The 144179-nt window shown below is 45.9% G+C and overlaps 1 protein-coding gene across 1 annotated transcript; it reads right to left on the bottom strand.

Moving 5' to 3' along the window:
- Positions 1 to 27157: 27157 nt before the first annotated feature.
- On the bottom strand, positions 27158 to 106510 carry LOC139275666 (NF-kappa-B inhibitor delta-like). Its single transcript, XM_070892834.1, has 8 exons — positions 106398 to 106510; positions 96110 to 96215; positions 91315 to 91461; positions 66388 to 66439; positions 48135 to 48304; positions 45833 to 45949; positions 30577 to 30741; positions 27158 to 27223 (listed from the first exon to the last, which is right to left on the bottom strand). The coding sequence occupies exons 1-8, from the start codon at positions 106508 to 106510 to the stop codon at positions 27158 to 27160; spliced, it is 936 nt and encodes a 311-aa protein (XP_070748935.1).
- Between the last annotated feature and the right edge of the window lie 37669 nt (positions 106511 to 144179).

A 144179-nucleotide genomic window follows, 5' to 3' on the forward strand; every position in this document is an offset into this window, starting at 1 on the left:
AGGGTCCACAGCCAGATAGGGAATGGAAGACCAGCAGGAAGAGCAGTGCAAGGAAGGTAGTGCAGGGGTCCCCTGTGGTCATCCCCCTGCAAAACAGATACACTGCTTTGGGTACTGTTGGGGGGATGACTCATCGGGGGAGGGCAGCAGCAGCCAAGTTCATGGCACCGTGGCTGGTTCTGTTGCACAGGAGGGCAGAAAAAAGAGTGGGAGAGCGATAGTGATAGGGGATTCAATTGTAAGGGGAATAGATAGGCGTTTCTGCGGCCGCAACCGAGACTCCAGGATGGTATGTTGCCTTCCTGGTGCAAGGGTCAAGGATGTCTTGGAGCGGGTGCAGGACATTCTAAAAAGGGAGGGAGAACAGCCAGTTGTTGTGGTGCACATTGGTACCAACGACATCGGTAAAAAAGGGATGAGGTCCTACGAAACGAATTTAAGGAGCTAGGAGCTAAATTAAAAAGTAGGACCTCAAAAGTAGTAATCTCGGGATTGTTACCAGTGCCACGTGCTAGTCAGAGTAGGAATCGCAGGATAGTGCAGATGAATACGTGACTTGAGCAGTGGTGCAGCAGGGAGGGATTCAAATTCCTGGGGCATTGGAACTGGTTCTGGGGGAGGTGGGACCAGTACAAACCGGACGGTCTGCACCTGGGCAGGACCGGAACCAATGTCCTAGGGGGAGTGTTTGCTAGTGCTGTTGGGGAGGAGTTAAACTAATATGGCAGGGGGAGACAGAGGGAAACAAAAAGGAGACAAAAGCAAAAGACAGAAAGGAGATGAGGAAAAGTGGAGGGCAGAGAAACCCAAGGCAAAGAACAAAAAGGGCCACTGTACAGCAAAATTCTAAAAGGACAAAGGGTGTTAAAAAAACAAGCCTGAAGGCTTTGTGTCTTAATGCAAGGAGTATCTGTAATAAGATGGATGAATTAACTGTGCAAATAGATGTTAACAAATATGATGTGATTGGGATTACAGAGACGTGGCTCCAGGATGATCAGGGCTGGGAACTCAACATCCAGGGGTATTCAACATTCAGAAAGGATAGAATAAAAGGAAAAGGAGGTGGGGTAGCATTGCTGGCTAAAGAGGCGATTAATGCAATAGTTATGAAGGACATTAGCTTGGATGATGTGGAATCTATATGGGTAGAGCTGCAGAACACCAAAGGGCAAAAAACGTTAGTGGGAGTTGTGTACAGACCTCCAAACAGTAGTAGTGATGTTGGGGAGGGCATCAAACAGGAAATTAGTGGTGCATGCAATAAAGGTGCAGCAGTTATAATGGGTGACTTTAATATGCACATAGATTGGGCTAACCAAACTGGAAGCAATACGGTGGAGGAGGATTTCCTGGAGTGCATAAGGGATGGTTTTCTAGACCAATATGTCGAGGAACCAACTAGGGGGGAGGCCATCTTAGACTTGGTGTTGTGTAATGAGAGAGGATTAATTAGCAATCTCGTTGTGCGAGGCCCCTTGGGGAAGAGTGATCATAATATGGTGGAATTCTGCATTAGGATGGAGAATGAAACAGTTAATTCAGAGACCATGGTCCAGAACTTAAGGAACGCTAACTTTGAAGGTATGAGGGGTGAATTGGCTAGGATAGATTGGCGAATGATACTTAGGGGGTTGACTGTGGATGGGCAATGGCAGACATTTAGAGACCGCATGGATGAACTACAACAATTGTACATTCCTGTCTGGCGTAAAAATAAAAAAGGGAAGGTGTCTCAACCGTGGCTATCAAGGGAAATCAGGGATAGTATTAAAGCCAAGGAAGTGGCATACAAATTGGCCAGAAATAGCAGCGAACCCAGGGACTGGGAGAAATTTAGAACTCAGCAGAGGAGGACAAAGGGTTTGATTAGGGCAAGGAAAATGGAGTACGAGAAGAAGCTTGCAGGGAACATTAAGACGGATTGCAAAAGTTTCTATAGATATGTAAAGAGAAAAAGGTTAGTAAAGACAAACGTAGGTCCCCTGCAGTCAGAATCAGGGGAAGTCATAACAGGGAACAAAGAAATGGCGGACCAATTGAACAAGTACTTTGGTTCGGTATTCACTGAGGAGGACACAAACAACCTTCCGGATATAAAAGGGGTCAGAGGGTCTAGTAAGGAGGAGGAACTGAGGGAAATCCTTATTAGTCGGGAAATTGTGTTGGGGAAATTGATTTGATTGAAGGCCGATAAATCCCCAGGGCCTGATGGACTGCATCCCAGAGTACTTAAGGAGGTGGCCTTGGAAATAGCGGATGCATTGATAGTCATTTTCCAACATTCCATTGACTCTGGATCAGTTCCTATGGAGTGGAAGGTAGCCAATGTAACCCCACTTTTAAAAAAAGGAGGGAGAGAGAAAACAGGTAATTATAGACCGGTCAGCCTGACATCGGTAGTGGGTAAAATGATGAAATCAATTATTAAGGATGTCATAGCAGTGCATTTGGAAAGAGGTGACATGATAGGTCCAAGTCAGCATGGATTTGTGAAAGGGAAATCATGCTTGACAAATCTTCTGGAATTTGTTGAGGATGTTTCCAGTAGAGTGGACAAGGGAGAACCAGTTGATGTGGTATATTTGGACTTTCAGAAGGCTTTCGACAAGGTCCCACACAAGAGATTAATGTGAAAAGTTAAAGCACATGAGATTGGGGGTAGTGTGCTGACATAGATTGAGAACTGGTTGTCAGACAGGAAGCAAAGAGTAGGAGTAAATGGATACTTTTCAGAATGGCAGACGGTGACTAGTGGGGTACCGCAAGGTTCTGTGCTGGGGCCCCAGCTGTTTACACTGTACATTAATGATTTAGACGAGGGGATTAAATGTAATATCTCCAAATTTGCGGATGACACTAAGTTGGGTGGCAGTGTGAGCTGCGAGGAGGATGCTATGTGGCTGCAGATTGACTTGGATAGGTTAAGCGAGTGGGCAAATGCATGGCAGATGAAGTATAATGTGGATAAATATGAGGTTATCCACTTTGGTGGTAAAAACAGAGAGACAGACTATTATCTAAATGGTGACAGATTAGGAAAAGGGGAGGTGCAACGAGACCTGGGTGTCATGGTACATCAGTCATTGAAGGTTGGCATGCAGGTACAGCAGGCGGTTAAGAAAGCAAATGGCATGTTGGCCTTCACAGCGAGGGGATTTGAGTACAGGGGCAGGGAGGTGTTGCTACAGTTGTACAGGGCCTTGGTGAGGCCACACCTGGAGTATTGTGTACAGTTTTGGTCTCCTAACCTGAGGAAGGACATTCTTGCTATCGAGGGAGTGCAGCGAAGGTTCACCAAACTGATTCCCGGGATGGCGGGACTGACCTATCAAGAAACATTGGATCAACTGGGCTTGTATTCACTGGAGCTCAGAAGAATGAGAGGGGATCTCATAGAAACGTTTAAAATTCTGACGGGGTTAGACAGGTTAGATGCAGGAAGAATGTTCCCAATTTTGGGGAAGTCCAGAACCAGGGGACACAGTCTAAGGATAAGGGGGAAGCCATTTAGGACCGAGATGAGGAGAAACTTCTTCACCCAGAGAGTGGTGAACCTGTGGAATTCTCTACCACAGAAAGTTGTTGAGGCCAATTCACTAAATATATTCAAAATGGAGTTAGATGAAGTCCTTACTACTCGGGGGATCAAGGGGTATGGCGAGAAAGCAGGAATGGGGTACTGAAGTTGCATGTTCAGCCATGAACTCATTGAATGGTGGTGCAGGTTCGAAGGGCCGAATGGCCGACTCCTGCACCTATTTTCTATGTTTCTATGTTTGTATGTTTCTATTAACATGCTGCAACACACACCCAACCCCATAGGACGATGCGTCACACGTTAAAACAAGTTTCATACATGGGTCATATAGCGTTAACAGATTGTTGGAACATAACAAATTTCGTGCTCTATCAAAAGCCCTTTCCTGGCTGTCCCCCCAGACCCAATCGCGACCTTTGCGAAGGAGCACGTATAGCTCAATTTGGGAAGAAAGTTACCAAAATAGTTCAGGAGCTCCAGGAACAAATGCAGCTCGTGTTATGGGGTCTGGGTGCTCTCTGGATCGCTTCTGTTTTGGACGCAGTAGGTCTGATCCCGTCTGCTGCTACCCTCATTCCCAGGAATTCTACCTCTGGAGCTAAGAAGATGCACTTCGCCTTTTTCAGTTGCAGATCTACCCTGTCCAGTCTGCGTAGTACCTCCTCCAGGTTGCGGAGGTGTTCTTCAGTATCACAACCCGTGATGAGGATGTCGTCTTGAAAAACTACCGTCCTTGGAACCGGCTTGAGAAGGCTTTCCATATTTCGTTGAAAGATCGTGGCGGCCGAGCGAATCCCAAACGGACATCTGTTGTACTCAAACAACCCCTTGTGTGTCGTGATGGTGGTCAGCTTCTTTGACTCAATTGCCAGCTCCAGCTGAGGTCAGGTCCAATTTTGAAAAAAGTTTGCCACCGGATAGCGTCGCAAAGAGGTCCTCTGCTCTCGGTAGCGGGTACTGGTCTTGGAGTGACACCTGATTGATGGTGGCCTAGTAATTACCACATATTCTGACTGACCCATCCGCCTTGAGCACAATCGGGCTCACCCAGTCACTGGATTCAACTGGCGAGATGATTCCTTTCCTCAGCAGGCGGTCCAATTCGCCTTCTATCTTTTCCCGCATCACGTACGGCACCGCTCTGGCCTGGTGTCCGGGTTTATGTGAATGACTACCTTGGACCCCATGAAAGTGCCAATGCCGGGTTGAAATAGTGAGTCAAATTTGTCCAGGACCTGTGAGCATGATATTCGCTCCACAGAAGAAATTGCATTGACATCGTCCCATTTCCAGTTCATGACAGCCAGCAACTCCTCACCAGCAGTGCGGGACAATCCAGAGTGGCAACCTCTTCTCCGAATCATTGTGGGTCACGACTACCGTGGTGCTGCCTAGCACCGGAATGATCTTCTTTGTATATGTCCTTAGCTCTGCGTCAATTCGCAATAGTTTTGGCTTACTGGCCTTGGATGCCCACAACTTGTCGAACTGTTTGATACTCATCAGGGACTGGCTGGCCCCCGTGTCTAGCTCCATTGATACTGGGATGCCATTGAGGAGCACTTTCATCATTATAGGTGGCATCCTGGTAGATGTGCTGTACATGAACTCGCTGAACTTCAGCTTCCAGCGATTTCCCCCAGTGTCCATTTGGCCTCGTAGGGTTTACATCGTCCCCGTCCTCCTTGTACATCAACCTGGCTGCAGGCTTCCTGCACATACGCGCCAAGTGACCACTGTTGTTGCAGTTTCTGCAGGTATATTGCTGATACCTGCAAGCTCTGGCTGTGTGTTTGCCTGCACACCTCCAAAATGAGCCGTTGTTGGAAACAAAAGGTCCATTACCAGCCGATTGTCTCTGACTGTCTCTGTAACTGTTCTTAAGCACACCATTAACAGGTGTTGATGGCCCCATTACTGGCCGCATTGTCCCTTGCGATGGCATGAATCGCTGTTCAGCTAGCCATTATCTCTGTTGAATTCCCCCTTTGGGTTCGACTACATGCTCGGGCATGTCCAATTGCCCCTGTCTGCCTGGAGAACTGTGTGCCATGTTAACAATGTTGATTCCCTGTCCATTTGCTGTACTTAAACCAAGATTTTTGTCAAACATCATTCTGGTCTCTTTCTCCCCTGAGATAAATGTCTGGGCCATCAAAGCCGTCATTTCCAGTGTCAAGTCTTTGGTCTCAATCAGTTTTCTGAAAACCCTTGCGCGCCCGATGCCCTCAATAAAAAAGTCTTGCAGCATCTCCACTCTGCATGCATCTGGGAACTTACATAGGCTCGCCAGTCGCCGGAGGTCTGCCACGAAGGGCTTTGCCCTTCTTGCTGCCGGTTCATGTAATACCGGTGTCTCGCCATGTGCATGCTGCTCGCCGGTTTGAAGTGTTCCCTGATCAACTTACTGAACTCTTCAAAAGTCTTGTTCGCCGGCTTCTCTGGCGCTAGAAGGTTCTTCATCAGGGAGTACGTCCTGGATCCACAAACCGTCAGGAGATGAGCCCTGCGTTTGTCGGCCAAATCCTGTCCCAGCCATTCCTTAGTGATGAAACTTTGCTGTAGTCTCTCAATAAAGTCGTCTCAATCATCACCAACACAGTACCTCTTGTCTGTGCTGCTAATGGCAATGCTCGCGTGGATTAAATCCCAGTTTCTCGTCGCCAATGATATGTCCTTACTATACAGTATACGAGGCCCATACTTGAGAGAAGGTCATTCTGTGTCCAGTAACCTTTATTAGCCAGCACTGAAGTGATGAAGGTGGGTGGAGCTTCCCCATTTATACCTGAAAGTCCAGGTTAGGAGTGTCTCCCACAAGTTCACCACCTAGTGGTCAATGTTCTCACAGTGTACAACTTAGGTCAGTTTATACATGGGTTACAATGACAGTTAAATACATGACGGAGGTGATGTATAAGTAAGTCTTGGAGTTTGTCGCAGAGGCTGAAAACACTGGTTTTGGTCTTCGCAAAGTTTAAGTAGAGAAAATTGCGGCTCATCCAGGAAAGGATGTAGGAGAAGCAGTCTGACAAAACAGAGCCATTGTAGGGTTTGAGAGCTGCGATAGACAGGTAGAGCTTGGTTCCTTCAGCATACATGTGGAACCTGATCAGGAGGTCTTTGCGATGCAGAGGATATGCAGTCGGAGGCACATCTTGGGGACAAATAGGACGGCAAGGCTGGGGACAGTCTAGTTCAACCTGAGAGAGTGGCTAGGAATCTGGGAATGGAATTGGTTGGGAGGAAACAGAGTTTGTGGGAGGCGTGGAGTGAAGACAATGGCTTTGCAATGTTTAACAAGAGTAGAAACATTACGCGAATTATTTATTTGGTGAGAAGGTCAGAATCCCACTTGTTCAGCCATTTTCCTCTGTTTTCTGTTGCTGAATCTACTTTTACCATGCACAATCCCTCGCTGAGTAGGCAGGCAAATGAGTTGTTAGACAGGTTAGATGCAGGAAGAATGTTCCCAATTTTGGGGAAGTCCAGAACCAGGGGACACAGTCTAAGGATAAGGGGTAAGCCATTTAGGACCGAGATGAGGAGAAACTTCTTCACCCAGAGAGTGGTGAACCTGTGGAATTCTCTACCACAGAAAGTTGTTGAGGCCAATTCACTAAATATATTCAAAATGGAGTTAGATGAAGTCCTTACTACTCGGGGGATCAAGGGGTATGGCGAGAAAGCAGGAATGGGGTACTGAAGTTGCATGTTCAGCCATGAACTCATTGAATGGTGGTGCAGGCTCGAAGGGCCGAATGGCCTACTCCTGCACTTATTGGTTGGGAGGAAACAGAGTTTGTGGGAGGCGTGGAGTGAAGACAATGGCTTTGCAATGTTTAACAAGAGTAGAAACATTACGCGAATTATTTATTTGGTGAGAAGGTCAGAATCCCACTTGTTCAGCCATTTTTCTCTGTTTTCTGTTGCTGAATCTACTTTTACCATGCACAATCCCTCGCTGAGTAGGCAGGCAAATGAGTTGTTGTTCGATCTTTGCCAATTCAGCTTGGCTTGTCAGGAGATGCATAAGATCGCCCTGGGCGCACCTTTGCTCAAGTTTTCCCTCCTTTCATGTTGAAGAATGTCTTGCACCCCGCCACATAAGAAGTTCAGGGCATGAATTTACCTACTTCCAATTGTGAAAGTCCGGCATAAAACGTGCCACTCCGTAATACAGGTAACCAATGCAGAGTTAGAAATAGGGATATTGCATTGGTTTCCTTTGTATAAATGCGTTGGCTATTTTAATAGACGCATTAATCACCATTAAATAGCGGACAAAATAATTTCAAAGAAACGTATGAAATGTTTGTACACTGCTATAGTGCAATTGTACTCTGAGTATCTACATCATCATGCCTTTTCCTTTTTGTACTGATGTATATTTTAGGAATGGAGTGACTGCTGCTAACGAACTGGAAGCTGTAGAAAGCTGTGCAGGAGCATTCTGCCCATAAAAACTTTAAAAATCACATTCACCATAACAGACGGAGGATCTGAGAAGTGGTGAAGCACATCACTAATAAAGTTTCATTGTTAGGGATTGACAATCTACTGTCCCTACGACTGTTACAGGAACGCTCCTAGTCTCAGAACAGTAATTTGCAAAAAATGAACAAATCCAACTACCTGTCGGCAAAATAGACGGTGCTGCTGCGGCTAAACTATCCCCACCTGCCGACTGACCAACCACAAACAAGCGGCTCATACCTGAATAAATTCTACAATTCATACAATTAATAACTGAAACTACAACCCAACAAGATTTTTTTTAAATCTACTTTATTCCTAATTTTGGGAAGCCCGGCGACAACAGACAGAAACAAATCACCGGAACTGCGCGTGCGCAACCACTTCCGGTTCGTTGGCAGCAGTCGCGTCCTTACAAAAACGTGTTGCCCATTTGATTTCCACCCAGTGTTAATCAGCTTTATGAAGCAGAACAGAAGACATTCCATCGATGATCTTTCTTCGGCCCTTCAAGAGTCAGTGTGTCGTGCCGCAATGTCTGGTCATTCTAATTATCATGCTGCTGGCATTCCATGGACTCCGATCGGGCTCAGTCATGAAAACCTTAAACATAGAAACATAAAAAATAGGTGCAGGAGTAGGCCATTCGGCCCTTCGAGCCTGCACCGCCATTCAATAAGATCATGGCTGATCATTCACCTCAGTACTCCTTTCCTGCTTTCTCTCCATACCCCTTGATCCCTTTACATAGAAACATAGAAACATAGAAAATAGGTGCAGGAGTAGGCCATTCGGCCCTTCTAGCCTGCACCACCATTCAATGAGTTCATGGCTGAACATGCAACTTCAGTACCCCATTCCTGCTTTCTCACCATACCCCTTGATTCCCCTAGTAGTAAGGACTTCATCTAACTCCTTTTTGAATATATTTAGTGAATTGGCCTCAACAACTTTCTGTGGTAGAGAATTCCACAGGTTCACCACTCTCTGGGTGAAGAAATTCCTCCTCATCTCGGTCCTAAATGGCTTCCCCCTTATCCTTAGACTGTGTCCCCTGGTTCTGGACTTCCCCAACATTGGGAACATTCTTCCTGCATCTAACCTGTCTAACCCCGTCAGAATTTTAAACGTTTCTATGAGGTCCCCTCTCATTCTTCTGAACTCCAGTGAATACAAGCCCAGTTGATCCAGTCTTTCTTGATAGGTCAGTCCCGCCATCCCGGGAATCAGTCTGGTGAACCTTCGCTGCACTCTCTCAATAGCAAGAATGTCCTTCCTCAGGTTAGGAGACCAAAACTGTACACAATACTCCAGGTGTGGCCTCACCAAGGCCCTGTACAATTGTAGCAACACCTCCCTGCCCCTGTACTCAAATCCCCTCGCTATGAAGGCCAACATGCCATTTGCTTTCCTAACCGCCTGCTGTACCTGCATGCCAACCTTCAATGACTGATGTACCATGACACCCAGGTCTCTTTGCACCTCCCCTTTTCCTAATCTGTCACCATTCAGATAATAGTCTGTCTCTCTGTTTTTACCACCAAAGTGGATAACCTCACATTTATCCACATTATACTTCATCTGCCATGCATTTGCCCACTCACTTAACCTATCCAAGTCGCTCTGCAGCCTCATAGCATCCTCCTCGCAGCTCACACTGCCACCCAACTTAGTGTCATCCACAAATTTGGAGATACTACATTTAATCCCCTTGTCTAAATCATTAATGTACAGTGTAAACAGCTGGGGCCCCAGCACAGAACCTTGCGGTACCCCACTAGTCACTGCCTGCCATTCTGAAAAGTCCCCATTTACTCCTACTCTTTGCTTCCTATCTGACAACCAGTTCTCAATCCATGTCAGCACACTACCCCCAATCCCATGTGCTTTAACGTTGCACATTAATCTCTTGTGTGGGACCTTGTCGAAAGCCTTCTGAAAGTCCAAATATACCACATCAACTGGTTCTCCCTTGTCCACTCTACTGGAAACATCCTCAAAAAATTCCAGAAGATTTGTCAAGCATGATTTCCCTTTCACAAATCCATGCTGACTTGAACCCATCATATTACCTCTTTCCAACCACTACCGATGTCAGGCTGACCGGTCTATAATTCCCTGTTTTCTCTCTCCCTCCTTTTTTAAAAAGTGGGGTTACATTGGCTACCCTCCACTTCATAGGAACTGATCCAGAGTCAATGGAATGTTGGAAAATGACTGTCAATGCATCCACTATTTCCAAGGCCACCTCCTTAAGTACTCTGGGATGCAGTCCATCAGGCCCTGGGGATTTATCGGCCTTCAATCCCATCAATTTCCCCAACACAATTTCCCGACTAATAAGGATTTCCCTCAGTTCCTCCTCCTTACTAGACCCTCCGACCCCTTTTATATCCGGAAGGTTGTTTGTGTCCTCCTTAGTGAATACCGAACCAAAGTACTTGTTCAATTGGTCCGCCATTTCTTTGTTCCCCGTTATGACTTCCCCTGATTCTGACTGCAGGGGACCTACGTTTGTCTTTACTAACCTTTTTCTCTTTACATATCTATAGAAACTTTTGCAATCCGTCTTAATGTTCCCTGCAAGCTTCTTCTCGTACTCCATTTTCCCTGCCCTAATCAAACCCTTTGTCCTCCTCTGCTGAGTTCTAAATTTCTCCCAGTCCCCGGGTTCGCTGCTATTTCTGGCCAATTTGTATGCCACTTCCTTGGCTTTAATACTATCCCTGATTTCCCTTGATAGCCACGGTTGAGCCACCTTCCCTTTTTTATTTTTACGCCAGACAGGAAGAGTCATATCTAACTCCCTTTTGAATATATCAAAGAACTGGCCTCAACAACTTTCTGAGGTGAAGAATTCCACAGGTTCACAATTCTCTGAGTGATGAATTTTCTCCTCATCTCAGTCCTAAATGGATAACCCCTTATCCTTAGATTGTGAAGCCTGGTTCTGCACTTCTCCAACATCGGGAACATTCTTCTTGCATCTAACCTGTCCAATCCCATCAGAATGCTATATGTTTCTATAAGATCCCCTCTCATTCTTCAAAATTCCAGTGAATATAAGCCTAGTCGATCCAGTCTTTCTTCATATGTCAGTCTTGCCATCCCGGGAATCAGTCTGGTGAACCTTCGCTGCACTCCCTCAATAGCAAGAATGTCCTTCCTCAGATTAGGAGACCAAAACTGCACACAATGCTCAAGGTGTGGTCTCACCAAGGCCCTGTACAATTGCAGTAAGACCTCCCTGCTCCTATACTTAAATCCCTTCGCTATGAGAGCCAGCATGCCATTTGCCTTCTTTACTGCCTGCTATACCTGCATGCCTACCTTCAATGACTGATGTACCATGACACCCAGGTCTCGTTGCACCTCCCCTTTTACTAATCTGTCACCATTCAGATAATAATCTGCCTTCCTGTTTTTGCAACCGACGTGGATAACCTCACATTTATCCACATTATACTGCATCTGCCATGCATTGGCCCATTCACCTAACCTGTCCAAGTCCCCCTGCAACCTCCTAGCATCCTTCTCACAGCTCGCACTGCCACTCAGCTTAGTGTCATCTGCAAACTTGGAGATATTACATTCAATTCCTTCGTCTAAATCATTAATGTATATTGTAAATAGCTGGGGTAAAAATCTGCAGCATCCCACTAGTCACTGCCTGCCATTCTGAAAAGGACCCATTTATTCCCACTGTGGCTGATTAAAATATCTCATGACTTTTTGGGCTTCTGCAGGTCTGTGGATGAAACATTGCTCAGTGAGGCTACAATCACAATTTGGTACTTGTTGCCAAATATCCTGAAGTGCCTTTGGCCAAGTTTGTACTGCCAGCAGAAGATTTTTTTTTATTATTAAAGTGCTAATGAGGAATTCTTTATGGTTGTATTCCATATTTCAACACCATTTCATAGGCAGGATTAGGGGACTCTGCTTTGATGATGAGGCGATTAAATAATTAATGCTGGACGTGAAACAATGGAGGGATGTTCTAATTCCCTGACATGGATGACAGTTCCTCAAGGCAAGCCAAGAGGTGGCAGGGACTATCAATTCAAACAGCAACGTACCGCAGGGCAGGGCAGAGAAAAAAATTCAACAAACCTTTTAGGGGAAAAGTAAGTGTATCACATTAAAACTATTAAAGGGCCCCCTGGCAATCGCTTAATCTAAGAACATAAGACCATAAGAAACAGGAGCAGGAGTAGGCCTTATGAGCCTGCTCCGCCATTCAATGAGATCATGGCTGATCATCGACCTCAATTCCACTTTCCCGCCCGATCTCCATATCCCTTAATCTGCACCCTCCCAAACTATTTTGTCCTCCTCGTTAAATTGGGGTCACCATCAGACCAATGACCATTTAAGACCAATTACCTGACGACAGTCTGCCTGACTCCTGACAAACACCAGCAAGGAGGAAATGTAACCAGCATCCTCACCTCCAGTTCAAGATTGCAACCTTCCCCTCCATATGGAATGGTCTCAGCTGATGCCCGTGGGTCTCTGAGGACAATGCTTTCCTCAAAATTATCACGCTCACATTTATGTTTCTGCAGAAGAAGTTGGTGGACAACAGGAGATGAATGACAGTCACCGGAGGGTGCACTGCCACTCTGCATGAAGTCTAACAGTTTGAAGAAAGGCTTCCCAACTTCAGCACAGAAACTTGAACAAGGAGGCATGAGATGGTAAAGCTGGTGAAGCTTGTTCCAAGGCCAGGTTCATTGTACACTGCTCTTCCCTTCCCTTCCCACCCCTCCGAATCAACATTCAGATCCCTGAACTTCCATGAAAAAAAGAAAGTATCCATCTTTCATAATGCTGTTTGGAAAATATATTTTTAGGAGAGTATTTTTATAAGCGCTGTTCCTTTTCTGTCTTTTTTGTCTTCACAGGAATGGCATAGCAAGCAGAAGACAAACCCTCCACTGAGCCAACAGGAAGCAACCCTTCTTTTGAGAGCAGGTAACAGGCCCCAATCTCCATGGCCCTTCCTTGAAAAGAAAATACTTTCCAAGCATGTTGAACTGTTGCAGTCACTGGGAAATGTACCTAGCAACTTCCACAATGTGGTAACATGTTCAGAGAAGTCTGCATCCTACATGTGTTGGGTGCTACTGAATGTCAGCTTGGAGCAGGTTATATTTCCAGGGTCATCTGCTGCGTAGTCCATCACAAGCTGAGGTCTTGTAAGCCAGCCTTAGGCTCTTTCATGCATGCTCAAACTACTACAATGCAGGCCTTTGGTTGCAACGTGGCCTCCTAAATGAACAGGCTTACTGTTGTGTATGGAGACTTAACACTGTGAGCTCAAAGTAAAGTGTGACCGTAGTCTTTTATTGCAGTTCTCCAGAGTGCCTCTCCAACCTGTGAAGCCTCCTTAAATACCTGTGCTCCCAAGGGATTATGGGATCCCTTGGGACTCCAGGGGATGAGCCCTCTGGTGGTTGTACAGAGTAAATACAAGTCCACATGTATAATACTTACGGAAGAGGTTGTTCAAACTGGCGGACATGACATATGACCCTTCTTGATGTCTCCAGCCATGGGGTCTGTGAACCCCGAGATCTGCAGATTAGAGTGGTATAGCAGCTGGGGGAAGTTAAAGGAAGATGGGGGCAGATTGTCCTCGTAACAGCAGCCTGATGCTGGCTCGCTTGGTGTCCAAGCTCATAGAGTTCGAGAGCCTAATTGGCTCCTGGAGCCTAACACAAGTAATCAGCTGCCATCCTCCTGCCTCTGGGTCAGGACTTAGACGTAGCACCAGACTGGTTAGTTGAGCACTAAAGGAACCCACTATTAGGAAGGGGACGCCGTGTGGTGAAAAGAATTAGTTTGACAGTCACAGATTAGATTTCTGTATAATAAATGCCATGGCAACAGTATATACCATGTGGAACGTCCATCTGATGTTAGAAAGAAGGACTTACATTGATATAGCGCCATTCACGACCACCAGACAGCTCAAAGCGCTTTATGCAGTCAATGAAATACTTTTTGAAGTGTAGTCATGTTGAAATACAGAGCCAGAAATTTGTCTCGGGCGGAGGCACAAAACAAGTAGTATTGGATCGACCGCCCGGTGCATGCAGCAATAGAACTGAATATCAAGCGCTGTGTATAACGGGCAGCCGATCCAATACTGCCCGTTCAGTGCCAATGCCCGAGACAGGCCTTTGATTGCACTTGGATGTTTCCAGTGGTGCATTATAAGGGAGGCCCACATTGGGAGATAAAGTTTATACTCCTGGGTTATATGGCCACTCTTCCTTGCTGCTCCTGTTTTTTTTGTGAGTCTATAACAGCCACATCCTAAAAGAGGACCTAGGTTATAATAACCTAAATAAAACAATTGACAGCACTCTAAGAACAGTCTCCCTCTGCTACTCTGAGATGAATTTCTAGGCCAAAGCACTTGTAGTTGGTGGAATGGTGGTGGCAGGGACAATGGAGATTCGCCCATTAGGAGTTTGAGGGGGGGCTATATTATTGCAGTGTTAGAGTAAGCATGTAGAGGTGGAATTATATCTTATTGTTCTACCATGTACATCACATCGAGACTACACACACTGACCCATGTACATCACACTGAGACTTTACACAGACTCATCCATAAACATCAAACTGAAACTGTACACACACTGACCTATGTACATCACACTGAGATTGTACACAGACTCATCCATGAACATCAAACTGAAACTGTACACACACTAACCCATGTATATCACACTGAAACTGTACACAAATTCACCCATGTACATCACACTGAGACTGTACACAGATTCACCCATGTACATCACACTGAGACTGTACACAGATTCACCCATGTACATCACACTGAGACTGTACACAGATTCACCCATGTACATCACACTGAGACTGTACACAGATTCACCCATGTACATCACACTGAGACTGTACACACACTGACCCATGCACATCACACTGAGACTGTACACAGACTCATCCATGAACATCAAATTGAAACTGTACACAGATTCACCCATGTACATCACACTGAGACTGTACACACACTGACCCATGCACGTCACACTGAGACCGTACACACACTGACCCATGTACATCACACAGATACAGATTATGAACTGTCAGGCATCAGCAGCAAAATAAAATGTTCTTAGAGTGCCGGCAATTGTTTTATTTAGGGTAGTGGAACCTAAGATATGGCTGTTAGAGACTCACAAACAAACAGGGGCAGCAAGGAAGAGTGGCCATATAACCCAGGAGCATACTCTTTATCTCCCAATGTGGGCCTCCCTTATAGAGCCCCATTGGAAACAGCCACTCAGGCTCAGAAGTATCATGGGAGCTGCTGTCACAACCTACCTTTGGAGTTGGAACCTCTGCAAGCACTAATCACCTGCCAAAACAAGGAAACCTGTTTGAAGACGTGGAGATGTGGAAAATCTCTCGTCTAGCTTGACCTGCTTGTATCCCTTTATTGGTCCACGTACCCTCCCCAAAATATCAGAGGGGAGATTTCCATTGGGAAACCCATCAATGCCAGCAATAGTACCAGGGCCAGAAAGCAATTGGCACAAAGTTATTGTGAGAACCGAAATGTCAACACAAAAAAAATTAAGAAAAATAGGCCGTAAACGACCTTAAAAGCTACTTTATTGCTGGCCTGTTAAACATTCTCCCATGTGCCACTCGCTGCCAGGTCTGTCTGTAGGCTGCTTCAGGTTAGCAAAAAGAAAAAAAGAAAGATTTACATTTATATAGCACCTTTCATGACCACCGGATGTCTCAAAGCGCTTTACAGCCAATGAAGTACTTTTTCGGAGTGTAGTCACTCTTGTAATGTGATGAACGCAGCAGCCCATTTGTGCACAGCAAGCTCCCACAAACAGCAATGTGATAATGACCAGATAATTTGTTATGTAGATTGAAGGATTAAGTATTGGCCAGGATACCGGGGATAACTCCCCTGCTCGTCTTCGAAATAGTGCCATGGGATCTTTTACGTCCACCTGAGAGAGCAGACGGGTCCTCGGTTTAACGTCTCATCTGAAAGACAGCACTCCCTCAGCACTGCACTAGAGTGTCAGCCTAGATTAAAGGTGCAAAAACCCAGAGTTATAAGTCTTTACCTCATCCTCCGTGCCATTGCACCCCACCAACTGGTGCAACTGTGGCAATAACTGCTCGGGACTCAGCCCTGCACTGTGAGCGCTCACTAATATTGTGGCAACAGTGATGAATCATTTCTATGGTTGCATCAACAGTATATAGCGTAAACATCGAAGTTGGGTTCGAATCTACAGTTAACAGGAAGTCACAATCAACAACAAAAGCAACTTTTATTTATATCGCGCCTTTAATATAGTAAAATGTTCCAAGGTGTTTCACAGGAGTATTATAGGACAAAATAATTGACACTGAGTCACATGAGGAGATGTTAAACCAGATGACCAAAAGCTTGATCAAAGAGGTATGTTTTAAGGAGCATCTTAAAGGCGGAAAGAGAGGTAGAGAGGCGGAGAGGTTTAGACAGGGAGTTCCAGAGCTTGGGGCCTGGGCAACAGAAGGCACGGCCACCAATGGTTGAGCGATTATAATCAGGGATGCTCAAGGGAGCAGAATTAGAGGAGTGCAGACATCTCGGGGGGGTTGTGGGCCTGGAGGAGATTACAGAGATTGGGAGGGGCGAGGCCATGGAGGGATTTGAAAACAAGGATGAGAATTTTGAAAATGAGGAGTTGCTTAACTGGGAGCCAATGTAGGTCAGCGAGCACAGGGGGTGATGGGTGAATGGGACTTGGTGCGAGTTAGGACACAGAGAATTTTAGCTATGAGGAATGGTTGGGTAGGCTGCGGTTGTTTTCTTTTCAACAGAGGAGGCTGAGGGGAGGCTTGATTGAGGTGTATAAAATTATGAGGGGCCTAGACGGACCTATTTCCTTGAGCAGAGGGTCAACAACTAGGGTGCATAGATTTAAAGTAATTGGTAGGAGGTTTAGGGGGGATTTGTAAGGTGTGGTTTGCAGGGGGTAAGCTTTCCCTTCTGACCTTATATGAGCGGTTCCGAATCGCTCCCACACCCTTGGTTCTAGACACTGGAATTATGAAGGGACTGTGACAGACTTGGACAGACAATCGGTTTCAAGGTAGGAAGCAGGTATGGCTTTATTGTGTTTAAAAAGAAGTAAAAGGCACACCTTTAATAACACACACAGAACAATACACACTGAAGGGTACAACACATTGATAAAATGTCAAAATATAGCCTGTGGGGAAAAGAATACAGCTTAAACTCTAAATGGGGTAAAAAGGAGAATGCAGATACATTTACACAAGTTATCCCAGCTCCCCCCTCCCAATTCCCCTAACTAACGAAGTTATAGCTCTGAGGGTTCAGGGGCTATGCTCACCAATCCCTTTAGACAGTTGCTGGTGAATCACGGTTTCGGGGTTCGCTGCACTTGGCCTTCTAGGCGAGCCGTACCCCGGACGCAGGAGAGGACTTCGGACTGCGTAGTCTTCAGTTGGGGTGCGTCCGTTGATGCAGTAATTTGCGTTTTGGATGTATGGGATAAGTACCCACTTCCTTTGGTTCGGAATAGTTTTAGTTAGTCCCTTTTGGTAATTTCTCACCCGTTGGTTGTTCAGAAATAGATTGTAGAGTGGAAATAAAGGTCGATTCTTCAGTTTTTGCTGAGTAGATTTTGGTTGGTCGTTTCGTTAGTTGTGGTAACCCGGGTTTGTCAATTTGGTTGCTGACAACCTTCTGTTTCGTGGGCCTCGTGCTCGGTCGGTTTCCTGATGAGTTCTGGTAGTTTCCTTCACTATTCCATTTCTTCACTGTAGAGCAAGCAGGCTGCTTGTGTCTGTCTGTGTTCCTTTCGAGTCTCTGTGTACTGCTAGTTTTGAGTTCTGCTTCTTTTCCTGTGTTCTGCTCGTCTTTCCTTGTAAAACTGGGTGATAGATATATCCCCCAAAAAAGGCTCCGTTATCTCCCATCAAATCTCTTGGGCTCTGTTTAAACTGTCTGTCCACTGATTTTCAAATGCCTCCTTTGTCAGCAGTAACTCGATTAGGGTGTGAGAATGTGCTATCACTGGGTTTGCATTGTTTTAGGATTGTCCAGTTTTTCTGACCATGATTTCCATTGTGCTTGATTGGGTAATTCGATAATCTCTTAGGGGGTGAATAGTTCCCCCAGACAATCTGGGATCCTTAATACACAAATTTGGCCCCGCCTCCTGTATTTGATAACTCTTTTTCGCAGCCAAAATGTTGTAGAATCTTAAAATGGATATGCTCCTTCCCATAGATGTTTAGGGGATCTCAAGCTTCTGCAATTTAGGTCCATTTTGAATTCCCTTTCCTATGAGTCCAAACACTGGGGGGGGGGCTCCTTGAATGCATCCCCTTTTATCCCCCGCAGGCTTCGTCTGCCCCTTTAAACTCATTTTAAAAGCCCAGAAAGGGATTCTTCTCCTCTGCAGGGGAAAGGTACCTGGAATCTTTGCGAGATATTGGTAAATTCTACAGATTTGAGGGGAAATTTCTTTACCTAGATGGTGGTGGGCATCTGGAACTCATTGCCTGAAAGAGGCAGAAACCCTCACGACATTTAAAAAGTACTTCGATGTGCCCTTGAAGTGCTGTAATCTACAGGGCTACGGACTTAGAGCTGGAAAGTGGGATTACGTTGGATAGCTGTTTGCTGGACGGCGCGGACATGATGGGCCGAAATGGTTTCCTTCCGTGCTGTAAATTTCTATGATTTGGTGCCAGGTTTAAGCTATAAGACGCTGGTAGATTGTAGGAAAAGGAAGACATGAGGAAAGTAAAATTCTTTTACACAAAGATAGCACAAAATGCCGTGAAGGCCTCACACAGATTTTCAGATTTTTGATAATCTGAATCCCGTTTATCTTATGATCATCACACATTCTTTTAGCTTGTAATTCAACAACAACAACTTGCATTTATATAGCAACCTTAAAGTACTAAAACGTCCCAAGGTGCTTCACAGGAGCGTTATCAAACAAAAGTTGATGCTGAGCTATACATGGAGATATTCGGACAGGTAACCAAAAGCTTGGTCAAAGAATTAGGTTTCAAGGAGTAACTTAAAGGAGGAGAGCGAGGTAGTGAGGCAGAGAGGTTTAGGGAGGGAATTGCAGAGTTTAGGGTTCTGAAGGCTCAGCCATCAATGGTGGAGTGATGTAAATGTTTTGTTACATTATCTGTAATTCTGTAATGTTCGAAATGTCATTTGAAATCCAGACATATTTTAAAAGCACTATTACAAATATAAAATAGTGATGATGTAAGCTATCCAGGATTTTCAACATTCAAACACTGAACCCTACTTTTATTCCTGGCTGTCATTCTTGGGGATTTCTCTTGGGAAGGTAGGGTTTATTTTTACACGGTTCAAGGCGAGATCAAAAACTGTCTGCGTTGAATCCCTTCTCACGGCACTGAAATGCATCTATTTTCATTAAAGTATATAAGTGACTGTGTTGAAATTTATCTTCATGAGTTTGTATATTTCTGCATATTCTTTATTTATTATAATAATCTGTAGGGAAAATATAATAAAATATCAATAAAAATAGGTGGTCATTGTGATGGAGTAGATATGGAGTCAGAAGCCTTGCTTGGGGTTGAATAGGATACCGAGGTTGTAAAGAGTCTGGTTTAGTCTGAGAGAGTGGCGGGGAAGGGGATGGAATCGGTACGGATTTCAACATGGGGGCCAAAGATGGCGGCTTCAGTCTTCCCAATATTTAGCTTGCGGTCTTGGGTGAGCTGCAATTTCCTCACAACTCAGACCTATGGCATTAGGGGTCAGTTTCATGGCTTTTCTCTGCACTGTCTCTAGCATTTGAATGTTTCCCTTATGTCTTGGTGACCAGAACTGGACACAGTCCTCAAAGTGCGGTCTGACCAGGTAAGGAGGAATCAGATGGTGACTCACCACCAGGCCACTCTCTTTTCTGGATACTAAGGGAATCAAGGGATATGGGGATAGGGCGAGAAGGTGGAGTTGAGGTCGAAGATCAGCCATGATCTTATTGAATGGCGGAGCAGGCTCGAAGGGCCAAATGACCTACTCCTGCTCCTAGTTCTTATGTTCTTATGTTCATGCATCTCTTCATGTAGTCTTGCCAGCAGGCTGCATGGTCCACCATTTTGGTTGGAGTAGTTGCATATTCTGGGAGGCACTAGTTAGGGGAGCACATACCTTCAAAAAAAAAAATATATGCGGATAACATTACTCTTAAAGCTATTATTAACTTCACTGTATACTTGGGCTAGTTTTTAAAGTAATTTGAAATCCAGGAAAGATACAATATAAATTAAAATGTATGAGTCAGTACACAGAGAATTCTTTGATGTATGCTGAGATTTATTATGCACTATTATCAATATGCATATGCATAGAAATGCCAGTTAAACCAGCAAAATGTAACATTGTGGATACACAATAAAATTATATTCTAAAAAAAGAATAACAAAATCAGGTTCAAACTATTTCCCATTACCCAAAAAATAACAAAGCTTTTTGTGACAGAAATAATTTTTATCAGGAAACAATAATAAATACAAAAAGCATTGTGATATGCCACATCCAAGAGCAGTGCCAGGTTCAATTTGCAATATCATGTTAAACATGTTAATTAAAACTTAAGAAGCAAGCAGAGGATGCAAATGTTGCTGGATCAATCCCAGATAAGCGACAGAGTGAAAGCACATTCACTACTGTAAGATGATTGTAATTGGCAAAAGCTACACGGGTCATTGTTTTTGGCAAATGTTATGCTGACAAAGGTGAGGATTGTTATTGCTGTATAGCATTATAATTCTGGGATCCCTCTACTCTGCACCAACTATTAACCTCAGTGCTAACTTTCAATATACCACAGTGCCACACCAGCCATCCTCATTGTCTGTCTGAAGAAAATTCCCAGTTTAGGTGGATGATTTGAAGTGATTGGTGGGAGGATTAGAGTTGAGGAGAACTTTTTTCACCCAGAGGGTGGTGGGGATCTGGAACTCACTGCCTGAAAGGGTAGAGGCAGAAACCCTCACCACATTTAAAAAGTACTTGGATGTGCACTTGAAGTGCTGTAATCTACAGGGCTACGGGCCTAGTGCTGGAAATTGAGTTTAGTTCGGGTAGCTCTTTTCCGGCCGGCGCGGATATGATGGGCCGAGTGGCCTCCTTCTGTGCCGTAAATGTCTATGATTCTATGATGTGATTGCTCTTTGTAGTGAAATTGTAAATACATGCTTAGAATAAAAGATAGTGAACATAGTAAATTTTTACCCTTAGAGTGAGTCAATTAGTGCCCAATTAGGGGTGGTTTTATGCTTTGACTACTGGGAACTCAGTTGAGTCTGACCAATGTTATTTCACCACATGGTTCATTCACTCTGTTGAGGATTATAGCAATATCATCAAACCCAAATTAGAATACTTGTTTTCAAGTGCCTGTATCTTATTTCTATCTGCTGGCACAGACTGGGAGCCACTTCAACACGATGGAACAAAGGCCCTCCCACTCTCTTTCTAAACCCATTGTAAGCGATACTCATGAAATAACTTCTAGTAGTCTCAAGCTGCTGGAAATTGAACACAATTCCATTAGCATATATTTCCATGGACAGCATGGAGCTGAGAGAAACATGTGTCTGAAATGGGATAATGCTTTTCAAGTTGAACTGGGGTTTGTGGATTGTAACTAATTTGCCTGACCCATGAGTGATGTTGCTGCATACCATGCAAACATGATTTATTTTTTACCATTATGCTGTTCTAAAGAACGATAAAGTAGGCCAAGTGTTTTTGTAATGACACTTGTGCGCTTTTGAAGCTGTAATGCGGAATATGCGAAAACAAAATGCTGTCTAGTGAAACAGCCCTGCCACACTGATACAGTGCAATCAAATCCGATTTATACAAAAATACAAACAAATATATCAGATTGCACGGCAATCAACAGTTCATTTCACAGAAATGATAAAGAAACGTCCTGCTTCAACCTGGTCCACACATCGGAAAATGCAGTTTCTCCTCTTGCGATGAAACCCCAGGCACATTGCCTGAAAGGGACAATGTCTCAAGCTGAAGATAATATAGGCTCATGTATAAATAACAAACACAAATAATGCAGACAAACTAAAAACCAGAGTATAAGGAGGAAAGCTGTAAGATAATCATAATCTGTGTGACGCCTGCTCTTAAATTCAAAATGCAATGTTCGTTGGTAACTACTAATTAGGATGAGGGGAACTTGCATCCTCCCAATGCTTTTTTGGGGTTTGGATTGTGCTCCCCTCTTACGCTATTTTAAATCTCAGAAATGTCCTTGATACATATATATCCCCCCCCACCCCGCCCCAAGTCAGTAACGTCTCTGATAATGCTGATAAATATTGCTGGTGTAAGGGTAGAAATTATGGTGGTGTTATTGGCAGCCAAAGTTAATGGCCCGGAACTTGTGGTGAATTGGCAGTGTTCGCCATCAGTCCACTTTTGAAACTGACTGCAACTTCGGGATTTAGCGCATGTGCAGCCGAATGTGGAAATCCTGAAGTTGCGGTCTGTCATTCACTGCTGCTCTACAGGTTGCGCTCTGCCCCCCCATAGCTGGCAATCAGTAAGATCACTGATCTGTTGAAAACATCCCCTTTTCTGAACAAATATCGCTGTTAGAAGCCCCATAAAAAGTTAGACCCATTCAAGTGAGGTGTAACTGAGTTTTTAACAGCAATAACTACTGATAAACAACCGTTCTGGGCCTGAAAAACGAATTTTATATTGTTTAAAAAGTCAAATTTCACCATTAAATTAAAGATGATTAGATTTAAAAATTATTACAAGTTTTTTTAATATAAAGTTTGTTCATGATATTTCAGCTTCTGTCTTAACCAAATGTCTATATCGCAATCTTTATTCCACTCTCTGTAAATTTTTAAAAAAGTGACTGATTATTAATGCTTTCTATTTCCTGGTTTGCCGTCTGTGAGAATTTGGCAATGTGATTGCTGCTTAGACAGCTTGCTGATATCACTGCAGCTCGCACTGTAGGATTCCCACTATACTACATTGATTTCAACCGTTGAAAAAGCCGGACTTCTTGCCACAAAGATCGTGAGATCTTTGTGGGCAGCTTAATTCGGAGTCAGCGATGAACGCCTTTGCTTCGCCACTGACTGCAAATTATGGGCCATTATGACATTTCACTGTCAATCATTTTAACAAAGTCTTTACAATTATTTTAAATTGGCCAGTAAAAGACTATAGAGAGGAGAGCCATATAACTGTGTAAAGCATTTGTTCGCTAATACTACCAAAAGTATATTCTGGGCTAAAATCTCTGTAGCTGTAGCAAGATATCACGGTTTCTGGGTAACACATTTGGGTACATTTAGGAGGAGGATGACTTTGGAATACTATTGGCATTGATAAGATGTTACTGAACATTTTGCTGACAAGAACTACATTTCTTTGCAAACACCCACCCAAACTTATTCATTCCATCAATAATAATGAGGTCTTGCCCTCAGGTAGAGTCTAGTATTCAGTAGAACCAGAACATTTTGGCTTCCTGAAACTTACGCTGTTTGAACATTCCCAAATGCAGCAATAATATTCATGAGAATAATCAAGAATGAGGCTGTGTAATGGCCTTAGCCTTACATATTCCTGATAAAACATATCCACAGCTGGATCAGAATGCATCCTGATGCAACTCACGCATAATGGCAACTGTTAGTAGACCATTCACAGGCCTGGCAAATGTTACAAATATGGCTGCTCCAATTGGAGGCCAAACGTTGAGAATTTTGTTTTAGATAACAAATCATAAAATAAATAAAAATTCAGTTATGTTTTTGTAGGGAATGCTGCAGTCAATGACTATATAGATCGATTTCCTGATTTACCTAATTTCCTTTACCTCAACCCTGGTGGTGATTTTCCCTATGGCCTTCAACCCTTCACCTTTATTTTCTTAATAATGAAAACATTATCACGGCGTTTTCCTTTAATTCCTATTTTTAAAGCTACATTTAATGGTGGCAGTAGGGTCACGGGTTCAGTTCTCTGTGCTATTGCGATCTTGATCTGAGTGTTGCTGCTGTGAACAACACTGATGCCCTCACGATAGGTGTAATGTGTGCACCTGAGAGTACGCTCACAGGTTTGTAGAGCTATTGGGTTGGGAGTGGCTTAGCCAGTCACGTGATGTTCACACGACTCAATAAAACCCCAGCCAGATGGATTCGGGGGATCCACGATGAGGCAGGTGGTTGTGAGCCTGGTAGATGAACTGGTAATGTGTAGTGTGATTGTTAAACCTTTTTTGCTAATAAACCAACTAGTTCTTAATAGCAAGGTGTTGCTATGAATTCTTAAGCAAAGAACCCATGAAGCAAATACATTGCAAAGGGAGACGGGGAAGGAATCAGATATAGAGCCAGTGCTGCGATAGTGTTGCACATTTCCTGGAGATAAAGGGCAGGATAACCTCTGAACAGATTACCGGGTCACCCTTGCAGTTGCCCTCACACTGGGGGAATGAGCGGAACTACGTTTCTCTCTTAATCAATTTTTCTCAGCCAATTTTCTCCCATCCTCTTCTCTGAAGGAAGTTGATTCCTTGCTGGGCGAAAGTTCCATCAACCTGCAACAGCTCACCCAGGCTCTTCTGGTCAGAGTCTTACCAATGAGTGTCTGTAGCCCATTACTAGGAACTGGAGAGGGCATCGTAGCTGAGCTCAATTCTGTCCTTACCCAACGGAGGTTGCTGGTTAGTGGTCAGGAACAGGAATCCTGGCTGATTTTCCTGTCCTTAACATGTGTACTGAGAACAATTGTACCGCTCCTACACAGAGTTAAGATTTTCTAAGGATTGAACTGGGGCCTCCTGGTTTGTGTGGGTCAACTAGTCATTGGATGTACTTGCTAAGTTGTTGGGGGACTCAAAATCAACATTTTGAAGCTGACTAGAGGCTCTCACAGGACTGTGACACCGCATTATGTCAACACTTTATTAAACAGAGGCACATCTATGGGCCCGATAGCTAATATAAAATTCATGAAGGTGCAGGTGATACCTTCTTTAAGCTGTTAGATTACAGTAATTACTCGGGATCTTGTAGCTTTTTTTTAAGTATTTCATTTGACCTACGAACATAAAGAAATAATATTTCAATCACTGTAGTCTGGGAGTGTTGTAATTTAAAGGCACTGTTAAAATAAAGACATATATTTATATAGCGCCTTTCAGGACCTCAAGACCTCCCAAAGCACTTTACAGCCAATGAAGTACTTTTGAAGTGTAGTCACTGCTGTAATGTGGGAAACACAGCAGCCAATTTGCACACAGCAAGCTCCCACAAACAGCAATGTGGTAATGACCAGATAATCTGTGTGACTGATGTTGGGTCAGAGATAATTGCTGGCCAGGACACTGGGGAAAATTCCCCTGCTTTTCTTCAAAATAGTACCAGGGGATCTTTTATATTCATCTTTAATATTCACGGTTAAGAAAGAAAATGGCATGTTGGCCTTCATAGCGAGGGGATTTGAGTACAGGGGCAGGGAGGTGTTACTACAGTTGTACAGGGCCTTGGTGAGGCCACACCTGGAGTATTGTGTACAGTCTTGGTCTCCTAACTTGAGGAAGAACATTCTTGCTATTGAGGGAGTGCAGCGAAGGTTCACCAGACTGATTCCCGGGATGGCGGGACTGACATATCAAGAAAGACTGGATCAACTGGGCTTGTATTCACTGGAGTTCAGAAGAATGAGAGGGGATCTCATCGAAACGTTTAAAATTCTGACGGGTTTAGACAGGTTAGATGCAAGAAAAATGTTCCCAATGTTGGGGAAGTCCAGAACCAGGGGTCACAGTCTAAGGATAAGGGGTAAGCCATTTAGGACCGAGATGAGGAGAAACTTCTTCACCCAGAGGAGTGGTGAACCTGTGGAATTCTCTACCACAGAAAGTTGTTGAGGCCAATTCACTAAATATATTCAAAAAGGAGTTAGATGTAATCCTTACTACTAGGGGGATCAAGGAGTATGGCGAGAAAGCAGGAATGGGATATTGAAGTTGCATGTTCAGCCATGAACTCATTGAATGGCGGTGCAGGCTCGAAGGGCCGAATGGCCTAATCCTGCACCTATTTTCTATGTTTCTATGTTTCTATCTGAGAGTCCAGACGGGGCCTTGATTTTAATGTCTCATCCGAAAAACTGTACCTCTGACAGTACAGTGCTCCTGCATTGGGAGTGTCAGCCTAGATTTATGTGCTCAAGTCTCTGGAGTGGAACTTGAACCAACAACCTTCTGACAGAAGCGTAGGTGCTACCCACTGAATGCAGGTCAGGATTTTGTGCTCATGGTTCTTGAGGCGAGAATGCTACCAACTGAACCAGCATTTGCCAGTCTGAAATGTCTGGGTTACAATTATGGCTCTTTTTGCCTTTCTGCGGAAATGAGCAAGATTAATTACTCTGCTGTTAAATGTGTTAATTCCTTAAAGAGGAATTTATCGTTCTGCAAGTTTAGGTAATTAAACCTTAGTTAACATGGGGTTAAAAGGAAGATGAGATAGAACCATCGTAATTTGCTTTGTATGTGTAGCCATGGAGTTACTGCAGAGGTTGTAAAATATTTATTTTACTTTGGGTATAAAAATTAAGAATTAAGCATATTTACACGTTGCAATCCATCATTGAACTGTGCCATCCCATTCTAGCAACTGAATAAAATATACTTCATTGGCTGTGAAGCGCTTTGGGATGTCCTGAGGTTGTGAAAGGCGCTATGCAAATGCAAGTTCTTTCTTTCTTTGAATACGATAAGAATTATGAGCCCCATGGTACATTACGGTAGAAATAATAAAAAAGTCTATTCGAAGTAAACCTGCTCCTAAGTTTGCCCAGCACAGAGAGGGTAAAGTTAGATTGGCGTTCCAGTACTTAGTTGGATGTATTAAAGTATAATGGCAGCTAAAACCCTGAGCTTTTACATATGAGCACACATTAAAATGTTCCTAATATAAGGTACATGTTCATTCCGCAGGAGTGAAGATGGTGGGACTGATTCGAGTCCAGGCTGAGCTATATCCCTAGGATGTAGCATTTCGCTGGTTTGAGCCCGAGTTAACTCTTCCTTTCTTCAAGAGATGCCTGATCTGTAAAGCCATAAACATGTTCACAGTAAGCTTCAAGTCATAGAATAAATTCACTTTTTTTAATGTTTAAAAATACATTATAGTGCCGGAAGCATAACAAGCAAATCAATATTACAGTGTAGTGCTGCCATCCATGTAGCGAGGGTAGCAAAAGTGAGTCTGGATCATCCTCTCACTCCAGAGACTTGAGCACAAACATCTAGACTCCAGTGCAGAGCTGAGGGAGCACTGCACTGTCAGCAGTGCCATCTTTCGGATGAGACATTAAAACCAAGGCTCCATCTGGCCTCTCAGATGAACATAAAAGATCCCATGGCACTATTTCGAAGAAGAGCAGGGGAGTTATCCCCGGTGTCCTGGCCAATATTTATCCCTCAACCTACATCACTAAAACAGACTATGGTCATTATCACATCGCTGTTTGTGGGAGCTTGCTGTGTGCAAATTGGCTGCCGCGTTTCCCACATTACAACAGTAATCTATCTGTGCTGACAACAAGGGAGGCTGTTAGCACTGCATTTTGCAAAGTTAGTCCCTTTTGCTCAATGTAATAGGTTCCCTGCACATGAAGAACAGATGCAGAGAGCCTAGCAAGCAGCTGGATTGGCTGGGATGCAGGGAATCTGCACGAGGCAGCAGTTCTTAAAAGGCCTGCTGCTTGACCTTAGAGGTGCAATGCATTTTTGAAGTGGCAAAATAGTTTGGTCTCTGTCACAAGGAATGATTGCAGTTTCCAGAATTTGTGTAAACATACCTTGGGGATATGTGGCCTGCAGAAATGCTGTGAGGCCTAACGTGCTTACCAAGGAAGATTTAGAGGTCATGAGATACAGCAGAGGACAATTGCCCTCTTGGCAGTGGAAGGGTATCCCTTTGTGAAAGCAGAGGTGGAGTCTGCCTGGTGAGAGGTAGCCCAGAAAAGGAATGTAATCTGCCATATATACGGACATGGGAGAGGGGTGCGTGTGGGCAGAATGAGGAAGACCGTTTCTGATTATTTCAAGCACTGGCAAGGTATGTGTGCTCACGTCTGCACACAAGCATAGTGGTTATGTTACTGGATTATCCAGAGCCCTGAGTTCAAATCCCACCACGGCAGTTAGGGGATATAAATTCAGTTAATTAAATAAATCTGGAAGAAAAAGCTAGGATCAGTAATGGTGACCATGATTGTCGTTAAAAAACAATCTGGTTCACTAATGTCCTTTAGGGAAGGAAATCTGCCGTCCTTACCCGGTCTGACCTATAGGTAACTCCAGACCCACAGCAATGTGGTTGACTCTTAACTGCTCTCTGTAATGGCCTAGCGAGCCACTTAGTTGGACCAAACCATCACACGGACTGCAGCAGTTCTAGAAGGCGGCTCACCACCGTCTTCTCAAGGATGGACAATAAATGCTGCCCTTGCCAGCGACGCCCACATCCCATGAACGAATAAAAAAAAACGGGGGTGAAATGCAACATTAGCAAAAGGGCTGGTAGTGTATCAGTCGCCCGTTATAAAACCCCACCTGATTTACCTTTCCATTGAAGAATTGGTGGGGAAGATTGACCGGATTGGCCAATTCACTACCGCCCCTCATTCACCATCGCCGAAGTTGAATTTCATCACAATAATGCTACTGGGGAATAGCACACATGGCAACAAGCCAGACCTGTGGGCTGCAGCTCGCTCAGGGAGGCCTCTTGCCAAGTAAGGAGGCAACCTTTCCCTCTTTTCTATGCCGTCTATTATTGCCAAAATAGTTTGCGCTGTGACACATAAAGGTTGCAAGGTGTGCTTACAAACAACAGGGCCTTCATAGCGAGGGGATTTGGGTACAGGGGCAGGGAGGTGTTATTACAGTTGTACAGGGCCTTGGTGAGGCCACACCTGGAGTATTGTGTACAGTTTTGGTCTCCTAACTTGAGGAAGGACATTCTTGCTATTGAGGGAGTGCAGCGAAGGTTCACCAGACTGATTCCCGGGATGGCGGGACTGACATATCAAGAAAGATTGGATCAACTGGGCTTGTATTCACTGGAGTTCAGAAGAATGAGAGGGGATCTCATAGAAATGTTTAAATTCTGACGGGTTTAGACAGGTTAGATGCAGGAAGAATGTTGGGGAAGTCCAGAACCAGGGGTAACAGTCTAAGGATAAGGGGTAAGTCATTTAGGACGAGATGAGGAGAAACTTCTTCACCCAGAGAGTGGTGAACCTGTGGAATTCTCTACCACAGAAAGTTGTTGAGGCCAATTCACTAAATATATTCAAAAAGGAGTTAGATGTAGTCATTACTACTAGGGGGATCAAGGGGTATGGCGAGAAAGCAGGAATGGGGTACTGAAGTTGCATGTTCAGCCATTAACTCATTGAATGGCGGTGCAGGCTCGAAGGGCCGAATAGCCTACTCCTGCACCTATTTTTCTATGTTTCTAGAAACTGTGGGGGTGAATTCTCACGAGGGTTCACAAAGGGCTGCGGGAACCCTGGAAAAATGGACGGGTTTCCTGTGGTTCTTTTGTTGAAGCGACAGAGACTGAACGGGACATTGCCCCATGGAAATTCACCCCTTATATGTGTATTGCACTGGAATGCACTCGCTCAATAAGAAAAGAAATAGGAGCAGGAGTAGGCCATTCGGCCCCTCGAGCCTGCTCTGCCATTCAAGAAGATCATGGCTGATCTGATTTTGGCCTCAACTCTCCTGCCTGTTCCCCATAACCCTTAACTCCCCTATGGTTCAAGGATGTATCTATCTCAGCCTTGAATATATTCAATGACTGAACTTCCACAGCTCGCTGGGGTAGAGAATTCCAAAGATTCTCGACCCTCTGAGAGAAGAAATTATTCCTGATCACCATCTTAAATGGGTGACCCATTATTCTGAAACTGTGCCCCTAGATCTAGATTCCCCCATGAGGGGAAACATCTTCTCAGCATCTACCCTGTCTAGCCCCCTCAGAACCTTATATGTTTCAATAAGATCACCTCTTATTCTTCTAAACTCTAATTAGCACAGGCCCAACCTGCTCAACCTTTCCTCAGAAGATAACCCCTACATCCCATGAATCAGTCTCGTGAACCTTCTCTGAAATACCTCCAACGCAAGTATATCCCTCCTTAAAGACGGAGACCAAAACTGTACGCAGTACTCCAGGTGTGGTCTCACCAGTGCCGTGTACAGTTGTAGCAGGACTTCTCTACTGTTATACTCCATCCCGCTTGCAATAAAGGCCAAAGGATAGGTGTAGGGAGGCATGGTACAGCAGCAATCATTGCACGAAATGGAAGAGTGATTAAAAAAGGGATGAGAGACAAATATTGCGACCAGCCCCAACAAAGGGATCACACATCAGTTCTATCTCACCTGATCTCCTTGTTCTCCGGGTTGCACCAGATGGGTCGGCTGCTCATTCTCCAGGTTTCGAATGCTGGGGTCTGCTCCATGATATAAAAGCAGTTTAATTATTCTGTCCTGGTTTCTCTCATTTTGGAGACCAGCAGCCATATGCAAAGCCGTGTTACCATGAGCCTAGTAAAAAGTGGAAAAAGTTTGGTTGAGATCTTGCTGGGTTTTTTTGTTTATGACTATTTCCTTAATTTTTAATCTGTTTTGTACATTTATAGAATCACAGAACGGTTACAGCACAGAAGGAGGCCATTCGGCCCGTCGAGCCTGTGCCGGCTCTCTGCAAGAGCACTTCAGCTAGTCCCACTCCCCCGCCCTTTCCCCATAGTCCTGCACATTTTTTTCTTTCAGATACTTATCCAACTCTCTTTTAAAGCCACAATTGAGTCTGTCTCCACCACCCTTTCAGGCAGAGTCTTTGGTTCTTCTGCCAATCACCTTAAATCTGTGTCCTCTAGTTCGCGATCCTTTCACCAATGGGAACAGTTTATCTCTAAACTACTCTGTCCAGACCCCTCATGATTCTGAACACCTCTATCAAATCTCCTCTCAACCTTCTCTGTTCTAAGGAAAACATGCACAGTAGACACGTGGCAGATTAAATTTAACGCAAAGTGATACATTTTGATAGAAAGAATGGGAAGATGAAATATAACCTAACGGATACAATCCTAAAGGGGATTTCTTCAAGTGTTTTTCTCCTCTTGCCTATAGGTGCCCCAGCATTAAGAATCGCCCTTGAAAACAAGGGGGGTAATTTTAAACTTTGAGAGTGGAAAAGGGGTGATATTGCATTGCCTGCCAGTTATACACCTCTCCCAATTTCCCTTTTCATTTATGAAAATCATGGGAGATGATTATTAGGTTACCGATCCCATTTCACCCATTTTCCCGATGTTGGGGAAGTCCATAACCAGAGGACACAGTCTAAGGATAAGGGGTAAGCCATTTAGGACCGAGATGAGGAGAAACTTCTTCACTCAGAGAGTTGTTAACCTGTGGAATTCCCTACCACAGAGAGTCGTTGATGCCAGTTCATTGGATATATTCAAGAGGAAGTTAGATGTGGCTTTTATGGCTAAAGGGATAAAGGGGTATGGAGAGAAAGCAGGAAAGGGGTACTGAGGGAATGATCAGCCATGATCTTATTGAATGGTGGTGCAGGCTCGAAGGGCCGAATGGCCTACTCCTGCACCTATTTTCTATGTTTCTATGTTACACTATCGACAAAAGTTAACATTACCCCCAAAGAGCCACAGTTTCAAATTTCAGATATTTAAATTCAGACACCTAACAACTACAGTCTGCAATATTAGTATAAGAGTGCGCAGTGGATTCATATGAGATTTCTTGGTCTGGCATTTTAATTGAGGCATTAACTTGTTTAAACTAAATAGCAGACAAAGTCATGCCAGAAGGATAGATTAAGCATTCATAGATTCATATCAATCGCCATAAACTCTAGGCTGTAGATAGATCTGTAGATAAATATATTTAAATCAGAACTTTTAAGATTAAGAAATGAATCCTGTGCACACATGCTCGGCATGACTCATTGATGGGGATTCACTGTATCTCCTCCTAGTGAGGTGCAATGCATTATAGCCGTGGCTTGTGGGTAGCACTCTTGCCTCTGGGTCAGAAGGTTGAGGGTTCAAGTTCCACTCTAGAGACTTGAGCACAGAAATCTAGGCTGACACTCCAGTGTAGTGCTGAGGAAGTGCTGCAGTGTTGGAGGTGCCGTCTTTCAGATGAAACGTTGAACTGAGGCCCCGTCTTCTCTCTCAGATGGATGTAAAAGATCCCATGGCACTATTTCGAAAAAGAGCAGGGGAGCTATCCCTGGTATCCTGGCCAATATTTATCCCTCCATCAACATCACTAAAAACAGATTATCTGGTCACTATCATGTTGCTGTGTGTGGGAGCTTGCTGTGCGCAAATTGGCTGCCACGTTTCCCACATTACAACAGCGACGACGCTTCAAAAGTACTTCATTGGCTGTGAAGCACTTTGGGATGCCCGGTGATCGTGAAAGGTGCTATATAAATGCAAGTCTTTCTTTTTCTCTATAGCCCCAGTGCAACGTGGCAGAGAATGGTGGGGCAGAGGTACACATCTGGCTTACAACCAGTACTGACCCCAGCCATGCCAAGTGGTGGGCAGGTTTTTTTCCCCAGAAGGGGAAGTGAAAAGGGAAGTGAACTCAGGTACAGTCATCAAGTTTCATGAGGCAGCACATAAATGCAAAATAAAAATATCACCTCATGTGCTCCAGGATTGAAACCAACTTATATCAACCTGTTGCGACAGGTAGATATAGAATTTCAGCCAACACAGCTCTTACAAGAGCAAACGTGTTAAGTGCGAGTGACTGGTGCTGGCCATCAGTCTCACCATAACTGTCAACATCAGAAATCAGATCCCACTTCCAACCAGTACTTCATAACTAATTGTTCGTTAATACCTTCAATTAGAGCGCAGGCAGCAATTTGAACTTGTGCCCATGGATTGGTGCCCCCAGGGTACTAATTCCTGTGGGGAATGCAGAGCTAGTGGGCATTCAGCCCCCCTACAAAATAGCATATCTAACAGCACTTTTAACAGTTTGATAGAAGAAAGAAAGACTTGGTTTATAGAGTGCCTTTCACGACCACTGGACAACTCAAAGCGCTTTACAGCCAATGAAGTACATTTGAAGGGTAGTCACTTTTGTAATGTGGGAAACGCGGCAGCCAACTTGCGCACAGTAAGCTCCCACAAACAGCAATGTGATCATGATCAGATAATCTGTTTTTGTTATGTTGATTGAGGGATAAATATTGGCCAGGACACCGGGGCTAACACCCCTGCTCTTTTCTGAAATAGTGCCATGGGATCTTTTACATCCACCTGAGAGAGCAGACGGGGCCTCGGTTTACTGTCTCATCCAAAAGACGGCACCTCTGACAGTGCAGCACTCCCTCAGCACTGCACTGGAGTGTCAACCTAGGTTTATGTGCTAAAGTTCCTGGAGTGGGACTTGAACCCATAACCTTCTGGCTCAGACACAAGTATGCTGCTCACTGAGCCACAGCTGACACGACATAGATTTCAACTAAAATATAAATCAGTCAATTCTGGTTGCCATATTATAAAAAGGATATAGAGGCACTGGAGGGTGCAAAGACTTACAAGGGTGATACGAGAAATGTGAGGATATACATATCAGGAAAGGATGAACAGGCTTGGTCTTTTTTCTCTTGAAAAAAGAAGGCTGAGGGATGAACTAATAGAGCTCTTTAAAATTATGAAACGTTTTGTTAGAGTAGATACAGTGAGAGTTTCCACTTGTGGGAAAGAGCATAACTAGAGGCCATCAATGTAAGATAGTCACCAAGAAATCCAATAGAGGAATTCAGCTGAAACTTCTTTACCCAAGGAGTGGTGAGAATGTGGAACTCGCTACCACAGGGAGTGGTTGAAGCGAATAGTATCGATACATTTAAGGGGAGGCGAGACAAGCATATGAGGGAGAAGGGAATAGACGGTTACGTTGATAGATTTAGATGAGGAAAGACGGGAGGAGGCTCGAATGGAGCATAAACGCCGGTATGGACTGGTTGGGCCGAATGGCCTGTTTCTGTGCCGTTTATCCTATGTAATCCTATGTAATTTAGCTGAGGTTGATCAGTACGGTGAATCGGTTTATGATTTTTCTGCTACACCAATGAGGTCATCCTCCTGCATTTGGTCTTCAATATGCTGCCTGGCAACTTAAACAAATCAGACAGTAATTGCCAGCATTTATTGGCTGGGTATGCAGTTTTTAATCTGTGAAATCTATGCACAGCATATCGCAAATGCTCAGGCTGTGTTTTAACTAGCACAGCCCTGAATCAATCACTCACACCCACCCACACGCAACCAAACTAAATATTGCTGCTTTTTAAATCTGCAAAATGATTTTTGTTTGGTTTCTTTACACCTGTGCTCTGGGAAAGAGTAACCCACAGGTAAAAGCAGTTAAAAGTGAAGAATATGATTCAATCAGAATTAATTTGGTTGTTTGCTGAACTAGTGGTAATCAAATTTCAACCCATATGAACATAAGAACAAAAGAAATAGGAGCAGGAGTCGGCCATTTGGCCCCTCGAGCCTGCTCCGCCATTTAATAAGATCATGGCTGATCTGATCCAGGCCTCAACTCCACTTCCCCGCCCGCTCCCCATAACCCTTGACTTCCTTATTATTCAAAAATTTGTCTATCTCCACCTTAAATATATTCAATGACCCACAGCCCTCTGGGGTAGAGAATTCCAAAGATCCACGACCCTCAGAGAGAAATTTCTCCCCAGTCTTCACCTTGAGTTTTGTTTTCTTTTGTGGTGGATTTTCATTGCAGGAGATGTTTTTGGTTTTCAGATCTGTCTTGTAGATCAATTTCAGAATATCAGTAACCTTCAAGTAGAGCTTCGCAGGGCAATGAACTATTCTCAAAGAATGGCTAAATGTTAACTAGTTCATTATTACTTATTAGAATTTAAATAAAAAGAAATTGCAACAAGAATCTTCGGAAATTCATTGGGAATCAGACAGTTTTATTGACAATAAATAGACCATGTAAAGTGTTTAATAACGAGGTATATTAATGCTGTGATCCATTCAAAAATTTAGTCCAAATATTTAAGGAGAATAACATTAATGTTTGGCATGCCTAACTGCATTTTAAGTTGGTAAGCCATCAGACCTCAAAGAGATTAGATCCCTAGATACAACAACTTATATTTATATAGCGCCTTTAACATAGTGACACGGCCCAAGGCGCTTCACAGGAGTATTATGAGATTTTAAAAAATTGACACCGAGCCGCATAAGAAGAAATTAGGGCGGGTGACCAAAGACTTGGTCAAAGAGGTAGGTTTTAAGGAGCGTCTTGAAGGAGGAAAGGGAGGTAGAGAGGCGGAGAGGCTTAGGCAGGGAGTTCCAGAGCTTGGGCCCTAGGCAACAAAAGGCACGGCCACCAATAGATGAGTGATTATAATCAGGGATGCTTAAGAGGGCAGAATTAGAGGAGCGCAGACATCTCAGGGGGTTGTGGGACTGAAAGATATTACAGAGATAGGGAAGGGCGAGGCCATGGAGGAATTTTAAAAAAAGGATTAGAATTTTGAAATCGAGGCATTGCTTAACCGGGAGCCAATGTAGATAAAGATTTAACAAGCAGGCAGGTCTTACAGAAACAAAATATGTTCCTTGGATATTCAGTGATTGGCACTCCACGCAGCGCGGAGGCCCTGACCTTAGAGGGAACGTCAGCGGCAAATCGGGGCCATAAAAGGAGCGATGAGCGGCGGCCATGGGCAGCGTGGAGGCGTGCCACTACCAGGTACAGCGCGAGCTGGTGCAGGAGGGCGACGGCTGTGAAGAGTGACATCATCAAGATCCAGGTCGGTGATTGGAGCGTGGGCAGATACAGCAGGAGCGGCGAGGTCGGGGCGAGGGAGCGGCGAGAGACTGTGGAGGGAAGTGATCGGGGCCCAGGGGAGGCGCGAGTTCGGGGCCAGGAGCCCAGGGGCAGCATGGGCCCAGCCCACACTGCGATATGTGTACGCACTAGGTCTGTGCAGCAGAGCTGGTCTCCAGTTGTCTTGGGTAATCCTTACCACTGGACCAAGACCTAGCTCTGTCAAGCCCGTGTCGTGGCTGGGGTGCAACAGGCACCCCACGTTAAACAAATACACGCACAGGCATCTTCCACCCTTCAGGATGTAGTTCGGGTCCATCATTGAAACACCTGTGAACTCGTCCTTTTTTTGGTGTGGAAGCAAGTCATGCTCGTTTCGAGGGACCGTCTATGATGATGATAATCGGCACTATCTACTCATGTGCAGAATGTAAGGAGATGTAATATTAACCTAGCCCTTTTAATGTGATTGTAATCTCAGGTGCCCTATTTAATTCACCGAGAATTACAAAAATTTCAACCAGTTGGGATCCATTCTATCAGTAAGGCTGCCACAGTGTTCTCTGGCTTAATGACCTACCTGAGTGTTTGTTTCCTGCCCTTAACCCTGGTACCTGAGCTCAGCTTCTTCTGTTGTGTTCCTAACACAGATGAGACTGCACACAGGGCGGTTAAAGTAACAGTGACCTTCGTCTTTATTAAGACACTTCAGAGTGAGTAACAGGCTTTAGGGGCTTATATACAGTGCTCCCAAGGGATGCTGGGATCCCTTGGGACTTCAGGGGATGCGCTCCCTGGTGGCGGAAAATGGGAGTGCATGCTTTACAGATACACAACATCACTCCTCCCCAAAGTCAAAGTGAAAACTATTTATAAGGTGAGGCGGTCGGGAGCCTTTCTTTCCCTGGTGGACCGCCTCGGTACAAATGTCTGTTCTGGTGTGTTGGCTGTGCCCTTGCTGGGCTGGCATGTTGTTGGCCCTGCAGGGCTGCTGGGTGAGCCTGGCCTTGCTGGGCTGTTGGGCGTGATGGGTTCGATTTCCTGGTCCGGCATGGTGTCGTTGATCCTTTGGGTGTGTGTTGAGGACTCGAAAAAGGCGGTGTCTGCTGTGGGTTGTTCAGGGCAGTCTGTGAACCGCAGCCTCGTTTGGTCCAGGTGCTTTCTGCAAATTTGTCTATTGTCTAGTTTGACTACAAACACCCTACTCCCTTCTTTAGCTATCACCGTGCCCGCGATCCACTTGGGACCATGTCCATAGTTTAGCACATACACAGGGTCATTTAGATCAATTTCCCGAGACACAGTGGCGCGACCATCGTTTACATTTTGTTGCTGCCGCCTGCTCTCTACCTGATCATGCAGGTTGGGGTAAACCAGCGAGAGTCTGGTTTTAAGTGTACTTTTCATGAGTAGCTCAGCCGGGGCACCCCTGTGAGCGAGTGGGGTCTTATGCGGTAGCTGAGCAGTACTCAGGACAGGCGGGTTTGGAGTGAGCCTTCTGTGACTCGTTTGAGGCTCTGTTTGATGGTTTGTACTGCCCGATCTGCCTGCCCATTGGAGGCTGGTTTAAACGGGGCCGAGGTGACATGTTTGATCTCATTGCGGGTCATGAATTCTTTCAATTCGGCACTGGTGAAACATGGCCCGTTGTCACTGACCAGTATGTCAGGCAGGCCGTGGGTGGCAAACATGGCCCTCAGGCTTTCAATGGTGGTGGTGGCGGTGCTTCCCGACATTATTTCACATTCAATGCATTTTGAAAAAGCATCCATCACCACCAGGATCATTTTACCGAGAAACGGGCCCGCATAGTCGACATGGATCCTCGACCATGGTCTGGAGGGCCACAAACTTAGTGGTGCCTCTCTGGGCGCATTGCTCAACTGAGCACATACGCTGCATTGCCGTACACAGGACTCTAAGTCAGAGTCGATACCGGGCCACCACACGTGGGATCTGGCTATCGCTTTCATTATTACTATACCCGGGTGTGTGCTATGGAGATCCGAGATGAACGTCTCCCTGCCCTTTTTGGGTAGCATTACGTGGTTACCCCACAACAGGCAGTCTGACTGAATGAACAGCTCGTCCTTTCGCCGCTGGAACGGCTTGATTAGCTCTTGCATTTCACCGGGGATGCTGGCCCAGCTCCCATGCAGTACACAGTTTTTTACTAGGGACAGCAGAGGATCTTGGCTGGTCCAAGTCCTAATCTGGCGGGCCATGACAGGTGATTTCTCATTTTCAAATGCTTCCATGACCATCAACAAGTCTGCGGGCTGCGCCACCATCAACAAGTTTGCAGGCTGCACCATTTCCACCCCCGTGGTGGGCAATGGTAGCTGACTGAGAGCATCTGCACAGATCTCGGTGTCTGGCCTGTGGTGGATGGTATAGTTGTACGCTGATAGCGCGAGTGCCCACTTTTTATGCGGGCTGAGGCATTAGTATTTATCCCCTTGTTTTCAGCGAACGGGGATATGAGGGGCTTGTGATCGGTTTCCAGCTCAAATTTGAGACCAAACAGGTACTGATGCATTTTCTTTACTCCGAACACACACGCTAATGCCTCTTTCTCAATCATGCTGTAGGCCCTCTCGGCCTTGGACAAGCTCCTGGAAGCATAGGCGACAGGTTGCAACTTCCCCGCAACATTAGCTTGTTGTAATACACACCCGACTCCGTCGACGACGCATCACATGCTAGCACAAGTCTTTTACACGGGTTATACAATACAAGCAGCTTGTTGGAGCATAAAATGTTTCTGGCTTTCTCAAAAGCAATTACTTGTTTTTTTTCCCCCCATACCCAGTTCTCACCTTTACGCAATGACACATGTAAGGGCTCTAAGAGGGTGCTTAACCCCGGTAGGAAGTTACCAAAATAGTTGAGGAGTCCCAGGAATGACCGCAGCTCCGTGACGTTCTGTGGCCTGGGCGCGTTCCTGATAACCTCTGTCTTGGTGTCTGTGGGCCGAATGCCGTCCGCCGCGATCGTTCTCCCCCAAAACTCCACTTCTGTTGCCATGAAGATGCATTTCGACCTCTTCAGCCACAGCCCTACGCGATCCAGTCGCTGGAGGACCTTCTCCAGCTTTTGTAGGTGCTTGACGGTGTCCCGACCCATGACCAATATGTTGTCCTGAAAAACCACCATGCGTGGTACCGACTTGTGTAGGCTCTCCATGTTTCTCTGGAAGATCGCTGCAGCCGACCGAATTCCAAACATCTGTTGTAGATGAACAGTCCCTTTTGCGTGTTTGTGTAGGTGAGACCCTTCGAAGACTCCTCCAGTTCTTGCGTCATAAAGGCCGAAGTCAGGTCGAGCTTGGTGAATGTCTTGTCTCCTGCCAGTGTCGCAAATAGGTCATCTGCCTTAGGTAGCGGGTATTGGTCCTGTAGCGAGAAATGATTAATAGTTACTTTATAATCGCCGCAAATCCTGACCGTGCCATCACTTTTGAGTATTGGAACAATCGGGCTGGCCCACTCGCTAAATTCCACTGAGGAGATGATGCCCTCGCGTTGCAGCCTGTCCAGCTCAATTTCCACTCCCTCTCTCATCATGTGAGGTACCGCTCGCGCCTTGTGGTGAATGGGTCGTGCCTCTGGGACCAAGTGGATCCGCAACTTCGCCCTGGAAAAGTTTCCAATGCCTGGCTCAAAAAGGGAAGGAAATTTGTTAAGAACCTGGGTACATGAGGCCTCATCGAGTTGTGATAGCGCTCGGATGTCATCCCAGTCCAGCGAATTTTGTCCACCCAGCTCCTTCCAAGCAGTGTGGGGCCATCGCCCGGGACAATCCAGAGTGGCAGGTCATGCAACGTGCCCTCGTAGGTGACCTTGACCATGGCACTGCCCAGGATAGTGATAAGCTCTTTGGTGTACATTCTCAGTTTCATGTGGATGGGGCTCAGGGCTGGTCTGAGGGCCTTGTTACACCACAGTCTCTCAAGCATCTTTTTGCTCATGATGGATTGGCTAGCGCCAGTGTCCAGTTCCATGGCTACGGGTAAGCCATTCAATTTTATGTTTAGCATTATAGGTGGACATTTCGTCGAAATGTGTGCACCCCGTGTACTTCAGCATCTGCCTCCTCTCGCTGAGGCTCGAAATTACTTTGATCCAACATGGACCGATCTTCCTCTGGTTAGCAGGTTTTGCAGAGCTTGCAGCTTGGCTGCAAGCTCATTGGAGGTGCCCCATTGTTCCACAGCCCTTGAAAACATATCCTTTGAAGCGGCATGAATAGGCTGAATGGAAGCCTCCACAATGCCAACAAGGTGTGAATTGCCTTGCATTCATCCTTTTGTTGCGGACTCTGAGTCATCTGGGTGCAGACTCGTGGGTTCTGCCTGTACATTTCTGCTCGCAAACACAGTTCCAGTTAATTTATGAACATTGCTAGCACTTGTGTGCTGAGAGATTTGTTTGGTGTTATCACTGGTGCTAAACAGTGTAAACACCTGTGCTATCGCAATGGCCTTACTGAGGGTCGGTGTCTCTACAGTCAGAAGTTTTCGTAGGATGGTCTCGTGGCCAATGCCCAGAGCAAAAAAGTCTCTGAGCATTTGCTCCAGGTAGCCATCAAACTCACATTGTCCTGCAAGTCCCTTAGCTCGGCGATGTAGCTCGCCACATCCTAACCTTCAGATCGCTGGTACGTATAGAACCGATACCTCGCCATCAGCACGCTCTCCCTCGGGTTAAGATGCTCCCGAACCAGTGTACACAGCTCCTCATACGACTTATCTGTGGGTTTCACCGGAGCCAGAAAATTCTTCATGAGGCTGTAGGTCGGTGCCCCACAGACCGTGAGGAGAACCGCTCTCCTTTTTGCAGCTCTTCCTTCTCTGTCCAGCTCGTTGGCTACAAAGTACTGGTCTAACCATTCGACATAGGCTTCCCAGTCCTCACCCTCTGAGAACTTCTCCAGGATGCCCACAGTTTGCTGCATCTTTGCATTGGATTTGTGTTCTCGTCGCCAGTTGTTGTGTTTGTAACACAGATGAACTGCACACAGGGAGGTTAAAGTAACAGTGACCTCAGTCTTTAATAAGACACTCCAGAGTGAGGAACAGGCCTTAGAGGCCGGCTTATATACAGTGCTCCCAAGGGATGCTGGGATCCCTTGGGACTTCAGGGGATGAGCTCCCTGGTGGCGGAACATGGGAGTGCATACTTTACAGATACACAACACCTACGATAGAGATAACCTTCTTCTCAGCTTGTTCTAAGCCTCTGTTTCCTTTGCTCTTGCTCTCACCTCGCTGGTTCTACCGATTCTATATCTAGAACTTTTTTTCCAAGCTCCTTTCCCCAGCAATGCACTTTGTTTCACCATCCCCCGCCATGCAAACCTGCTTGCCCTGTCCTTCTCGAAGCGTGTTGTACTGTGCTCTAACTCCCGTGCATAGAGGCACTGTGGAGTGGAATTTTCTGTGGCGCGTAACAAGGAGGTTATCCGCATGTTTTTGTGCGTCCATTTAGCCGATGTCTATTTATACCCAAATCTCCTGACAATCTCATTGGAACGCGCTCAAGCGCAATTCTGTGTAATTAGGGACTGAGGAATGGGCTGAACTCACACCGTATATTCCTGTTCTAAGTATGAAAGTGAAAATGTCAAACTATCTATCATTCATTCACATTGGGCACAACATGCTTTAGAACCTACAATCATGGAAGCTTTTCAATTTTTAATGCAACTTGCACTGATGCCATAATAATGCATGAGGCGTGAGTTCGGGGCCAGGGGCCCAGGGGCATCACGGGCCAGCCCACACTGCGATGTGTGCGCGCACTAGGTCAGTGCAGCAGAGCTTGGTCTCCAGTCGTTTTGGGTAATCCTTGTCACTGGACCAAGACCTAGCTCTGTCAAGCCCGTGTGGTGGCTGGTGTGCAACGGCCACCACACTTAAAAAACATCCACGCACAGGCACCTTCCACCCTTCAGGATGTAGTTCGGGTCCTTCATTGAAACACCTGTGAACTCATTCTTTTTTGGCGTGGAAGCAAGTCATCCTCGTTTCGAGGGAATGCCTATGATGATGAATATGCATTCAAAGAAACAGAACATAAAGGTCAGATCTCAGTCAGGGGATACATTTTTAAAAATCCCTCAACAAATTGCAATAAAACACCAGAAAAATGACTTGGTTTCCTAAAATTCTGGGCTCAATTTTACACCCGTGTGCCAGTAGGAATAACTCGTGTGCGGCTCGTTAGCCTGTGGGCAGGGCCTTTCTAATGACCCGAGATGTGTTCGGGCGCAGTGATCAATAACAACAACAACAACAACTTGTATTTATATAGCGCCTTTAATGTAGTGAAACGCCCTAAGGCGCTTTACAGGAGTATTATGAGATTAAAAAGAATTTGGGACCGAGCCGCATAAGTAGAAATTAGCATCGGTGACCAAAATCTTGGCCAAAGAGGTAGGTTTTAAGGAGCGCCTTGAATGAGGAAAGAGAGGTAAAGAGGCGGAGAGGTTTAAGCAGGGAGTTCCAGAGCTTGGGGCCTAGGCATGGCCACCAATGGCTGAGCGATTATAATCAAGGATGCTCAAGAGGGTAGAATTAGAGGAGCGCAGACATCTCAGGGGGTTGTGGGACTGGAGGAGATTACAGAGATAGGGAGGGGCGAGGCCATGGAGGGATTTGAAAATAAGGATGAGAATTTTGAAATCGATAGAGCAAGGAAATTTAGGTGTAATGCAATTACATCCGTAACAAACTTGCGTCTGAGTTTCCTCACTCTTTTATGCCGGCTATTTGCTTTACACCCCAACTGCGCATGTATCTGGGTGCAAACACACAGCAACATCCCGCCCCCTGTAAAAACAAGATCACGAATGAGCTGCCCCAGGAGACAAGAAATGTTGTTTGATTACTTGCACTGCCTAGAGGGGACACTGACTTTAATCTCTTGTATATTTTGAGTTGTTAATTAGGCTAATGCTGCCTTAGTAAACATCCAAGGTTGCCATTTGACTGTGAAGATTACTGTAAGTTTGTAAATTTTCCTTTATAATAAGTCCAAAGTCTTTTAAGTGAAATGAATTTGGGAGCAGATTCAACCCAGTCCCTAACTGGCAGCAATCCACAGCAGATTTGTCGCAGATAAGCACTCTCATTTATAGAAACAGGAGGAAAGATTGGTTGCAGGCCATGAAAAATGGGAAATGCAAACTGGAACCGGGCTGTCACGGTATTAGAGTTAAGGAACAGCATTGGAACAGACTAGACGCAAGATTACATGCTTGTGAAGATTCTCATTTAGTTGCCATGTGGAGTTAATCGGATCAGTCTAGTTCCATTTTAAGCAAGTACTGATCAAGAACAACATGTAATATTGTATATTAATGTTAACTACTCAATGTTTTGATAGTAAACAGACATGCTCCAGTCCATAATGAGCCTTTTATATAGATCCTATTACTGTCTTCCGAGCACATTGGATTAGGGCCAATCAATGGATTGTTTTATCCTTTCAGATCTGATTACTGTTTCACTAACAATCTGGATTAGTGCCAGGCTTGAATGGGACCGGTCTCTACAAGCTGATCATACACACCCTTCAACTTCTTTCTCTCTGGAACTCCATATTGCTGGTATCTCGTGTTCATGCTCCCTTGTTCATGCATGTTTCAAAAATGAACCAGTTTACCCATAACCACCAAACACACAAATGCGCTTCACACTGACTCAACGGGTGCCCTCATTCCACTATTACCACAGCTGTAATATACTGTCGGAAATACTACACAACTCATTTTCCATGGGCCTCAATGCCTTGGGGAAGGATTATTCTGATGCCTATCTGATGCCTTATAAAGAATTTCTTTGATCGGCTTTTTGATTCAAACCATAAGCACACACTAAACAGACAGGTTACATCGGATATACGGCACAGAAACAGGCCATTCGGCCCAACCAGTCCATACTGGCGTTTATGCTCCACTCGAGCCTCCTCCCATCTTTCCTCATCTATCTCTATCAGCGTAACCCTCTATTCCCTTCTCCCTCATTTGCTTGTCTAGCCTCCCCTTAAATGCATCGATACTATTCGCTCCAACTATTCCCTGTGGTGATGAGTTAACACATTCTCACCACTCTTTGGGGTGGTTTACAGCTTTGCTGACCAGATGATCATTAACACATTCACCATGTTACTATACTGAGTGACCAGAGCAATTATTCCAACCCCCCCCCCCTCCCCCCGATTCTTTATATGATGTATATTAAAAGGGGAAGAGAATTGCCAAAATAGAAAGTATTAACATGGAAAGTAGTGGAAATGCACGGCAGGCCAGTCAGTAGCTGAAACATGAAGATATATTTTCTGATGAAGGATATAGAGAGGACGTAAAAACGGGAGGACTAATTAGGGAAAAAAAAGCATATGGGATCGTAGGTTTTATAAATAGAGGTACAAGGTATAAAAGGAAAGAGGTAATGGGAAACCTATGTGAATTATTGATTATGCCATTGTTAGAATACTTTTTCCTATTCTGTGCGTCTTATTTTAGGAAGGATGTCAAGGTCATGGTGAGGCCTCACTAAAACAGTACTAACGCTGAGAATTTGAGTTATGGGGAGAGATTCAATAAAAAGAAGGTTAAGAGGGGGTCTGACAAGTGGATGATTTGTGTGGGGTTAGGGCGGGCATCTTGTGAGGTTGGATACTACAAATAGCATTGACTCCTTTTAAAATATTTTAATAAAGTGAAATCTGATTTGGCGGCTTCCCATTTTGAGGCCCATTTGAAATTCGAGTCAAGCAAGTGTCAGGTAGTAGTTTTAAGAAATGTTTTTGTCTGAGCCTGCTCAAGGTTTCTTTTAATTTTTGTTTGGCTGTGCGGTCCGTTCAAACCTGCACGCAAGCGCGGTTTCTGCCTCGTGCAGCAGGCAAATGGCCGCGCAGCTCAACAGGAACATTGCTCCTTTTTAACAAAAGTTACAGAAACATTTTAATTTTTGAATCCTGTTCTCAAACATAAAACAGGAGGCAGAACTGTTGAAATCCCAGTTTTCCACGATTTTTGAGCATGAATGGGACGGTAAGATAGTGAAAATTGGCCCTGTCATGCCAACAAATGTAGAAATCTAGTAACGTATGGAACCAACCTGATAACCTGGCAAATCCTCGAGCGGCCGTGATCGCAGTTTGAAAACCTATTCTCTAGATTAAACCAAGGGAATACTGGTGTTGCAGTTTAATGGCTTGCGAGGACATCAAAACTTACTAAAGGCTGATTCATCCTTGCAATTACGCCAATTAATTAAATTTCAGAAATTGAGATATTATTAAATTGTCTTAGAATCTAGCCAATGTATTATTGTGTCAACGTATGTGAAACATTCATAGAATCATAGACATTTACAGCACGGAAGGAGGCCATTTCGGCCCATCGTGTCCATGCTGGCCGACAAAGAGCTACCCAGCTTAATCCCACTTTCCAGCTCTTGGTCCATAGCCCTGTAGGTTACGGCAGTTCAAGTGCACATCCAAGTATTTTTTAAATGTGGTGAGGGTTTCTGCTTCTACCACCCTTTCAGGCAGTGTGTTCCAGACCCCCACCACCCTCTTAGTGAAAAAAATTCTCCTGAAATCCCCTCTATATCTCCTACCAATTACTTTAAATCTATGCTCCAGGTTGTTGACCTCTCTGCTAAGGGAAACAGGTCCTTCCCACCCACTCTATCTAGGCCCCTATCATTGATGTATCTTTTTTTAACGGATATAATCTCAAAACAAATCTCACAAACCTTCATGTTGACAAATTCGTGTGACCTGCCGGCACTGAGCTTCAGGAAAAAATCCAGCAGCAGGAGGTTTCCTTCCTGGACCGTGAAGTGCACCACTGTTTTGTTGCTTTTCACATCCTGTTTACATAAAACAAAACTATTAAAATATGCATTTGCATTCAGGAATTTGGTGGTGAGGCCTTTCCTTGTGTAAAGTGCCACTCTAGAGTTGCCGTGTATTGGGACCTCGGAGTAGTGACTTGACTCGGTTGGTAGTGTGCTCGCCACTGAGATAGAGTGGCTTCAAGTCCCGCTCCTGGACTTGAGTGCAAAACCCAGACAGTGCAGTACTAAAGGAATGATATCTTGTTGGAGGTAAATGGTAAAAGACCATGACACAACTCAAAGAAGAAAAAGTTGCATTTATATAGCGCCTTTCACGACCACTGGATGTCTCAAAGCACTTTACAGCCAATGAAGTGTTTTTTGAAGTGTAGTCACTTTTGTAATATGAGAAATGCAGCAGCCAATTTTCACAGAGCAAGCTCCCACAAACAGCAATGTGATAATGACCAGATAATATGTTTTTGTTATGTTGATTGAGGGATAAATATTGGCCAGGACACCGGGGATAACGCCCCTGCTCTTCTTCGAAATAGTGCCATGGGATCTTTTAAATCCATCTGAGAGAGCAGACGGGGTCTCGGTTTAACGTCTCATCTGAAAGACGGCACCTCCGACAGTGCAGCACTCCCTCAGTCCTGCACTGGAGTGTCAGCCTAGATTTATGTGTTCAAGTTTCTGGAGTGAGACTTGAACCCACAACCTTCTGATGCTGAGGCAAGAATGTTGCCTACTGAGCCACAGCAAGAATTCCTAACATTCATTCTTCCTTCAGCTATCCACCATCAAAAAGCAGGTGAAGTGATCGTTTGGCCCATTTCTGTCCATGGAACCTTGCTGTATGCAAATTGACTACTGCATTCTGCCAATGCAATAAAAGCGATTACACTCCAAAAGTAATTCATTAATTGTGAAGTGTATTGGAGATTTTGAGGACATGGTAAGGTGCCATATAAGAACATAAGAACATAAGAATTAGGAACAGGAGTAGGCCATCTAGCCCCTCGAGCCTGCTCCGCCATTCAACAAGATCATGGCTGATCTGGCCGTGGACTCAGCTCCACTTACCCGCCCACTCCCCGTAACCCTTAATTCCCTTATTGGTTAAAAATCTAACTATCTATGATTTGAATACATTCAATGAGCTAGCCTCAACTGCTTCCTTGGGCAGAGAATTCCACAGATTCACAACCCTCTGGGAGAAGAAATTCCTTCTCAACTCGGTTTTAAATGCAATTTTTTTCTTTTTCCTCTTTCTTTCTCGAAAGGCAACGGGTTCCTGATCATGATCAGACTACTTGGGAACTTGCCCAGTGGAGTATTTTCTCATAGGGTGGCAGAGAAAGGTTAGAGAATAGCTGAACTCAAACTGCTCTCGGTGATCTTGTGATTAGTTATAGAGCAGTAATAACAAAGCTGTGGGAGCAGACTGCCTATCTAGCTTCTTCTGAAGGTGTGCAATGTGCAGGACACAAAAGGGCAGACAAAATAGTTTTTAAAAAAATGGGGTACGATGAAAATGCACAAACCTAAGTAATGTTCGTGAAGCCCATGTAGCTCTCCAACTAAGTTTTTCAGTTTCATCTTCTATAACTAGTTTGAAAATTACTGTCATTACTTTGTTTTGATGCAGGAAGTTCAAACTAAACCAAAATAACTCAATATAAGATTATAGTTGGAGTGCCTCTTGAGGATATATGCCTGCTGTGTTTGTCACCACCTTGCATTTCGGTTCAGTGTGGTGCAGGCTCATTCATCCCAATTGTAAAAGTCAGAAGACACATTGGAAATTATATCTGTGACCTCTTCTCAATTCTCTTCAGCATTTCACAACTATAATAGTGGGGAGATAACTGCTGCCCAGATATTTGCCCATGCCGCTCTAGAACTTCCATTCCTAGCCTAGACTGCTGTAGCACTCCTATGTGGCTCAGTGGGTAGCCCTCTTGCTTCTGAATTAGAAGGTTATGGATTCAAATACCACTCCAAGGACTTGAGTATTATAAAAAGTGAATAAAATATTTTTTTGTTTCTAGCATAGGTGGAAATACACATACACAACGTTCAAAAGTGATAGGGCAAAGTATTCTTGTATATATAAATAAGTAAGACACACAATTATTTCTAGAACAAAGTCTGAGAAAGAGTTAATCAACTTGTACTTTGTTGTACAGTGAGGCAGTTCTGGTAAACACGTTACCTGGCTGGTTATCAAGGCTCCCATTTCAATCAGTAGTCTGATGCAGGACTGCAGTTGTTCAGCTTTGTACTGTAGCTCGTTCTGCCTTTGCGGCAACAGGGCATGGTCATAGCATCGTTCCCGGAAAACAGCGTTATGAGAAATGACTGCACAATGCAAAGGAGTAAGCCCTGAAACACAAGGAAAAGCAAGAAATAACCATGTGGCAGGCCGACTAGAAATAAATAGTTTATGTTTGTTCTGTCCTGATTATTATTGATTGCACCTTTTTTTCAAAACTGATTTCCTGTCACAGAAGTACTTTTGCAGCCTTCCATGCTATAACAAGGCTTCCATTTTATTATAAGGCTTTCTGTATAAACATTGTATCATTGTTTATTGGGCAGCTACAATTGAAGCCTTGTCTACTCAAGCCCATTTTTGGAGCCTTGCAAGTAAGGAGACATTCATTAATTCTTGTTATCTTACGTTTTATAGGAGTGTTTTAGGCAGGTCTGGAGTGCCAGTTACTGTGTGTGTTATCTCAGATGAGATAATAAAGCTGTTATAATATGACCGTTTGGCTAAGACAAAGACCACGATTGTTGGGAAGTTATTCAAGCAAACAAGGTTAGTTAGTACCACTTTTTCCAGTGCCGTTTCCTGTTCTCGCCCAGAACTGGAAGATGACATCAACTTGGCTTCCACCCTTCCCACGCCTTCACATGGTCCATCGATGACTCTTCCCTTCCTCGACTTTTCTGTCTCCATTTCTGGTGATAGGATAGCGACCAAATTCCACGATAAGCCCACGGAATCCCACACCTACCTGGACTACACTTCCTCCCACCCCGCTTCCTGTAGGGATTCTATTCCATTGTCCCAATTTCTCCGTCTCTGTCGCATCTGTTCCAACGATGCCACCTTCCATACTAGTGCTTCCGATACGTCTTCCTTTTTCCTCAATCGAGGATTCCCCTCAGCTGTGGTTGACAGGGCCCTCGACCATGCCCATTCCATTTCCTGCATTTCTACTCTCACCCCTTCCCCTCCCTTCCAGAATCACAACAGGGTTCCTCTTGTCTTCACCTTCCACCCCACCAGCCTCCATATTCAATGGATCATTCTCCCCATTTCCACCACCTCCAGCGTGATCCTACCACCAATCACATATTTCCCTCCCCTCCCCTTTCAGCTTTCTGAAGGGACCGCTCCCTCTGCGACACCTTGGTCCATTCCGCAGTCACCCCCAGCACCCACTCCCCTTCCCAGGCACCTTCTCGTGCAAGCGCAGAAGATGCAACACCTGCCCTTTTACCTTCTCCCTTCCCACTGTCCAGGGCCCCAAACACTCCTTCCAGGTAAAATAGAGATTTACTTGTACTTCTTGCAATTTAGTATACTGTATTCGCTGCTCACGATGTGGTCTCCTCTACATTGGGGAGGCCAAGCGTAGATTGGGTGACCGCTTTGCGGAGCACCTCCATTCAGTTCGCAAGTGTGACCCTGAGCTTCCAGTCACCTGTCACTTTAATTCCCCACTCCACTCTGACCTCGCCATCCTCGGTCTCCTGCACTGTTCCAATGAAGTTCAACGCAAGTTCGAGGAACAGCACCTCATCTTTCGTTTAGGCACTTTATGGCCTTCTGGACTCAACATCAAGTTAAAAAATAACAGATTATAACCTCTGCCCCCATTTTATCCGACGGCCGCCTTTGCTGATGATTCTGCTATTCCCATTTACGCCTCTGCTAGACCCATCTTTTGCTTCTATACTTGTCCCATTACCATCTCCTTTTGCCTCGCACCATCATCCCTTTTGTCATTTAATCTCTCCTGCCTTCCATCCCATCACAGACCTTCCCTTTTGTTTTTTTCTCCCCTTCCCCCTTTTCCTGCCTCTGTACTCGTGTAAAATCTGTTGTCTGTAACTTTTTCCAGTTCTGACGAAACGTCATCGACCTGAAAGGGAATTAAGGGTTACGGGGAGCGGGCGGGTAAGTGGAGCTGAGTCCACGGCCAGATCAGCCATGATCTTGTTGAATGGCGAAGCAGGCTCGAGGGGCTAGATGGCCTACTCCTGTTCCTAATTCTTATGTTCTTATGTTCTTATGAAACGTTAACTCTGTTTTACTCACCAGAGATGCTGCCTGGTCTGCTGAGTATTTCCAGCATTTTCTGTTTTTAGTTAAGAATAAGGGTGTCTTTTTTTAAATGTATTTAAGGAAGACGTAAAGCCTAGATTATGAGAACATTCTCAGAGCGGAACTGGACACGTACAAAGCAAGGCTCAGCAAGTCTGATCACCTCAGGATCTTGTGGTCCTCGTCAGGTTGTACTTCAACATCTTATTCATGGTGTTAAGTTTTGTATTTAACTTCTTTACTTGTCTTGTAGTTTCTTTTGTAACTGTAATAAACATTGTGTAGAATGGGCCTATATTCTCTGGCGTTTAGAAGAATGAGAGGTGATCTCATTGAAACATATAAGATGCTGAGGGGGATTGACAGGGTAGATGCTGAGAGGTTGGAGAGTTTTGAACTAGGGGGTCACAGTGTCAGGATAAGGGGTCGGCCATTTCAGACTGAGACCAGGAAGAATTTCTTCACTCAGATGGCTGTGAATCTTTGGAATGCTCTGTCCCTGAGGGCTCTGGATGCTCAGTTGTTGAGTATATTCAAGGCTGAGATAGATAGATTTTTTGGACTCCAGAGGAATTAAGGGATTCTGGGCATCGGGCTGGAAAGTGGAGTTGAGGTTGAAGATCAGCCAAGATCTTATTGAGTGACTGAGCAGGCTCGAGGGGCGGTATGGTCGAATACTACTCCTAATTCTTATGTTCTTATGTATTACTTTGGAACAAGACTCTAGTCTCTGAGTATCAAAGTCCGAATCTAATATAAATCACTTACATTTCCCTCTTTCTTTGGGATTCTAGTTGAGGTAGCAGGCTGCCAACTTTTGACAGCTTGCGGGTGAACTGTTGCTAATTATTTGGAGTTATACCAGCATGTCCTGAGATATATGCCGTATCCTTCAATTAATCCCCCCTATCCTGCAGGACCAACTTGTATTGTAGGGAATGAGAGAAAATGCCACCTCCTATCACTCCGTATCAGATTATATTGACATACTGACTCACAATGGCATTGAGCTGGTATACAAGTTCAACTCTAATCCATTCTCACCTCTGATTCACACCATGAGTTTAAGCCCCACTCCAGAACCTAGTTGAGGCTGACACTGCGGTGCAGCGTTGAGGGAATGCCGCAATGTTGGAGACATTGGGGATAATTTTAATTGAACTGGCCAGGCAGGAAACCCATGGGATCGGACTTAAATGTAGAGTAAAATCGGGCAAGGTGTGAAACCAGTGGTGCACCCAAATCTGTCAGTTCGCTGATGGGTGCGTTTAAAATTGCCCCGAGCTTGCAGATGCGATATTAAACCGAGGATGTCTGTTCAGGTTGATATAAAAGATCCTACGGCATAATTTAAAGAAGAGAATTGAGTTCTCCTGCTGACCTGGTCAACATTTTTCCCTCAACCAATGCCACCAGTAATATTATCATTTATCTTATTTGTGGGATCTTGCTGTATGAAAATTAGCTGCTGCCTTTGCCTATATAACAAAAGTGGTTGTACTTCAAAATGAATGAATCACTTGTAAAGCACTCTGAAAAGTCCTGAGAACATGATAAGGTAATACAATAATTGTAGGTTTCTTTCTGTCTGTCTTGACAATCGCTGCTTGAGATTTAGCTGCTCTCCAGGTACATTTTCTGCTGCCCAATGGGCAAGCCCACACTCCCTAGGAATTGAAATGTGACCTTTTGTGCAAGATCATCTGGAATATAGCATGATCCGGTGGACGTTTGACCCATTTACCATCGAGATGTGCACTGGAAACATTATGGAATGCCATCATATTCTGATCTCTCTGACTGATGGACAAATAACACTCTGAGGGACCAGGCTAAAAACTACAATTCAAGTTTATGAAGAAGTAATGAGATTAACAGAAGAAAAATAAAACAAACATCAGATTGGCTTGCCTTTATTAGCCGAGGCATAGGATATAAGAGCAGGGGGGTTATGCTGGAACTGTATAAAACATTGGTTAGGTCACAGCCGGAGTACTGCGCGCATTACAGGAAGGACGTGATTGCACTGGAGACGGTACAGAGGAGATTTACGAGGATATTGCTGGGAGTGGAGAATCTAAGCTATGAGGACAGATTAGATAGGCTGGATTTGTTTTCATTGGAACAGAGGAGGCTGAGGGGAGAGCTCATTGAGGTGTATAAAATTGAGGGGCCTAGATATAGTGGATAGAAAGGGCCTATTCCCTTAGCAGAGGGGTCAACAACCAGAAGGCATAAATTTAAAGTAATTGGTAGAAGGTTTAGAGGGGATTTGAGGGGAAATTTCTTCATGCAGAGGTTGTGGGGGTCTGGAACTCGCTGCCTGAAAGGATGGTAGTGGCAGAAACATCACCACATTTAAAAAGTACTTGGATGTGCACCTGAAGTGCCGTAACCTGCAAGGTTACAGACCTAGAGCCGGAAAGTGGGATTAGGCTGGATAGCCTCTTGTTGGCCGGCATGGACATGATGGGCCCAAATGGCCTTCTTCTGTGCTGTAAACTTCTTCTATTCTATAATACCTCACTTAATCTACAGCATCTTTCAAAACTATCATTTCTCATCACCTTAACACCTTTTGAGACTGATACTATCAGTTTGGACTAGGCATCTGGGATGAGAAGTATTAGCGGAGATTGAACCCCTACAGAGTTCTCATTATAGTTGGAAACTCATGAATGAGCAAAATCATATCATATTTATGCCTAGATTTAAACTGCTTCTGGTTATAGAACTGTCAATCAAAATAGACTCCAGAGGTGGCAAAGCAGCCCCTCTATGAAAAATGTCTCTCGACATTCACCCACATTCAGGACAAAACATACCACACTGCCATTTTCATCTTGCTACCACTCTATTGCTGTCCAAATAGAGTTGGGGGGGAGGGGGGGGGAGGAGGGGGAGTATGAATCAGCACCTGTGAATCATGTATAAGAACATAAGAACATAAGAAATTGAAGCAAGTGTAGGCCATTTGGCCCCTCAAGCCTGCTCTATCATTCAATAAGATCATGGCTGATCTTGGAGTTTTGATCCAAATAATAAGTATAGTGAATGAACTTGCATTTATATAGCAACCTTAGGATGTCCCAAAGCACTTTACAGCCAATGAAGCACTTTTAAAGTGAAGTCACTGTTGTAATGCAGGAAACGCGGCAGCCAATTTGGACACAGCAAGCTCCCACAAACAACAATGTGATAATGACCAGATAATCTGTCCTTAGTTAGTTGAGGGCTCAATATTAAACCTGGACACTGGGGATAACTCTTCTGCTTTATCTTTGAAATAGTGCCATGGGATCTTGTACGTCCACCTGAAAGGGCAGACGGGGCCTCGGCTTAATGTCTCGTCGGAAAAGCGACACGTCGGTACTGCACTGGATAGTCAGCTTAGGTTTTTTGCTCAGGTCTCGGGAGTGGGACTCTGAACCCAGAACCGACCGCCTCACAGGCGAGCGTGCTACCACTAAGCCACGGTTGACACCTTAGTTGGTGCCGGTTGAAGATTGGACTTCGACAGATTGTTGGAGGTTGAGAAAATGGATTTTATGTTGCGTTGAACCCGCCTAACCTGGAAGCACTTGATGCGTGCAGTGGGTGCCTGAAATGGAAATTTCACCCATTCCCAGCACTAAAATCCCTCGTCTTGATCAGTGAGCAAGGAGATTAAACATTTTCTAAGAAATTACTTTCTCCTTGATTTTTATCTCCTGGCTGCCTTTCTCCAAATACCATGTTCCAAATGCCTAATTGCACATTCCACATACAGGTGCAGACATGCTGGGCCAACGTGTTTCAACAACAGTTGCTGCCAGTTCTGTGAATTTATGTTAAAGTTAAACTTCAGTTGTACGGGTGAATTGACTACTCCTGTGCTCCTAGTGGGGAGCCAGACTTGAAGTGAGAGGGGTGGGGGGAGTCTCAGAACTGGTGGTACCATGTCACAGTCCAATCTCTTCCCCGCGGGCACGACTTCCTTTTGTTCCAAGTGACTAAAAAACAATAAAGGCAGCACCCCGGGAAGTGGGGGGTCAATTTTAACCGAACTCGCTTGGATAGCACTATATAGAGGGATGGGCAGGGAATTATGGGAATTAGCCACTGTGAGTCATGGATATTGGAGTCAGTACCTCTGAAGGGGTGATGGGGGGGGGGGGGGGCGGAAGAGGGGTGTAATTATAAGTTTCCCTCGGCGGGAAACTGATGGCAGCCAATCGGCTGCCTGTTTTCCATCCCTTCTGATTTTAGTTTCCATCAAGGTCTATAGAAACTCAAATTGTGCGAGCTGCAAATCGAACGGCTGATCCAATCCTCTCAGCTTCCCACCAGGCAGGTTAAGTAAAAATGACCCCTCCCCCACATGATTTTATTTTGCCTTGAGTACGGTAAGGTAATTATTTTCAGGACAATTTTTCACTTCACTTTGATGGGTGTCTTTACAGGTAAGTGAAATCACTGTTAACCATTTAGGTCGAGAACAGAAATGGCCTCCTTCTTTCATCTTTTAAACTTTCAATTTCAAAATATTTCTGTTAATGCTCTCCTTACTATAGTCCAATACTCAACTGTTTGAGGGAGCACCAGTGAAACAGAGGTACTGGAGTGTTGAAAAAAAGTGCATTTATATAGTGCCTTTTCACGACCACTGGATGTCCTAAAGCGCTTTACAGCCAATGAAGTAATTTTTGAAGTGTAGTCACTGTTGTAATGTAGGAAACGTAGCAGCCAATTTGCGCACAGCAAGCTCCCACAAGCAGCAATGTGATAATGACCAGATAATCTGCTTTAGCGATCTTGGTTGAAGGATAAATATTGTCCAGAACACCGGGGATAACTCCCCTGCTCTTCTTCAAAATAGTGGCATGGAATCTTTTAACGTCCACCTGAGAGAGCAGATGGGACCTCGGTTTAACGTCTCATCCCAAAGATGGCACCTCCGACAGTGCAGTGCTCCCTCAGCACTACACTGGAGTGTCAGCCCAGATTTATGTGTTCAAATCTCTAGAGTGGGACTTGAACCCACGACCTTCTGACTCAGGCAAGGGTGCTACCACAAGAAGCAAGACACAGAAGACCCACACAGTGGGCCCAAACTTGCCTAGGAGTTGCTCCGTTTTCTTTTGGAGCAACTTGATTTTTCTGGCGTATCTTAAAAACTCCCATTTTGCACATTTAATTTGCGCCTGTGTAAGTGAGTTAGTTAGGATTTTTTTAGTTTAGCTTTTTTTTTCAAAAGGGTGTGTTACCAGCTGTTTTTTGGCCATTTAAGCCAGATTGGACAGTTAATAGTTGCTCCAAATTAACTTAGACCAGTGTATGTGGCCACTTGTAGCCGCACAGAAAACAGTTGCGGAGAGTTAAGAAATCAGCGCAGGTAGCCAGAGATGGGGGGGGGGGGGGGAGAAGGGAAGCACAGAGGACTTTGCAAAGCACTAAACACCTTCACAACTACTAATACAGATCTTGTACTGTAACTTTTGCATAATTTACACATTCCACTATATAAAGCTTGATAAAATATGCACTTTTTAATATTATTTATATCAGAAGACAAAGAGTTTCATAAAACCGTTTATGAATAAAGTGAACAATGGTCACTTGCGCAAGGTACCTGAGGGTGCACATGCAGTTACACCCCAATAAGGCACCCGTGGGTGCTGATGGATTGTTCCCAACAGGGTATCTACGGGCAGTTGTTCACTAAGAATTGGTGGGATTTAAAAAAAATTGACCTAAGTCATGATTACTACCAAAACAAAAGCCACGATCAATATTTGCTGGTACTGAGAGACCAAACCTAAGGGAAGTTTTCTCTGGTCATTCTCACCTCTTAACAGTCAGTTGCATTGTGCCATTGAAAAAGACTTTTTCTAAATCATTTAAAGAAACTCTCCTCCTTTCTCCCCCCGCCCCCCCCACCGATCAAAACTCTTTCCCCCCCCTATCAAAAAACTCTTCCCCCTGCCACCCCCGATCAAAACTCTCCTCCCCCCCCCCCCCCACAATCAAAACTTCCCACCCCCCACCCCGGTCAAAAGTCTCCCCGCACCAACCCGTTTCTTGTAGCCCTCAGCGCGGGAAGGCAGTGGCCGGCCTGTGCGACAGGCCACTCAGCCAGGGATAGGGGCAGCGAACATCAGGTCGACCCTTCGGCCAGGGATAGGGGCGGCGAGCATCGGGTCTGGCTCACAGCCTGCAGGACACGCTGGGAGGGTGAGGAGCGACTGCGCAGGAGCGCAGCTGCCGGCACTGTTTTTGGCGCAGGGCCTGCCGCTCCACCCGCCACTCCACGAGAAGCGCCGCGCCAGGACCCGGGACACACAGCAGAGCGGCCAGATCGCTGGTAAGCTTTTTGGCGCTGTTTTGAGTGCACAAAGTCGGCGAATCTCGGGAGAGTGCGCCGGAAAAAAGGGTTGGGGAATTTTGGGCCCAGTGCATCTACAGTACGAGGTCACTGAGGTTCTCCTATAACTTAAGAAGACTAATTACAAACCAGCTCAGTGATTTCTTTGTGCCAGCACTGAATGCCTGGAAATGCTTATCAGTGACAGTAGAAACTGCCAAGCAGCCCTCCCTCGTAATGCACACGTTATTTCATATTCTATTACAAATGAACTGCGAAACAGAGGAAGAGTCTTCCTAAATGCTCTTAGTATAAAGATGCTTAATTTGAATGATCTAATTCAAATTGAAACCTGGAATTAAAAAAACATCTCGTGCTTTTTTTGTTAAAATTGCTTCTTCAATTTTTTTTTTTAAGCGCGGAACAATTTTGAATGAACATACGTAGGGCCTGAAATTGGTCAATGCATACGGTCCGCCCATTTCTCGCCAGTATGCCAGCGGTGCATCGTTTCAAACCACCGACATACCGCTGAGACTGAAGAGGACAAAATTGGTCAATTTTTTTCGGCATTATGTCGGCGGTCTGCAGCGGGCGGTATGTAACAGTAATCGACTTTCCCTTTGATGGATGCTGTGGCACAGAACTGCGCATGTGCGATTTTTTTTCCCTGTTTTTTTTACAGAAGTGTTTTACCCACGATTTCGGGGGCCAGGGTTCACCTGCGCATGCGCAGTGAGTTGAAGAGGAGGAAGAGAGAGTGAGAAGGAGCACAGGCTAGTCGATGGGCAGTTACTTTGCGACTGCAGCAAAGAGGGACGTCATCAAGGTCCAGCTCTGTGATTGGAGCGTGGCAGATACAGCAGGAGCGGCGAGACGTGTGCACACTGGGTCTATGCAGCAGAGCTGGTCTCCAGTTGTCTTGGATAACCCTTGCCACTGGACCAAGACCTAGCTCTGTCAAGCCCGTGTGGTGGCTGGTGTGTAACGGTCACCACACGTAAAAAAATCCACGCACAGGCATCTTCCATCCTTCAGGATGTAGTTCAGGATCTGGAATATTAGGTCCTTCATTGAAACACCTGTGAACTCATCCTTTTTTGGCGTGGAAGCAAGTCATTTTACATTTAAGTAAGATTGCGATAAGTCACTGTACTATGTACTCATGTAACCCTGACTCCTCCCCTGGTGTCAAGCATTTTTAAATGTTGTTTTGTACTTCAGACCACACTGACACAAAAAGACCAGATGACAGACCCACTGCCTACACCTCTGGCATCACCCAGTCCTCTCCCGACTTCACCACGGGCAGAGATGTGGAAGACGAAGAGGAAGAGCCGCTGATCCTGGAGCCAGTGGAGGTGGAGGTAGGGGTGGAGATGGAGGAGGATACACGAGCTCCATGTGGGCCAGCTGGAACATCCTCCACCACCGAGTCTGTATTCAGGGGATTCCCCCATGGCTCCTCTGATTCTGCCGGACCAAGCCGTGCGCAGCAAGGCACCCCCAGTGTTGCAGCGCTTTTGCCGCAGCGACAGAGGTTGCTGCAGTGTGTACCAAGGTCGGTTGCTGTTGGCGTGTACCAAGACATGGTGCGGTCTGTCACAGGCCAGCATCGATATAGGTCGAGAGCTGCTCAAGGCCATGACTACGATAGCTGCAAAAACCGCGGTTCTATCAGAGCGGCAATCGGAGGATATGTCGCGTATGATCACCACGATGGAGCGGACTGCCGATGTCGTCGAAGCCATGGGGCAATCGACAGGATCGGGACATGGTGCGGAACCACCCCCCCACCCCCGTGCATAGTAGTCAGGTCGATAGCAGCTGAGGGTGGGGAGCTAACATCATCTTCCAGCCCTGTAGCCGTGCCTTCCACATCGCAAACTTTTCCTGAGGTCCCACTTATTGCACCTGCAATATCTGACCCCCAAAGACAGCAGCAGCACTCGGGGAGTGTCCGGGCTCAGGGGCAGTGGGTAAGGGAAGGGCGGGAGTAAGAAAGGAGGGAATAGTCCCAAGGGTGGTGTAGCATGTAGTCGAGGACGTGGTCGAGGACAGTAAAGGGTCTTTTGTTGTACTTGTTCATTGAATAATTGAAGTTTGATTTGTAAAAGTTTATTAAAGTTGTAAAAGTTTTGTTAAAGTTGTTATTAAAATTGTTAAAATTTTGTTAAAGTTGTTATTAAAGTTTTTAAAGTTGTTACAGTGGTTTTATAGTTATAAGTTTTACAAAGTTTTGCAATTGTTGTATATTTTTGACATTTTACATAAATGTTTGAATTGAATTTAAGCACTCTTGTACGGTGTCAAACTTTTGGGGTAACAGTCATCAGGGTTCCAAAATGCAGCTCTCCACATTCAAGCAAAGCATTCATTTATAAACCTTCTCACATCTGGTTCCTCCATTAGACAGGTAGCCAGCAATACAGGCTGAGATAGTACAGGCCCCATTCTTCTTAAATCTCGACAATACTTTTCAATTAAAAAAAAATAACTAAAATGCCTTCTATCTTAATAAGTTACTCAGTACCAATAAAAATATCTTTTACACTCTAAATCGTACTGTAAAGTCACTGTTCATCTCTGAAGTACAGAGGTGCTGCTATAGCCGACAGTTCTCAATTTCCAAAATGGCGGATCCGTGCACTCTGCCCATTCCCACCCACTTAACATCGCGCAAAATAACCTTTTCCAGGACGGTATGCAGCTCCGGTGTTATGTTGGCGGTATGCGATGAAAATCGAACTTTTTGGGCGGTATGCGGGCGGTCCTGCACGGCGGACAGTGTGCCTACCGCTCGGCGGTATGTCAATGGTGAATAATCCGCCGAGTGGTATGTTGGCGGTATGTAGGTGTTTTTTTGACCAAAATCGCATTTTTGGGCGGTACGCGGGGGTGGTGGGCGGTATGTCGACCAATTTCGGGCCGGCAGACTGCATGGCAAGAGTGTTAGGTTTGGTTTGGTACTGTAAACATAGGAATATAGAAACATAGAAAATAGGTGCAGGAGCAGGCCATTCAGCCCTTATTCAATATGATCATGGCTGATCATGCAACTTCAGTACCCCATTCCTGCTTTCTCTCTATACCCCTTGATCCCTTTAGCCATAAGGGCCATATCTAACTCCCTTTTCAATATACCTAATGAACTGGTCTCAACAACTTTCTGTGGTAGAGAATTCCACAGGTTCACAATTCTCTGAGTGAAGAAGTTTCTCCTCATCTCGGTCCAAATGGCCTACCCCTTATCCTTAGACTGTGACCCCTGGTTCTGTATTTCCCCAACATCGGGAACATTCTTCCTGCATCTAACTTGTCCAATCCCGTCAGAATTTTATATGTTTCTATGAGATCCCCTCTCATTCTTCTAAATTCCAGTGAATATAAGCCTAGTCGATCCAGTCTTTCTTCATATGTCAGTCCTGCCATCCCGGGAATCAGTCTGGTGAACCTTCGCTGCACTCCCTCAATAGCAAGAAATTCCTTCTTCAGGTTAGGAGACCAAAACTGCACACAATACTCAAGGTGTGGTCTCACCAAGGCCCTGTACAAGTAAGACCTCCCTGCTCCTATACTCAAATCCCCTCGCTATGAAGGCCAGCATGCCATTTGCTTTCTTTACTGCCTGCTGTACCTGCATGCCTACCTTCAATGACTGATGCACCATGACACCCAGGTCTCGTTGCACCTCCCCTTTTACTAATCTGTCACCATTCAGATAATATTCTGCCTTCCTGTTTTTGCCACCTCACACTTATCATCATTATACTGCATCTGCCATGTATTTGCCCATTCACCTAACCTGTCCAAGTCCCCCTGCAGCCTCCTAGCATTCTCCTCACAGCTCGCACTGCCACCCAGCTTAGTGTTATCTGCAAATTTGGAGATATTACATTCAATTCCTTCGTCTAAGTCATTAATGTATATTGTAAATAGTTGGGGTCCCAGCACTGAACCCTGCAGCACCCCACTAGTCACTGCCTGCCATTCTGAAAAGGACCTGTTTATTCCCACTCTTTGCTTCCTGTCTGCCAACCACCTCTCTATCCATGTCAATACATTACCCCCAATACCATGTGCCTTAAATTTGCACATTAATCTCTTGTGTGGGACCTTGTCAAAAGCCTTTTTAAATTCTATCTGATCTTTCTGGCAGAACATCTTCCAATCCATGCAGAACAGTGATTCACAAACTATGTGAGGCTGCACCTTACCAAAGAATTCTCGGGCTCTCTTGTCCAACTGCCTATGTATACTGTGACAGTTATTGCAGACTTAAAGAGGAAGTATTATTTATTTAAACAACAACCCACAATTTGTTAGGTTGCTGTTTGGAGAGCTACTTTGTAGGTTATGGGGGCAGATTATATCAGACCTATTATAGAATCATAGAATCATAGATTAGTACAGCACAGGAGGCCGTTTTGCCCATCGATTCTGTGCTGGCTCTTTCAATTAGTCCCACTGCCCCCGCTCTTTCCCATATCCCTGCCATTTTTTCTCCTTCAAATATTTATCTTTTGAAGGCTACTATTGAATTTGTATCCACCACCCTATCAGACAGTGCATTCCAAATCCTAACCACTCGTTGCGTAAAGACATTTTTCCTCATGTCGCCTCTGGTTCTGTTGCCAATCACCTTAGCTCTGTGCTCTCTGGTTATCGGTCCCTCAGCATTGAAAACAGTTCTCTTTATTTACGCTATCTAAACCCTTCATGATTTTAAACACCTCCATCAAATCTCCTCTTAGCCTTCTCTGTTCTAAGGAGAACAACCCCAGCTTCTCCAATCTATCCACGTAACTGTAATCCCGCATCCCTGAAACTATTCTTGTAAATCTCTTCTGTGCCCTTTCCAAAGCATTCACGTTCTTCCTAAAGTGTGATGCCCAAAATTGTGCAGGTCCTTAAAGTACAGGTGCAATGTCCTGAATCCGGGCTTCCAAAAACCGGAATTATCTGAAAACCGGACATTTTGGCAAGTGGTGAGGAGCAGAGGATCGGCGGGCAGTGAGGTCCGAAATCCGGCAAAACCTGAAATCCGTCACGGACACAGTCCCGAGAATTCCGGATTTCAGACCTTGTACCTGTACTTCCAATAGAAACTGAAGACGTAGACAATTCTGTTGGTCAACAATTGATGACAGAAAATTCCTAAATATTATTCCTATCAATTAATGTTGTTTATTAATGACAGAGTTAATTGCTGTATGCTACAAAAAGCCATAGTATTGAGAAATAAATGTCAGTAATGTTATTTGTTAAAACATATTAAATATCCTATTCTTTCTGATATGTTAGGTGAATAGGGATCAGGTGGGGAGAAATTTGGTTCGCTAACATCCCTCACAGGGGTGCTAAAGGCCATGAGCGCCGGCATTTGTGCCGCTTGGCAAATTCAGTGTGCCGGTACCAGCCGTGCTGAGGAGTATCACCCGGCAGCCTTGCGCCGTGTGCAATGCCCCCGGTATTAACACGGTTGCAACATTTGGTTTGCGCTGCACCCGTAGCGCCCCCTAGTGACCCCGCCAGAGAAAGCTGGCGTGCAGAACTGTCCTGGGGTGCTATGGGAAGGAATGACTGCGTGAGGTAAGTGTGATCGATACTTTTTTCTTGAGGTTTAACTTTATTTGGGGTGATTAATGTACAGGGAATATTTTTGGTGTTTTTTTGTTCCGATTTTTTGTTGTTGCAAGTGAAGCCTCTCTTAGGAGCGCTATGAAGCCGGCTCTTTAGCTCGGGATATTCAGTTGCTCACCCGGCCTAGCGCCCTGAGAGAAGTGTGGAACATCTCCCTCAGCGCTCCATTCCACTCTCAGGGCACAACAACTGGATTTTGCTGATCCTGTCACTAAAGATTTTCCGCCGCTAAATTTAGCGACCGCTCAACATTAGCGTCTTCGGAACCCGCCAACCTCATTTCTAACCCCCTGGAAGTTCTTCCAAAATCTGGACTAACATTCTTTTTTGCACCCACCACATCAAGAACAGATTACCAGTGATTCATTTTACTTGTGAAGCACAATGACCCCAGAGCAGTGGGAGTGACGAGATTTCCATTTTTAAAATTTCAGTTCAGATAAACCAGCGATCAATGTATAACGTTTGCACAAGGAACCCATTGTGAATCACTTTGCTTGAGTGTCACCTTGGCTTAGGGGTAGCATTCCCATCTCTGAGTCAGAAGTTCAAGCCCTACTTCATCGATTTAGCACATTATCTGGGTGGAAACTTCAAAGCAATGCTGAGGGATTTTACTGCAGTGCTCAATGTGTGGACTTTTGGATCAGATCTTAAACCAATTGAGGTGAAGGTTTAAAGCCGCATAGCAAGAGGAGTAGGCCGTTCAGCCCCTGTTCCTTCATTCAATTAGATCATGGCTGATCTGTATCTTTTCAAAAAAAATTAGTGAGTTCTTCCAGTATGCAAGCTAACATTCCTTTTTCAACCAACAGTATCAAGAACAGTTTAACCCGCGATTCATCTTATTTGCTGTTTGTGGGAGCTTGCTGTGCATTATTGGCTGCTGCGTTTGCCTACACAACAACAGTGACCACAGTTCAAAAGGAATCCATTGGATAAAATGCATTTTATGATATTCTGAGGAAATAATAAGAACAAAAGAACATAAGAATTAGGAGCAGGAGTAGGCCACATGGCCCCTTGAGCCTGCTCCGCCATTCAATAAGATCATGGCTGATCTTCGACCTCAACTCCACTTTCCCGCCCAATCGCCATATCCTTTGATTCCCCTAGAGTCCAAAAATCTGTCTATCTCAGCCTTGAATATACTCAACGATTCAGCATCCACAGCCCTCTGGGGTAAAGAACTCCAAAGATTCACAACCCTCTGAGTGAAGAAATTCCTCCTGATCTCTGTCTTAAATGGCCGACCCCCTTATCCTGAGACTGCGGCCCCTAGTTCTAGAGTCTCCAGCCAGGGGAAACAACCTCTCAGCATCTACCCGATCAATCCTCCCTCATGATCCTATGGGCTGGAATTTCCATTGGCTTAGCCTCCGGTTTTTGGGCGGTATTGGCCATTGAGGGCGATAACGAGGTGAGCGGGAAATATCCCCACCTGAGGCATGCCGGCGGTTTCGAGGTACCGCTGGGGAGCGGCCCGCCAGCACACACCGTCCACAGATCGCCCTGGCGCGATATCTGGGTCAGCGGTAAGTATGAAAAAAAACGCCCACGAGGATCAGCGGAGCTGGGCGGTCGGTGAGTACCTCTTCAAGAAAAGGGTTGGTAATTGTTTTTTTGCTCATTATTTTTAAATTCTGTTATGGTGATTTCGGTTAAAAGAATGTTTCACTGATTTTTTTATGTTCTGTGTTTTAAAAAAATATTTTTAGTATTTTTCTGCTCCTAGGCCCAACCTGCAGCCTTGGGGCAAATTTTTAGTGACTTTTTAAATTTATCGCCCAGTTTCTTTAGGAACCGCCCAATCGACCCTAAATTCCACTTTTTCGCCGAGAATCGGGGTGCAACGCCCATTTTCTTCGTTGGGCGGATTTTAAAATTTTGGTGGGTGGCAAGTTTTTGCTGGCGATAGTCTTGGGAATCTTGGCGGTCTTTTGGGCAGCAATCGGGCGCTGGCAAGTTGTTGGGAAATTCTCGCCCTATATGTTTAAAATGAGATCACCTCTCATTCTTCTAAACTCCAGAGAGTAAAGGCCCATTCTACTCAATCTCTCCTCACAGGACAACCCTCTCATCCTAGGTAAAGTATTATATAAGCGCAATTTAAAAATAAATTCTTTCCATTAAAAATATTGGGGCCGAAATTGCCGCTTTTTTTTTTAAAGGCCCGTTACGCCTCTCAGAGGCTTTTCCACCCGGGGGCAGTGGAAACGGATTTCCGCCATGCCCCGTCTTTCCCACCCCGTTCGGCGCGCCGGCCGCTTTGCCCCATGGGGGCGCGGTCGGCGGTGGTTGGTGCCCCCTGACAGCTCCGTGGGGTGCAAAGCTGCCAGTGGTTGGGCGCTGTGACTGCTCTTAAAGGGGAGGGCGTACCGCCACGCCCGTCATTTTCTTTTAATTGGCGGCCGACTCCTGAGTAGGCCGACACCGGCGGCTACTGGTTCGGTCAGGCTGCCGACAGGCAGCCCCGGCACCCCACCTTTGGACCTTTGGTTAACAAGAATCTATCAATCTCAGATTTAAAATGAACAATTGATCGAGCTTCAATTGCCGTTTGCGGAAGAAAGTTCCAAACTTCTACCACCCTTTGTGTATAGAAGTGTTTCCTATTTTCACTCCTGAAAGGTCTGCCTCCAATTGTTAGACTGTGACCCCTAGTCCTAGAATCCCCAATAGTCTAGGGGAGTGAGGGGTTTCCAAGCATGAAGAGTGTGGAGAGTAATGCTAGTGATTTCAACGGCTGGAAACAACTTTTTGGAGTGATTATTTTGACATTCTATCTTTACAGCTTGTATATGCTACTCACTGTTGCTAGGAGTCCCCGAGGCTCCCCAACCAGTGGAAAAAGTTTCTTTCTATCTATCCTATCTGTTGCTCTTAATAGCTTGAAATATGTTGCACCATCTTCACTTTAGTCGCCATCTAACAGGGGCTCTCGGTTGCTCTGTCACTTGCCTTTACCTTGGGTTGCCTTTCTTTCATTTCTGCCTGCAACTTCCTAGTCCACTACCCCTTCAGCTTCGGCAAAGGATTCCATAATTTTTATCACCCTATGTTGACATTCTGCTTTAGTTGGTCCCATCATTTTACATCTTTACTTGTAGATTTTGACTTTGTGTAATAATGTATAGCGGGTAATAGCCACTGGAAATAAAAATCGGGAGAGATGTAAATGGTCTGCCGATTCGCAATCACCCGTTTTACACTAGTGCACAAAGTCAGGTTATACACCCTAGTTTGCTCTCCATATAAGATTCTGAGGGGGATTGACAGGGTAGATGCTGAGAGGATGTTTCTCCCTGGTTGGAGAGTCTAGAACTAGGGGACATAATCTCAGGATAAGGGGTCGGCCATTTAAGACAGAGATGAGGAGGAATTTCTTCACTCAGAGGGTTGTGAATCTTTGGTATTCTCTACCCCTAAGGGCTGTGGATGCTGAATCGTTGAGTATACTCAAAGCTGAGAGTGATAGACTTTTGGACCCTAGGGGTATCAAAGGCTATGGAGATCAGGTGGGAAAGTGGAGTTGAGGTCGAAGATTAGCCACGATCGTATTGAGTGGTGGAGCAGGCTCGAGGGGCTGTATGGCCTACTCCTGTTCCTAATTTTTATGTTCTTATGTTCCACCTGATGCTAAGTTAATGAGTTGACCTCGAAAAATTGGGTGCATCCAATTAGTCTATCCAAAACCTGCCAATAGCCATTGTGGGTATAATTGCTTCTGGCCGGTAATGCAAAGTGGGCGATAGTGCATATGAAGCCTGTTTTTACACTCCACCTGCGTGGAAAAGAATATGGGGCAGAATGTGTAAAGGGGTGCAAATTTGCTATCGCTGTTTGCATTACCATCTGAGAAGAATTCCACCCCCATTGGGTCTCAACTGCACCAACAGTGGAAAATCTAGGCTAGTGCTTGGAAAAGATGAACTTCGATTTTAAAAAGCAGACCATCGGTGCATGGATTACATTAAAACATTTTCATGCAACTCACCGGGAAACTGGACCATCCCATCACTGAATAGACAGGCGACGGCTGTAATCTGGGTCATGTCACACAGAACAGCAATAAAGGTCAACGAGGGGGTTTCATACAGCCAGTGAAGGCAACACAATCATGATTGAGCACTAATTACATACCTTCAAAGTCCCTTGCTTCCAAGTTCACTAATGTGTCAGCTGCGATGACCATCTGCAAAAACAGACAAGTTTGACTGAGGATCGGAACTGACAGAACAGAAAACATTTCTTTGTGCTTTCCATGGAAGCAGTCAGCTTTCAATCTACGCAACCTCCCATCCCAGGAATGTGATCCCACCCTGTCCATCTCATTCCAAGAATGTAATCCCATGTGTCTAAAGGCCATGCCAGTAGTTCCTGCATTTCACTTGCCTTCTTTTGAAGAGCAGCACTCTGGAGGCGAGACTATTTGCAGCAATATTGAAAGTTCTTTGCTAAGACTATAGCTGTTATGGTTTTGATAGAAGCGAGTGGCTACTGCTACGGGTAAGTTCTGTGTCGACAATTGTCTTTGGTTTCTTTCGCTGGGGTGAGAGAAAAAAACTCACAAATCCCACAAGACAAAGGATAAAAATAAGGGAGAAAATGAGGGAGAGAGAAAAAGTCCCAAAGAAAAAAAGAGAGAAGCCAATATAATCTCACTGACTATCTCCTGCCCATGTGCAACAGCTCGCCTAGTTTTCTCATCAATAATTTTCTCCCCTCCTCTCAGTCTTGGGCTCACTGACTAGGTTGGGTCCCATGAGCACTGGTTGTCTTCCAGTACATAATCCAAATAGACGTTAGTCATCTGTGCAACGTGACAGTGAGTGCGAGCAAGTTGTTCAAATATAGGCAACGTCACAGCAAAGTCCAACCTCACCGTCAACTAAGCACAGTACTTCCAACAGGAGTCGCTGGATAGCAAAGAGGATCAGGAATCCCAGCGATCTGCCTTCCCTTAGCCAGGAGACTCTGAGGCTAATTGTAGCTGTGCCCCATACAAACGCAGGGCTTGTAACACCTGCCCATTTACTTCCTCCCATATCAGTGTCCAGGGTCGCATAACATTCCTCCTGCATGAGATCGCAAATTACGCGTACTTCTTCCAATCTAACATATCGTATTCCCTGCTAGTGCTGTGGTCTCTTTTACATTGGGGAGACCAAATGTAGAACAGGTTGCCGTTTTGCCAAACACCTCTGCTTTGTCTGCAACCGTGACCCTCCCAAGATCCCTATGTCTCACCGTTTTAACTCCCTCAACCATTCCCACTCTGACCTCTCTGTCATTGGTCCTATACACAGGTCCATCAAAGCTCAACGCGAGCTTCAAGATCTTGCTGGAGCAGGACAACTCACAGCGTATACTGTTAGTTAGACTTTGTCCTGCACCCTTCAGCTTATTGATTATCGCATTAAGTTAGGGCTGGAATGTAACAGCATAAGTAGCTTTTAACAACACGATAATTGTTCGTGCAATGCCAATCAACCTCTTTAGCCCAAAAAATAAATCTAAAGATTATTGTGCTGTAACTTGCTGGAAGTCCGAGCTTATAACGGGGCATCCGGGACTTTCGTGAACAGCGGGATCAACTGTGCATCTCCTTCACCAATGAGATCGAAGGATTGAGAAAGAAACAGAGGAATGATAGCGAAGGAAGTTAACTCAAGTACAGAAAGAGAAATAAAGAGAAAGAAAGAAAGATCGGATTAAGAGAGCAAAAAGAGACAGAAAGGAAAATAAGAAAACAATTGAAAATTAAAAAGGTGACATTTTTAAAATCTCCAAGAAGAATTTACTACATGCAGGAATGAGACTTAACAGTTTAAATTGTTCCTTTTCTGGGCTAAAGAGGTTGATTGGCATTGCACGAACAATTATCATGTTGTTAAAAGCTATTTATGCTGTTAAATTCCAGCCCTAACATTCTGCGGTGAGTCTAATGGGCAATTAATGTAAAAATCCAGCAAGTTCTTAAAAATAATGAGAAGGCTAAGGGCAAGATGCCGTTTGTGCAAAGTAAATCAACCAGTGAGTTCTGGAGATGCGTAACTCACGCCGTATCTCTTAATCCCCTGAACTTGCTGGCCGATTTGCACACTAAAAGCCGTGTGTGCCGTTAACTTGCCATATTGTCCCAGCCCTATCGCTTGTCTTTCTCCTGGGCAAAGCCTGAACATTGACTTTGCTAACTCCCGACTTTAGCTATATTCTAATTTTCAATCCTGCTGTAACCCCACACCCAACCCCAGATTTTCTAGCTCTCCCTTCTCCTTGCATTTTCCCAGGTCTCTTACCTTTTTGGGCACTTACCCGGCGGGCGGGGGGTAATATTGACTTTGGGTGATAGTGTGAAATGGTCGATATTGATTCAGTCGCCATTGGAAGTCAATGAAAATTAAAATGGGGAGAGATGTGTAACTGGCAGCTAAATCAATATCACCCGTTTTACACTATCGCCCTAAGTCAAAATTACCCCCTCTGTCTTTTTAATGTTTGATGTTTCTGACTGAGCGTACATTGTGATATCTCCCTGTGGTTGTTTATTTCTTTTAAAACAAAAAGTAAAGAAAGACTTGGATTTATATAGCGCCTTTCACTACCTTGGGACATCCCAAAGCACTTTACAGCCAATGACGTACTTTTTGAAGTGTAGTCACTGTTGTAATGTAGGAAACACGGCAGCCAATTTGCGCACAGCAAGCTCCCACAAACAGCAATGTGATAATGACCCAGATAATCTGTTTTTTGTTCTGTTGATTGAGGGATAAACATTGGCCTGGACATCGGGGAGAACTCCCCTGCTCTTCTTCGAAATAGTGCCATGGGATCTTTTACGTCCACTTGAGAGAGCAGACGGGGCCTCGGTTTAGTGTCTCATCAGAAAGACGGCACCTCCTAAAGTCATAGTTGGCACCATCAGAGGTGTGAAGGTTCACCATACTTTCATTAGACCAAGTCATTATAAACTGAATATTGATTCCAAGGTGACCTTATTCTCACCTTTCAGCTGCAACTATCAGTCACCCCCCTGCACTTTAATTTAAGCGCGCAACATTCTTTCCTGATGTGAGCTCAAATCCACACTCCACTTATAACCCGGCTCCAGAGAATAATGCTCGGTGAAGATGTGCATGAGTCTACTCACATGCCAGCAGTAGCTGAGGCTAACCGTCCTTTCGTCAAAGGCACAGAGACATTTTTCACCATGTTTTAAAAAAAATAATCATTGCCAACTGCTAATATGCTTTTTCATCTCCGCACCTTCGAAGATTTCATATTTATTGCTGATGTTCTTCTTTGTACTGATCATAACCGCGACCCTGCTTCATATACACAGGATAATAGAGTCGGGTGATGTGTTTACAATGGATGAAACTCAGTGAAGCCTTTCTGATGGTGTCATAAACCCTGACAGTAGATTTAAGCACTTGCTGAGCATCAGGAGAACTGTAAGATTGAATTGCAGCCTGAAGCGCTCCAGCAAACACTTACTGTTCTTTATATGAGGCAGTCTCCATTTTAATAAATAATAATTGAAGTTACTTTATGAGTGTGTGTTAGCTGAAATGAGCATGGAAGAGATGACATGACAGGGTCAATAGACCCGTAATGTGGAGCCTGAAGGTATATGAATCACTTCAATGTATATTTCTCTTGCACCTGTGCTAGATTTTTTCAATTTTTGATAGCTATAACACTGCTTGACTGTTAGAAAACTTTACGGGTTCGATTTTAAATCCTGGACGGGAGTGTGGCCTAGAAATTGGGGAGGCCCAGTCAATTTAAACCACCGGGCCTGGTTAGCATTCCAGAGACCATTCCTCTGTCAACTGTTTTAACAAGAGTGCTAACCCATTTGTCGGACAGAAGCCCATATTAAAATAGCAGATAAGGCAACTTCATAGGAACATGTTGGGGAAGTCCAGAACCAGGGGTCACAGTTTAAGGATAAGAGGTAAGCCATTTAGGACCGAGATGAGGAGAAACTTCTTCGCTCAGAGAATTGTCAACCTGTGGAATTCTCTACCACAGAAAGTTGTTGAGGCCAGTTCGTTAGATATATTCAAAATGGAGTTAGATATGGCCCTTATGGCTAAAAGGATCAAGGGGTATGGAGAGAAAGCAGGAAAGAGGTACTGAGGTGAATGATCAGCCATGATCGTATTGAATGGTGGTGTAGGCTTGAAGGGCTGAATGGCCTACTCCTGCACCTATTTTCTATGCTTTCTATGTTTCTAAGTGTTTGTAGCACGTAGCACAATTTCTACTCCTTGGTGACAAAGGCTTCCTGTGGCCTCCATAGTTACTGGGAGGAAGTGAGGCAGTTGGGGGAAAACATAAGAACATAAGGAATAGGAGCAGGAGTCAGCCATTTGTCCCCTCAAGCCTGATCTGCCATTCAATAAGATCATAGTTGATCTGATCTTGGCCTCAACTCCACTTTCCCACCCGCTCGCCATAACCCTTGACACCCCTATCTGTCTATCTCCACCTTAAATATATTCAAAGACCCAGCCTCCACAGCTCTCTGGGGTAGAGAATTCCAAAGATTCATGACCCTCTGGGCTAAGAAATTCCTCCTCATCTCCGTTTTAAATGGGCGACCTCTTATTCTGAAACTATGCCCCCTAGTTCTAGATTACCCCACGAGGGGAAACATCCTCTCTGCATCTACCCTGTCAATCCCCCTCAGAATCTTATATAAGATATATAAGATCACCTCTCATTCTTTTAAACTCCAATGAGTATAGGCCCAACCTGCTCAACCTTTCCTCATAAGACAACCCCTTCATCTCATGAATCAACCTCGTGAAGCTTCTCTGAACTGCCTCCAAAGCAAGTATATCCCTCCTTCAATAAGGAGACCAAAACTGCATGCAGTACTCCAGGTGTGGTCTCACCAACGTCCTGTACAGTTGTAGCAAGACTTCTCTACTTTTATACTCCATCTCCCTTGCACCTGGAAATCTCAGGGACATGGGGGTCCTACCACATCTAACGCCAGGGGGCCTCGTTGTTATTTTCTTCTTTGGTTCCCCGCCCAACAGCCAGCCAGATTGCCAGGCCGGTCGGTAACCCCACTTTTAAAAAAAGGAGGGAGAGAGAAAACAGGGAATTATAGACCGGTCAGCCTGACCTCAGTAGTGGGTAAAATGATGGAATCAATTATTAAGGATGTCATAGCAGCGCATTTGGAAAGAGGTGACATGATAGGTCCAAGTCAGCATGGATTTGTGAAAGGGAAATCATGCTTGACAAATCTTCTGGAATTTTTTGAGGATGTTTCCAGTAAAGTGGACAAAGGAGAACCAGTTGATGTGGTATATTTGGACTTTCAGAAGGCTTTCGACAAGGTCCCACACAGGAGATTAATGTGCAAAGTTAAAGCACATGGGATTGGGGGTAGTGTGCTGACATGGATTGAGAACTGGTTGTCAGACAGGAAACAAAGAGTCGGAGTAAATGGATACTTTTCAGAATGGCAGGCAGTGACTAGTGGGGTACCGCAAGGTTCTGTGCTGGGACCCCAGCTGTTTACATTGTACATTAATGATTTAGACGAGGGGATTAAATGTAGTATCTTCAAATTTGTGGATGACACTAAGTTGGGTGTCAGTGTGAGCTGCGAGGAGGATGCTATGAGGCTGCAGAGTGACTTGGATAGGTTAGGTGAGTGGGCAAATGAATGGCAGATGAAGTATAATGTGGATAAATGTGAGGTTATCCACTTTGGTGGTAAAAACAGAGAGACAGACTATTATCTGAATGGTGACAGATTAGGAAAAGGGAAGGTGCAACAAGACCTGGGTGTCATGGTACATCAGTCATTGAAGGTTGGCATGCAGGTACAGCAGGCGGTTAAGAAAGCAAATGGCATGTTGGCCTTCATAGTGAGGGGATTTGAGTACAGGGGCAGGGAGGTGTTGCTACAGTTGTACAGGGCCTTGGTGAGGCCACACCTGGAGTATTGTGTACAGTTTTGGTCTCCTAACCTGAGGAAGGACATTCTTGCTATTGAGGGAGTGCAGCGAAGATTCACCAGACTGATTCTCGGGATGGCGGGACTGACCTATCAAGAAAGACTGGATCAACTGGGCTTGTATTCACTGGAGTTCAGAAGAATGAGAGGGGACCTCATAGAAACGTTTAAAATTCTGATGGGTTTAGACAGGTTAGATGCAGGAAGAATGTTCCCAATGTTGGGGAAGTCCAGAACCAGGGGTCACAGTCTAAGGATAAGGGGTAAGCCATTTAGGACCGAGATGAGGAGAAACTTCTTCACCCAGAGAGTGGTGAACCTGTGGAATTCTCTACCACAGAAAGTAGTTGAGGCCAATTCACTAAATATATTCAAAAAGGAGTTAGATGAAGTCCTTACTACTCGGGGGATCAAGGGGTATGGCGAGAAAGCAGGAATGGGGTACTGAAGTTTCATGTTCAGCCATGAACTTATTGAATGACGGTGCAGGCTAGAAGGGCTGAATGGCCTACTCCTGCACCTATTTTCTATGTTTCTATGTTTCTATGTTTTAAAGTCTGCGGCAGGAGGCTGCAGCCGGGGATCGCTGGGGACATTCTCTGACAATCGGAAAAGAAGGAGGCTTGGTGGGCGGGGGAGTTGGAACCCGGCAATTGGGAGTGAAAGATCCAGGCTTGCGGGGTGGGGGGGGAGGTTGGGTAGGTGGTTTTGGCTGATGGCGGCAGTGAGGAGAAGCCACGAGGCAGAGGGGGCGTTGAAGGTTTGTTTGAGGGGCTGGTGAGGTGGGGAGGTGGCGGGGTGGGGGGGGGGGGTGGGCGCGGAGCACTCCTGCTGTCCCTGGCCCACAAGCAATGCTCTAAAAACTGTTTTATCTGCTGCAGCTGACTGCTCCCGTCTCCATTTCGCTGCCGGGTTTCCCGAGCCCTGGAAAACCAGGCTGGCAATTGTTAAATTTAAATCAGTCTCCCAGCTGCACATGAGATTTAAGGTCTCATCTTAAAGACAGCACCTCCGACAGTGCAACAGTCCCTTAGTACTGCACTGCCGTGCCAGCCCGGGATAATGTGGTCAAGTCTCTGGTGTGCGGCTTGAACCCACGACCTTCTGACTCGGAGACAAGGCTGCTACTAACTGAGCCACGCCTGACACCAAAAAGTATCTCTGATTGAGCCACGAGGTAAGGTGGGTCACTAGAGATCAGATGCATAAGCGGCTTGACACACTCTGGGCCACCAAATTGAAAAGATAATGGTAGGGCTCCCACAAACCTTAGTTTGTGAAGGAACTGTGCATTCCTAAGCACACAGACCAGGAAAGACCCACATTGGATAGGGTTCCCAGTTCAATGCCAGGAAGTTGTTCTTATCCCAGAGAATAGTGGACCTCTGGGACAGGTTGGCATCTCGTGCAGTGGATGCTGACCCTGCACTGAATTGTGTCGAGCGAGAGCTGGACCTGTTTCTGACTGGGGCGGAGAGCGCCTCGTACAGAAGGTAGGTACTGCAGGGAACTCAGGGCCAGTGTGCTCTCCTGGACTCGGTTCGATCGCCATGATGGGTTTAATGAGGAATCTCCCAGATCATTTCCCCCAAAGTTGGAATGTATTTTTTGGGGTCTCTCCCAGGAGATCACATGGTTTCGGGTGGGGCGAGGAGTTTTTATATTGTGATACACAAGGTATGGCAATCGTGTGGGACGGGCTGGGTGGATTGAAGGGTCTTTGCCTGTCCGTCATTGTCCGTAGTCAACCTTCAGTCTGCGCTGAGTTCACTGGTTTCAGCCAGTGGGCCAATTGGCCTCATTTTCCCTTAGCTAACGAAGGGAAAGATGCAGCCAGTGTCCCTACTGCTGGTCACAGAACGGAGCATGTGTGGATGTCAAATGTGGATGATGTTGGACTTGGCTGTGATGCCCCCCCTCCCATAGCCGAATAACGTACCGACAAGCTTCGAAGTAGAAGCCAGAGGCTGCTGGTATCCATAGACATTCCCCTCAGCATCATTCAGTCCCTTCCATGAAAAAGGGGTCACTTTCTTTGGTTGCAGCTTCAGTTACAAGCAAATATTTGCATAAATTCCAGTGATAAATAGCCTTTAACTGGTATAGGTATAGTCAGAATGGAGACAGTTGCTCCCAAAGCAAAGTCACAGTATACCTTTCAAGGAAGTATTGCATAAAAATCTCTTAAACCATAAGCCCTCATTTCCTGTAATTTATTTTTTATCGTAACCTGGGGCACAGATATAAAATTTGAGCTGGTATCATTTGCATTAAACTGAATGTTACTGAATGTGTCCTTAGAACACATTAGAAGTTTTCCCGCTAAAAATATAGATAGCGAAGCAAGATGCATTTGCAGAGTTGCCAAGAAGAGATGTTGCATATTTCAAGGTGTCCTGCCCTGTAGTAAAGAAGGTTTGTAATTAAGAGTAATGATGATTTAATCACATTGCTGATTACAAGTGCTGCTTTGAGGGGCCGCAGTTGCCCGTTTTTATAGCTCCGTTAACGCCTCCGGGGGGCGCTAACGGGCGTAATGGCATTTTCGTCCGGGGAGTGGGGCGCTACTACATATAGGTTCAGGGAAGGACGAGCTTGTCTGTGATAGCTGTAACATATGCATCTGTGACTACGCTCACAGGTTTATAGAGCTGTTGATGATGGTGGAGGAGCGGGCTGGATGGCGCCAGAGGAGCTGGCACGGTGCCTATCCTGGGCCGACATCTGGCGCGAGGCCAATGCCATCGAGTCGCTAAAAACAGCTCTGGGCCCTGACTCCGTTAGGTGTGTGGAGGAGGCTCAAGCACGTGGGGAGCTCTCGTCCGAACTGACCCCCGTCCGGACGGAATTCCTCATCGGCGCCAAGCCCCGAAGCCTCCCTCGGGAGCCGGCGCCTCACAACTTGAGCCGCCTCGGGGAAATCCCCTCCGTGCCTTTCAGTTCTGCGCAGAGGGGTTTCCTGTACGGGCTGCTCCTGCACACTCTCCACCTTGCCATCCTCGCCTGCCGTCCGGATACGCCATGGCGCACCATCTTGCCATCCGGAGGAGGCGAGGGTCCCCGATGGAGCGCACTCTACGCGGGAGTCCTCCCACTATTTATCAGGGAACTTGGCCTGGAGGGTGGTGCATGGAGCAATCCCGTGCAATAAATTTTTAAGCCGGTTCACGGGCTCCCAGGCCGCCTGCAATTTCTGCGGCCTGGAAGAGTCCGTGTTCCACGTTTTTATTGAATGCACGAGGTTGCAGCCCCTGTTCCAATATTTGAAGGGGCTGCTCCTCAATTTCTGGCTGCACTTCAGTCCCACACTCCTGATCTTTGGGCACCCTGTGCGGAGGGGAGCGGGTAGGTCCGAGAGCCTCCTCGTAGGACTGCTCCTGGGCACGGCCAAGAGTGCCATCAGCCGGTCCAGGCAGCGAGCGGTCGAGGGGGTCGTTCAGCCCGACTGCCTGCCTCTCTTCCGCGCGTACATCCGGGCCAGGGTGTCCCTGGAGATGGAGCACGCGGTGTCCACCGGTACGCTGGCGGCCTTCCGCGAGAGGTGGGCGCCGGAGGGACTGGAGTGCATCATCACCCCCGGCAACCAAATTTTAATTTGATTTTTTATGTTTTAAAGTTTAATTTGTTTTAATTGCCGGGTTTTAGTGTCCTTCTCAATAGGGGGCACTTGTAAAATTTATGGTTTTAGTGCCCAAAAAAAAACCCAAAAAGAAACACAAAAAATCACCAAAAAAAAACATACAAAAAAAGGGCACTTGAAAAGTGTTTAGAGTGTCCCCCAGATCAGGGGGCACTTGATTTAATTGATTTATTGTTTTACGGCCAAAAAGAGTTGTGGAGCTGTTGATGGTGAAGGAGCGGACTGGATGGCGCGAGAGGAGCTGGCACGGCGCATATTCTTGGCCGACATCTGGCGCGAGGCCAATGCCATCGAGTCGCTAAAAACAGCACTGGCCCCTGACTCCATTAGATGTGTCGAGGAGGCTCAAGCAAGTAGGGCGATCCCGTCCGAACTGACTCCAGTCCGGACGGAATTCCTCATCGGCGCCAAGCCCCGAAACTTCCCTCGGGAGCCGGCCCCTCACAACTTGAGCCTCCTCTGGGAAATCCCCTCTGTGCCTTTCAGTTCTGTGCGGAGGGGTTTCCTGTATGGGCTGCTCCTGCACACTCTCCACTTTGCCATCCTCGCCTGCCGTCCGGACACGCCATGGCGCACCATCTTGCCGTCTGGAGGAGGCGAGGGCCCCCAATGGACTGCTCTCTACGCGGGAGCACTCCCTTTATTTATTGGGGACTTGGCCTGGAGGATGTTGCATGGAGCAGTCCTGTGCAATAAGTTTTTAAGTCGGTTCACAGACTCCCAGGCCGCCTGCAATTTCTGCGGTGAAGAGAAGTCCGTGTTCCACGTCTATGTAGTACGTGTGAGGTTGCAGCCCCTCTTCCAATATTTGAAGGGACTGCTCCTCAAATTCTGGTTGCACATCAGTCCCACACTCCTGATCTTTGGGCACCCTGTGCAGAGGGGAGCGGGCAGGTCGGAAGGCCTCCTCCTAGGTCTGCTCCTGATCACGGCCAAGGTGGCCATCAACCAGTCCAGGCAGCGGGCGGTTGAGGGGGTCCTTCAGCCCAAAGGCCTGCCTCTCTTCTTCAGTTACATCCGAGCCAGAGTTTCCTTGGAAATGGAGCACGTGGTGTCCACCGGTACGCTCGCAACTTTCTGCGAGAGATGGGCACTGGAGGGACTGGAGTGCTTCGTCACCCCTGGCAACAAAATTTTAATTTAATCCTTAATGTCTGAAGTTTAATTTGTTTAAGTTTATCGGTTTTAGTGCCCCCCTTTAATCAGGGGGCACTTGATTTATGGTTTCAACTGAAATAGTTGTAGAGCTGTTGAGTTGGGAGTGGCTTAGCCAGTCACGTGATGTTCACAAGACTCAATAAAACCCCAGTCAGTTGGGTTCGGGGGATCCACGATGAGGCAGGTGGTTGTGAGCCTGGTGGATGAACTGGTAATGTGTAGTGTGATTGGTAAACCTTTGCTAATAAACCAACAAGTTTGCAGATGACACTAAACTGGGTGGCGGTGTGAGCTGTGAGGAGGATGCTAACAGGCTGCAGGGTGACTTGGACAGGTTAGGTGAGTGGGCAAATGCATGGCAGATGCAGTATAATGTGGATAAATGTGAGGTTATCCACTTTGGGGGCAAAAACATGAAGGCAGAATATTATCTGAATGGCGGCAGATTAGGAAAAGGGGAGGTGCAACGAGACCTGGGTGCCATGGTTCATCAGTCATTGAAAGTTGTCATGCAGGTACAGCAGGCGGTGAAGAAGGCAAATGGTATGTTGGCCTTCATAGCGAGGGGATTTGAGTATAGGAGCAGGGAGGTCTTACTGCAGTTGTACAGGGCCTTGGTGAGACCACACCTGGAGTATTGTGTACAGTTTTGGTCTCCTAATCTGAGGAAGGACGTTCTTGCTATTGAGGGAGTGCAGCGAAGGTTCACCAGACTGATTCCCGGGATGGCAGGACTGACATATGAGGAGAGACTGGATCAACCAGGCCTTTATTCACTGGAGTTTAGAAGGATGAGAGGGAATCTCATAGAAACATATAAGATTCTGACGGGACGGGACAGGTTAGATGTGGGTAGAATGTTCCCGATGTTGGGAAGTCCAGAATCAGGGGACACAGTCTTAGGATAGTGGGCAGGCCATTTGGGACTGAGTTGAGGAGAAACTTTTTCACTCAGAGAGTTATTGACCAGTGGAATTCCATGCCGCAGAGTGTTGTTAATGCCAGTTAATTGGCTATATTCAAGAGGGAGTTAGATATGGCCCTTACGGCTAAAGGGATCAAGGGGTATGGAGAGAAAGCAGGAAAGGTGTACTGAGGGAATGATCAGCCATGATCTTATTGAATGGCGGTGCAGGCTTGAAGGGCCGAATGGCCTACTCCTGCACCTATTTTCTATGTTTCTATGTAATAGCAATGTGTTGCTATGAATTCTTAAGCAAAGAACCCATGAAGCAAATTCATTACGATACCCATCCCCAATGGTTGGAGCGCCTGCTAGCACTCATCACCTAGGCTCTTGTATGAAGAATGCAGAGGACCCAATTTTGATTCACTACTTTCAGGAGAGGAGGAAGCATAGAAACATAGAAACATAGAAATTTACAGCGCAGAAGGAGGCCATTTCAGCCCATTGTGTCCGCGCCGGCCGACAAAGTGCTACACGGCCCTCGGTCAGCAGCCCTGAAGGTTACATATAAACCTATGAACAATGAACAATGCCGGAAAGGTAAAGAGCACCCAGCCCAACCAGTCTGCCCCACACAACTGCGACACCCCTGGCACTGAAACATTCTACACTCCACCCCAACTGGATCTCCTGGGAGAGGCAAAAAACAGATAAAAACCCAGGTCAATTTACAGGTCAAAATTAACAAAATAATAACCAACTTTAAGAACTTTAATTCTACCAGTATTAAAGGAACAAGCGGCCTAAATTCAGATGCACAAGAAATCTGGCGCACCTACGATTTTCTGCCTGTTTTTACCGCCGGGAGAGTGGAGGCGGCTGTCCGATCAATTTTCAGGTGATTGAAGCTTTTTTTCCGTTGGACCGGAAACCGGTCATGAAGGGAGCTGAAGTGTGGTGGCAAGTGAGACTGAGGGGCTGAATTTGGATCGGGATCGGGACTCCGCCCCTGTCAATCAGCTGTGTAGCGGTGGTGATGTCACGGCGCGTGTGAGTCACCACGCTCTCTCCCCTCTGTTAAAGGGGAGAGAATCGGGCATTTTTAAACTTTGGACCACTGGGCCACCAGGGAGGGTTTCGGCCTACCCAACGGCTTGGCACCCAAGATTGGGTTCCAGGCTGCCTATTGGCGGCCTGGCCGAACCTGGGGGGGGGGGGGGGCACAATAGTCCGGCCGACAAAAAAAATCCTATGGTGGCCATGGCATTCGGCCCTCCCCTTTAATTTCCACCGCAACGCCAGGGCCGAAAGAGAGGAGGCACGGTGCACCGGCAGAAAAAGCTGTCGGGGCACCGTGTGGCGGGGCATCGATTTTTTACCTGAATTTCGGTCGGTGCATTTTTCAGGTGAGGGAGAGCAGGCGGCGCGCATTTCGATGATGCGCTTGCGGTGGTCATCAGCATCGGGCCGAAAAACCCCCGACCTGAATTTGGGTCGGGTCGGCCAGTTGTCCACAAAGCGGCGGCCACAAGATTCCGCTGCAAACGGGAAGTAATGGGTCTTTCCGAGACCCTGAATTTCGGCCCCCAAGTGTTTATACTAATATTTAACCAGAGGAAGATTTTGCAGCAGGAAATGATCATAAACAAAAATTGGTGCAAGCTTGTACACATTTCCCAAGGAATGTGCTGTACAAGCCTGTACAAAATCACTTATACAAATATTTTGCGAGACTAACACCATCCTGGCAACCTCAATCACATGGGAATGCATTTGCTTTTGTTTTCCAGCTATTGCTGTTAGCAAATTTTGATTCAGGTACGGAAAGTCCCCTAGCTGCTCTGCTTCTCACAGAAAGCCTGACACACAGCACGCAGTTCGAGGGAGAAGCATAAGAATTTTAAAAAAACGTTGGCCCCTTTCCCCTTGATGTTAGCTGTGACCCAGTTAATAGCACTCTCGCCACTGCCCCACTCTAGAGGCTTGAGAACATAATCCAGGCTGTACTGAGTGCTGCACTGTCAGAGGTGCCGTCTTTCAGATGAGATGTTAAACTGAGGCCCCTCCTGCCCCCTCAGGTGGACCTAAAAGATCCCATGGCACTATTTCGAAGAAGAGCAGGGGAGTTATCCCCGGTGTCCTGGCCAATATTTATCCCTCAATCAACATCACTAAAACAGATTATCTGGTCATTATCACATTGCTGTTTGTGGGAGCTTGCTGTATGCAAATTTGCGCCCGCATTTCCCACATTACAACAGTGACTACACTTGAAAAAGTACTTCATTGGCTGTAAAGTGCTTTGGAATGTCCTGAGATTTTAAAAGACGCTATATAAATATAAGTTCTTACTATTTTTCTTTCTTTTTCTATTCTTCTACCTCGAAATCCCTGAATCTTGCAGCTCTGTGGACACTGACAGACATTTGGTACCTCACCCAAGTGATTATTCATTGTATATGAATCTAGACAGTGAGTTGTTTATTTCTGATTCTTGTACTCAAAATGGCCTCGCTCCTCCCTATCTCTGTAATCTTCTCCAGCCCTGCAACCCAACAAGATCTCTGCGTACCTCCAATTCTGGCCTCTTGCGTATTCCCAATTTTCTTCGCTGCACCTTTGGCCTTCAGCCGCCGAGGAGCTAAGCTCTGGAATTCCTCCTTAAACCTCTCCGACTTTCTACCTCTCCGTCCTCCTTTAAGACCCTGCTTAAAACCTACCTCTTTGTCCAATTTTTGTCACGTGTTCTAATATCTCCTTATGTAACTCGGTGTCAAATTTTGTTTGATAAGCATCCTGTGAAGCGCCTTGGGACGTTTTACTACACTAAAGGCACTATATAAATGCAAGTTCTTGTTGTTACTATTCAACCACCTAAGGCATCTCACTCGACGGCCACAGAGGTGGACCTTCCAGTTTGGGTCGCAGGCCAGCAGTAACCCTGGCAGATCTTTCTCCCGCCCTAATTGCTGCTCTAACTGAAGTCAGCTAGCTCAACACAGACTGGAGATTGTATCTGAGAACGTACGGGAATGATTTTCTGCTCACGAGCACCCCGATTCTCAGAATGTTACTGAGACGAAAATGAATAAAAAGACCCGCTGCCAATTTCCCACCATTGTAAGGTATTTGGCTTTTGTAATGTTACAAAAGTTGCGGTGCCTGTTCACCAAGAATGGATTCTACACATAGTCAAACGCTTGACGATATAGTGAGGGTTAGAACCATAGAAATGTACAGTGCAGAAGGAGACCATTCGGCCCATTGTGCCTGTGCCAGCTCTCTACAAGAACAGTTGTGCTTAGTCCCACACCACCCGCTCTTCTGTTTCTATCCCTGTAGGGTGCCCATTCGCAAGTACTTGCCCAACTCCCTTTTAAAATTACTGATGGAATCAGCTTTTCAGACAGAGCATTACATCACGTGACTTTTATTGTATTTACAGCAGCAGTTGCATTACCACAGTAGTGCACCAGGTGGCGCTCTATATTATACAGATCCCCACAACTCTGAGTGAAAACAACCCCTCTAGATCTTTTGCAATGATTTTGAATCTATGACCTCTGGTTATTGACCCACTCACTAGAGGGAATATTTTTCTCTCTCTACTCTATCAAAACCCCTCATCATCTTGAAAATCTCTAATAGGCGACTTCTTAACCATGGAGAACAGTCCTAACTTTTCCAAGCTCGCCTCATAACTGAAGCCCCTCATCCCTGGCAACATCCTGGTAAACCTCCTCTGTACCCTTTCTAAGGCCTTTATATCTTCCCCGGTGTGGTGCCCAAAATTGTCCACAATACTCCAGCTGAGGTCAACCAGTGATTTATAAAGTTCTACAATCATCTCTTTGCTTTTATATTCTATTCCTCGAGTTATAAACCCAAGAAACCCATGTGCTTTTTTGACCACCGTATCAACTTGCCGTGCCAGCTTTAAAGATTTGTGTTTACAGACACCAAGGTCTCTCTGTTCATCTATACTTTACAAAATCATGCCATTTATAGTAAACGGTCTTTCCGTATTAGTCCTCCCAAAGTGCATCACTTTACACTTCCCCATATTGAACTCCATCTGCCACACTTCTGCCCATTTCACCACCCCGTCTATGTCAGCCTGACGCCTCAAACCAGCCTCATCACTATCTGCTACTTTGCCAAGTTTCGTATCATCTGTAAAGTTTAGAATTCTGCTCCCTGCACCCGAGTCTAGGTTGTTTCTAAAAATTGAAAAGAGTAATGGATCCGAAACCGACCTTTGAGGAACGCCACTGCAAACCACCTCCCTATGTTCCCAAAGTTGCACAAAAAGCGCAAGTTTAGCTTAGAAATGCCTGAGAATATAACGAAGCCTGCAGTTCATAGAATCATAGAATGATACATCGGGAGGCCATTCTGCCCATCGTGCCTGTGCCAGCTCTTTGAAAGAACTATCCACTTAGTCCCACTCCCCTGCTCATTCTCCAGAGCCCTGCAACTTTTCCCCTTCAAGTAGTTATTCAATTTCCATTTGAAAGTTACTATTGAATCTGCCCTTTCAGGCAGTGCATTCCAGATCATAACAACTCGCTCGTAATTTCTCCTCAGCTCACCGCTGGCTCTTTTGCCAATTACCTTAAATCTGTGTCCTTTGGTTACAGACTCTTCTGCCACAGGAAGCAGTTTCTCTTTACTTACTCTATCAAAAACCCCTCATGACTTTGAGCACATCTATTAAATCTCTCCTTAACCTTCTCTGCTCTAAGGAGAACAATTGCAGCTTCTCCAGTCTCTCCATGAAATTGAAGTCCCTCAACCCTGGTACCATTGTAATAAAACTTCTCGACACCCTCTCTAAGGCCTTGACATCCTTCTGAAAGTGCGGCCTCAGAATTGGCCAGAATGCTCCAGCTGGGGCCTAGCCAGTGATTTGTAACGGTTTAGCATAACTTCTCTGCATTTGTACTTTATGCTTCTCTGAATGAAGCCAAGAGTCCTGTATACTTTTTTTTTAAAACAGTCTTTTCAACTAGCCCTGTCACCTTCAAAGACTTGTGTACATAGATGCCCAGGTCTCTCTATTCCTGCACCCCCTTTAAAAAAGCACCATATTGTTTATATTGCCTCTCTTCATCCTTCCTACTAAAATGCATCACTTCTTTGCATTAAATTGCATCTGCCATGAGTCTGCCCATTTTACCATCAACCCATGTCCTCCTGAAGTCTGTTACTCTCCTCCTCATTATTTACTATGGTTCCGAGTTTCGTGTAATCTGCAAACTTTGAAATTGTGCCCTGTATACCCAAGTCCAGGCCTTTAATTATATATCAAAAAGCGCAGTGGTCCTAATACCCACCCCTGGGGATCACCATTATATACTTCTCTCCAGTCTGAAAAACAAACATTCACCACTACTCTGTGTTTTCTGTCCCTCAGCCAATTTCATAACCATGCAGCCACTGCCCCTTTAATCCCAATTTTGCTAACGTGTCTTATTATATGGTACTTTATCAAATGCCTTTGAAAGTCCGTATGCACAACACCAAACGTACTATAGCCATCAAACCCCTCCCTGCCCCCCCGGATTCATCAAATAACTCAATAAAGTTGAGCAAACAGGATTTGCCTTTCATCTGCGCTGGCTGTCATATATTGATTCATGTTCCAATTAATTTTGCCAGTTGGGGTGATAAGAAGAATCTAAATGTAAACACATGGCAGCTGCCCTTGGAGACGGCTGCAATAATCTTTTATACAGATCCATGATCAGTCTTTCAATGTTAGGGTTTTGAAACAACAGAAGTAATCTAAGATAAAATATGTAATTATTTTGAGTGAAACGGTTCCCCTTGCCAGCTCTCAATCTAAATCTCTCATGCCTTCTTAGCATTTGTTGCAATTTTGGAGTGGCCAGGGGCTGTTGGTGAGAGCTGTTGGGGGCTTCTTTACTGCCTGCAAACCAGTGCGCCACCATGCAACATTGGAGGCATAAGAACATAAGAATTAGGAACAGGAGTAGGCCATCTAGCCCCCCGAGCCTGCACCGCCATTCAAAAAGATCATGGCTGATCTGGACGTGGACTCAGCTCTACTTACCTGCCCGCTCCCCGTAACCCTTAATTCCCTTATTGGTTAAAAATCGATCTATCTGTGACTTGAATACATTCAATGAGCTAGCCTCAACTGCTTCCTTGGGCAGAGAATGCCACAGATTCACAACCCTCTGGGAGAAGAAATTCCTTCTCAACTCGGTTTTAAATTGGCTCCCCCGTATTTTGAGGCTGTGCCCCCTAGTTCTAGTCTCCCCGACCAGTGGAAACAACCTCTCTGCCTCTATCCTGTCTATCCCTTTCATTATTTTAAATGTTTCTATAAGATCACCCCTCATCCTTCTGAACTCCAACGAGTAAAGACCCAGTCTACTCAATCTATCATCATAAGATAACCCCCTCATCTCCAGAATCAGCCTAGTGAATCGTCTCTGTACCCCCTCCAAAGCCAGTATATCCTTAAGTAAGGTGACCAAAACTGCACGCAGTACTCCAGGTGCGGCCTTACCAATACCCTGTACAGTTGCAGCAGGACCTCCCTGCTTTGTACTCCATCCCTCTCGCAATGAAGGCAGTTCCGTAAAGGCTCACGAGGCTGATTCCTGAGATGAAGGGGTTGTTTTATGAAGAAAGGTTGAGCAGGTTGGGCCTCTACTCATTGGAGTTAGAAGAATGAGATGTGATCTTATTGAAATGTATAAGATTATGAGGAGGCTTGACAGGGCAGATGCAGAGAGGATGTTTCCCCTCGTGGGGGGATCTAGAACTAGAGGGCATAGTCACAGAATAAGGGGTCGCACATTTAAAACGGAGATCAGGAGACATTTCTTCTCTCAGAGGGTCATGTATCTTTGGAATTCTCTACCCCAGAGATTTGTGGAGGCTGGGTCATTGAATATATTTGTGGAGATAGACAGATTTTTGAATGATAGGGGAATCAAGGATTATGGGGAGCGGGCAGGGAAGTGGAGTTGAGGCCAAGATCATAATAGCCATATTCTTATTGAATTACGGAGCAGGCTCGAGGGGCCAAATGGCCGACTCCTGCTCCTATTTCTTATGTGCATAGTGCCCCAATGCCATTTTAAAGTTAAGATGCATGGCACCCTTGCAAATCGCGCCATGGGGGTCTCCTAAAGGGATTGCTGGAGGCTGCTCCCGAAAGGCCAGTTACAGGTGAGAAGCGGATTTTTTTTTTGGGGGGGGAAGGTGGGGGAGCAGGAGGCCCTCGAATGCGTTTCCTGTGCCCTCAGCAAAATCCTCCTGACCGCTGCTGTCCTTTCTGCTGCTCTCCCCTCCCCTCACTCACCAATTTACCTGTCTCGATTCCTTTAAGAAAAGAAAGACTTGCATTTATATAGCGCCTTTCACTACCACTGGATGTCCTAAAGCACTTTACAGCCGTTTAAGTAATTTTGAAATGTAATTCTCTGTTGTAATGTAGGAAACGCAGCAGCCAAATTTGCACACAGCAAGATCCCACTAACAGCAGTGTGATAATGACTCAGATAATCTGATTTTGTTATGTTGATTGAGGGATAAATATTTTCCAGGACACCGGGGATAACCCACCTGCCCTTCTCCAAAATACTGCCATGAGATCTTTTATGTCTACCTGAGAGGGCATCCAAAAGACGGCACCTCTGACAGTGTTGCGCTCCCTCAGCACCGCACTGGAATGTAGGCCTAGATTTTATACTCAAGTCCCTGGAGTGGGTCTTGTACCCACAACCTTCTGACTCAGAGGCGAGAGTGCTACCCACTGAGTCAGTGGCTGACACTTAAGGGTCCTCTGCCCGCTTGGCTTCGTGGACGGGCAACTCCGGATTTCCCGCCCCCTTCCCACCGACTGGCAGCCTTACCTATCCACGTCCGCTTGGCACTGGCAGTTCACCGCTTTTATTGCTGCGAAGCTTGATTGATGAAAACCTGTTCTGGCCTTGGCCAGGTTTCATCAGGCACGTGGGGTGGACACCCCACTCACTGGCCCTACACTCCAGGCCAAAGTCCATCCCATAGCATGGGGGTACTTGTGCTTGAACCACAATAGGATAGTATGCAGGTACAGCAAGTGATCAGGAAGGCCAATGGTATCTTGGCCTTTATTGCAAAGAAGATGGAGTATAAAAGCAGGGAAGTCTTACTACAGCTATATAAGGTATTAGTGAGGCCACACCTGGAATACTGCGTGCAGTTTTGTTTTACATATTTACGAAAGGATATACTTGCTGTGGAGGCAGTTCAGAAAAGGTTCACTCGGTTGATTCCGGGGATGAGGGAGCTCACTTATGAGGAAAGGTTGAATAGGTTGGGCCTCTACTCATTGGAATTCAGAAGAATGAGAGGTGATCTTATCGAAACGTATGAAGATAATGAGGGGGCTTGACAGGTGGATACAGAGAGGATGTTTCCACTGATGGGGTAGACTCGAACTAGAGGGCACAATCTTAGAATAAGGGGCCGCCCATTTAAAACAGAGATGAGGAGAAATTTCTTCTCTGAGAGTTGTGAATCTGTGGAATTCGCTGCCTCAGAGAGCTGTGGAAGCTGGGACATTGAATAAATTTAAGACTGAAATAGACGGTTTCTTAATCGATAAGGGGATAAGGGGTTATGGGGAGTGGGCGGGGAAGTGGAGCTGAGTCCATGATCAGATCAGCCATGACCTTATTGAATGGCAGAGCAGGCTCGAGGGGCCGTATGGCCTACTCCTGCTCCTATTTCTTATGTTCTTATCATTTGTTTGCCTCAAGTCCAGACCAGGTGTTATCTTTACCCACTAGGCTATTCCGGTCCACTGGCAGTTAGAACAATGATTTATTTTATACAAAAATTAAAACTTTTTCTCCATTTTTTTGGCACAACCTGATCATTCTAAAGTGCAATTTTGATTTCTGCACTGGAATCTTTAAATTGTCGGCAAATATTGTAGACACTCATTTAAAACCGAATCCTTCTACCATTAAAATAATTGCTTGAAGCTCCAATACCTTGATGGAAGCACTAGTTATACATACATATATATATCAAAAAAAACCTATCCCTTGGCTGCCAGGGGTGTTGCTATTGGAAACCCAGGTGGCCTTGGAGTATTTACAGTGCAGATCATTTCAGTCTGTCACTATGCAAATACCCTCGTAATCTGATTGCTCTGAAGAACAGAAGGATTCTGATACATACTGAGTTATTGGCTAGAGCATATGCTAAAGATTTCCGGCTCAGTTAGACGGGTGGAGAAGCAGGGGCTGTCTCGATCACATGGCTTTGTAGCATGTTGGGATGTGCTTGGAACGCACTTAGCGTGTCAACCTTTGGAACTTTTAATATTCAATCTCCCGAAAGACTAACATTGCCTCTATCCAATTTTCTACAAGATCTAATCCATTTAGGCGATCTAGTTGGGCATAATTCTCATTCCCTTGTGTTCTAGCGTCAATGTCCCTCAAGGCTTTTATTTTGGACTTCAGCAGAACTTTTAGATGGCTGATAATTGCTGAGTTTTTGCAGTCGATATTCTCTGAGGCTCAGCGTCATTGTCACTCCCATCAGCAGCTCTTGCATTCTCTGTGATCTGCAGTGTTGCTTTTACTGCCCAAAATCTCGTTAAGTGATATTATGGCATGGGGATCATAACGTAGAACCCTTGCTTCATTACTGTTGTACTGCACAGAGTCATAGAACAGTACAGCACAGAAGGAAGCCGTTCAGCCCATCGAATCTGCGCCGGCTCTGTCGAAGAGTAATCCAGGCAGCCCCACTCCCCCCTCTTTCCCCATATCCCTGCCATTTTTTCTCCTTCAAGTACTTATCCAGTTCTCTTTTGAAAGCTACTATTCAATCTGTCTCCACCTATCAGGCAGTGTATTCAAAATCCTAATCACTCGTTGCATAAAAATATATTTTCCTCATGTCGCCTATTGTTCTTTTGTCAATCATCTTAAATCTGTGCCCTCTGGTTATCGACCCTTCAGCCATTGGAAACAGTTTTTCTTTATTTACTCTATCTAAATCCTTCACAGTTATAAACACCTCGATCAAATTTCCTCTTAGCTTTCTCTGCTCCATGGAGAACAAGCCCAGCTTTCCAGTCTATCCACGTAACTGTAATCCCTCATCGCTGGAACATTCCAGTAAATCTCTTCTGTACCCACTCCAAAGCCTTCACGTCCGTCCTAAAGAGTGATGCCCAGAATTGGACGCAATACTCTAGCTGGGGCCGAACTAGTATTTTATAAAGGGTTCGCATAACTTCCTGGCTTTTGTACTCTATGGGGGAAAAATTCGGGTCGTTTGCGCCTCCCATTACCGACCCGCGCGAAATTCTGCAGGAGTTTAGCGGCGGCTAACCGTTAGCGCCCCCGACAGTGTGGCGCTGGAACGTTCACGTACCTTTGTGCCCGGGTCCTGCCCCAACAGCAACTGCAACGTGAGATTTTACACCGCAGTTCCTGTCGGGGGCGGTAAGCCCAATACAGCTCGTGGGGCGGGACTTCTGCGCAGGGAGTTTTGGCCCGGCTGTTACCGATACCGAATTTTCAGTCCGATGCCTCTATTTAGAAAGCCCAGGATCAGATAGGCTTTATTTACATGTGCCACCACAGGCTTACTCCTTGTCTTTATGGAGTGGCAACTGTAGACACTCCATCGAAGTGAGACAAAACTTCATCAACCAACTGGCTTTTTTTTACATAACATACACAAACAAACAGAGTACAGTTTTCTCAGTGAGGTGAGTTAATTTCTTATGCTCCGTGTTTTATGCAAAGTAACAAAGATACTGACATGCTTGGTGTAGGCTGACTCGGTGTGGGTGTGGGAAGAAGTGGTTTGCTTTGTTGAGCTGTCAGTCACTGAGAACTGTTGGATCCCTACATTACAACTGCGCAAAAAGGACTTCACTGGCTGTAAAGAGCTTTGGGATATCCCGACAGAGATTGGGACAAAGAGCGGGACAGGGAGCGGGACAGGGAGCGGGACAGAGAGCGGGACAGGGAGCGGGACAGAGAGCGAGACAGAGAGCGAGACAGAGAGCGAGACAGAGAGCGAGACAGAGAGCAGGACAGAGAGTGAGACAGAGAGCAGGACAGAGAGTGAGACAGAGAGCAGGACAGAGAGTGAGACAGAGAGCGGGACAGAGAGCGGGACAGAGAGCAGGACAGAGAGTGAGACAGAGAGCGGGACAGAGAGCGAGACAGAGAGTGGGACAGAGAGCGGGACAGAGAGCGAGACAGAGAGCGAGACAGAGAGTGAGACAGAGAGCGGGACAGAGAGCGAGACAGAGAGTGGGACAGAGAGCAGGACAGAGAGCGGGACAGAGAGCGGGACAGAGAGCGAGACAGAGAGCGAGACAGAGAGCGAGACAGAGAGCGAGACAGAGAGCAGGACAGAGAGTGAGACAGAGAGCAGGACAGAGAGTGAGACAGAGAGCAGGACAGAGAGTGAGACAGAGAGCGGGACAGAGAGCGGGACAGAGAGCAGGACAGAGAGTGAGACAGAGAGCGGGACAGAGAGCAGGACAGAGAGCGAGACAGAGAGCGGGACAGAGAGTGAGACAGAGAATGAGACAGAGAGCAGGACAGAGAGTAGGACAGAGAGTGGGTCAGAGAGTGGGATAGAGAGCAGGACAGAGAGTGAATAGAGAGCAGGGCAGATAGTGGGACAGAGAGTGAGACAGAGAGTGAGACAGAGAATGGGACAGAGAGTGAGACAGAGAGCGGGACAGAGAGTGAGACAGAGAGTGGGACAGAGAGTGGGACAGAGAGTGGGACAGAGAGCGGGACAGAGAGCAGGACAGAGAGCGAGACAGAGAGCGGGACAGAGAGTGAGACAGAGAATGAGACAGAGAGCAGGACAGAGAGTAGGACAGAGAGTGGGTCAGAGAGTGGGATAGAGAGCGAGACAGAGAGCAGGACAGAGAGTGAGACAGAGAGCGGGACAGAGAGTGAGACAGAGAGCGGGACAGAGAGCGAGACAGAGAGTGAGACAGAGAGTGGGACAGAGAGTGGGACAGAGAGTGAATAGAGAGCAGGGCAGATAGTGGGACAGAGAGTGAGACAGAGAGTGAGACAGAGAATGGGACAGAGAGTGAGACAGAGAGCGGGACAGAGAGTGAGACAGAGAGTGGGACAGAGAGTGGGACAGAGAGTGGGACAGAGAGCGGGACAGAGAGCGAGACAGAGAGCAGGACAGAGAGTGAGACAGAGAGCGGGACAGAGAGTGAGACAGAGAGCGGGACAGAGAGCGAGACAGAGAGCGGGACAGAGAGCGGGACAGAGAGCGAGACAGAGAGCGGGACAGAGAGCGAGACAGAGAGCGGGACAGAGAGTGAGACAGAGAGCGGGACAGAGAGCGAGACAGAGAGCGGGACAGAGAGTGGGACAGAGAGCGAGACAGAGAGCGAGACAGAGAGCGGGACAGAGAGCGGGACAGAGAGCGGGACAGAGAGCGGGACAGAGAGTGAGACAGAGAGCAGGACAGAGAGTGAGACAGAGAGCGGGACAGAGAGTGAGACAGAGAGCGGGACAGAGAGCGAGACAGAGAGCGGGACAGAGAGCGGGACAGAGAGCGAGACAGAGAGCGGGACAGAGAGCGAGACAGAGAGCGGGACAGAGAGCGAGACAGAGAGCGGGACAGAGAGTGAGACAGAGAGCGGGACAGAGAGCGAGACAGAGAGCGGGACAGAGAGCGAGACAGAGAGCGGGACAGAGAGCGAGACAGAGAGCGGGACAGAGAGCGGGACAGAGAGCGAGACAGAGAGCGGGACAGAGAGCGAGACAGAGAGCGGGACAGAGAGTGGGACAGAGAGCGGGACAGAGAGCGAGACAGAGAGTTTAGTCACAATGTTCCAGACAACATGGTGTGTGGGGACGTTTGATGGACCAGCTGGTCTTTTCCTGCTGATCAGTATTTTATGTTCACAAGTGCAGGTGCCAGCTGATCATACTGCCGTGCATACAGACAAATGTGGGACAAGATCACCCAAGATTTCACCCCACTGACAGGCGGAGAGTACCTGGGAGATGCTGAGAGTTGATGTACATATTTTCAGATCCTGCAATTACAGCATTTTTTGGTTTTATTTCCGAGCTCCAGCATTTGCAATTTTATCTTTTAACACTACGTGTGCCAGTGTGTAATTCTACTCTTGCTACGCATGGGAAACAGATATTACGGAAATGCTTCGAGGAGTGATTTCAACAGAATCAATTTCGTCACGGTGTAAATACACCATTTCAGGACAGTAGATTAGTGCAGTGGAATAGCATGCGCTATTAAGCTACTCAGCAATAATTATATGGAGTATTAGTCTTAATTATTAACACAGAAGGTGTAACCAGGTGTGCTTACCTGAATGATACTCAAGTGGCCGTAAGTAGCAGCTAGATGTAGAAAGGTTTGTCCTTTGTCATCCACTGCGTTCAGATCAGCACCGAACATAATCAGATCCCGCACGATCAGAGGCTGATTGGCCACCACAGCAACCAATAGGGGTGTCTATGAATATCATAAATTGCCTCATTAGCTATGCAAGTAGTACAGATGTAATAGGAACAAATAGGAACAGGACTGTGCCATTTTCCCCCCTCGAGCCTGCTCCGCCATTTGATTAGTTCATGGCTGATCTGTATCTTAACCCCATTTACCCACTTTGGTTCCATCTCCCTTAATAGCCTTGCCTTAAAAAAAATTATCAATCTCAGTTTTGAAAGTTTCAATTGGACCTCAGCCTCAACAGCTTTTTGAGGGAGGCAGTTCTAGATCTCCACTACCCTTTGGGAGAAGAAGTGTTTCCTGACAATAGCCCTGAATATCCTAGCTCTAATTTTAAATGTAATTCTTCCTTGTTCTGGATTCCACACCAGAGGAAATCGTTTCTCTCCATCCACCCTATCAAATCCTTTAATCATTTTAAACACTTTAATGAGATCACCCCTTAACCTTCTATACTCAAGGGAACGCAAGCCAATTCAATGCAACCTGGCCTCATTTCTTAACCTTTTAAGCCCAAAATCATTCTGGTGAATCCGCACTGCACGCCCTCCAAGGCCGATATATCCTTCCGAAGGTGTGGTGGTGCCCAGAACTGAACCCAATATTCAGGTCTAACCAGAGCTAGTTTTTTTAGTGATTTCTGTACTTGGACCCCTAAATCTCTCTGCTCCTCCACAATTCCGAGCTTCTCACCATTTAGAAAATACTCTGATCGATCTTTCTCAGGTCCAGAATGGATGACCTTGCACTTTCCCACGTTGAACTCCTTCTGCCACAGTTTTACCCACTCATTTAATCTATCAATGTCTCTTTGCAACTCTCTACTCCAATCTACATGATTTACTGTGTTGCCTAACTTAGTGTCATCAGCAATCATGGATATGTGGCTCTCTAGTCATTCATCTAAGTCATAGATAAATGTAGTGAAAAGCTGAAGCCCCAGTATAGATCCCACTTTGGTTCCATCTCCCTTAATAGCCTTACCTTAAAAAAAATTATCAATCTCAGTGGGGGACGCTCCTAGTCACATCCTGCCTATTGGAGTCCATGCCCAGGGACAGCACAGGCCTGCCCACATTCCGATTTGTGTGCGCACTAGGTCCATGCAGCAGAGCAGGTCTCCAGTCGTTCTGGTTAGCCCTTGCCATCGGATAAATGCCTAGCTCTGTCAAGCCCGTGTGGTGGCTGATGTGCAACAGTTCACCACACGTTAAAAAAATCTTCCACCCCTGGAGTTCAGGACTGGAATATTGGGTCCTTCATTGAAACATCTATGAACTCATCCCTTTTGGTGTGGGAGCAAGTCATCCGTTCTTATATCTCCAAGTGCTCAGTCACCCTGTCCCGATTGTCAGATTCTAGTAACTTCCCCACAACAGATGTTGGACTGATAGGTCCATAATTTCCTGGTGTAACTCTCCCACCCTTCTCAAATAAAGGAGGGACATTGTCAAGTTTCCAATCCAATCGGAACAGATTCAGCCCCATGAACGTAAGAATACAATGGACAGGAAAAGACCAGCCGATTCCAACATTGTTATGGTGCAACTGAGCCTCATGATCATCAATGTTCCCCACCCATCAGCAGCCACGTAATCTCTTGGGAGAGGCAAAAGGCCCCCCAAAAAATCCCACGGCAAAAAGAATTCTGGAAAACTCCTCCCAGAGCCACGAAGGCGATCAAAATGAGTTCCAGGAGACCACCATGACCATGAGACACATTGCCCAATAGACACACTACCATTTTTAGTCTCAGCCAGAAACCGGTCCAGTTTCTCTTGAACGTTTGCAGTGAATTCGCACTCACTGCATCAGCCTGCAACTTATTCCAAAAGAAAAACTTCTCGACCTATTGCTGACTTAACTTTTATGCAAGTCCCCTGGGTCTCCCTGACCTATCTAACTCAAATAGACTATCCACACGGACAGAGTCTAGAGGGTTGGAATTCGGCACTGCCGTTCTTGAAGCTGCCCGAGTGCTGATTTTACCGCCGGGTGTTAGGTGCAGGCTCCAACGGCCAAATTCCGTTTTTACGCCCAAAGATGAGAGAGCAGCGCGAAAAAGTGGTGTTGCACACACATCCCCGGGCGGGAGCTTAGGAGGCCAACTGAAGTTCGCATCAGGAAGCTGCCGCCATGCTCGCTGAAAAACAGGAAGAAACCTCAAACTTCTCCGACCCACACACAAACTTCTCCAACCCACACACAAACTTCCCCAACCCACACACACAAACTCCCCGACCCACACACAAACTTTCCCGACCCACACACACAAACTTCCCCGACCCACACACAAACTTCTCCGACCCACCCGACCCACACACAAACTTCTCCAACCCACACACAAACTTCCCCAACCCACACACACAAACTCCCCGACCCACACACAAACTTCCCCGACCCACACACACAAACTTCCCCGACCCACACACACAAACTTCCCCGACCCACACACAAACTTCCCCGACTCACACACAAACTTCTCCGACCCACCCGACCCACACACAAACTTCTCCAACCCACACACAAACTTCCCCAACCCACACACACAAACTTCCCCGACCCACACACACAAACTTCCCCGACCCACACACACAAACTTTCCCGACCCACACACAAACTTCCCCGACTCACACACAAACTTCTCCGACCCACCCGACCCACACACAAACTTCCCCAACCCACACACACAAACTTCCCCGACCCACACACACAAACTTCCCCGACCCACACACACAAACTTTCCCGACCCACACACAAACTTCCCCGACCCACACACACAAACTTTCCCGACCCACACACAAACTTCCCTGACCCACACACACAAACTTCCCCGACCCACACACACAAACTTCCCCGACCCACACACACAAACTTAGCCGACCCACACACAAACTTCCCCGACTCACACACAAACTTCTCCGACCCACCCGACCCACACACAAACTTCTCCAACCCACACACAAACTTCCCCGAGCCACACACACAAACTTCCCCGACCCACACACACAAACTTAGCCGACCCACACACAAACTTCCCTGACCCACACACAAACTTCCCTGACCCACACACAAACTTCCCTGACCCACACACAAACTTCCCCGACCCACACACAAACTTCCCCGACCCACACACACAAACTTCCCCGACCCACACACAAACTTCACCGACCCACACACACAAACTTCCCCGACCCATACACATAAACTTTCCCGACCCACACTCAAACTTCCCCGACCCACACACAAACTTCCCCGACCCACACATAAACTTTCCCGACCCACACACACAAACTTTCCCGACCCACACACAAACTTCCCCGACCCACACACACAAACTTCCCCAACCCACACACTCAAACTCCCCGACCCACACACTCAAACACCCCGACCCACACACAAACTTCCCCGACCCACACACTCAAACTCCCCGACCCACACACTCAAACTCCCCGACCCACACACAAACTTCCCCGACCCACACACTCAAACTCCCCGACCCACACACTCAAACTCCCCGACCCACACACTCAAACTCCCCGACCCACACACTCAAACTCCCCGACCCACACACAAACTCCCCGACCCACACACTCAAACTCCCCGACCCACACACTCAAACTCCCCGACCCACACACAAACTTCCCCGACCCACACACACAAACTTCCCCGACCCACACACTCAAACTCCCCGACCCACACACAAACTTCCCCGACCCACACACTCAAACTTCCCCGACCCACACACTCAAACTCCCCGACCCACACACAAACTTCCCCGACCCACACACTCAAACTTCCCCGACCCACACACAAACTTCCCCGACCCACACACAAACTTCCCCTACCCACAAACAAACTTCTCCGACCCACACACACACACAAACTTCCCCACTGGGTAACTAATGAAAGAAAGATGTTCCTTCCACTTTCCCCAGGCAGTACAGATGCCTGGCCGTTAGACGTTTGTACAAACCAAATATCGCAGGGGCGGCGCCAAGGGGGCGTTGCACACTGGATGACGTCACCACGCGGGTGGCGTTAGCTGGCACAGCGTTATCTCTTGGCACCTCTACCAAAGAGCCTACCAAATTTCTCCAGAGCTGTGGCCGCCACTTAACACCGACGGTAGGCATTTGCCGCCTGTTAGTCGCCTAGCACCGGTGCTAGCGGGCTGCGTTATTAAGGGAATTTCGACCCCTTGTTCTTTCATTATTTTAAAGATTTCATTATTTTAAAGATCTTCATAAAATCGCCTTGTTTCATACTTTTCAAGAATAAAAAGCCCCAGCTCTCTAAGCATATTGAGATAATGGAAGGTTCTTTAAGCTAGTTATCAAGCTGGTGGCACTTGTCTATAATCATCCAGCATGTGAGGGGGGGGAAAAATAGACGCAATATTCCAGATGAGGCCGACCATAATTATACATGGGACAGTATAATGTTTTTGTTTTATATTGGATTGTCCCAGTAATGCATCCTAATATTCTATTTGCTTTTGCTATAGCCTTGGGGCACTGGTCACGGACCTTTAGAGAATCAAACTCTTCACGTGGGCAGTGCAGATTTACAGATGGACAATCAAAAATCGCAAGACCAGTTTGCACAATAGTAAATTATTTCACGAGGATGTGTGTTAAGGTTTTTATACCTTTCCTCTGTGTTCTTTGGTATCGAGTCTTCTGAGCTCGCGCATTCGTTCGGCTGCCGCGTAGGCGTGCTCCCGCATACCTTTCGCTGCATAGATGTGAAGGATTCTGAAATCAAACAGATCATGCAGTTGCTGGTTACAGTGATCATTAACTTGGTTTATTCTATCACAGTTTGACAGTTTGGCAACCAGACTTTAAAAAGAGCTTCGAGCGGTGAAGCATCAACACGCAGTGTCAGAGAGTAAGGAAAGAAAGACTTGCATTTATATAGCACCTTTCACGACCACCGGACGCCTCAAAGCGCTCTACATCCAATGAAGTACCTTTGGAGTGCAGTCACTGTTGTAATGTGGGAAATGCGACAGCCTATTTGCGCACAGCAAGCTCCCACAAACAGCAATACGAAATGTGATAATGACCAGATAACATGTTTTTGTTATAGAAACATAGAAACATAGAAAATAGGTGCAGGACCATTCGGCCCTTCGAGCCTGCACCACCATTCAATGAGTTCATGGCTGAACATGCAACTTCAGTACCCCATTTCTGCTTTCTCACCATACCCCTTGATCCCTCTAGTAGTAAGGACTACATCTAACTCCTTTTTGAATATATTTCGTGAATTGGCCTCAACAACTTTCTGTGGTAGAGAATTCCACAGGTTCACCACTCTCTGGGTGAAGAAGTTTCTCCTCATCTCGGTCCTAAATGGCTTACCCCTTATCCTTAGACTGTGATTGAGGGATAAATATTGGTCAGGACACCGGGCATAACTCCCCTGCTCTTCTTCAAAATAGTGCCATGGGATCTTCTACAGCCACCTGTGAGGGCAGACGGGGCCTTGGTTCAACATCTCATCCGAAAGGCGGTACCTCCGACAGGCTTTTACTTTTACAGGCGTAAGAATTCAAAAGCATAGAAAAAACATGTTTCAAATAAAAATTTTAAAAACACATTCAGATAATGTTATTTTAAACCCTAACCCTTACTTTAAAAAAAAATCGCCAATTTTTTTCTTTAAAAAACATGTGTAACATTTATAATTTCTATTAGTTTATTGTGTGAGGTGTTTTTTTAAATGTTTTATGTATTTTTGGTGAGTTTTGGGGGTTTTCTCATTCGTTGTAATAGGAGTTTTGTAACTGAAACTCCTATTACAATGAATGAGAAAATACTTACCTGTGATTGGGTGTCCAGGCCCACATGACTCCTGCGGACGTCCCGACGTGCACGTGCTGCGCGTCGCAGGGAGAGGAGGCCTGTGGATCGGGAGTTCCAGCGGACGCAGCAGCTTCAGGTAAGTGCGCAGTTTATTTCTATTCTTTATTGATTTGCCCGTGGGAAGCCCTCCTCGGAATTTTTGCCCCAATGTTTTTCGCAGTCTTGCCGTTTCCATTTCAATTTGGCCCAGCATCCCTTTTGTCTCTCTAATCTCTCCTGCCTTCCACCCTATCACAGATCTTCCCTTTTGTTCTTTCTTCCCCTCCCCCTTTCAGTGCTTGTTAAGAATGTGTTCTTTCCGAGCACTCGCCAGCTCTGACCCGAAACGTTAACTCTGCTTCCTCTCCACAGATGATGCCTGACCCGCTGAGATTTCCGGCATTTTCTGTTTTTATTCCAGATTCCAGCATCCGCAGTATTTTGTTTTTTGTATTAACTCAGGATATGTTGGCCACTTTCATGTTAATTCACTCTCAGCACTCTGCCACCAGTAACTAAGCTTGAATTTCTGGTAAATTTATAGAGACCAATCAACCAAATTAGGACATTAATTTGAACACAAATGTCCACGGGGGTAGATTTTCAGCTTTGATGCTTGGACAGTCGCCCTCCCTTTATAGAACCCGCCTGATTTTCATTCCATTGATTAGAAAATGGCAAATTAATTTTAAAATAATTTAGGTTGAATACTTTTCCCATTTCTTTGCCAGGTAGCGTCATAAACAGTTGCCTAGAAAATAGTCTCGGGCAGTGTTGCAAGATGCGCAGTATCGAATCGGCCGCCCGTTATACGCGGCATCTGATATTCAGCTTCAGTGCAGCCAATGAATTAAATATCAGGTGCTGTGTGTACTGGGCGGCCCATCCCATACCGCCCGTTCTGCGGCACAGCTCGAGACGAATTTCCAGGTCTCGGGAGTTCAGAACAGAGGACAACGAACTAGGTTACGCAAAGATAGGTTGCTGTAAGGAAATAAGGGTAGAAATGATCATCGACACTACTCTCATATGCCTCTTAATGTGTTTGGACCAAATTTCTCGCTTCCCTTTTGTTTTAATATAATGCAAAGAGGGTTTTTATACAAATTCATTCAGCATTCGTATGATTGCAAATAGCGGCGATTGCAATCTTGACTTTTACAAGTAAGCCTTCAGAAAATCTAACATAACTGGGGTGAGAATCTTCCTGTCGCGTGCTGAAGATATTTCTAAGGAGACTGGTATAATAATAATTCGTTTGTACAAATGCTGTCAATGCATCAGGGGCTTAGAGTTTGTTGACAGTTAGCACCTGCGCGGACAGTTGCTGCCAGCACTTAAAAACGATCAATAGCCTGAATCAGTCCACCACCACACGTACGTGGATAGACATTTATCAAACTGAAGCCATATATAATGTAAACAATGAATAATATCAGGAAATGAGTGCAAAAACAGGTGAAGCTCATATGCTGCCGGAATTTCTTTCTTATAATTAGCCAATTCTCCACACGCCCTGATAGCAGTCACTCCCTGCTGGTGTTACTATGCTGTTATACTCTCACCTTTGCATCAATGCAAAGCAGCTTTGAATGTGCACCCATGCCAAGAAGTATAATTTAATCCCAGGTGTCAGGTTTCCAACTTCCACCTGGTGTGAAGCCTAGTTGGAATGTCTTAACTTAAATTTGAATGTTTAAATTCACAATTATCCCACTAAAGCCTTGCATTTATATAGCGCCTTTCATGACCTCAGGACATCCCAAATCGCTTTACAGCCAATGAAGTACTTTTTGGAGTGTAGTCACTGTTGTAATGTAGGAAACGCGGCAGCCAATTCGCGCACAGCAAGCTCCCACAAACAGCAACGTGATAATGACCAGATAATCAGTTTTTAGTGATGTTGATTGAGGGATAAACATTGGCCACGACATTAGGTAAACTCCCCTGCTCTTCTTCGAAATAGTGCCATGGGATTGTTTAGGTTCACCTGAGAGAGCAGACGGGGCCTCGGTTTAACGGCTCATCTGAAAGACAGCACCTCCGACACTGCAGGGCTCCCTCAGCACTGCACTGGAGTGTCAGCCTAGATTCTTGTGCTGAAGTCTCTGGAGTAGGACTTGAACCCACAACTTTCTAATGCAGAGGCAAGGATGCTACCCACTGAGCCACAGCTGACACATGAGTTTGCACACCATTAAAATTTAATAATAAAGTAAAAGAGAAAAAACTGCAAATGCTGGAAATCTGAAGTAAGGGTGCACACTTGAAACATGTCCTTACTCTTGACTGGCTTGCTCTATGTTGCCAATGATTTCTGTTTCTATGAAAGTGTAATTGTTCAGTGAATGTCTTTGCATGCATACAGTGTTCCTTTCTTGCTAGGCAAAGAGTGATGCAAGCAAGCAGTATAACTTGGGTCTTTCAGCTGTGTACCTCAGTATACAGGTACCTGTCTGAGGCCAGTACTTGTACTGCAACCATACTCTTAGCCAGAGCCACGTTTCCATGTGCTAATGAAAGACTAACATTCCAGCTGGACACCATGGAAATGGAACTACTAAACTGCACCAGGTTGGGCGGCTAATCAGTATCATAATACTAAAGGTTACTGTAGTGCTGGTACTCTGCAACTAGAGAAGGAAACCAGTGCAGGCATGTTAAAATCGGGACAGCGATTTACCCCCTCCGATCCCACTGTAATTTTACCCAGCTATTTTTAGCAGGTACATTGGAGCCTCAACCTCCCCCTCACCCCAAGAACGCAGTGGGGTTCTGCTTTAATTATGCAGATTGAGCTCCAATTATGTCATTGAGACCACACTCCAATTTTTACTCAACGCAAGAGCGGGGACGTGGTTGTAAATTCAGTTAATTAAATAAAAATCTGGAATAAAAAGCTCGTGTCAATAATGGTGACCATAAAAACCACTGGATTATCGGAAAAACCCAACTGGTTTGCTAATGTCTTTTAGAGAAGGAAATCTGGCGCCCTTACCCGATCTGGCCTATATGTGACTCCAGACCCACAGCAATGTGGTTGACTCTTAACTGCCCCCTGAAATGACCTAGCGAGACACTCAGTTGTACCAAACTGCTACAAAGAACTACAGTTCTCAAGAGCAATGAGGAATGGGCATTAATGCCAGCCATGCCAGCGATGCCCACATCCCAGGAACGAATAAATCAAAGTGGATCCAAGGCCCAAAGAGGTACCAAGTAAATATTTAACTTTCTTTTTTTTCTGGTTTTCTCATGGGTCAAGAGGGGCAGGAGTGTCTCATACTGAATCTTAGCTTCCTTACTGAGGCGTGCAGCATAGAAATACACAATTTACTTCATAACATCCAATTATAGATCCAATATTGATACCTTGAAGAATAAGAAAATGATAAAAGCAAATTTATATCATGCCCTCAGGATGCCTTGAAGCACTTTACTGACTGAGCCAAAGCTGTCAGTTTGAACCCTCTGTAAGAAGGGATTCTTACTGTGTAATGATCAGACCCTACCATGAATATATTTAAGGCAGAGATAGACAGATTTTTGAGCGATAAGGGAATAAAGGGTTATGGAGAGCGGGCAGGGAAGTGGAGCTGAGTCCATGATCAGATCAGCCATGATCTTATTAAAGGGTGGAGCAGGCTCGAGGGGCCGAATGGCCTACTCCTGCTCCTATTTCTTATGTTCTTGTATTTTTTCTTATTCCGTGATCTCCATAGATTGCTAGGCAACTCTATGTGCTTTGCAAACAATAACAGCAAGGCACGACTGACATACATAGCAAGTTCTCAATCTCAACCAGGTCGTCAAGGGAAAGAAAGCACTTGGAAAAAGTTTCAGGCTAATTTTATTTTTTTGTGTTTTTCGATGGAGTAGAGCACAGGTGACACATTGTGACCCTAAAACATGATTACATCATCATGCTGTTTGTGCACAAATGAACAAAGTTTAACTCATTTTTTTCAAAGATAAGGCCCCAAAAATGTAGTTTAAAGTTGCTCAGAAATTACGTTTTAATAATTTTTCTGCTTTCATTTTGCTCGGAAGCAATGGTTCAGAGGAACAGGAGCAGGCCGTTCAGCCCCTCGAGCCCGTTCCGCCATTCAATTAGTTCATGGCTGATCTGCACCTTAACTCCACTTTCCCGCCTTTGTTCCATATCCCTTGACGCCCTTACCTAACAAAAATCTAAGGAGTTTCAGTCTGCCACGGAAGGGTTCTGGTGACCAGTGCTAAAACTCTGGTCGGTGATGTTACTGATATTGAAGTGAATAGTGCAATGTATGCATCTGTGAATATGCTCACAGGTTTGTAGAGCTGTTGCATTGTGAGTGGCTCAGCCAGTCACGTGATGTTCACAAGACTCAATAAAACCCCAGTCAGTTGGGTCCAGGTCATCCACGATGAGGTATGCAGTTGTGAGCCTAGTGGATGAACTGGTAATGTGTAGTGTGATTGTTAAACCTTTGTTAATAAACCAACTCGTTCTTAATAGCAATGAGTTGCTATGAATTCTTAAGCAAAGAACCCGTGAAGCAAATACATTACAGATAGAGTTTGCATAATGATTTATTTTGATTCCACTCTTCACTGGCCCAAAAATTCATCAGACTGCAGGAAGGCTGTGTGAAAACGTGTATTTATTTTTGTCTCTCTTTACATATACTGCGAGATAACATACCATTTATTGGCTTTTACAGGTGGTCCGATAGAACAAGAATAATCTTACATGGAGCACAAATACAACCGTGTAAATATTTTAAAAAGAATATATTTTTGATGATCAGTTGAATTAAAGCCATATTCTCTTTTGATTATGTTACAGTCTCAACTATCTGGGACCAGAGTAAAAGCTTTCATTGCCCACCCAAAAATATTGTGCCAACATATATTACAGCACAGAAACAGGCCATTCAGCCCAACTGGTTCACGCTGGTGTTTAGTTCCACACGAGCCTCCTCCCACCCCTCTTCGTCAACCCCTATCAGCATAATTACTTCAAATTAAATATTGTTCTGTGATTTTATTGTGTTGCTGGTATTCCGCTTTTCAATATTTAGCACAATAAATGTACTGAAAACTATTTGAACAGATGGTGTCCATTGAAAAAATGGTGCTCTTGGGTTCAACTTACATTTCAATTGTAATTATATTTTTGGGGGAGATTAATCCCTGTTGAATATGCTCCTGGCAAGGACCCTCACCTGCTGAGAGCACATGTTAGCTATGAGGAAAGATTGGATAGGCTGGAGTTGTTTTCTTTGGAACAGAGGAGGCTGAGGGGAGACTTAATTGAGGTGTATAAAACTACGAGGGGCCTAGATAGAGTAGGTAGGAAGGACCTATTTCCCTTAGTAGAGAGGTCAATAACTAGGGGGCATAGAATTAAAGAATTGGTAGAATGATTAAAGGGGAGTTAAGGAGAAATTTTCTCAACCAAAGTGTGGTGGGGGTCTGGAACTCACTGCCTGAAAGGGTGGTAGAGGCAGAAACCATCATCACATTTAAAAAAAAACTTGAATATGCACTTGAAGTGGCGTAACCTACAGGGCTACGCACTAAGTGCTGGAAAGTGGGATTAGGCTGGATAGCTCATTTACCGCCAGCGCGGACACGATGGGCCAAATGGCCTCCTTTTGTTCTGTAAATTACGATGATTCTATGATTCTATGATATCAGAAATTCAGATGCACTGCCAACCTGGATTTTTACTGGTTGGAAATTTGCGGCCATTATATGCCCAAATTTCTGAATGCGTTCTCGGTGGGCAAAGCTTCCCGATAGGAACATGGAGTAAGGGATCTTTTTCTGATGCGCCATCATAAGTCTACTGTGTAGCTTCTCTATTAGCTCAATGCCTGCTGCAGTACCTAGCCAGGCAGGCCAAGAAGTGCCCAGGTTTGATCCCTGGTCTGTGCTGAGTTAGCTGATCACGTCTAGGGCAACGATAGAGGGTCCTACAATTGGTCTAAATTGCCTCCCTGGAGTGGGGTAGCATCAGCCAGGGTTCTGCTCCTGAAGAGCCCTGTTGGAAAGCACAACCGTATGATTGTTGGGCTCAGGCCTGGGATTGGGCTCGGCTGTGCTGCTGTCACTCATCCCACCATCATAGGTGGCCCCTCGAATGAGGATGACTTGCTTCCACGAGAGTTCACAGATGTTTCAAGGAAGGACCCGATGTCCCAGATCCTGAACTCCAGTTGAGGGGGTGGAAGATGCCTGTGCATGAATTTTTTTAACGTGTGGTGACCGTTGCACATCAGCCACCACACGGGCTTGACAGAGCTCGGCCTTTATCCAGTGGCAAGTGTTAACCAGGACGACTGGAGACCTGCTCTGCTGCATGGACCTAGTGTGCGCAAACATATGGCAGGCTGCTGCCACTATCGACTAGGGCATCATCATACATCGCTCTTCTCACATTTGAGGATTAGCCACTTGAGTGAGATTTTCAGCAGAATATCAGCAGCTAGGGACTCATACCACAACGAAAGCCAGTGCTTTCATGGGAGGAAGGGAGAGAAGAGAGGAAAATAGGAAAAAAAGCAAAAACAAAAAAAGTTTAAAAAAATGGGTATAAGTTACTTCGAGTCTACAGCACAGAAGCAAGTCATTCGGCTTAACTAGTCTATGTGGGCATTCATGTTCCACACAAGCTTCCTCTCACCTCACTTCATTAATATCCTTCAATTCTTTCTCCCTCATGTGTTTATCTACATTCCCCTTAAATACATCTATGCGATTCGCTTCAACTTATTACTTGTGATAGTGCGTTCCACATCCTTATCATTCTTTGGGTAAAGAAGTGTCTCCTGAATTCCCTATTGGATTTATTAGTGACTTTGAGTGACTATGAGGTACTAGCACTCTGGGACTTTGGGATTTGGATTTGAAGCCACATTGTTATTTTGGCTTCCCCCATATGGTGGGTTGCTGATCTTGGCCAGAATACCAGCTCAAGAAAGGATCAAAGCACTTAGCCAATTTGAGATGGGATCATAGTGGTGGGACGGGTCAACCTCAGGCCAAACTTTATTGCTGGTTGTTCTCTGAGTGGAACTATTACAGGGCAGTTTAATCAGCGACATTGGCTGTTGATCCCCTCTCTTCCTGACTGGTCACTATGGGCGAGAAAATGGCAGCTTAGGTGCATGAAAGTGAAACTGAAGAAAACTCAGCTCTATTAGAACAAAGACAGCTTTGCAAAGGACAGGTAAGGTCAAGCTACCTTTCCGCTGTGACTCTGTCTTATCACGAATCCTTATCTTGAAAATGCCATTAGCTTCTTTGTATTGTAAAAGATTACAAACTTTTTCAAGTAGGATGTTATTGCAGTACATTATCTACACTACTGACATAAAACAGAGAATATGACTTGAATCATAAACAAATAAAACGTAATTGAAAGCAGACATGTCTCAGAAGCTTCGATAACACATGTATGGCACACACAGACATGAAAAAGTCAATATAGTGGAGACTTCTTAAGGTCAAGCTCAATTTGCTAGCAACAGGAGTCATTCAGAAGGGGGATGTCTCCTAGTCCACGCTCGGGCTGTTTAAATTGTCAAAAGTTAGTTCGAACTTCATGAGGGTGAATACAGCAGTGCTACAGAGAGGAAAATGGCACCCTGGCCCTCCTTTTTTAATGAGCCAAGTGAATTCAGCGTTCAAAGATAAAGCATGTTTACGTCCAATTCAAAGCCAACTGCACTGATTCAAACAAAACTTGATATGTGATAAAATGCATCGCTATTTTCAGAGAACTATTTACAGCTGAGAGACAGGCCGTTTGGCCCCACTGACCCATGCCATTGTTTACACTATCCTCCTCCCATGCATCTTCATCTAATCCAATCCACATATCCTTCTATTCATTTCTCTCTCATGTTTTTATCTAGCTACCCCTTGAATGCATCAAGATCATTTTATTCTATGATCGGGATTGCTGCACTACCTATTAAAACATTACCTCTGTGTACCTAGCTGATTTGGCTATTCAGTTTGCAACAGCTATTGTCCAAAAATGATATGTTGCAAGTTGCTACCATAAGAACATAAGAAATAGGAGCAGGAGTTGGTCATATGGCCTCGCAAGCCTGCTCCGCCATTTAATACGATCATGGCTGATCTGATCTTGGCCTCAGCTCCACTTTCCCCATAACCCTTAACTTCCCTATAGTTCAAGAATCTGTCTATCTCAGCCATGACTATATTCAATGACCCAGCCTCCATAGCTCTCTGGGGCAGAGAATTCCAAAGATTCATGACCCTCTGAGAGAAGAAATTCCTCCTCATCTCCATCTCTAATGGACGACCCCTTATTCTGAAACTATGCCCCATATTTCTAGATTCCCCCACAAGGGGAAACATCCTCTCAGCATCTACCTTGTCAAGCCCCCTCAGAATCTTATACCTTTCAATAAGATCACCTCTCATTCTTCTAAACTCCAATGAGTACAGGCGAATGAGTACCAATTCATAGGCGGTCCCTCAAACGAGGATGACTTGCTTCCACACGAGTTCACAGATGTTTCAATGAAGATTCCAATGTTCCAGTCCTGAACTCCAATTGAGTGGGTGGAAGATGCCTGTACGTGGATTTTTTTAACGTGTGTTGGCCGTTGCACACCAGCCACCACACGGGCTCGACAGAGCTAGGTCTTGGTCCAGTGGCAAGGGTTACTGGAGACCTGATCTGCTGCACGGACCTAGTGCGCACACATATCGCAGTGTGGGCTGGCCCATGCTGCCCCTGGGCCCTCGGCTCTTCTGGGCTCCGTACCTTCATTCGCCGCAACTCCGCCACGATCTCTCACCGCTCCTCCACCACAAAACATTCGCCGCATCTCCGCCACAATCTCTCGCCGCTCCTCCACCACGATTTCTCTCCACTCCTCCGCCACGAAAACACTCGCCGCACCTCCGCCACGATCTCCCGCCGCCCCTAATAAGTAAAAAGTACCAACGTCTTGCAGGCACCATCGTCTCCCAGTTAACCTCCCAAGTCGCACACAATCCTGACCAGGACATAGTTCGGGTGTTCGTTCATCGTAGCTGGGTCAAAATCCTGGACTTCCCTACCCGATGTCATCATTGGCAGCGCACATTCTCATGGGCAACTGGGAACAGGCAATCAATGTGGTTTTGCCAGCGTTGATTTCAAAATTCTCATCCTTATTTTCAAATCCCTCCATGGTCCGCGCCCCTCCCTATCTCTGTAATCTCCTCCAGCCCACAAGCCCCCCCGAGATGTCTGCGCTCCTCCAATTCTGCTCTCTTGAGCATCCCTGATTATAATCGCTCAACCATCGGTGGCCGTGCCTTCTGTTGCCTGGGCCCCAAGCTCTGGAACTCCCTGCCTAAACCTCTCCGCCTCTCTCTCCTCCTTGAAGACGCTCCTTAAAACTGACCTCTTTGACCAAGCTTTTGGTCACCTGCTCTAAATGCAACTTGTGTGACTCGGGGGTCAAATTTTTATCGCATGATACTCCTGTGAAACACCTTGGGATGTTAAAGGCGCTATATAAATGCAAGCTATAGTTGCCACATTCCTAAATAGGTTGACTGGATGCACGAGATGTTGCAGGTGGGATGAATGGGCGGAGGGCAAACCATATGAAAGATAACTGACGTAGGTTGGACTGACAGAGTGTGCTGAGCAGTGAAATATGAAATGGGTAACACTTTAACCCTTGGATCAGGAACTTTATATATTGGTGTTGATTTGATGTATATTAACCACTCAATTTTATTGAAAGAGTTGCTTACTGGAATATTTCTAAAAGAGTTTAACAGTAAAATTAGCCTTTCAATCAATTGCACAGAAATAATGCACTATTAAAGTTCTTTTGGAACAGTATTAGAGAAACTCCAGTGGATGCGCAGTACCATTAGCCAGGACAAAGCTACTGCTAAGGGAAAAACTAGGGACTGTTACCATAATAATGACATTCTGGCTGTAATGTATTTGCTTCATGGGTTCTTTGCTTAAGAATTCATAGCAACACATTGCTGTTAAGAACTAGTTGGTTTATTAACAAAGGTTTAACAATCACACTACACATTACCAGTTCATCCACTAGACTCACAACTGCATACCTCATCGTGGATGACCTAGACCCAACTGACTGGGGTTTTATTGAGTCTTGTGAACATCATGTGACTGGCTAAGACACTCACAATGCAACAACTCCACAAGCCTGTGAGCATACTCACAGTGCATACATTACATCTGCCAATCCCACGGGGCAACAAGGTCTCCTTTTTCTTGAAATGAAGGTTTGTGAATATTAGCTATGGACTCTTAACACATTTGCATGCAATCCCTTTGCCCGAGATTTCAATGAAGTTTCAAGTCATTTTAATACCCTCATGAAAATAATTGCATAAGCAAATAAAATGCAATCAAGGGCTAATATTTGCACAATTTAATTTCAACTCGCTTAAGAGGAAAAGGTTATTATGGTTGAAGATTGACGAAGGTATGAGTCTTTTTTAAAAAATAAAGCAGATTGTGAAAAGTTAAATGATCCTAGAGAGATGATCTTAAAAGGACTTCACTTTATCTCCTGCAATTGTCTTTCTGACTGTGTCATCTTGAATTCAAAATCTCCCACTTGTAAGAAATTCAGATACTGTCACACTGCAGCTCAGGGAGTGGTTAGTCCATGAGCATCAAAGGTAGTGAGAGCTTGCAAAATGCATTGGTCCACCAAGTGGCAATGGAAACATGGCCTAGGGCTGTTTTAAATTCTCTACATTGTGTCCAAAATCAAATGCCATGGATCGGTGAATGCATTTCAACACTAGTGATGGCTCATTGTGCTGCATAAGCAGGAAGCTTCCTAATGCTGTATCTTTACAAACCATTTCTGACAGACACGTGCACACAAGGTGCAGTGAGCAGATTTAATGTCTGTGGGGTTGACAAATCGGTGTCGACCCAGTGATATATCGATCAGCTGCCCTTTCAGGTGGTGTTACTGCTCCAACAGTGAGCTGCACCATTGATCCACTTAGTGAGGAAAGGCGTTACAGGCTGGGGTTGTTTTCCTTGGAACAGAGGAGGCTGAGGGGAGATTTAATTGAGGTGTATAAAATTATGAGGGGTCAAGATAGAGTCGATAGGAAGGACCTATTTCCCTCAGCAGAGGGGTCAATAACCAGGGGGCATAGATTTAAAGTAATTGGTAGAAGGATTAGAAGGGAGATGAAGAAACATTTTTTCACCCAGAGGGTGGTGGGGGTCTGGAACTCACTGCCTGAAAGGGTGGTAGAGGCAGAAACCCTCACCACATTTAAAAAGTGTGCACTTGAAGAGCCGTAACCTACAGGGCCAAGGACCTAGTGCCGGAAGGTGGGATTAGGCTGGATAGCTCTTTTTCGACCAGCGCAGACAAGATGGGCTGAATGCCTCCTTCTGTGTCGTAATTTTCTACGATTCGTTTTACTACGTTAAAGGCGCTATATAAATAAAAGTTGTTGTTGTTGTGGATTCTATGAAAATAGGAACCTAAGAATATAGGCCCTTTGGTAGCAAACACCAAGAGGTCTCTCTGGCTAGTCTCATATCAATGCTTTTAATCTGGTTTAAAAAAAAACTTTGATAAAAAATAATCCGCGGAACAATGTGACAAGGACTGATTTCTTGTAAGCAGGAGTTGCAGGCCACAAACATTTGATAACAAGCCCATTTAAATAGCAATACGGCAGTGGCTTTTCTGTGCAGTCAGCTCACTCTTATTCAATCTAGGCCTTTTATTATTTTCCCCCGGCTCTATTGTAAAGAAACATACGTGTCATTGTCTTCATCTTGTTGTAGCAGTTTTTCAATGGCCATGCCGGCAATGGTCCTCCTGGCGTCCTCCAGCTCCAGAAGGCCCGGCTCAGGAACAGAAATGGGCAGGGGCATAAACTGAGGCGGCAGAGACTGCAGGGAGTTGGTCTGACACGGTGTGGCCGGCGGCGGTAGAGCTGACAGCGTCTGGCTCCAGGAGAAGTAGCTGATGGCAGGCTGCTGATCCGCGAGCTCCAGCTGTGGAACACCAGCGGGTGTCGGGGTCCTTGACTGTGGACAGATCAAAGCGCGTTAACAGCTGGACATTCCTGTCAAAGCACAACTTATGAGTTAAGGAAAAAGAAAGACTTGCATTTATATAGCCGCCTTTCACGACCACTGGACGCCTCAAAGCGCTTTACAGCCAATGACGCGCTTTTTGGAGTGTAGTCACTGCTGTAATGTGGGAAACGCGGCAGACAATTTGTGCACAGCAAGCTCCCACAAACAGCAATGTGATAATGACCAGATAATCTGTTTGTTATGTTGATTGAGGGACAAATATTGGCCAGGAGACCGGGGATAACTCCTCTGCTCTTCTTCGAAATGGTGCCATGGGATATTTTACGTCGACTGGAGAGGGCAGACGGGACATCGATTTAACGTCTCATCCGAAAGATGGCACCTCCGACAGTGCAGGTTCCCTCAGCACTGCACTGGAGTGCTAATTCGAGCCATCAATTCAGTTACTCCTTTCCGTGCCCTCTCCAATACCTAAAGGACTTTGTCATGATATGGCGACCAGAATTGTACACAGTAGTCTCGGTGGGGTTGGACCACTGCTCTGTACAAACCCAAGGTGTCTTCCTGAGATTTATGCTCTGCTCCTCTGGTTAAACAACCCAAGATCCCATTTGCTGTCTTTGCTGTTGCTTGTTCATTGTTCTGATGGCTTCAGTGATTTCTCCCCCAGTGCTCCCACATCCAGCTGCTCTGTTGAATAATACCATTTAGCTCATACTGCCACTGCTTATTATCTTATCCCAGGGAGTTTGCATTTTCCAACATTAAATGACATCTGTCTCTCTCATCATCCCCGCTTCCCCACTTGATTCCATTTCTGCTGTATTTTATCAGCCTATTTGTTGTCCCTCCCACATCATCTGTAAATTGGGGAGGTTTGATTTTGTCCCCGCATCAGGCCTTCTATGTACATTGTAAACAACAACTGTGACAAGGATGGGTGTCGCGAGCACCACCTTGGGTGGATCAAAGTTTGTCAATCTGAGTTGTCGATTCCATGAATCATTTGCCTTCCCTGTTAAGAAAATATTACTACCTATGATTATCTTTATTAGATCAATATTTAGCTTTGAAACCTCTCTTGGCAAGACATCACAGAGGCATTCTCACTAGCAATGTATAACCACCGCAGAGTGTGAATGCACATTTTGCACAAAGTCAGACTGGACTTAGATTGAGAACACATCGAGAAACAGGTTGCTGTTTCCATGTCATTCTTTCCAAGGTAGAAATAATTATCACGGGCACTCACCCGCTGCACCACTCCAAATACATTAGTTCTTTAAAAATTACATTCTGAATGCAGAGAAGAAACAACAACAACAACAACGTGTATAAATATAGGGCCTTTAACGTAGTGAAACATCCCAAGGGACTTCACAGGAGTATTATGAGATTAAAAAGTTTACACCGAGCTGCATAAGGAGAAATTAGGGCTGGTGAGCAAAAGCTTGGTCAAAGAGGTTGGTTTTAAGCAGCGTCTTGAATGAGGAAAGAGAGGCGGAGAGGCTTAGGCAGGTAATTCCAGAGCTTAGGGCCCAGGCAGCAGAAGGCACAGCCACCGATGGTTGAGCGATTATAATCAGGGATGCTCAAGAGGGCAGCATTAGAGGAGCACAGGCATCTCGGGGGGTTTTGGGGCTGGAGGAGATTACAGAGATAGGAAGGGGCGAGGCCATGGAGGGATTTGAAAACAAGGATGAGAATTTTGAAATCGACGCGTTGCTTAACTCAAGCGCCTAATTCCAGCCAGCAATTCAGTTACTCCTTGCTGTGCCCTCTCCAATACCTGAATACCCACCCTCCTGTATGGCTCAGAGACATGGACCATGTACAAGTCGCTGGAGAAATATCACCAACGATGTCTCCGCAAGATCCTACAAATCCCCTGGGAAGACAGATGCACCAACACCAGCGTCCTCATCCAGGCTAACATCCCCAGCATTGAAGCACTGACCACACTCGACCAGCTCCGTTGGGTAGGTCACATTGTCCACATGCCTGACACAAGACTCCCAAAGCAAGTGCTCTACTCGGAACTTCTACTTGGCAGGCGAGCCCCAGGTGGGCAGAGGAAACGTTTCAAGGACACCCTCAAAGCCTCCTTGATAAAATGCAGCATCTCCACCGACATCTGGGAATCCCTGGCCATAGACTGGTATAGCAAGTGTTGCAACTGAAAGTTACAGGCTTGATTCCCAGTCTGTGTTGGACTGACCAATGTCAACATCAGAAGTAGTAGAATAGGAATAGGTCCATTCCTTAAGTGGAGGAAGAGCATCCGGGAGGGAGCTGAGCACCTCAAGTCTCATCGCCGAGAGCATGCAGAAAACAAGCGCAGGCAGCGGAAGGAGAGTGCGCCAAACCAGACTCCCCACCCACCCTCTCCTTCAACCACTGTCTGTCCCACCTGTGATAGAGATTGTAATTCCCATATTGGACTGTTCAGTCACCTGAGAACTCACTTTTAGAGTGGAAGCAAGTCTTCCTCGATTTCGAGGGACTGCCTATGATGATGATGATGGAGGTGCGAATTGGAAGCTCACCCGAGTGGCTATTCTCCACGAGTAAGCCCACAAAGTGAATGCTGTCAGCCTGTTAGACTGTGGACACTTCAGAGTCAGGATCAATTTTGGCCTAAACTCAAGCGCACAAATGCACTCTCCAGCAGGGGTTGGTGGGTAGCGATCATGTCCAGGAAGCCTGGGTGATTTTTCTCTTCCCCAGTTTAGAGCAGCAAAGCCAATCAGCGCAATGCTACTAGAAACCTACTGAACAAAGTGGCAAATCAGGCATAATGGACCTATTCCTATTCTACTACTCCTGATGTTGACATTGGTCAGTCCAACACAGACTGGGAATCAAGTCTGTACCTTTCAGTTGCAACACTTGCTATACCAATCAAGCCATCGGCCTGCCACCAAAAGTGCACCCAATTGCATTTTATAATCAACACTTGCTGCGCGAGTGTGAAGATCCTGAACATAGCATACCTGGCAATTTACCCCAAAGTTGCTCAGCAATGGCTGCGGAGCGTACGACACCATGGAGGGAGGTCCCACTACTGCGTAGCTGGGACAGACGGGCTGCATGCACATGTCTTGCATGTACGAGGAGCTGACTGCATCGTGCGAGGAGTAATCGGGACAAGGTGACCACTGTGGTATCGGCTGCAGGGTAGCAGAAGACGACTGAGGCAGCCATGTAGTGTGGAAGGTTCCTTCGTCAGCGTGATGATGTTGCACTGATGATGAGGCAACATCGGCCTCGTGGAACATGGGATGTCCTAAAGACAGACAAAAATAACACCAATAAATTTGACAGTATGTTTATACTCAATATATCATCATCATCATAGGCAGTCCCTTGATATCGAGGAAGACTTGCTTCCACTCTAAAAGTGAGTTCTCAGGTGGCTGTACAGTCCAATACGGGATTTATAGTCTCTGTCACACGATGCCTCCGCAAGATCCTACAAATCCCCTGGGAGGACAGACGCACCAACATTAGCGTCTTCGACCAGGCCAACATCCCCAGCATTAAAGCATTGACCACGCTTGATCAGCTCCGCTGGGCAGGCCACATCGTGTTCGCATGACAGACACAAGACTCCCAAAGCAAGCGCTCTACTCGGAACTCCTTCACGGCAAACGAGCCAAAGGTGGGCAGCGGAAACATTACAGGGACACCCTCAAAGCCTCCCTGAAAAAGTGCAACATCCCCACCGACACCTGTGAGTCCCTAGCCAAAGATCACCCTAAGTAGAGGAAGTGCATCTGGGAGGGGGGTGAACACCTCGAGTCTCATCGCCGAGAGCATGCAGAAATCAAGTGTAGGCAGCAGAAAGAGCGTGCGGCAAACCTGTCCCACCCACCCTTTCCCTCAACAACTATCTTTCCCACCTGTGACAGGGACTCTCGTATTGGACTGTTCAGCCATCTAAGGACTCATTTTAAGAGTGGAAGCAAGTCTTCTCTATTCCGAGGGACTGCCTATGATGATGATGATGTTCACTCAATATGGATCGGAATCTAACCACAGTGACATTAAAATAAATTCTATATGTTGTGGATTCTATAAGTTGCAAGATGCCACACCATTATCATTCCAGAATTGTGCTCACTCCATAACTCACAAGCACCAAGCTACTTATAATGCTCTGAATCGTGAAACTAAAATCAACTCAAATGCTTTGCTGTGCATTATTCTGTTTATAATCCCAATGCTCCATTTTCAACTTTGTAAACCAGGTTTCTATTTTGTGTTAGTGGCATAGAGAATGAGCAAGAGTTTCTGCTAAGGAGGGAGTGCACATAGTGACTTTACACCGGCCACAAGGGTGAACATTCTATGCATTCACATACTTTTATCATATTTAGTGAAAGGCATGAAAATGTATCGTGCATGGCCCAGCTTGATAAGATTAATAAGAACATAAGAAATAAGAGCAAGAGTAGGCCGCTCGACCCCTCGAGCCTGCTCCGCCATTCAATAAGATCATGGCTGATCTGATCTTGGCCTCAACTCCACTTCCCTGCCCACTCCCCATAACCCTTCACACCCTTATAATTCAAACATCTGTCTATCTTCACCTTAAATATATTCAATGACCCAGCCTCCACAGCTCTCTGGGGCAGAGATTCATGACCCTCTGAGAGAAGAAATTCCTCCTTGTTTTAAATGGGCAGCCCCTTACTCTGAAACTATGCCCCCTAGTTCTAGATTCCCCCACGAGGGGAAACATCCTCTCTGCATCCACTCTCTGTTTTTTAAAGGGCATTTGTTTTCCTCAACGCCTTATAATAACCATCCAGTGAAAGGATTTATCTCCAGGGTTACACACAATGGATAATACCAGGAACGACGGACAGGAGAGATCCTCCGATCCACCAGCCCTTTTCGCACACAAGTACTTGTGTATCACAATATCTACACTCCCCAACTCACCCAAAACCATATGGGAGAGGCAAAAAATAAAATAAAAAGTGAGGCCAATTTGGGAGGGAATCATTCTGGGAAATTCCTCTCCAACCTTTCCCGAGGCGATCAAAGCTAGTCCAGGGACATTACTCTGGCCCTGATCATTCTATCCCATATCTACCTTTTGTAACAGGTGATCACCGCCTTTACAAAATGTAGTCTTTCATGAGGGTATGATGCTCCTCGAATCCCCTGTGCCACCCACAGGCTGCTTCACCCCTAGCTCTGATCTCACCATTGGGCAGGGCCTGACAGCAGCCTAGGGATGGCTCTCATTGCACTATTCCCTCCTATATGCTTCACAGACATGGACAATGCACAGCAGGCACCTCAAAGCACTGGAGAAGTACCACCAACGCTGCCTCCGCAAGATCCTGCAAATCCACTGGCAGGATAGGCACACCAATGTCAGTGTTGTCGCTCAGGCCAATAGCCCCAGCATCGAAGCATTCACCACGCTCGATCAGCTCCGACGGGCGGGCCACATTGTCCGCAGGCCCGATACTAGATTCCCAAAACAAGTGCTCTACTCGGAGCTCCGACACGGCAAGTGAGTCTCAGGAGGGCAGAGGAAATGCGTCAAGGACACCCTCAAAGCCTCCTTGAAAAAGTGCAACATCCCCGCCTGGGAATCCCTGGCCCACGACCGCTCAAAGTGGAGGAGAAGCATCCGGAAAGGCGTGGAACATCCCGAGTCTCTTCGCCGGGAGCACGCAGAGGCCAAGCACAAACAGCGAGGGAGCCCATGACAACTCAAGCACCCCACTCACCCGTCCCTCCAACCACCGTCTGCCCCACCTGTGACAGAGACTGTAGGTCCCGCATTGGACTCATCAGTCACCCGAGAACTCATCTTAGTGTGGAAGCAAGTCATCCTCGACTCCGGGGGACTGCCTAAGAAGAAGATTCCCTTTGGCTGACACTGGCAACTGAGAGGCACGGAGGCAATAAAACCTGCATCATGGCACTGTAGGCTAGTGCCTAATCATTCTGTGCCATCACGCCTAAAAGATTCCTACTTTCTGTTGGCTTCAAGGGTTCTATAAGAATTAGCAATTACTGCTGGCTAGTTGTAAGTCAGTGCCGATTGCTCAGTAGTACTGACTCAGTCTCACTCAGTAAGTGCGACTGAAACATTACTAGGAGCAATGTTCCCTCTAACATTTTTTTAGCCCCTTTAATGGGCTGCGCGCTGCATTCAAATTCCTACACACACGTGGTTTTTCCATTCAAAAACCGGTGACGCAGGTCCCCCAGAGCGCTGCGCAGCTTAACGGGAACATTGAAAGGAAGACTTGCATTTATATAGCACCTTTCACAACCGCCAGACGTCTCAAAGCGCTTTACAGACAATGAAGTACTTTTGGAGTGTCGTCACTGTTGTAATGTGGGAAACACGGCAGCCAATTTGTGCACAGCAAGCTCCCACAAACAGCCATGTGATGATGACCAGGTAATCTGTTTCAGTGATGTTGATTGAGGGATAAATATTGGCCAGGACACCGGGGATAACTCCCCCTGCTCTTCATCAAAATAGTGCCATGGGATCTTTTACATCCACCTGAGAAGGCAGATGGGGCCTCGGTTTAACATCTGCACCTGAAAGACGGCACCTCTGACAATGCAGCACTCCCTCAAAGTGTCAACCTACATTTATGTGCTCAAGTTCCTGGAGTGGAACTTGAACCCCCAACCTTCTGACTCAGAGGCAAGTGTGCTGCCCACTGAGCCACATTGAGTAGGAGTGCTTCCCTTCATCTGATTGGTGCTTCACCTGGAGTGACCGGTGTTGACACAAGCTGAAAAATATTCGATTCCCTGTCTGTTATTCTGGAAAGGCAATGAATCATGACAACAAATTACAGAATTCTCTAGAAATACTTGGCACTCTTAAGATATAAACACAATGATACTAAAATAAACATAAAGTTATCTGGCACTAGAGATCTTAGCTGATAAAAACTTCAATTATGAATAGCAAACCAACAGGACACAGAAACAATTAATAATGAATTACTGTATGTGGGTAATTTAAACAGTAAAAAAGTTCTTTAGCACTGTTGTTCAGCCTTAATTGCACCACATCCCTGTCAGGATTATACTGTTTATATGTTAAATATGTATCTTGGATCTTACCTATTTGCGAATAACATGTCATTGAGAGATGCGGCAAAACCATCTGCTTGACATAAAAAATATACTCTGTTAGAAAAATTATTACATGTACCGTTTTATAGCTGTATACACAAGATATTTTGAATTAGTAACTGTGACGGGTACTTTTTCCACCTGCAATGCATTTAAAAGAATACAAAATATTAGAGTACAACTTAGCAGAGTTGGTTTTGTTCTAATTCATATAAATGCGAATCACGACCAGCATTATAAGTATGCTCTGTGGATACTGACTAAACCGTTGGAACTTCTGAAGAGCAATTAAGGCGATCCATATAGAAGGCGATCTGTGAGCGTCCTAAGTGGAGGAAGTGCATCCGGGAGGGCGCTGAGAACCTCGAGTCTCATCACCGAGTGCATGCGGAAATCAAGCGCAGGTAGCGGAAAGAGCGTGCGGCAAACTTGTCCCAGCCACCCTTTCCCTCAACGACTGTTTGTCCCACCTGTGACAGGGACCATGGTTCTCGTATTGGACTGTTCAGCCACCTAAGGACTCATTTTAAGAGTGGAAGCAAGTATTCCTCGATTCCGAGGGACTGCCTATGATGATGGCTATTAGACGGATTATTAGTAGGGCAGTAATTGCGTTTGGCATTTTTTAAACAAAATTGTGGCCTTTGAGCCATATACTGAGCTACCGCCGGTAAACTTTCTCTATTGACTATAAATAGAATTATACTACATTTGTAGGGTTGGTACCAGGACTAAAGTGTGCAATGTGATTCTGGAGTTCGGGGCCAGGGTTACAAATTACAAGCGTTTATATAAGACATAAACATCAGGTTCCACATGTGCACTGACAACCCCCAGCTCGCCTCATCACCTCTCCTCTCGACCCCTCCACTCTGTGTTGTTAGACTCCAGTCCGGGATGAGCCGCAATTTCCTCCAATTAAACATTGGGAAGACTGAAGCCATTGACTTCGCCCCCGCCACAAACTCCATTCCCTTGTCACTTATTTCATCCCCCTCCCTGACCACTGTCTCAGGCTGAACCAGACTGTTTGCAACTTCAGTGTCCGATTTGATCCTGAGCTGAGCTTCCAACCCTATATATACTCCAACACAAACTCAGCTCGTACTTCCACCTCAGTAACATAGCCCATCTCCGTCTCTGCCTCAGTTTATCTGATCTGCTGAACCCCTCATCCATGCTTTTATTATCTCCAGAGACAAATGTTCCAATGCTCTACTGGTTGGTCTCCCAACTTCCTCCTTCCATAAACTTGAGCTCATCCAAAGCTCTGATGCCATATTCTAACCTGCAGCAAGTCCCACTCACCCATTATCCCTGTGTTCATTGGCTCCTGGACCAACAACCTCACAATTTAAAAATTCTCATCCTTACCTTCAAATCCCTCTATGGCCTCATCCCTCCCTATCTCTGTAAACTCTACCAGCCCTACACCCTTCCACGAACTCTGCGTCCCTCCAACTCTAGTGTCTTGTGCATCCCCACTCCCTTTGCCCACCATTAGCGGCTATGCCTTCAATCATCTCGGCCATTAAGATCCGGAATGATCGCCCTAAACCTCACTGTCTCTCTCTCTGCCTTTAAGACCCTCCTTCCAACTTACCTCTTTGAGCAAGCTTTTAGTCATCTGTCTCAATATGTCCGTCTTTGGCTCGGTGCCGATATTTGTCTTGTTATGCTCTTGTGACAAGATGTTTTCCTACGTTAAAGGCGCTATATGAATGCAAATTGCCATTGTTATGGAGGAGACTAATTGCTCCGTTTAATCTGTTCTAGCCAGACATTGCGTAAGCTACATGCCCCATTTGCCCACCATCCCAGTCACACAATCTCTTGGGAGAGGCTCATTAAAAGATTAGGAAAAAGCTCCGTAAAATTCCATCAAAGGCAAACTCCAGGGGAACTGAAGTAACTGGAGTACAGTGAACTCTCAACTACCTTCTATAACTCAGATGTCTTCCACTCTCTGGAACTATCCACCTCCCTTTGGAAGGCTGGCGTTCTGGCAACCAACTTTATGGGACGGTGAGTGCAGAGAGCAAAATTCACCAGAACCCCCTCTGGGTTTGGGCTCATTTGAAAGGAAATTTAATTTGGGACTATCTATCGAAAGTTTGGAACTCTAAAGTGCTTATGGAAGAAACTACGAACTTTAATAGAGTTATGAACTTTTACAAGACAAATTCAAGCCTGTGGGCGGACCTAAGGAACAAAGGAAGCCCACTTGATTATTGGAACTGTCTGGTTGTGAGGACTGAGGTAACCTGTCTGGAAGAATGAGTATTTGAAAATATTCCTCCACAAGAAACATTGCCATCACAGTATCACCCAGAGATAGCTCCCCATCAACATGGGTCTGGACAAACCATTTTCAGCATATACATCACAAAGAGGCCCAATCCAGCCTGTATGTGAAAGACTAAGCACAAAAGGACATTGTAATTACCAAACTAATTTTTCCATCAGGAAACAGTTTTTCGAAGATCAACCCACCCAAGACATATCAACTTTAACGAGCCCGACAAAATATTACAAAGAAGAACCAAGCCCGCCAAAATTATACAAAGGATTGTGAACAGATTGGGCGGCAAGATTAGAACACTGAAATCGTATAACTGCCCCTGTTTTCAAGAGAGGAGAGTGGGGGAGAGAGGTGGTCGCTACTACCTCATCAAGACAAGGAGAGAAACCAACGCGACAGTTGTAAAACTAACTTCTCCAGCCTCGAAGTCTTGAAGTCCTGAAGGAAGGAAGAGCATTACCATCTACCATTAACTATCAAAAGGATTGGTAAGCATAAGTCCCTGCCCTGGAGTCTAACCTAGCTAGAATTAGGTATTGGGAGGTGAGAGGTATAATTTTACTGCATCCCCCTTTGAATGTGTAGTGTATGGTACTTTATTAGAGTGCTTTTAAGTTTGACCTTGTACCTTTCCTTGTATTGTTTTATTAGAGTGGTTGTAAGATTGGTCGTGTATTTTCTTACTAGAGTAATAAGCCTGTATTACCTTGACTGTAATAAAAATAAAGTTCTTTGCATCAAACCAGTATCCTCTGCACTTTTGTCACCCCCCCCCCCCCCAAATAAACCCAGTGTGAGGGAGTGCAGCAAAGGTTCACCATACTGATTCCCGGGATGGCAGGACTGACATATGAGGAGAGACTGGATCGACTGGGCCTGTATTCACTGGAGTTTAGAAGGATGAGAGGGAATCTCATAGCAACATACAAAATTCTGACGGGACTGGACAGGTTAGATGCAGGAGGAATGTTCCTGATGTTGGGGAAATCCAGAACCAGGGGACACAGTCTAAGGATAAGGGTAAGCCATTTAGGACTGAGATGAGGAAAAACTTCACTCAGAGAGTTGTTAACCTGTGGAATTCCCGACCGCAGAGAGTTGTTGATGCCAGTTCATTGGATATATTCAAGAGGGAGTTAGATATGGCCCTTATGGCTAAAGGGATCAAGGGGCATGGAGAGAAAGCAGGAAAGGGGTACTGAGGTGAATGATCAGCCATGAACTCATTGAATGGTGGTGCAGGCTCGAAGGGCCGAATGGCCTACTCCTGCATCTATTTTCTATGTTAAGGAACCCAGGGGAGGGTGAGTGATTTGAAACCGCTCAAGTTGGTCAGAAGGGAACCTGACCCCCTCATAGAGACCACACACGCCCCACACACCCCTCCCCCTTACAGAGCCAATGACAAATTACTTGTAATTACTTGTGCTGATAACACAAGTGCGACTCTACAGCCGCATGTAAACAGGGTGAGGCAAGAACACACATTTATCTGGCCTGTATTAATGCAGCAAGTAATAAAGAAAAATAACCAAGCAGAGCTAATTAATTTGCATTTAGGTGTTCTGCACTTATTTACTGGCGGGAATGAAGGTTTTCTGATTTGCATTTCAGCAGGGCACACCTTGTGGCTCTCTAACTTGCAACATGACAGTTTCAAACACCCTGCGCACTCATTTGGCCATATTCGAGGTACCTCTCTTTGGGGCCGAAATTGGCTCAAATGAGTTCAAATCCCACCACGGCAGCTGGGGAATTTAAATTCAGTCAATTAAATAAATCTGGAATATAAAGCTTAGTATCAGCAATGGTGACCATGTAGCTATCGGATTGTCCGGGGGCGGTAACCTTTCGGGTCGGACAACGCCCGGGGCGGAAGGCCCATGGAATTGCCCTTTGTGCCTCAAAGGCACTGCACCTCATTGGAGGGGCGCTCCCGAGACGTCAGCGCGGCGCTGACCAGGTCAGCGTTCCGTGGCTGCTCCGCCGAGCGCTGACGCACCACAACACCCCTCCCCTTCGTTTAATGGGAGAGCCGCTGCAGAGTCCGCGTGGCACTTTTCGTGGCACGCAAAGAGGAGTGCCGGGCTGCAAGATGGCGGTCTGGTCAAGACGAAGGCTGCCATCGCCAGGGGCCGACGGAAAAGTCGGGCGACAAAAAAAAAAATTACGGCCCGGAGCGCACACGGCCTCCCCTTTAAGGGGCGCCCCAGGTGGATGTCCGCGCTCCGTGAAGCAAACGTGGACATCGGGCCATGCCAGCCCCACGTCCTGCAGGGCAATTTCCCCCCACGGGGCGCAAAAGGGGTCGGCGTAGGGGCGGTGACGCGTCGGCGCACACGGCGATGGCGTCATCACCGGGGCGCAAATCGCGGGCCGCGGCGCAAACTCCAAATCGCTCCCAAAACCTCGGCGGCAATTTCACCCCAGGCGCCACCAAGCCCGTCCCTGGGCGAAAAGGCAATTGCGCCCCTGCCGCCGGCAATAACGGGGTGCAAAAAAGGGGCCATTTCGGCCCATTTATTGTTCTGCAAGTAGCTCTCATCGTGGCTCTGAACGCTCATTAAAAAATATCACCAGATATTTGAGGTTTATGGGACATTTAATAATTCAAAGAACCGTAATATAAACTTAAGTCTCACTTGCTATTCGACTTTGAATGTGATTATAGGACAGGTCAGTGGGTCGGGTACCAACACTTTATTCATGGAGTTGGTAAGTTGCAGAATTCACCTCCACAGCACATTTACTGAGCTGGAGTTCTTCATACTTGTGTGGTTGGCCCCTGCACTGAGCCTTCTGCTATGGGGCACTTAGAGGCAAATTAATTCAGCCACGCTCAAGTCTAATTCCTTTACTCCTGCCTCTAGACTCATTACAGTATTTAAGTTCAATCTACCGTATAAATAATAAACCAATATGCGGGATTGGACTCTGCTGCATTAACAACTGTGTGATATTTCACCACCCTCCCTATCTCAATTCTTTCTGCTCTTTACAATATATATACCAATATTATGCAATTATACATTTAGGCATACAGTGGTTATTTTACTGGACGAGTAACCCAGAGGCCTGGACTAATGATCCAGAGACATGAGTTCAAATCTCACCACGGCAGCTGGGGAATTTAAATTCAGTCAATTAAATAAATCTGGAATATAAAGCTTAGTATCAGCAATGGTGACCATGTAGCTATCGGATTGTCGTACAAAACCCATTTGGTTCACTAATGTCCCTTCGGGAAGGAAACCTGCCATCCTTACCCAGTCTGGCCTATATGTGAATCCAGATAGCAATGTGGTTGACTCTGAACTGCCGTCTGTGGTTCAAGAAGGCGGCTCACCACCATCTTCTCAAGGGGCAATTAGAGATGGGCAATAAATGCTGGCCTTGCCAGCGACGCCCACATCCCGAGAAAGAATAAAAATAAATTATATAATGGATAGTTTAGTGGATACTAACACCTCCTTGCTGCCTAAAACTTGGTGGTATAACTGTGTTAGCAGATAGTTTAGTGAGATTTCACATATATTTTATGCTTTTGGTGAAATAGCACTGACTTGGCAATGGTGGAACAGCTGAAGGGCCTAGTCCTGTTACTATGTTCCTATGCCTGGATCCATATTAAAGTCCTCTTTTGCATGATCAAATATTGAGGATACATCTGTTGTGATGATTACCTCGGTGTCTTTCATAAGAGTCGATTGCAACGCAATGTAAAGCCTTCTACTTTCCTAAAGGGCTCCAATACTTAGTTCTGCAAGTGGATTTGCGATTCTTTTAAAGACTTAAAGATATCTTTACCTTTAGTCTGGGTCTCGGGAGAGTGACACCAAACTGACTTACTTGTACCTTCGTCCCACAGTTATACCACCATCTGGTTTTGGCCTCCACATTAGCCGACTCCATGACACACAAGGAGAGAGGCGTTGAACTCATCATCATAGACAGTCCCTCGGAGTCGAGGATGACTTGCTTCCACACTAGAAATGAGTTCTAAGGTGACTGAAGAGTCCAATGGGGGTCCTACAGTCTCTGTCACAGGTGGGACAGAGGGTGGTTAAAGGAACAGGTGGGTGGGGAGCCTGGTTTGCAATGCACTCCTTCTGCTGTCGACGCTTGGCTTCAGCTTGCTCTCGGCGAGGAGACTCGAGGTATTCAGCGCCCTCCCGGATGCTCTTCCTAAACTTAGGGCGGTCTTGGGCCAGGGATTCCCAGATGCCGGTGGGGATGTTGTACTTTATCAAGGAGGCTTTGAGGGTGTCCTTGAAACGTTTCCTCTGCCCACCTGGGGCTCGCTTGGCGTGTAGGAGTTCCGAGTAGAGCGCTTGCTTTGGGAGTCTTCTGTCGGGCATGCGGACAATGTGGCCCGCCCAACGGAGCTGGTCGAGTGTGGTCAGTGCTTCGATGCTGGGGATGTTGGCCTGATCGAGAACACTGACGTTAGTGTGTCCAGTGGATTTGCAGGATCTTGCGGAGACATCATTGTTGGTATTTCTCCAGCGATTTGAGGCGTCTACTGTATATGGTCCACGTCTCTGAGCCATACAGGAAGGTGGGTATCACTACAGCCCTGTAGACCATAAGCTTGGTGCCTGATTTGAGGGCCTGATCTTCGAACACTCTCTTCCTCAGGCGACCGAAGGCTGCGCTGGCGAACTGGAGGCGGTGCAGTCCTGCATTAAGTGCCATTCACCCATCACCCATCACTCATTGACTTCCACTGCTTCCCTGTTTCCCAAGGCATTGTACCCTTCTTTACAAATCCCTCCCGAGCCTTGCCCACCCTACCTCTGCAACCTCCTTCAGCGTTACATCCTTGCTGTGCTCTACAGTTATCCGACTAATCTCTTGTCAGCTCCTTCACCAGCCCTCTCCCCCTCATTCAGTGCAAAGCCTTCAGCTGTCTGGGTTCTAGCCTCTGAAACTCCCTTCCAAAACCTTTGCACACTGGTTAGTTTACTCCCTGCTAGTTTCCTAGCCACTGACTGCATCCCTCTCCCGAGCATCTGTCTGAGGCTAAACCAGACTATTCGCAACCTAGCCATCATATTTGACCCTGAAATGAGCTTCCAGCCACATATCCACAGCATAACTAAAACCGGCTATTTCCACCTCCATAACATCGCCCGTCTCCGCCCCTGCCTCAGCTCTTCTGCTGCTGAAACCCTCATCTATGCCTTTGTCGTCTTGACTACTCCAACGCACTCCTGGCTGGGCTCCCACATTCTACACTATGTAAACTTGAGGTAATTCAAAACTCGACAGCCCGTGTCCTAACTCACACCAAATCACGATCACCCATCACCCCTGTGCTCGCTGACCTACATTGGCTCCCAGTTAAGCATCGCCTCGATTTCAAAATTCTCATCCTTGTTTACAAATCCATCCATGGCCTCGCCCCCTCCCTATCTCTGTAATCTCCTCTAGCCCCACAAACCCTCACTCCTCTAATTCTGCCCTCTTGAGCATCCCTGATTATAATCGCTCAACCATTGGTGGCCGTGCCTTCTGTTGCCTAAGCCCCAAGCTCTGGAACTCCCTGCCTAAACCTCTCCACCTCTCTACCTCCCTTTCGTCCTTTAAGACGCTCCTTAAAATCTACCTCTTTAACCAAGCTTTTGGTCATTTGCTGTAATTTCTTCTTCTGTGGCTCGGTTACAAATGTTATCTGTTTTGTCTTATATCACTGCTGTGAAGTGCCTTGCGCTGTTTTACTAAGTTAAAGGCACTATATAAATAAAAGTTGTTGTCGCATTTAAACGCCTTCTTAAAAATCTTTTGAACAGTACATTTGAAAGGTCTACTATACCTTTCACCATGACAGGGCAGGACATCTCAAAGCACTTTACAGCCAATGAAGTACTTTTAAAGTATAATCACTATTGTAATGTAGGAAACACTGCAGCCAATTTGCACACAGAAAGCTCCCACCAACAGCAATGTGATAATGGCTAGATTATCTGTCTTTTGTGATTTTAAATGATGGATAAATATTGGCCAGGATACCAGGGGTAACTCCACTGCTCTTGGTTTAATATCTCATTCCATTGACAGCACCTCCGACAGTGCAGCACTCCCTCAGCACTGCACTGGAATGTCAGCCTAGATTTTTGTGCTCAAGTCCCTGGAGTGGAACTTGAACCCATGACCTTCTGAGGCGGGAGTGCTACCCACTGAGCCACAGCTGACACTGGTCAACCCTGCCTATTCCTCTACTACTGCTGGGTATTGTTTGTCTATCTCAAGCCATTGAGCCGCTTCATTACTTTAAAGGTGTGATAAAATGAACATTTCTTATTGTTTAATATGTTCGCATCAAATACCTGTGTGAACTACCTTAACAAAATCGTTAACCTACTGATCTTAAATTAAGTCAAAAGCAGATGTGGCTTTACAGACTGGATACTGAGATAGATAGCGTGCGGCAAACCAGTCCCACCCACCCTTTCTCTCAACCACTGTCTGTCCCACCTGTGACAGAGACTGTAATTCCCATATTGAATTGTTCAGTCACCTGAGAACTCACTTTTAGAGTGGAAGCAAGTCTTCCTCAATTTCGAAGGACTGCCTATGAGGATGAGATGATTGCGCTACGAGCATGAAAATAGCTGGGCTATGTTCAAAGGGTAATACAGTTCTGTTATATACTTGCAAAGCGGTTTCTGTTTTCTACTTAAAAAAGCTTTAAATATTTGAAAATTTAGAAAGAAGAATTTGCAATGAATTGCCTTTGAAGTGCATTCAGCTGTTGTGATGTAGATAAATGCAGCAGCCAATTTTTGCACAGTTAGATCCCACAAACAGCAACAACTAGTTAATCTGTTTTTGGTGATGTTGGTTGAAAGATAAATACTGGCTTGGACACCGGCGATAACTCCCCTGCTCTTCTTTTAAATAGTGCCATGGGATCTTGTAATGTCTGTAAGCTTGTAATGTTTGTAGCTCCACACTGTGGATGTGGACGTATTGTGTACTGCAAGTGCAGGGTTAATAATAAATAGAACCAGGCAGATTTCCGGGGGCTTCCGAGAGAGCTGCCTGCCATGTTAGGAGCTGTGTGTGCTGTGCTGTGTGAATATATCACAGATCTTTTACGTCCATCTGAGAGAGCAGACGGGACCTCGGTTTAACGTCTCATCCAAAAGACGGCTCCTCCGACAGTGCAGCACTGCCTCAGCACTGCACTGGAGTGTCAGCCTAGATTATGTGCTCATTTCTTGGAAATGAAGTCTGAAAATATTGGGAGGATGTTTTACAAATGAGAACTTAGCTTCTCTGACATGCACTGCGAATCACATCAGGCTGCAAAGTGACTGTTGCTTTGTTCTCTCACTAATGTTTCTATTTATTTCACTGCTCCTCAACTGAAAGGGTCTGGAATGATGTTACTGTGAAGTGTTGGGCTTTAAAAACAAAATGAATTTGCGCAGGTTGTAAAAGGGAAGGCCACGGGCTGTAGGAATTTACCAAATGTGCTTTAAGGCCGTACAATGACACCATTACGCTGGACGATTAGACATAATAGGGGAGATGTTGGCTCTTCCCAGGGGCCCCCAATAAACACCCACGCCATCTTTCCGGTGTGCCTCACAGGGAGCTAGATTGAAAAGGGAGGGAGCACGGAAGCAGGGTTGTTGAGTAGCCCTTGTGGACAGCCTCTGGTTAGCGGATGGAGGCACGAGCCAAGCGGGGAATTCCTGTGGGGCGATGAAGGAGGTGAACAAAAGCCACAGATGTGAGCAGTCCGGCTTTGTTAAAGGGGGCATCCTTTGTTGAGCTAGTCGGGCAGCAAAGTACTTTGAGAAGGGTGGAATACAGGAGGCAGGAGTTAGGAAATGATGTTTAAAGTCAAGCACGAGGACTCACTGAAGTGGGGTAGTGTAGCATATTCATTATTTTTCTATCATTACACGTAGCTAAATTTTACCAATGGAACTAAAAGACTCTCATCATAACTGACTGAACTAAGTGAATCTCATTGTAATGTATTTGCTTCATGGGTTCTTTGCTTAAGAATTCATAGCAACACATCGCTATTAAGGACTAGTTGGTTTATTAACAAAGGTTTAACAATCACAAGACACATTACCAGTTCATCCACTAGGCTCACAACTACATACCTCATCGTGGATGACCTAGACCCAACTGACTGGGGTTTTATTGAGTCTAGTGAAGATCACGTGACTGGCTAAGCCACTCACAATGCACCAGCTCTACGAACCTGTGAGCATCCTCACAGGTGCATACATTACATCCATCACAACCGTTGCTTTGTACGTTCACTGCGGTGGGGATAAAGCAATTTTTATGAAGCGTGGCTTCACCTGGTGACAACCTGGTTCAATGTCAAAGAGATTGAAGAAACACTCACGCGAAAGGCATGAGTACCTGAGTCAGATCAGAAAGTTGTTACATTCCTGGATTAGGCTATCACACATGTAGATATAGAAGGGTGTGAGTCATACCCGCTAAAATTAAGATGCTCAGACCATTTAAGGAGGCGACTGAACCAGAGAAGGGTAAATGTGGCAGGCCTGAATTAGGAACAGATGCCTTTGTGTTAAAGATTAATTCAATATCCTGTCTTGCTTCAACTACTGCATGAAACATGAAAAGTATGCTCTTTGTTTAAGTTAATTCACAAATGTCTTAACTGAGATCACTTGAATATGTGTTAAAGAACACATGTTGCATTATTTCACAAATTTAATTACCCCTGAACAAATACTCAGAGGTTTGGATTAATTTTCACTGTGTAAGATTGGAAGATAATTTATAAGGTTATAACCATAGAATCATAAAGTAGTACAGCACAGAAAGAGGCCATTCGGCCCATCGAGTCTGCGCTGACTCTTTTGAAGAGCAATCCAGTTTGTTCGTACATCCCGCTCTTTCCCCATTTCCCTGCAATTCTTTCTCCTTTCAGTATTTATCCAACTCCCTTTTGAAGGCTACTATTGAACGTGTATCCACCACTCTATCAGGCAGCACATTCCCAATCCTAACCACCTGTAAAAAAGGTTTTCCACATGTCACCTCTGGTTCTTTTGCCAATCACCTTAAATGTGTGTACTCCATGCCAGCCATTGGAAGCAGTTCCTCTTTATCTATTTTATCCAAACCCTTCATTATTTTAAACACTTCCATCAAATCTCTTCGTAGCCTTCTCTGCTCTAAGGAATAATAACATAAGGGAGATTTTCACAGGAGAAGTCAATAACCAGGACTGAACTTCAACGTCGGCATCGTTTTGATCATAGCCGCAAAGTATTAATTTAGTACGTTAGCTACATCCGATTTGGGGGAATCAGAGGAGCAAAGGCCATCCGTATACTTAAAGGGATTCAGAATTCAGAAGGGAGAGTACTTGGGGACAGATTGCTAGCGATGGCTCAGGCCAAGAGCTACTGCGGGGGATGTCTGCCGAAACCACAAGGAGACATGGAAACAGCGCTAGAAGATGCAATTTGTAATTTGAGCTGTTGTGATGTGTCTTCATAGCGTCTTAAAGGAAGGGAGAGAGGTAGAGAGGATTACATAGGATTTAGAATTTAGATTTACGTACAACTGGTCTGATGGGCAGAACAGTACCAAATGGAATTCAATCCGGAGAAGTGTGAGATAATGCATTTGGGGAGGGCTAACACGGCAAGGGAATACACATTAAATGGGATGACACTGAGAAGTGTAGAGGAACAGAGAGACCTTGGAGTGCATGTCCACAGATCCCTGAAGGGAGCAGGCCAGGTAGATAGGTGGTTAAGAAAGCATATGAAATACTTGACTTTATTAGCCAAGGCATTGAATACAAGAGCAGGGAGGTTATGCTTGAACTGTATAAAACTCTAGTTAGTCCACAGCTAGAGTACTGCGTGTAGTTCTGGTCACCACATTACAGGAAAGATGTGATTGCACTAGAGAGGATACAGAGGAGATTTACAAGGATGTTGCCTGGACTGGAGAATTTTAGCTATGAGGAAAGATTGGATAGGCTGGGTTTGTGTTCTTTGGAACAGAGGAGGCTGAGGGGAGACCTAATTGAGGTGCATAAAATTATGAGAGGCCTAAATAGAGTGGATAGGAAGGACCTGTTTCCCTTAGCAGAGGGGTCAACAGCCAGGGGACATAGATTTAAAGTAATTGGTACGAGGTTAGAGGGGTTCTGAAGGAAAATCTCTTCACGCAGAGGGTGGTGGGGGTCTGGGACTCACTGCCTGAAAGGGTTGTAGTGGCAGAAATCCTCACCACATTTAAAAAGTACTTGGATGTGCACTTGAAATACCGTAACCTAAACGGCTACGGATCTAGAGCTGGAAAGTGGGATTAGGCTGGATAGCTCTTTATTGGCCGGTGTGGACACGATGGGCTGAAATGGCCTCCTTCCATGCTGTAAATTTCTATGAGTCTATGATTCTATACATAGGATATACAGCACAGAAACAGGCCATTCGGCCCAACCAGTCCATGCCGGTGTTTATGCTTCACTTGAGCCTCCTCCCGTCTTTCCTCATCTAAATCTATCAGCATAACCCTCTATTCCCTTCTCCCCCATATACTTGTCTAGCCTCCCCTTAAATGCATCGATACTATTCGCTTCAACCACTCCCTGTGGCAGAGAGTTCCACATTCTCACCATTCTCTGGGTAAAGAAGTTTCTTCTGAATTCCCGATTGGATTTCTTGGTGACTATCTTATATTGATTGCCTCTAGTTATGCTCTTCCCCACAAGTGGAAACATTCTCTCTGTATCCATTCTATCAAAACTTTTCATAATTTTAAAGACCTCTAATAGGTCACCCCTCAGCCTTCTTTTTTCAAGAGAAAAGAGACCCAGCCTGTTCATCCTTTCCTGATATGTACACCCTCGCATTTCTGGTATCATCCTTGTAAATCGTCTCTGCACCCTCTCCAGTGCCTCGATATCCTTTTTATAACGTGGTGACCAGAACTGTACGCAGTGCTCTGTGTGGTCTAACCGAGGTTGCATAACTTCCCTACTTTTCAATTCTATATCTCCAGAAATAAACCCCAGTGCTTGGTTTGCTTTTTTTAATGGCATTGTGTCGATCTTTTTTTTATGGCATTGTGTCTATGCTTTAAGTGATTTGAAACGTCTGTAAAGGTTACTTTACAACTGGCAACTACGGTGCATAAAAGTCCTCCTGAGCAACACTTCCTTGCCCCACCTTGAGAAATTGGAACTCAACGGTGCGAACCTCCTCAATGAGAAATATTTCAGGAGAGCGAAAAGCTCCATCTAGTGGCGTAGCTGAGAACTGAACAAATTCAGCTGCAGAGCAAGCCCCAACAGCCAAAGCTGGAATTTTATACTGTTGCTTTGCTGTTGGGTAAGGAAACAGCATTTACACGGTATCCAACTTATTATATTTGCCAGGCTCTCATTTTCTCTGCAACCTGCAGTGCCATTAAACAATGCCAGGTCTGTGAGTATCCACAGACGAGGTTGTGGATTCAAGTCCCACTATAGAGACTTGAGCACACAATCTAGGCTGACATCTAGTGCTGAGGGAGCGCTGCACTGTCGGAGGTGCTGCCTTTTAGATGAGACGTTAAACCAAGCCCCTGTCTGCCAGCTCAGGTGGACGTCAAAGATCCCATGACACTATTTCATCGAGGAGCAGGGGAGTTATCCCCGGTGTCCTGGCTGATATTTATCCCTCAATCAACATCAATAAAACAGATTATATGGCCATCATCATATTGCTGTTGTTGCCTCTTGCTGTGCACATATTGGCTTCTGCATTTTCTACAGTAAAACAGTGACTACACCTCAAAAGTACTTAATTGGCTGTGATGAGGTATGCAGTTGTGAGCCTAGTGGATGAACTGGTAATATATGGTTTGATTGTTAAACATTTGTTAATAAACCAACTAGTTCTTAATAGCAATGGTTTGCTTTGAATTCTTAAGCAAAGAACCCATGAAGCAAATACATTACAGCTGTAAAGTGCTTTGGGAAGTCCTGAGATCATGAAAGGCGATATATAAATGCTTTTTTTCTTTTACATTTATGCAGTCGTGCTGTGAGTCTCAAACAGAACTAAATGTTCAGCATGTCAGGCATGCTTTCTCTCTGCTGCACGCACATTGAGCTCAGCTTCCAAGCATGAATGTACTGACCCCTGGAAATGAGGTTGACCAGACCATATTCATGTTGCATCAACTACAGCTGGTACAATGGAACTAGCACAACACAAATGGGTGTGGGCAGGAGGGTGAGAAAGCAAGACTTGGACTTCTATAGCTCCTTTCACAACCACCGAATGTCTTAAAGTGCTTTACAGCCAATGAAGTACTTTTGAAGTGTAGCCACTATTGTAATGTTGGGAATCCCTGGCCAAAGACTGCCCTAAGTGGAGGAAGAGCGTCCAGGAGGGTGCTGAGCACCTCGAGTCTCGTCGTTGAGAGCATGCAGAAAGCCAGCGCAGGCAGCGGAAGAAGTGTGCGGCAAACCAGTCCCACCCACCCCTTCCCTCAACCACTGTCTGTCCCACCTGTGACAGAGACTGTAATTCCCGTATTGGACTGTTCAGTCACCTGAGAACTCACTTTTAGAGTGGAAGCAAGTCTTCCTCGATTTCGAGGCACAGCCTATGATGATGAATGTTGGAAACGCAGCAGCTAATTTGCGCACAAGCAAACTCCCACAAACAGCAATGCAATAATGACCAGATAATCTGTTTTTTTTTATGTTGATTGAGGGATAAATATTGGCCAGGACACTGGGGTAACACCCCTGCTCTTCTTCGAAATAGTGCCGTGGGATCTTTTATGTCCACTTGAGAGAGTAGACGGGACCTCGGTTTAATGTCTCATCCAAACAACAGCACCTCCGGCAGTGTCATCCATCATCATAGATAGTCCCTCGAAACGAGGACGACTTGCTTCCACACCAAAACAGGATGAGTTCACAGGTGTTTCAATGAAGGACCTAATATTCCAGGTCCCGAACTACATCCTGAAGGGTGGAAGATGTTCAATGCATTGGATTTCCTGATCAGATGAGTGCCACTGAGTTCGGCCCAGAACTGATGTTAAGTAGTTACTTGCAGGAAGTTGCAAAGTTACCCTAGGTCATTTTCAAGTGCCTCCTAATGTATAACTTCAAAGTGGCACTGACGCACCCATTGGGTGCGGGCCACTTGGCAGCTAATGGAATAACATGGGTAAAGTACTCAACTGCTTTAGAAATGCTGAAAACGACAACTTTGAATACAGGTTGCAGAATCAATCCAATAACTACTAGAGATACTTACTGTGCTGGCTGCAGATGTATTAGTGTTCTCAACGTTCTTGCGTTTTCTCTTAAGCAGTTCCTTTACGGGATCTTTCACACGAACCCCTAAATAAGGTCGCTGCTGTGACTGGTCAGAGGAGGCTGGGAAAAAAGAGGAAATAAACCTTGAGTGAAAATGTAACAAATATACAGGTGATAAACCTGTGCATGATATCTAATGCAATTGCAATATGTCTGCGGAAGACCAAAAAGAGTAATACTTTTAACAACTATGGATGGTTAACTAATTTCTAAAAATTTATTTTAATATTTATTTAAACCCTTACACTGGAAAAAGAAGACCTAACACCTGCTTTTACCAGACATAAGCGTTTTGTGAGCATTCTCTGGGCAGTAGTTGGACAAATAGCCCAACCCTGTGCCAGCGAATTTCCTGCGCATACGCACACGATCTGTCAAGCTGAAGCATTTTTCGTGCATGTGAAGTGCACACGGCTCGGAACTTGCGGGGCACTTACTCCGCGTATGCTGTGCGTACGCAGTCATAGGCCCCGAAAAATCCGGGCTGAGCATTCAAAATACTACTGCAGAAATTAGCTAAACGCTTATGATCTGTTAAACCGAGGCCCCGTCTTCTCTCTCAGGGGCACGTAAAAGATCCCATGGCACTATTTCAAAGAAGAGCAGGGGAGTTATCCGTGGTGTCCTGGCCAATATTTATCCTTCAATCAACATTACTAAAACAGATTATTTGGTCATTATCACATTGCTGTTTGTGGAGATAGAGTGACTGGAGCAACTCCCCCGAATCCCAGTCCCCGCTCTCTCTCCCCCGGGCCCAATCCCCCCACTCCCTACTCTCTCTCCCCCTGAGCCCAATCCCCCCAGTTCCTGCTATCTTTACCCCTGGGCCCAGTCCCCCCAGTCCCCGCGCTCTCTCTCCCCACGCCCAATCCCCCCCAGAACCCCGCTCTCTCTCTTCCCGGGCCCAGTCACCCCCAGACCCCGCTCTCTCCCCCCCCCGGGCCTGATTCCCCTCAGTCCCTGCTCTCTCTTCCCCTGGGCCCAGTCCCCGCACTCTCTCCCCCCGGGCCCAGTCCCCCCCAGTCCCCGCGCTCTCCCCCCCCCAGGCCTAATTCCCTTCAGTCCCTGCTCTCTCTCCCCCTGGGCCCAGTCCCCCCCAGTCCCTGCACTCTCTCTCCCCGGGCCCAGTCCCCCCCAGTCCCCGCTCTCTCTCTCCCCGGGCCCAGTCCCCCCCAGTCCCCGCGCTCTCCCCCCCCCGGGCCTAATCCCTCCCAGTCCCCGCTCTCTCCCTCCCTGGGCCTAATTCCCCTCAGTCCCCGCTCTCTCTCCCCCCGGGCCCAATCCCCCCCCAGTCCCCGCACTCTCTCTCCCCGGGCCCAATCCCCCCCAGACCCTGCTCTCTCTCCCCCCGGGCCCAATCCCCCCCCCCCAAGTCCCTGCTCTCTCTCCCCCCGGGCCCAATCCTCCCCCCAGTCCCCACTCGCGCTCCCCCCAAGCCCAATCCCCCCCCCCCCACCCCTGTCCCCACTCTCTCTCCCCCCGGGCCCAATCCCCCCCCAGTCCCTTCTCTCTTTCCCCCCAGGCCCAATTCCCCCCACTCTCCCCCCGAACCATCGCGCTTTGCTGATTCCCTGAACGGGGGCCCGTTGCTGTGGGGAGGGCCATCATTAGGGAAGCTGGGAGTATTCTCCTAATAGCAGCGAAGATTAAATGGAATTTTAATAGAGATGTGCAGAATGATGAGGGGTTTTGGTAGAGTAGATGGGGAAAACTGTTTCCAGTGGCAGGGGGGCCGGTAACCAGAGGATACAGATTTAAGATAATTGGCAAAGGAGCCAGAGGCGAGATGAGGAAAATGTCTTTACTCAACAAGTTGTTTTGATCTGGAATGCACCGCTTGAAATGGTGGTGGAAGCAGATTCTTGTTTTATTGTTCATTCACGGGATGTAGGCGGTGTTGGCAAGGCCAGCATTTATTGTTCATACCTAATTGAGAAGGTGGTGGCAAACTGCTTTCTTGATTTCCATAGCAACTTTCAAAATGGAATTGGATAAATAAGTGATAAAGGAAAAGAATTTGGAGGGCTCTGAGGGAAAGGGCAGGGGAGTGGGACTAATTGGATAACTCTTTCAAAGTGCCGGTACAGGCATGAGGGGCTGAATGGCATCGTTCTGTGTTGCATCATTCTACACAAGTGGGGGCCTAGAAACAGAGAAATTTACAGCACGGTAGGAGGCCATTTCGGCCCATCCTGTCCGAGCCTGCCGACCAAGAGCTATCCAGCCTAATCCCACTTTCCAGCCCTTGGTCCATAGCCCTGTAGGTTACGGCACGTTAAGTGCACAACCAAGTGTTTTTCAAATGTGGTGAGGCTTTCTACCCCCACCACCCTAGCTTTGGGCATCTGTGGGCTGCAGTTTTTTTAACTGCTGAAGTTCAGTTCAGGGCATTATTGGCAGAAGCCTTGCAGGAGGTCACACCCAGCTATGGACGCTGGTGCCTATCAAAACCTTGTTCAGAGAAGAAAAGAAAAATAGATGGATTTCATACCCTTGAAACATATCCTTACTTGAAAAATTTCAAGTATATATTGTTTAAAAATATTTAAACTCTCACTGGTGCAGATGCTGTGATGGGAGACAAGTGCATACTTGTCCTCCTTAAATATTCTCCCAGCCAGCCTCCCCATTTCCACCCCCTGCAAGCTGCAATAAATCCAGATTGCAACTGATCGTGACCTTAACTGCTCAAAGCCCTGCACTTCTAGAGTCGTAGAATAATACAGCACAGAAGGAGGCCATTCATTCTTTCATGTTGCAAAGACTAGGTTTGCATGACTGATTGGTAGCCTACGAGCCAATATCAAGACCATTTAACACCGCAGCCTTGGGTCTCCCAACCTCAGTGAACGTTCAGTCTAATGCCCCTACCTGTAGTTTTTGGTTCTCTGACACTGATCTATTCCTCGCTGCCCAGAGCTGGACTCCCAAGGGGCAGGGGTGCGCTTTGAGCAAACTGATCGCTTCTAGGGAAGAGCAGGGGAGTTATCCCCGCTGTCCTGGCCAATATTTATTCCTCAATCAACATAACAAAAACAGATTATCTGGTCATTATCACGTTGTTGTTTGTGGGAGCTTGCTGTGCGCAAATTGGCTGCCCACATTTATTTATTTCTTTCTCTCTTTCTCTCTTTCTCTCTTTCCTTCTCTCACTCTCTCTCTCTTTCTTTCTTTCTTTCTCTCTTTCATTCTCTCGCTCCACTTTCCTCCATCACTGGCGCCTGCCAATTAATTAATCTTAGCTCTGCCTGCTGACCTTACCTCCTCCTTCCCTGCTTCAAAATGCCGACTAAAAATTGTTCTTTTCAACTGCTTTTCCCACTCTATTCTACCTATTCCTCACCTTCCCACTCAGTGTCCTGTTTCCTTTATCTGATCTGTAAAGTGTCTGGAACATCTTTCCGATTGTATGAACACTGTAGAAATCAAGGTGTTGCTTGGCGAGCGATCGCTCCTTATAGTTTGCACAATTGGAGCAGCGCTTTCAGGGTTAAAAGTGTGAAACGGAATTTAACGCTAAAGACCAAAACATGTTATTTATCGTGCTCCATATTTGTTATTTTTACAATCCCTAATAACCCTATTAGATCATTTAAAATGAATTGGCTAATGTGCGTCATTCATGCTCACCTCCTCGTAACCAACTTTCTAACCTTCCCAAGCGATGCAATGAGTAGAATTACCCCACAACACAGGCATCTGACTAAGTGAGAAACCACCAAAGACAGGCGCGCTTTAAATGATTCATTGCTGTTGCCTACTGGTGTATCACACAGGCAATCCCTACAGGTTGATCTTTATCATGATCTTCAGAAGATCACAAACCTTGATCATTTAAAGTGACAGTACTTCGCAGACACTGATTTCCATCAATTGCTGGTTTTATTTTATACGGTCAGATTATAAACTATTATTTACAGTCTAATCAGTACCTGACACGATCAAATCATCGATGGCTTCAGGTAGCCAGAACCTTCAACCAATTACACATTCTTCTTCTTAGGCAGTCCCCCGGAGTCGAGAATGACTTGCGTCCTCACTAAAATGAGTTCTAAGGTTCCATGAGAGTCCTGACGCTCCAGGTCCTGAACTTCATTTTAAAGGGTGGAAGATGCCTGTGCCTGAATTCTTTTGACGTGGGGTGGCTGTTGCACACCAGCTACCATGGGCTTGACAGAGCTAGGTCTTGGTCCAATGGCAAGGGGATCCAAGACGATTGGAGACCAGGCTCTAGTTCATTTCATACTAACAACTGGCAGTGTGGTGGTAGAGTGGGAGAGGGAGTGAGCTTTTTAAGAGCCAATAGGTTGGCTAGAAAGTATATACAGCCTCTTTTAATGAGGTTGATGGCTGTTTTTACAGCAGTTTGTTCAACCATTGGGATGACCTGTGAAAATGTTTTACACCACCTCTGTTCAAAGCATAGTCCCTTTCAGCTCCCACCCACACTGTGGAAATGATCAGCTGAAACCTCGCAGTTGTGGTGCACAGGAGGAAACCTGTGAATGTACTTGTACAACGGACACAGTTACTGCCTCATGCTACCTAATCTTAAAGGTTATCATTGAAAGGTCATCTGTAACGATACAGTTCTGATGAAAGGGCATTGACCTTATATGTTGGCCTCGATATTTACTCGAGAGCGTGGGAGGGTGGGGGGCAAGATTTCGGGCCGGGAAACCCGGAAATAGTCAGAATAAAGGGCCGCCCATTTAAAACTGAGATGAGGAGGAATTTCTTCTCTCAGAGGGTTGTAAATCTATGGAATTCATTCATTCTTTCTTTCTTTCTTTCTTTCTTTCTTTCTTTCTTTCTTTCTTTCTTTCTTTCTTTCTTTCTTTCTTTTTCTCTCTCTCTCTTTCTTTCTTTCTTTCTTTCTTTCTTTCTTTCTTTCTTTCTTTCTTTCTTTCTTTCTTTCTTTCTTTCTCTCTTTCTTTCTCTCTTTCTTTCTCTCTTTCTTTCTCTCTTTTTTCTCTTTCTTTCTCTCTTTTTTCTCTTTCTTTCTCTCTTTTTTTTCTTTCTTTCTCTCTTTCTTTCTCCCTTTCTTTCTTTCGGATGAAGGTACGTGGTTTAACCCTGCTTTGATCAACAAACCATGATTTCCATTATTCCATCAAAAGTGAACATAACATAAGAAAGAACATAAGAAATAGGAGCAGGAGTCGGCCATTTGGTCCCTTGAGCCTGCTCCGCCATTCAATAAGATCATGGCTGATCTGATCATGGACTCAGTTCCACTTCCCTGCCCGCTCCCCATAACCCTTTACTCCCTTATCGCTCAAAAATCTGTCTATCTGCACCTTAAATAGATTCAATGACCCAGCCTCCACAGCTCTGTTGAGCAGAGAATTCCAAAGATTTACAACCCCTCTGAGGGAAAATTGAAACTATTCTCTCATACCTTTTAATGGATGGCTATTAAGCGTTGATTATGGATCTCAACCAGTAGGCTTTTTATAATTTGTTCCCAGCATGTGGGTGACACCAGAAATATGTCATTTATTGGCTATTCCTACTTGCTCTGAGAAGAACTGTTGCAGTCCTTCTGGTGTTGGTTCTCCCACATTGATATTAGGCAGGGAAAATGTTCATCACTAAGAGGTTTTAAAAACAAGAGCATTTTGTGAAGACACATGGCTACTGTCAACCCATCTGCCTCCTGGCATCCCACCTCTCTACAGCCAGTTTCAATAGGTTGGACCTTGTATGTTCATGTTGATAGCACTGATCCCCCCATCCCAAGAATCAGTCTGGTGAACCTTCGCTGCACTCCCTCTATGGCATGTATATCCTTCCTTAGGTAAGGAGACCAAAACTGTACACAATACTCCAGGTGTGGCCTCACCAGGGCCCGGTATAATTGCATGATCTATCTGTCTGATAGATTTGAATTCTTATAAACTGGGATTTGAGGTTGAGAGGACTGAAAGTATTGTTTCACATTTATAATCCATGACTATAGTTACTTGAAATAATGAATCACAGTGGAATTTCTTTAGAAAAAGGAAATGTGCTGTTCGTCAAGGCTTTGCTGTACTGAGAATTGTAAACGTGGACACAGCTGAGCACTTGGCTGTGGAATGGTTTCAGCAGTCCGTCTTTCACCTTGTTCATGTAAGTTTATAGGAAACAGGCTGTGGAAAATAGCCATATTTTGGTTCATACTTCCCACAGTGAACATCATGAATTCAGAGAGTGTGGAATAAATTAAACTCATGAAAACGATGGATTTCATCTTATTCTGAGCTTGGTGGTTTATAGATGCTTGGGTACTCTGTATGCGAATTGGCAGCAGCAAATTAACCCGTCAACATTCCTCCCATTTTGCCTCTTCACATGATTAACCCTAACCCTAACCCTAACCCTAACCCTTTCACATTGATTCTTCTGGAATTGTTCAAAAATGGAATGATGAAAAGTGAGGGGAGGTTTTTTCAAATGACGTAAATGAAAGTATGTGTAACATATTCCCAAGTGTATAATTTAAAAATTCCACTTTGTTCCATTTATGAACATCAAGAAGGTGATTTGAGTATAAGAGTAAGGATGCCTTCCTGCAATTATACAGGGCCCTGTTAAGAGCACACCTGGAGTATTATGTCCAGTTTGGGTCTCCTTATCTAAGGAAGGATATACTTTCCATTGAGGGAGTGCCACAAAGGTTCGCCAGACTGATTCCTGGGATGGGGGGATTGTCCTATGAGGAAAGATTGAGTAGACAAGGCCTATATTCTGTAGAGTTTAGAAGACTGAGAGGTGATCTAATTGAAACATGCAAATCCTTAAACCGCTTGAAAGGGTAGATGCAGGGAGGATGTTTCTCCTGGCTAGGGAGTTTAGAACGAGGGGTCGGCCATTTAGGACTGAGACGAGAAGACATTTCTTCACTCAGAGGGTGGTGAATCTTTGGAATTCTCTACCCCAGAGAGCTGTGGAGGCTCAGTCGTTGAGTATATTCAAGACAGATTTTGGGGTATTGAGGGAACCAAGGAATATGGGGATAATGCGGGAAAATGGAGTTGAGGTAGATCAGCCATGATCTTATTGAATGGCGGAGCAGGCTCGAGGGGCCGAATGGCCTACTCCTGCTCCTATTTCTTATGCTCTAGATAGGATGGCTGACAGATTTAAGAAGTACAAGTTTTCAACAAAAAATGAGCTAACCAAGCTTTTAAATATGGGGAAAGTGGTATAGATTTTAGATGGACAATTATCTTCCTTGCTTCCTTTCCCAGTTACTGACATTCCCTTAAGGAAAGTATTGATTCTCATTTCATAAAAGTTAAATATTTCATTATTTTGGGGAATTGATGAGTGTTATTATGTTTGATATAATTTAATTAAAGGATGATATTGATGTAACTAGTGTACAATTCAAATTCTGAGGCCCTGTATGGTCACCTATGCAAGTTGAACATTTACAGATTATTATGCCCTCAGTGTTATTTCATTTCTGCCACAGTCAGGCGTCTGGTGGGTCAATCAATTACCCCACCTGCATCCCTCAAAATAGCAAAGGCAGAAGAAAGAGAAAGATAACATATTAAGCAAGGTTATTAATCTCCAGAAAAGGGTTTAGCGCAAAAAGAAAAAAGAAAAAGAAAGAAAGAATGCCGAACTTATATAATGCATTTCGTGACCTTGAGACATCCCAAAGCATTTTACAGCCAATGAAGTGCTTTTGAAGTAAAACAGAGAATGCTGGAAATACTCAGCAGGTCAGGCAGCATCTGTGGAGCGAGAAACAGAGTTAACGTTTCAGAACTGACGAAAGGTCATCGACCTGAAACGTTGGGCCCAAAATTCAGGGTCTTAAAGAGAACCGTTACTGCCCGTTTGCAGTGGCCATTCGTCAAAATCGATTGACCGCCGCTCTGGGCTCAACTGGCCACTACGACGTTGTTTTTGGCCTGGGAGGTCTTGCAGCGGTGTGGGGCACCGCTGACTCTCGTGGCAGTGTGGGGCATGCAGCGATAGTGACGCGCTAAAAGTACGCACCGCTCCCGCCCCCGGAACTATTTTCACCGTGAAGAAGCCGGCCCTTTAGCTGACGGTGCCTCCGCCAGCTTTTAGCGCCGGTGCAAAGTGGCAGCGATCTTGGAGCCGTGGGAACGGAGAGACAAGAAGGTAAGATCCAAACCTGAGGATGGGTCGGAAGCTCCCCGGAGACCTCGAAGTAACAGCAGCTGAATAGGTCTCACAGAGAAATCCGGTATGAGATCATCTGGGGGTGATCAGCGAGCGCCGGATGGGGAGAGATCCCGGAGCCAGCTTCATATTGCTCAGCCACAAGTCCAGGAGCCTCTTCAATGGTTCCGAGGAGTTCAGCACAGAATCCGCACTCAAGGGGAGGGACAGAGGGAGAGGGAGAGGGAGAGAGTGAGAGAGGGAGAGAGGGAGAGAGAGAGGGAGAGGGAGAGAGGAGGAGGGAGAGAGGGAGAGGGAGAGGGTGAGAGAGAGGGAGGGAAAGAGGGAGCGAGAGAGGGAGGGAGAGAGAGGGAGGAAGGGAGGGAGAGAGGGTGAGAGAGAGAGAGAGGGAGAGGGTGAGAGATAGAGGGTGAGAGAGAGAGAGGGGGAGAGAGAAGGATGGAGAGAGGGAGGGAGAGAGGGGGAGAGGGAGAGAGAGTGAGAGAGAGAGGGTGAGAGAGAGAGAGGAGAGAGAGAGGGAGAGAGAGAGCGAAGGAGAGAGAGAGGGAGAGAGGGAGAGAGGAGAGGGAAAGAGAGAGGGTGAGAGAAAGTGAGAGGGTGAGATAGAGAGAGAGGGAGAGAGAGGGAAGGGAGCAAAAGAGACAGGAGAAAGAGATAAAAAGGAATGAGAAACAGAATGAGAAAATTTGATTGGGAGAGAGAGAGAAATAGAGAAATAGGAATAGAGAAAGAGAAAAGGGGAAACAAACTAGAGAGAGAGAGAGAGAAATAGAGGTCCCGAGATTCGGAGAAAAAACTGAAATCCCAATCCAGGGGCTCAGACTGGAAACGTCGCCCAGCTCAGCATTCCGAATGGTACCACATGGGAATCTGTTCCACCTCCGCCGCCTCCAGGATAGATCCAAGGTCGTCCCATCCTCTGTCATCGAACTACAGTACGCAGACGACGCTTGTGTCTGCACCCACTCGGAGGCCGAACTCCAAGCCATCGTCAACACCTTCATTGAGGCGTATGAAAGCATGGGCCTTACACTAAACATTCGTAAGACAAAGGTCCTCCACCAACCTGGCCCCGCCACAAAGCACTGCCCCCCAGGTTATCGAAATCCACAGTGCGGTCTTGGGCAACGTGGACCACTTTCCATACCTCAGGAGCCGACTGTCAGCAAGGACAGACATCGACGATGAGGTCTAACACTGCCTCCGGTGCGCCAGCGCAGCCTTCGGTCGCTGGAGGAAGAGAGTTTTTGAAGACCAGGACCTCAGATCTGGCACCAAGCTTATGGTCTACAGGACAACAGTGATACCCGCCCTCCAAATGGCTCAGAGACGTGGACTATTTCCAGCAGACATCTCAAAGCACTGGAGAAGTACCACCAGCGCTGCTTCTGCAAGATCCTGCAAATACATTGGGAGAACAGACGCATCAACGTCAGTGTTCTCACTCAGGCCAACATCCCTAGCATCGAAGCACTGACCATGCTCGATCAGCTCCGCTGGGCGGGCCACGTCGTCCGCACGCCCGACACGAGACTCCCAGAGCAAGCGCTCTTCTCGGTGCCTTGACACGGCAAGCAAGCTCCAGGTGGGCAGAGGAAACGTTTCAAGGACATCCTCAAAGCCTCCTTGATAAAGTGCAACATTCCCACCGACACCTGGAAGTCCCTGGCCAAATATCACCCAAAGTGGAGGAAGAGCATCCGGGAGGGCGCTGAGCACCTTGAGTCTCGTCGCCGAGAGCATGCAGAAAGCAAGCGCAGACAGCGGAAGCAGCGTGCGGCAAACCAGACTCCCCACCCACCCTTTCCTTCAACCACTGTCTGTCCCACCTGTGACAGAGACTGTAAATCCCACATTGGACTGTACAATCATCTGAGAACTCATATTTAGAGTGGAAGCAAGTCATCCTCGACTTCGAGGGACTGCCTATGATGATCTTACATGTGCCTAGCCTGCGACTTCGCCTCAGTGTAGCTCCCCCTGTGCTGATTCACGGGTCTGGGAAGACTGCTGTGTTCCCTGTGTGGAAGCTGCAGATGTCCTTCCAGGATGCCCTCGAGCAGCTTTGGGCCTGGAAGGGCCGGCTGGAGACTGGTCAGCATCCTCCTGGGAGGGTTCAGTCTGACTTGGCTCGGGCGAGGCCAAGCGTGGAGGCACTGGCGGAGTGACAGGTCTGGGGCCAGGAATGCTGCGAGCCGGAGGGAGCGCAGCATCCGTATCCTGGCCCGAGGAGCCTGAGTAACTCACCAGGGGCGGCGCAATACCGCCACCACCGATCTGAGGGAGCTCAGGCCGGTGCTGTGGAGCCACACCGGCAGGTGGCCCATGGTGGACCCAGCCGCGAAAGCAACGCTGAGGTCTCGGGGGGCGTCCAGCTGAGACTGCATGCGAGCAGCCACAGTCTGAAAGCCACCAGATATGACAGCACTTACACGCTCCGTCGAATCTTGCAGAGCTGCTGCCATCCTCTTCAAAGCAGCACCGATACGCTCGTTCCCTCGCGCCTGTGCTGCAATAGCGGCTGTCACATCACCCTACGGGTGAATTTCCCGTGGGAATAACTCCCCAATTAAGACTGCAAACTTTCAGATTTGAAGGGCGAAATAAGACTAGGGCACTTTTTGTGGCAAAAAGCTGAATTTGGATACAATGGCTGCCTGCCACAAACTTTGTGGCACTAATCTAGGGAAAAGGCCTTAACATCACCAGCTTTCTGGTGACACTGAATTTCGGCCCCGTTAATTCTGTTTCTCTCTCCACAGACGCTGTCTGACCTGCTGAGTATTGCCAGCATTTTTTTTCTTTAGATTTGCTCAGAACGTCCAAAAGCGTTTACAGCCAATGAAGCATTTTTGAAGTGTAGTCACTGTTGTAATGTAGGGAATTGCAGCAACCAATTTGCGCACAGCAAGGCCCCACACACACACAATCACATAATGACCACATCATCTGGGTTTTTTCATGCTGTTGATTGAGGGATAAATATCGGCCAGGGTACCGGGGATAACTCCCCTGCTCTTCTTTAAAATAGTACTATGGGATCTTTTCTGCCCACCTGAGAGAGCTGCCGGGTCCTCGGTTTAACGTCTCATCTGAAGGGTAGCGCCTCTGACAGTGCAGCACTCCCTCAGCACTGCACTTGAGTGTCAGCCTCGACTTTGTGTTCAAGTCCCTGGAGTGGGACTTGAACCCACAACCTTCATGACTGAGAGGCGAGACTGCTAAGTGCGCCATCTAGTGGGCTATGAGACCCAGAAATGACTGTTGCCAATATTAACGCTGAATACATTTGGGAATTTCTCTATCCACTGTTTTGATGGAGGCAGTAACCTGCTTTCTTTAAATGGGTTCAAGCCGCCCCTCAAATTTGGGTTTATTTGGATTTTACTGACTATTTCCTATTCAGATCAACTTGGCTTCCAAATGTCACTTCTATCCATTTCAGGTAACAGCAGCGATGAAGTATGTGAAGGCGTCTGATAAAACAGACGGCATATAAAGGATTCCAACATTAAGCTTTGGAGAGGGTAATCTGAAAACTGAAGTCCGAAACAAGAATCTAAAATTGGGTGACGTGGGGCACTAACGGGGCACAAAATGCCTTTGTGACCGGGGGTGGCGCTGACATCGACTCCTGCCATATTGGATGGGAGTTTAGCTATGGCATTGCGCCCCGATCTCCTGCGCCCAGAGATCGTGACATCATCGCCGTGCGCATCGCCTCGTTAGCGCCTGGGATCCGAAATTCACTTTCGCCCTCTGAAACAGCACCCGGCGAAAACACCGTCAGCTGCAGGAGGCGCGGATTGGGCGACTGGCCGTTACTGGAGCGATGGTTAAGGTCGAGGTGGCCGAGGT

This window comes from Pristiophorus japonicus, chromosome 11, assembly GCF_044704955.1.
Source record: "Pristiophorus japonicus isolate sPriJap1 chromosome 11, sPriJap1.hap1, whole genome shotgun sequence".
In the NCBI taxonomy this organism is placed as follows: Eukaryota; Metazoa; Chordata; class Chondrichthyes; family Pristiophoridae; genus Pristiophorus; species Pristiophorus japonicus.

Coding starts and splice junctions, on each gene's coding strand:
- LOC139275666 (XM_070892834.1), bottom strand. CDS start 106,510: ATGGAGGGATTTGAAAATAAGGATGAGAATTTTGAAATCAACGCTGGC. Junction 91,462..96,109: donor CCAAAGAACACAGAGGAAAG/GTATAAAAACCT, acceptor TGATATTCATAG/ACACCCCTATTGGTTGCTGT. Junction 30,742..45,832: donor ACGAATTTGTCAACATGAAG/GTTTGTGAGATT, acceptor ACTTTTTACTAG/GCTCATGGTAACACGGCTTT.